A 136,358-nucleotide genomic window follows, 5' to 3' on the forward strand; every position below is an offset into this window, starting at 1 on the left:
TCTTCGCCCTATTTTAAGGTCATCTGAACCTTGCCATTGCGTTCGCTCATGATTTTTGTGGACCTCTTCTATTTTTTCCAAAAATCTTAGCTATTAGATGAATGTAAGATTTAAGCTTCGTTATTTCGCGGAAAATGAATAATTTAAGAAATATTTTCCTAAAAATGATAAATTGTATCACTCACAAAAATTGTTGAACAAAAAATATTTTCATTATTCACGAATATGTTTAAACATTAATTATTGTCAATAATGAAAATATTTTCTATTAACTAATTATTTCAAACGATACAAGTGATTGTTTTTGAGAATTTTTTTTTAAATCATTCATTTTTTTTAAACAAACGAAGCCTTAGTATCAAGTATTTTAATGCTCTTCTTCAAGTGTTGGCTAAATTTTTTCGTAAGAGAAAATGTGGAAATACATAATGGGGGAGCAAATTGGTGCTTGGAAAATATTTAAACTCGGGACATGAAAAAATCATAAACTATTTTAATAGTTTAAGTTGTTATACAGAGATTTGGTCTAATATATAAATATTTTAAGAGACTCGGGGCCCGTTTGGTTCGGCTTTTGGGAAATGTATTTGCAAAAATGCAAATACCTTTAGGTGAATGGGGTTTTCGAAATGCAAATGTCGTTTGGTAAACAACTTTGGCCAAAATACCGTTTGGTAAAATTTGCATTTGTAATTAACTTTTATTGAATTAAAAAAGCAAAAACATGTTTTTTTTTTTAAGTCTCCGCCACTGCACCGCCTAATCCGACGGCCGAACCGCCCGAATAAAAAAATATGTTTATATTTTTATATAAACATATAAAAATATAAAAATATAAAAATATAAAATATATAAAAATAGATATGTTTATATAAATATATATTTATATAAAAACAATTGGAGAAAAAAATAGATATGTTTATAAAAAAATAAATATGTTTATATTTATAAATATATAAATATAAACATATTTATTTTTATATTTATTTTTATTCAAGCGATCGATCGGCTTCTCCACCGGAGAGATGAACAATATTGGAAATTGCATTCCGAAGATGCAACTTTCCAAGGGACCTCAAGAGCTGCATTGGATTAAAGGCCCTTAGAGCCACTTGGAGATGCAATTGCATATCGCCAAAGTCGCGCAAAAAAACGAACCAAACACCTTTGCATTTGGCCAAATGACTTTAAAGCCCAAATGAGCATTCTAAATGTTGAACCAAACATGGCCTCAATGTATTAACCTTTGCAATAACGACATTGAGATGGGGTCTATTCCCTAAAAAAATCTTCAACCTCAGGTTTAATCGCAATTATGCCTTAAATTTCTTTATCTTTTAAAAAAATCACCAACTTTCTTTCATTATAATACTAAATCTACCCCGCATTTGAAAATCACTGCTAGGTACTTCAAAATTATGAACATTGGGATGTGAGGGTGTTAGGAAAACACATTCAAGTAATTAACTTTAACTAGCCTTGATGTTGATAATTTTGAAAAAAATGGTGATAAATTTTGGACGTGGGATGGATTTGGAACTATAGTGAAATTTTGTGACTTTCTTTTGGAAAAAAAGAAGAAGAAGAAGTTGAGGATAAAAATGAAGTTTTAACATGGTAGTTTGTAGACTTACTAGACGGGTGGGCTTGATTGAAAATGGGCCGGCCCAAAGAGATCTATTAACCCGTTTTGACTCGTTTCTAAATAATGCAAATTTAAAGAGACATAGTCAACCCAATCCATACTTCACACATATTGACCCGACTCGACCCATAATCTAGGAAAACTTATACTCAAATTAAAACAAGAGTGTACAATGAACGAGTGCGAGATTGACTGAAAGTGAGAGAAAATGAAGAGAGAATCTATTATGTTTAAACCCATTCGTAACCTATTTAGTGAATAATAAATCCATGCAACAATTCAGCCTATTATATATAAGTTAAGAAATGGGTGTGTGACCATTTTGATAGTTCTAACAACTTGTATGTTTTGCCACTTCCTAGGATAATGATTAAAGATTAGTGACCCCAATGCAAGTATAAGGTACAACGATCATCCACAAAGCTGAATACGAGTACTTCTTAAAGTCAAACTTTTTTAACTCTATTTTACTACCACGTAGTAAGACATTCAAACCTTATGATCATACTGGATTTCCACCAAATGGGCTTCTAGTGTCCAAAATGATATTATCTATTTTATGGAAAATGAATTATTAGAAAAATATTTTTCTAAAGATGACTTATGAAAAATAAATTAATGGAATTTTTTCATCTTTCAAGATAAAATTTAAACATAAATTATTGTCGATAATGAAAATATTTTTTACTGGTTAATTATTCCAAATGATATACATTTGTTAAAATTTGCAATTGGAAGTAAAATTTGGCATCATGAACATAAATGTCGAAATCACTTCATGGATGATATCATTTCATACTATTGCTCAATTTCATACCTCTTGCCATCCAATTTGTCTCCATCATCTCTGACTAACTTTAATCACTATTAATTTCTCTCACTTTTTATTGTTTAGTTCATTCGAATTTTTTAGTTAGTTACTGTGATTTTCCTTTTTTTATTGCACTCAGTGAGATTTATTTGTAGGATATACTTACGTGGTAAAACATACCATAATTCCATCTATCAATGATTTTTACTTCTATAAGGTAAATTCATTCGAAGAAAAATCAAATTCACTTATCAAATGAAAAAACGCATATTCATAACTTTGAAGGTAACACGGTCAAACGTCAAACAAGGTATAAACCCGGTTTTTCCGGGTCGGACCGATTTCGAAAGAAGAAAGAACTTTTTCAAGCAAAATCCCCTTCGAAGGCGCGCCAAAACACCACCCCGCCGGAGCTCCGCCGCTCGCTGCCGCAGAAGCGCGCCCTCCTCCCTCCCATGGCGATCGACTGCCTCGTCCTCGGTATCACCTTCCTTCCTTCCTTCTCTCCTCTCTCTCTCTTCCTCTCTCTTCTGGAACTGCAAGAGTCACGCCGTTTTCTCGCGACGGGGATTCCTTCAGGCGCGGGTCAGGAGGTCGGGAAGAGCTGCGCGGTGGTGACGATCGGCGGCAAGAGGATCATGTTCGACTGCGGCATGCACATGGGGTACCTCGACCGCCGCCGCTACCCGGACTTCTCGCGCGTCGCTCCGGACGGCGACTTCACCGGCGCTCTCGATTGCATCGTCATCACTCACTTGTAAGTGAATAGCGATAGCCCAGCTCGACACTTTCCGTTACGTGTGATTGAAATGTGGGTGCGCGCGTGCTCTTGCAGTCATCTGGATCACGTCGGGGCTCTTCCTTACTTCACCGAAGTCTGCGGCTATCGCGGACCCATCTACATGACGGTAGGTTCTATGTGTTCGATGAAATGCGGCGGTGTCTTTTGTGGTGGCTGGTTGTTGCTATGCTATGAGATCACGTTTAGTGAAAACATCAAGTTGCGTTTTTTTTTTTGGGCCATGATCGAATCACACATCGTTTTTGTTGTTGTCCTAATGTATGGGTCGAAAGGTGTACAAGTAATTAAATTGAGTTTGTCTTCCTTAGTAGCCAGTTGGTCATGGATTAGATGGTTGAAATTGTCTTAGCTTGAGTCCCACCTTTTCCTTTACATAACTGAAAGGAAAACCGCGATTGTGATGCATCCACAGTGATGTGGAAGCGATTAGCGCTCTTTGTATGCCCTTTGACAATGACTTCTGTTAGGGGACTTGATAAGTTCTTGATTTGAGAATTGGCTGCAGTATCCTACTAAGGCATTGGCTCCCTTGATGCTGGAAGATTATCGCAAAGTGATGGTGGAAAGGAGAGGTGAAGAAGAACAATTTACTGCAGAGCATATTGCGGCCTGCATGAAGAAAGGTACTTGCTTCTTGTGTTGTCCATTTTGTTTGCTTTGTGAGCCCTGCTTACTCTACTGGCCTCTCTGTAACATCAAGACAACATGCCGTGATTGTGGGATGATCGTCATCAATTGTCATGAAGTTGACTGAGCATATCCTCCTGCCACGTTTGTGTGCGGCATGTCTGATAATTGGCCACAGTCTGGTTGATTAACATCATGATGTACTACATTTGTATGGTTGAATTAGATAGAAATATTTCATTTCAACACATTCCTTGGCAGCAGGAGTTAAATAACTGAAATAATAAGTTTACTGGGATTTCTAGTGGTTTATTTATTTCTTACATCATCAGATGTGGTTAGGAACATAACTGATGAGAAGGAAGAAGTACAGTAGGTCATATGAGGATTGCATCATCTAAATGGTATGCCATGAATTCATCTCATTCATTCAATAAATGGTGCTTCTTCATACTTGGAAATAGAAGCTTAAGTAATCTACTGCAAAAAGTCATCTGCTCTTTGTGCAAAAGTTTTGCTTGAGTATGGAATTTGAGGGCTTAAGCATGGTATCATGTCTTCTATATGATGTTAGCTGGAAGCTGAGGTACCTTTCCAAAGGAATTCAAGATTGATTAAAAATGGGCTCATTTTCAGTATAGCATCGATATGGAGAACAATCTTGCGGTTATGCATAGTGTTTGTTGTTTGGATAAAACAGGTCATACACATCGATGCTTGAAACTATGTTTTTCTTTTTTATTTTCATGAGCACATATAGTCAATTATTAAATAATTTTGTTAAATCTTTGTTCCTGTAGTGATAGCTGTGGACCTCAAGCAAACTGTGCAGGTTGACAGCGAGCTCCAAATTCGTGCGTACTATGCTGGGCATGTAGGTTTTTAAGTTTCATTTCTTTGGCACATGCTTAGTTGCTTGACTTGTACTCATCTTAGTAAGAGTAGTTGAATAGAAACAGTAAAAAGCTCAAACAAGGTGAATTGTGGGAAGTTTCTTGTAGATTAAGTTGTGTATGCGGAGGTTTCTTTGACTACAATGAAAATGAATTAACAAAATTTGGAAAGAGTTAACTTTAGCAAATGGCAAGTGAACGTGAGTTTGTTCTGAACAAATAACCCAAGCTGTACAGCATCATGAGCAAATCATATGTTTGTCATATATGATATGATAAATTGCTTTATTCTGTATGACTGTAGTGAAAAGTTCAAAATATAGGTTAGGATTTCACTAAGCAATGTACTTTCAAGCTAACATTCTAAGATCTGGATCTTTTTCTTGTTTCTGTGTTGTCTTCTTTTAATATGATTATAAGGTCATAGGAGCTGCCATGTTCTATGCAAAGGTGGGAGATTCTGCTTTGGTTTACACAGGAGACTATAACATGACACCTGATAGACATCTTGGAGCTGCTCAAATCGACCGACTACATCTGGACCTTTTAATCACAGAGTACGGAAATTCATTTTGACATGAGTATATGACCAAGCGTGAAAACCTCTCTCTTTTTCATGACAATGATGTCAACCTTTGGTAGGTTAACTGTGGTCCATGTATTAAGCCACCTACCTCATGGAAATGAAGCAAACTAAAGCTTGGATAGGTGGCCTAAACTTAGGATCATTTGCACTTGTGGTATGGGAAATCAAACCTGTGCTGTATGTCTAGTCTACACAAACTTTTTCTCTGCTTGACACCTGAATGTGTGTCTGTAACATTGAAAAGAGAGAAAAATCTTTGTGGATATTTACTTGTAGCTAAATGCCAATGAAATGGAACAGTAAATTTCATGGTTCTTACTTCCTATTGGACTTCACCATAACAGCAAAAAGTTCCTATTTGCTGATGCAGTCCTAAATTTGTCCTCCTGAAATTAGTCCAAAGATACACTCGAAAGTGAAATCTTTTTGTCCCTGACATTCAATTATCTACCATTCATTTTTTGTGATGAGTAGGTTTGCTAATTTCCTTTAGTTGCCATGTAACTTGTAGACCTAGTGAATAGTAGGTATCTTTATGAGATAAATCCGGGGAAACAGTGAATCTATTACTGCAAGTTAATTTATGATGGTTACTCAGTTCACTTCATTTTCTTTCTGATATCACCTGTAAACCTGTAATCTGAGATCAGACCACTTGAGAAGCTTCTCAGACCTAATTGCAACGAAGGACCACTGGTTGAAGTGGACTCTTGAGATTAATTTGTACACATGCTTCTGATAAAATAACTAGTGAAGTGAGATTTTTTTTTTCCCTTTTCTGTTTGACCACATTGGGAATGTATGCTCTGACCTGTAGTAGTGAATTTGGCTGTTAACCCATTTTTTTACTTGAAACTGCTGCTTTTTCCTAATTTTTTTCCTGAATGTCTCAAGTCTTCTGCAAAGACTTTTTTTAGCATCCATTATTCCCATATCCTGGATTTCCTAATGCAAATTTCTTTTGTTTCTTTAGGCACTTATTTTTTGTGGATCATCTGGAATTGCAGATTTAACTTATGTGTTGCTCATACCTCTTGACATATTTGAAGTTCATATCTGATACATTTCTTTCATAGGTCAACATATGCAACGACAGTGCGGGATTCCAAATATACTCGTGAAAGGGAGTTCCTCATGGCTGTATGTGAATTTCACAGTTTTGGAGTTTCATGCTTTTGCCACTTCTGTGACTTTTTCTACAACTGTGCTTTAGACTTTTTGATCCAAAAGAGTATCTACTGGTGATATCTTATTTGTTAGAAACAGAAAGCAAATATCTAAACTTGATTTGTTCTCGTCCTTGGCCTTTAATTTGCCTTCTTTGATTGTTTGACAATCAGAAAATATTTGAAACCATTTATTCCAAATCTCTCATAAGAAATATAGTGGAGATTATTATAAGCTTCACAATGATTATTTGCTGCCCATTTACCGACAGCTTTGGGAAATATAGTTGTCTAATAATCAGTAATGTTTAACTCTTGACTTTACAATAAAGTGGGTCTGAGCAACTGATGATTTGAAAAGGGAACTTGCTATCTAATTCTAGGGACTTATTAATCATGCTTCATTAAATAGGATCCTATTAGCAAGTCATTCGGTGTTCAATAATTAAGTAATGGACCTAGTATTTCTATGAGCTGCTAATTATCCTATATTGTGTGCCTACTTCTTATGAATTAACTCTCTGGAATGAATCATTACCTGGCAGAATCTCCTAGCTATCAAGCTGTCGGATAATTGCTTGATTCAGTTGGATACTCACTTTCCTTGTTTCAAGTTCCAATGTTCTCATTTCATTCTGATCTCTGGTTATTGTCTTTTTTCTCCTTTTTCTATGTGGTTATTTATGAATTCCACTAGTAGATCTGCATAGAGTCTGAAAGTATGGTTTCCTACAAGTGAAGGGGAGTATTAAGGATATGCTCAAATTTCTTTATTAGCTTGTTAACTCATAGCTTTGGATTGTTCAAAATTTTCTCTGCCTTCAGATTTTGAATCAGTTCCCTACAGGTCCATAAATGTGTTGCTGGAGGAGGAAAGGTGCTCATTCCAACATTTGCCCTTGGAAGAGCTCAGGTACCTCAATCCTAGTCATGATAACCGAGGACTATCTTGGTTGAAGTTCATTTATCTTTTTATTACTCTCTCTCTCTCTCTCTCTTCTTTCACACACACACGCACACGCACACACACACTTTTTTGCGCCCATGCACAAAAGACAGACGGACATGTATATCTGCATTTGGATTTATTAGAAATCTATTTTCAAGCTTCAAATTTTCTTCATTACATGCCTTTGTGTACTTGAATATCCATGTATCAGAAATTTTCTTGTTCCTAGCAGACTCAAATTAAGTGGCTTATTCAATCGCATGCCCAAAACTTGGTGAAAATGACCTGAAACTTAGATAAGTTTTATGTCAATTATCTGCCCGTACTGTTGGGCCCCCAAAAGCCTCTTGTCTTTGGATGAAACTAACTGTAAGAAATGTACGATTATCCCTTAAATTTGATGTGAGATACAGCCCACCCTTGTTCTTGGTATAGCTCTTTAGCTGGTGAAACCATGATACTTATATCAATATCCGAGAGTTATAGTATGTAAATTTCTTTTGAAAAAGCCACCGTAAAACCCATGCAAAAGCCACATTCATGGTCATAAGCATCGGCTGCTATCAACGGATTCCACCTTCTTCCTCTCGTTCTTTCATGGTTAAATACGCTTGCTAGTTCATGTAAGCACAGCAACGTGTTTGCATGCTATATCATCATTAGGGCTGTACAATTTAAATGCTCAGTCTGCTGGGCTGTAATTTTCCCTCTCAAATTCCTTGTTTGTGGATTTGATACTCTTTTTGCAAAAGTGCTGTCAATTTGACAATGCATTCCTTGCTTATCTTCAACACCTGCCTGACCTGATCTCTTAGACTTTATAACCTGACTTAGCGAGTTTACCGGAAGTTCCAAATGTTAGTGTAGGTCTTATAGCTTTGTCAACCACCGTTCAGAGTCAGAAGCAAGGTGCCTTTCCATTAAACAACAGAAAAATGAGAACATGACCTTTTTGACTCATGGATTATTTGATTTCTTTTGGTGAGCTCAATTACAATTGTGGTGGTGTTAACATATATATATAGATTGCTGTAAACTGTTAGAGGTTCTATATGCATTCTAGGAAATGCTTACTTTCCATAACTCATTGTAGCTGTGCAGTTTCTTTTCTCTGACATTGTTGCTCCAACATGAAGGAACTCTGTATGTTGCTGGATGACTACTGGGAGCGTATGAATCTGAATGTTCCTATATACTTTTCGGCAGGTTTTGTAGTGCTCTTCTTTCCCCTAAAATTAATGCATTGTGTACTTTGACATTTAGCATCATTCAGTGGAAAAACTTGACTTAGTTTTGTTTCTGTTATCTTGTTGGGTCAGCAATGTGGTTAGTATGCAGGCTGAACATACATAGGAAAAAGCATCTGAAAGTTAGCAATGCCTGCACTTTACATGAGTTGTAACTTTATCAAATATCCACAGAGCACTCTGTCATTGTAACCTGCTTCAGTGGTAACAATATATTGGCCAAAGTTTTCACTGGTTTGTGTATGTATCTGACTGTATGCTTACTTTTCCATCTATAATAAGTTGATGCTTATGAGGAGCTAGTAATCCCTTGGGTTAGATCAAAGATGAGAGCTAAGGTTAATTCATTTGGGAACTTTAGAGTGGTCCAAGAAATCTGCTTTTAGAGCTTTTAGTAAAGATGGCTATCCAAGGCGTGCATAACCTACAATGCTTAAGATTGATATGGTAGCACCACCCCACTTGACATTAAAGGTGGCACGTTGTATGCACAACCAACAAAACTTGGAAACTAGTATAGAAAATCTATGGTTTTAAGTAATGGCAGATCAGATTCTTCTTTCAAATGTGACTCAGACAGTGAATTATTCTGCATCTTGTACTTAGTTTGAGTAGAGTGACTGAGCTGCTTGTAGGAACGGAAGTTTGATAGAACAAGTTGTACAGTGTAAGCATCATATGGCTATTGAACAGGCGAGAATAGCATTCTGACAGATTCTTTCTTGTGAGCCATTCTTTCTGCATGTTGGTGGCATCAACTGCATCTATGTTACCTTTCTTTGAATGTAGTTTTTTCCAGGAAGCTTTACATGTAGTAGGAGTTTCTACTCTACAGTATGTTTTTAAATTTTATCTTCGTAAAGAAACATGCTAGATAAACATTGTGTTTTCATCTCCTTATTGGTTAAATTATTAAGAAAATAGGGTTTATTTAACTAGGTATTAGAGCACATTTAAGAGTTTGAATACTGGTGTTCCTCCTTATCATATGGTTGATTGAATTAGGTTTGTGTCTCCAGTAATGTCATTGTGTGAAGTGTCTCCAGTAATGTCATTGTGTGCATGTTCCGCCCTTCGTGTCACATGCAAGGTCAGATTTAAACACAAGGGGGAGGACTAAAATATACACTTGTTATAAGTTGCTGATGTGTTTCCTAACAGCTTAAGCTTTTGGGAGAATCAGGCGTTCTACAATCTTCCCGAGATTGGGGTGTCTCCAATAGCCTCTTTGTCAAAGGTGCTTCTTTTGTAGAGTCTAGACTAAGATTGCTTTTCAAAACTCGGGAGTTAAAATAAGAAGCACAATTCCTGTTCTGTTTGCCTAATAGGTCTGATCATATGAGCTGAATCTCGTATTCTCAGCTTCAATCTTTATATTGTTGTTGGACACTGTGGACAAGTATAGTGTTCAATGAATTGGTAATTGTTTACTATTTATGCTGCATACCTGAGCAGAAAGTAGTTTAATAGTGACTATGCTATGCTGCGAAATGCATTCATATTTCTTATGTCAACTTACTTGTCTTTTGAACTATAATATTTCTGCTATGATTGCTCTATGAATAATCATGACTTACATGCATATTTGTAAATCCTGATGAAAGTTCTTGTGCTTTCTTCTGTTGTGGTATGCTCTATATTCTTCCTTGATGCTGGAGTTGTAAGATTGGTCATGTTCTGTTGATGATTTAGATACCTTTCTTGCAGGTCTGACAATTCAAGCCAACATGTACTATAAAATGCTTATCAATTGGACTAGCCAAAAGGTCAAAGAGACATATGTAACACGCAATCCGTTTGACTTCAAAAATGGTACTTTCATTTCCGGCAATTGTCAAGCAAAACTAGAATACTTCAGGGTTTTAGTCAGGATAACACCTACTTAACATTTTAACTTCACATTTCTTTTTATGTCATTACCTATTGGCATGCATTGCTTTTTAAAGTCTGTATGAGAATCTTGTACTAATTAGCATGCTTTAGTTTTCTCACCTAATTAGAAAAACAATTGAGATTCATTGCTGTAGAAACAATTGAGATACATTGCTGTAGCTTGTAGGCACGGTAAAGAAGCCTTTCATGATAGTTTTGCAGCTTTCCTATTAGGACAACCCTTGGCAATGAAATTGCAGCTGAACTTGTTCCTTCAGACAATCATGTTGCTATATGAGACGATTTGCAATATTAGTTGCAGTGACAACAAAAGAAGAAATGACAGCATAATACTCTAAATTTTCCACTAATTGGCCACTCATCAATTGAAGTGGTTTTCATATCAAGATGCAAGAAATTGAAAGAAAATATTGCAGGGTTTACATGGGCATTTACCTTTCTCTTGGCATCAGATTTATAAGGACCACTAGTCATTAGTATTATTGTCTGTCCTCAGTCATGATGGGTGCCGGACTACAAGCAAGTTTAAGCATTCATTATATGGTGATTAGTTCGGGCAGAGAGCGAGTACGGTTGTCGAACTGTCTAGCTTGATTTTTCTGTTGATGATCAGCTGACAGACAGTCCCTGGCCATCTTATGTTTGCCATTTGCTTGAAAAATGTCTAAAGACAAAAGTTGCCAAAAACATGAACTTTTTAGTGATATAGCTATCTTTTGATGGATTATTCATCCCGCCATAATATGCTGTTGAAGTTAATGATATGATTAATGCGATAGTGAGATTAGCTTTTAGTTTCATTTTCCTGTGATGAAGTTTATTGTACAGGCTTGTAATTGATTAATTGGATGAAACTCAGCATCACTTTTGTATTGTTAGCATGGCTGTTTTTTTCTTTTTTTTTTCCTTGCCGAAAATTTCAGCAGAGTAGTATTGATTATGTTCCACAAAAATGTGCAGAATAACACTCACATGAAAGAGTTAGTTGGAGCTTCCTCTTGGTACATCTGGCATATTGATAAAATAGTTTGTATGGCTAAGTAATTTAGATAGCTTGGAGTTTCAATATCTCATAATTTAGTTTCTGATGTCGCAGTTCGCAATTTTGACCGTTCCATGATTAATTCTCCTGGACCCTGTGTGCTTTTCGCAACACCTGGGATGATCAGTGGTGGATTTTCTCTAGAAGTTTTCAAGAACTGGGCACCTTCTGAAATCAATCTTGTTACGCTGCCTGGGTGAATCCCTTTTCTTCATCCATATGATAGTTCAATAATGTCTTTGTGGGTGGTTCTAGGGATGAAGAGCGAAACATGCAGAAATCAAACTCTATCATATTTCATTGGATCTACGATGTATAGTGGGTTCCAAAGTTTTAGTGGCAACTTCAAATTATTATTTTTGGGAAGGTCCCAAAGTGGTAATTTAACAAGCTTCTTCCCCTTCAAACCTGTGGAACCTCCAAATAGATGGTAGTCCAAATTATGAATTCAAGCCATCATGACCTTTTGTATGACTACTTGCATATTGAGACTCATAAACAACTTTCATGAGTTGGTACTTACTGCCCTTCCTATATCTGGGGCTTGGGACTATATAAGCAGGAAAGCAAAACCACATGCATAGTATCTATCATCCCACAGCAATCATGTCTCAGTTTCCTCCTTCGCTGCTTATCTTCCAGGTATTGCGTGGCTGGAACCATAGGACATAAATTGATGTCTGGGAAACCCACTAAAATTGACTTGGATAAGGACACGCAGATTGATGTTCGATGTCAGGTTTGTATCATCTCCTGTATATCATGCTTGTATCTTATTTGTTGTCAGTGTACCATCTACCAAAGCACTCTTCTTTATATTTTAGTTAAACCTGTCATTCTTATTCAAGTTAGTTCTAAAATCTTTCTATAACTGAATGAAAAGGCATGTCTTCCTTTTGCTTTGTTTCAGCTCTCTCCACTTTACCCCACCTGGGTTTATTTGTAAATTTACCTAGTAAGTACTCTTAATTTGTATCTAAAGAATGCTTTCGCAGTTAAAATAAACCAAGTCTGTCGAACAATGTACCTAGGCAAAGTCAGATACTGAAAAATGGATGAGAACTTGAAGTGTCAATTTCCCTCTTGGTGTCCAAGTTTGCTTTGCATAGTTGACTCACCTTGGCAGCTCTACCCAAGCCTTTGTCTATAGCTTTTGTCAGTCACTTATCCATGATACCAACTTTGGAGTCACTGTGTGAAAATATTTATCATCAGGCTCTGGTCTATAATTTGATGGCATTGCCCAGTCGATGTCATCAATTATGTCAAATCATACACTCCCCCTTCTTCATATATGAATGTGCACTTACCAAACAAGCTTGCTTTAGAAGAACAGTACAATTATTATGTAGAAGAACCTGCAAGGTGATGCAATTCGTCTATGTTGTAATATATGCTTACTTTTTGTGCTTCGTGTCCAGATTCATCAATTATCCTTCAGTCCCCACACAGATGCAAAAGGGATAATGGATCTTGTTAAATTTCTTTCACCGAAGCATGTAATACTCGTGCATGGGGAGAAGCCTAAAATGGCTTCTCTGAAGGGGAAAATCGAGTCTGAATTAGGAATTCCATGTTATGACCCTGCAAATAACGAGAATGTGAGTGTTCCATCGACTCACTTTGTCAAAGCATGTGCATCGGATGCATTTGTGCGGAGTTCATTGAGCCCGAACTTCAAGTTCTCCAGAAGGATCGGGGAATATGGATTTTCACATTCAGGAGACACTGAAGTGAGGCCATATTTGCAAGTAAGGGATGAAAGGGTAGCTGAAGGAATTGTCGTGATCGAAGGCAACAAAGCAGCTAAAGTTATCCACCAAGATGAGCTTCCAAACTTTCTAAGGAAAGAAAGGCATGAAGTAAAGTTTGCTTACTGTTTCCCTGCACATTCGAGCAAGAAAAATGAAGAGCCAGATCATAATTTCACGGACAGTTTACAGTGCTCTTCAAGGCAATGTTCTTTACTTCGGGCTTTACTCTGCGAACTCTCAAAAGAATTTCGTCAAGAGGAAATCCAAGATTTCAGGGAATACATTAAGGTGGAGTCGCTTCATGTCGCCGTTTGCTCGACGGACCAGTGTCCTTATAGAGTCGGTGATCACCCCCTCAGTGGATGCGGATCCATGTTTTTATGTTGCAGTTGGTTAGCGGGAGATGAGCAGCTTGCGTGGAAATTGATCTCTACTATAAAAACTCTAGACTTGAGTTTGCCTCTTTAATCATATCAGGTGATTTGGGAACATCTTTTGGGAGAGGGGAAATGAGTGGTGCTCTGTTTAGTTTATGGTGAATTGGCTTTGGTCTGTTTGACTACGCAGGCATGTCGGTATGAGTTACGATCACAGTTCTTTTGAAAACCGAAAGTGGAGGCGGTGACGAATTCTTGATCCAAGATGTAACAATTTGACAGGAAAGCCCTTGACCAGCCGCCTCCTAAATGGATTTCTACTTTTTTAAACACGAGTGACGCGTTCACCCCATAACCAAAGCACGAATGAATGGTGGGAGTTTCAACTCCAGGCCTCCTCAATCGACAATTCTCGATGTTTTGATAGTCTACTGTGCTTTGTCATGTTGCACGGTACAATATGGTGACAGTAGAAGTGGCCCTCCACCAAAGCCACCGATTTCGACAATTTGAGTAAATCAACCGAAGAAAAGGTAAAGTGAGATGGCACAATTGCCAAAAGGGGAACCGAATACGATTTAGCATAACTCGAGGGGACAAAAGGGACAAATCATTGATCCGACGCGGGCAACTCATGGCAATAGCGATGGAATGATTAATGACTGAAATGACTCGACGAGATCCATGGACGTGCCCAACCCCACCAAAGTGAACGTTAGAATAGCAGATAACACAGGGTCTTCTCAAGGAAAGGCGAAGGAGAAAATAAGGTACGCTCTCCCGATTAAAACGACCGGTAAATTTCAGCTAACTCGCCACGTCGTCTCGTTGAAAAAGGGAGAAAAACGCACAGACCCCACGAGAGGAGTGGGAAGTGAGGCGCGCGCAAGCACGTGCGCATTCTCTTTGCCAAACCCCCATTAGGAGTGTCATCGATTTCCTGTCCGATCTACATTCACGATGGAATCGAGAATTAAAACTTAGAAGATACGGTTTCCAAAAATCAAAATTGGAGCTGGATAACCGATCACTTATTTTTTTTCTCATTACTTCTTTTTTATTACCTTTTTAAATTATTTGGAATCGAATCGAGATAGCGTTCGACTGGAGGGTTCAATACATTGATCCCAATTTTAAGAAGCGGGAACGGAATGGACACTGCCAGAAGTCAGACCAAATCAGTTGATCTGGACAGTTCCATTCGGTCGGTCCGTTTTACATACCCTACCTCTTCCCACCGGCCAAAATACCGCCCGCGAAGCCTGTCGTTCTGCTGCAAAAAGAAAAGTAGAGAGAGAGAGAGAGAGAGAGAGTTGGAGCTCGCTCCACGACACGATTCGCTTCCTCGTATCTACCGTTCAACCCCAGCAGCAGCAACAACAACAACGTCGACCAAAGCGACGGAGAAGACCCAGCGGTCCCAGCAGAACCGGCGGAAAGACCCATCTCTCCATTCCTCCTCACCCCCTCTCTCTTTCTCTCTCTACTGCGCGAAAACCCAGTTGAAAAGGAACGAACTTTCCAGTTATGCAAGCCCCCTGTCCCCAACCCAGATAGTACCCGGCCGCCACCATGTCCGCCTCCTCCTCTTCCGCCGCCAATTCCTCCTCCGCCGCGGCGGCCGCGGCGGGCTCCGACCAGCAGGCCCCGCTCCTCGCCTCCCGCCAGGGCAGCGGCGCCGACGACGGCGGCTCCGGCTCCTCCGACTCCGGGCCCCGCCCGCCCTCCCTCGCGGTCCTCCTCGGCCGGGCCGCGGGCCGCCGCGGCCCTCCATGCTGGTCCGGGAGACGGCGGCGCGGGAGCTCGAGCAGCGGCGCGCCGACTGGGGGTACTCGCGGCCCGTGGTCGCGCTGGACATCATGTGGAACACGGCGTTCGTGCTGGTGTCCGTGGTCATGCTCGTCGTCACCGCGGACGAGCACCCCAACACCCCGATCCGGCTCTGGATCTGCGGGTACGCCGCGCAGTGCCTGGTCCACGTGGTCCTCGTGTGGATTGAGTACCGGCGGCGCAGCGCGCGGAGGGTCCGGGACGAGGAGCGGCAGCAGAACTACAATTACGTGAACGACAGCGAGGACGAGGAAGCCGGCGTGGACGCGGCTTTGGGCAGCACGGCTCAGTCGAAGTGAGTTTAAGTTTGTTTCTCTGGATTGTTTCGTTTCGAGTTTGATTGCAGTGGTTGACTTTTAGTTTGAGTAGTGGAATTAGGTTTGATTGGACATGATTTTTGATATTTGGGTGTGATACAGTGGCAGTTCGCGGAAATTTCCTTCTTGGAAGTTAGAGGAAATGGAGAGAAATGCCAAGATGATACTTGATGGTTGCGAGGCGAAGTAGAACAAAGGATTACTGTAATAATGTAGAAAAAATCCATTTGGGACTTGGATTTCTAAGGAAAGTCATCCATTCAGACTTTGACTTATCAGGAGCATGTTTTTCTATGACCAGAATTCTCTTCGTTGGGTGATTAGAATCATCAATTTCATCTACAAGCAATTCGTTCTTCTTTAATGTGGAAAGTAGAGAAGGGGGTGTCGGCCAGGAGGCAATCTCCTCCGTTGACCACTTGACAAACTGGGGAAACGGTAGGAAATTAGGATGTCCCAAGTTCATATTTTTCTTTCTAGAAACAAGAATGTTAGATGAAATGGAGAATTACCAGAGCATAAAATGCAGACTTCTAAAACATGACATAAATGTTAGCTTCTTGAAGTGGTGACTTTGAATATGACAGAAATGGACCCGCATTGCACTTTTTCTTCCATCCTATTACATGAATGACCAAATGAGAGTGAGAACTCTTCCTGTCATTTATCATTTCATGTTCCTTATGAGTGATCCCTCCGTGGCCCATCTTTAATATTTTGACATTCTGTTCATTTCTTGTTGACACTCTGCTAAAGGTTGCATGTGATGGGGTCTTTGTTTGTATGGGTTGTGAAGAATTTTCTTGGGCACTCACATGAAGAGTAGTGATGCGCAATAAAAAATGAGGCAGAGGATAATGTCGGGGGAAATGACAGATACCACCATCTTGTTCACATTCTTTAGTTGCAGTATGTAGTGAAGAGCTTAGTTAAGTGTTTTCCATGGAGTGCTTAATTTGACGGGAGTTCTAATGAATGCCAAATTTCTAAATAGAAAGCTCATTTTTAAGAGAGAATCCTTAATGCTCCTTGTTGAGAAGCTAATATAAAGTTATTCTGGAGTTCTAGGTATAATTTGCAGTTCACAATGATCACTTTAATTAATGTACTTTTATTTTCTGGACATATCCAATTCAGTTTAATGGGGCATATTCTAGGAAGATCCGTCTTTTTAATGACTGAAGTTAGCAAATGGTCGGGCCATGCTTTTGCCATTACAAAGTCTATGCAGGGGCATTTTATGATCTTGGCATTGATGCTCAACCTTTGCTCTCAAACTGACTCTGTGTTTAGTTGCTTAGCTGGAGTTGTAAAGCTTCACTTATTATTGGCTGTTAATTGTTTATTGATGATGACTTCTGCAGTGTCACCAAACGCTGTGAATCAATTAATACCATGGCCTCATTTCTGTGGTGGATAGTTGGCTTTTACTGGGTAGTTTCTGGTGGAGATATTCTTTTAGCTGAAGCGCCTCGTCTCTACTGGTATGATGTCGACCCTTCTCGATTTCTTTCTTGTGTTAAGAGAACTTCAGTTTTATGTTTTTGCTTGTTTGAGGCATTTAGTATTTGGATCCTGCAACCATGTAGCCAACTCCATCACTATTGTATTATGGACATGGGAATTTTTTTTTTTTTTTTTTGGGGGCCCTGGGGACATTAATCTTGAACCACTGGGATGTTCCTTGATATCAAAACTGATTGTTGGTCTTCTTGATTGTTGGTCTCTTCTGTTTCTCTCTCTCTCATTCATCATTCATGCAGTGACTTTTTTGGCACAGAGAAGAATGATTATTGAATACAAGAAAACAAGAATTACTACTGCTGAACTTTCTAATTCTGAGTTTGTGCAGGTTGGCTGTGGTATTTCTGGCATTTGACGTATTCTTTGCCATCTTTTGTGTTGTTTTGGCATGTCTGATTGGGATTGCTCTTTGTTGCTGTCTACCATGCATTATTGCAATTCTTTATGCTGTTGCTGGACAGGTATGAGCCTATCGTATAATAAAGGGCCCTGTTTTTTGGCCACAACTTTTTCTATGGGGCTGTTTTTAATTGTCTTTTCTGTTTTCACGACTGAGCAGGAGGGTGCATCAGAGGCCGATCTCAGTATCCTTCCTAAATACAAGTTTCATATATTGAGCAATGGTGAAAAAACTGTTGTTGGAGCTGGAAAGATGGTTCCTGTTGAAACAACTAGCGGATATCTTGCAAATGACAGATTGCTTCTGCCTGAGGATGCGGTGAGTTACTGTGCTATGATGACAACTTTGGTTTTCCAACAGATTATTTTGCTTGATAGTATGGGCTATGCATCGGATACATGTTCTGACTACTGGTGGCAATGTTATCCAATGATCCAAATCTGTGAGTAAAGAAAGACATTGGAAAAAGAAACACTGACAATCTACATTTATTTACTTTCGGGTCATCAGCACTTCAAGAATGATAGCAAAACCTTGTTCATGATCAAAGCATCAAAACCCAACTATTCTACACTGCATCAAATAAAATGGTAGACAATCTGCATGTATTTAGTTTTGGGTCATCAGCAGTTTGAGAATGATATTAAAACCTCATTCATGATCAAAGCATCAGAACCCAACTATTCTACACTTCAGATAGATCCCTAGGGACAATGGCGAAAGTAGAAAAGATTCAGCCTCAGTTTTCACTTTGTCTAGCCAGATCGTGCCCTGGTTCACATGACGTTGATCAACTTAAAGAGTATATGGTTCTTTTAGAATGCTTCAAACAATTTGTTTAATCAATATAAGTAGTGACCCCAATCTTGTGGATATTGCATTCAAGCTAGATAAGGTCTTGCTTCTGTGGCAGACCAATTAAGAACATGCCACTCCCCATTGCAGCCCATGCTACCTAATCAGCTGGTTTGCAGCCCATGCTACCTAATCAGCTGGTTTGTTTTCCCCATTTGCTGCATCAATCTAAATCACAAGCTCCTGATAAAAAGCAGGCAGTAAACTCTGTTTTTCTCTGTAATAATGTGATAATCTCCTCCAATTGTCTTTGAAGGTGCCATCGTGCACTCTACCAACTTGAAATGTGCCAGATCTTGGAAATTGGATGTTGTGGGTCTCCTGCTATGCCGTCCACATGCATTTATAGTTTTCTTTGCTCTATTTAGACTTTGGTTACATTTGGATTGGGTAATGGCAGATATGGCCCTGTCATCCGTCATTCCTAGTAAGGTTCAGGGTCTAATTAGCAGTATGTGAGAAAAAACACTTGAGAGGTTTGATTTAAGTTATGTTTGTGAATACCGGAGCTAGGAGTTTCTAATATAACATCTCCTGAGCACATATCTTGCATTTAAGATGAATTTTCTCCTTTGATTTTCCTCAGGAGTGCTGTATATGTCTCACCTCGTATGAGGATGGAGCAGAGCTCCATGCTCTCCCCTGCAACCACCATTTCCATTCGACATGTATTGTGAAATGGCTCAAGATGAATGCAACCTGTCCTCTCTGCAAGTACAACATTCTCAAAGGAAATGAGCAGATATAATGTTAGGGAAACAAAGAAAAATCACAGAAGTGCTCATGCTCGCCCCTCTCGGATGGTCCTTATGTATAGATAGAGAGCATCAGAACCAGAGATTTCCTCCTAACATTTATTTTAAAATAAGTCATGGCAATCTGTTGATTGAGCTTCGTTTTTGCGTGTTTTCTCTCAGCATTGTTGGAGTTTCTTATTGTTTGTATTGGTTGCTGTGTATTGTGAAGCTCCTATGCAGAGAGTTTGATTGATGCTTCGCTCATTGCTCGAGTTGCTTCCTTTGTAAATTACTTGAAGAGGAAATTGTGTAGTGCTGTACTGCTGAGACTGATTCATGACACTCCCTGTTTTTCTTTGCTTGAGCTTTCAGCCATTGCTAGTGCATTTGGCAGGGGATCTAGGGCATAAGCGTATGGGACTGAGAAGCCAGTGAAATGGAAGTTCATGAATTGAAACTTTTTGACCTTGTTTTAGCAAAGATTAATGCCTCGGGAGGGGGTTAAAGGAGGTATAGGAGGACAAAGAAACCGCTGTATTACTTGTACTGCGGACTTTCTCAGGAATCAGAGAATGAAATGGTGTATTTTAAGTTTCGAAAAATGGCGAAAAAGTTACTGGTGATTTTATGTTGTTGACATATGTACCTTTTTGGAGGTTCTACATAATTTCTGTTAAATAAAAATCAAATTTTGATAGGTAAACTCTGCCAAAAAAATCTGTAAATAAAATAAAAAGAATATTAGGTGGTTTCAAATCGTCACGTTAGCAACTTATGTGGCATGATTTTACCTATTAACATTCACCTAACTTTTGACACACGTCTAAGAGTAAATAAATAAGAAGTTGACATGGAAATGAAAGCAACTAACGTGAAATTTGTTTAAGCCAGATCTAGAAGGTGGTGGCGGACCGCTAAAATTTGCACGGCGGCGGTCAGCCATGGACGGCGGCTCGTCAACGTCAGTGCTTCTTCCTCTGAGTGCCCTCGTCCACAGTTTTCTGGATCGACGATGGCACCTCATTCATAGCCGGCTTCGTCTTCCTCTGTGTGTTCGTTCATCTTCCACTGCTTCGTCTTTTGTTCGTCTTCTTCTGCTATCTTATTGTTCACGTCCATGGTTGTTCGCCAGACATAGAAGAGCTGTCGTCGCCAGATTTGGAGGCACAATTTCAAATCTGGATCAGGGGCATTACTACCATATCCGGTCGATTTTGTGCTTCTGCAGTGGCCAAGGCTGCCTCTAGATCTGGCTTGCGAACTTCCAGATTTGGAGCCATGGCGTTAGATCTCCAAATCTGGCGACAGTGGCTTCTATGACCACGAGGAAAGGTGGTCGACTTGGCGAAAACGGAACTTCGAAGAGAATTCCATAGCAAAACAGCATATAAATATTGGGTTAATAACTTAATATCACAAAAAAAAATCTAAATTGATATATTTGTATAAATTTATCTCAAATTTGTACATTTTTGATAAACTTATCTCAAACCGATACATTTGTGACAAATTTACCCTACGTTAATTTCTTTTAAATAAGTTGAATGACACGTGACAATTGACTCATATATTAATTTGAGATTTTATTCTCAATTTTTCACAATTGTACTAGTTTTTGTGGTATTTTGTGAATTTTCAATTTAACGAAAGGTATATTTGTCATAAATGTATTAATTTGGAGTTTTGACAGTAAAAAAATTAGTTTGGCTTAAATTTGTCATAAGTGTAATAATTTAGAATTTTTTCTAGTTTAAAAATTAATTTGGGGTAAATTTGTCATAAATATACTAGGCTACTAGCTTGAGTTTTTTGTAATTTTAACCTTTTTTTAATTTTGCTTAGGATTAATACCATTAAAAAAAAAAAACTCAAATTTGTACATCTATGACAAATTTACCTATGACAAATTTACCCAAAATGAATTTGTTGACCGCCAAGAACTCCAAGCTTGTACACCCGTAACAAATTATTCAAAAACCCAGAATTGACATATTTGTGACAATTTACTTTTTGTTAGCTTCCGTTAAATTAATTCATGTTATGAAAAACTACTATAACAAATGGGGTAAAACTCAACTTGTTATATCCGTCAGCTGTCACATGTTATCCAATTTGGTATTTAACGATAAAATTGAATGAAAACTAATAGAAGATAAATTTATCGCAAATGTATTACTTTGAGGTTTTTTATGGTAAGCGAATTAGTTTGATACAAATTTGTTATACGTGTATCGACTTGAATTAGTTTGATACAAATTTGTTATACGTGTATTGACTTGAAGTTTTTGTGTTATTAACTCTTTTGTTTGTTCAATTCCATGTCAACGGGCATGTGCCAATCCATTAATGGACATGAGTAAAAAATGCACCGTCACATAAGTACCTGTTGTGGTGCCTCGTCACTCCATTTTAATGTAATCCTTTAGGTTAACAACTTGATAAACCCCAAACTGTTTTACCATGTTGTTAACCCAAACTAATTTATTCCAAATTATATTTTTTATTGCAAGAAATCTCGGGCTAGTACATTTGTGATAAATTTTTCATGAGTATATCGATTTAAGGTTTTTTGTAATCAAAAAATTAATTTAAAGTAAATTTATTGTGAATATACCAATTTGAAATTTTTCGTTGTATTAGCCCTAATTGTTTTGACTGCCTTTCTTTCTCTCGTTTTAAGCAAGAGAGTCCACGATTTCAAGATGCCCTCGGTGAGAGTCTTTATGAGTTGCTTTTGTTGATGTCATTTGTTCGATTGGAGGACATTTGCCACAGGGTAAATTCTCAAAACCTGCTGCTTGATCCATGTCGGGTGGTTCGACTTTCGGCCTAGTCCTATCTTGATTGCTTCGAAAGCCGTTTGGAGAAAAATGACTTAAAATTATGCAAAATATGGGCAGCAAGAACGAGCCTGAGAGGCGCACAGTACGAAGTGTGTCTAGCAAGATCTAAGGAATTTATACTAATACGACCTAATGTGTACTCTTTGCAATCTACAACCTGATAAGATCGAGCATGTTCTTTTGCTGTAACTTGGATGTTGAAGTTAATAGTTATGGTCTCGCACGGCCTTAAATATCAGCATATCAAATCCAAGTTTGTCTAGGATTGAGAAACGGTGGATTAACCATACCTTGGTGTCTTTCGAATTTCTCTCTACTGTTCTCGGGTTAAATGAGAAAGAAAGGAACAATTTGATGTTTTGAGTGCTAGTCCCGCACCCCAAAGAAGACAATGGAAGTTGCTTTGACCTTGTATGATAATATTGCTTGCTAGACAGCCAAATCTAAGAAAAGAATTGAGCTTAGACAAGCTCCGAATCGAATTTGAAAACTACTGAAACAGGGTGTCTTAAAATTAAACATTAACGGATCTTACTTAGGCGTGACAAACAAATGAGCCATAGCATGTGTGTGTTGTGAGAGCTATAGCCTTCTCTCGAAAGACTTTGTATAAATTATCATGGCACTATCTCTAATTCAAAATGAGATCCTAACTTGTAAAATTTTTCACAGCACACTGCATTTTTCGAATTGTATCCACATCAATTTTGATGTGATAAATGGCCTATCCAAGAAAGAGCTTCTTGGGAGGAGTTCGCTTCATGCCCCGCTTAGGTTTTACTTGGATTCTAAAGTGCGACACATTGCAATCGAAAAGTGAATAAAGTGGCTGATCGAGTTGCCAAAGTCCAACATAAGAAAAACCTCCTAATCGAACCTTATATCCTCCTCAAGCCAAGCCCTTTGGGCTTTGATTTGTTTTGAATCTGCATCTAATTAAGTCGTAAAAATTCGGTCCTATTTTGCTTGTGCTCAAAGTTTTATCAAAAAGGAAATCCGACCAAAAAGTATTTTTACCCAAAAAAAAAAAAAAATAAAACAGGAATCCGCCCGTTTTTATAAAAAAAGAGAAGCTTTTAACCACTGAATAGTTGCCCGCCACCCCACTAAAAAAATAAAAACCCTCCCAAAAACCCTATTCAAACCTCTCCCTCTCTTCCCAAAGTTCCAACCTTTTCCGCCATTCCCGAAATCCCCTCTCTTCCGGCGGCCCTCCCGGAGAGGGCGCGATTCCAGGGTTCTGCCCGGTCGCCGGCCGGCGCGCCTCGTTCTCGGCCCCTTTCCGCCGCCGCCGCCGCCGCCGCCGCTCGCAAGCAGGATGTCGTACGAAGAGGAGGTCTTGATGCGGGACGTCGCCAACGCCGGGATCGTCCTGAGCGACCGCATCGGCCGCGAGGCCGCTTCCCACACCGACCTCGAGGAAGCCCTCGAGGCCTCCAGATACGTCAGCCATCCTTACTCGACCCACCCCAGGGAGGTGCGTACTCTTCCGTCCTGTGAAAATCGGTGTTGGAGTGAGCCGTGGGTTGTTGGTGGTGACGAGAGTGGGGGGCCGGGTGAACTGGTATTAGAGAAAGCTTACGGGGAGGAGTAGCAGCTCTCGCGAGAGTGCCGACTTCGGCCGGGATTGGAGTCGTTGATTCGAAGTTACCCGCTCTTGGAAACTAGGTCGATTTTGGCCGTTTATCGTTTTCCTTCTCCTGAGGAGGTTCTCTGTGTGATTGTGCTCTCGCAATAAATCTTGTTGACGTTGAGGTGCTTTTGAATGGCTGGCAGATTTTATCTCGCCGATGGGTCGTTGTGCATTGGTTACTAGTCGTGCTATTCTCTTTTTGGGCGGTCAAAATTTGCGTCTTGAAATATGTTATATTTCAAAGGACCAGCTTTTATAGGATGAATAATTGAGGTACGGAGGAGTTACAAGTTTCCTCTTGGATGATGTTTTGCACTTTTATTGCAGTGGCCTCCTTTGGTAGAGGTATCGGAGACCTGGGAGTTACCACCTGTACTCATTGAAAGATATAATGCTGCTGGTGGGGAAGGAACAGCTTTATGTGGAATTTTTCCAGAAATACACAGGGCATGGGCATCGGTCGATAATTCTTTATTTCTTTGGCGGTTTGATCGGTGGTGGGTACACAATATCTTTCGACTTCAGACTCCTTCACTTTGACATCTGCAAGCTTTTTGCTCCTCTGAAATGTTCGTCTTTTCGGGTTTTTTATTTTTATTATATTGTCACTCAATCAGCCGATTGCGAGTTTTAACCACGCACAAGGATGTCAATTGTAGGCCATGAATCTTGCATCTTTTTTACGTATTGACTTGGGTTGATTTCATGTATGAAAGATGGGGTAATCATAGATGGTGTTTTCTAAGGTATGGTAGTAGATAGGCCCAAATATATTCATAGGAAAATACTCAATTTTGTTGATTCTGGAAAATCAGCTGAGACCATGTGCAACTCATGAAAGGAGGACATATGGCTACTTTTATTTCTAGTCCTTCATAGAGAACACCATGTTGCAATTTAACTGTGTCTTTTAATTAGGGTCCTCTTTTCTTAGAATACTTAAATTTGCCTAAATTTCAATAAAACATCTGACCTTGGGCTGCAAGTGCAACTAAAGCAGGGACTGTGAAATCCTCGAAAGAAGTGCAATGCTTCGGGAAAAAAGATTGGCTGCTTTCCTTATATTGTAAAGCTATCAATATTTGGGGAGATGATAGTACTCAATAATATCACACCATGTCAAGCAATGTCGGTAGTTAGGCTGGATTAGTTATTATCTTCTAGGCAGCCTACCTGATACAAGTACAGGCAGGCTGTATCTGTGGCTGGCATGGTTAGGCAGTTCATAGCTTAATTGATGTGATAATTTCATGAAGCATAGATTAGATAAATGTTTTTTTGCTGTGCTAAGACAAAGCTGAGAGAATTTGTTTGTACATTGTTTTGCAGAGCAAATGAAGTCCTTGTGATAATCATTGCGTCACAAAAACTATATAGCTATTTGTGTTTCTATAAACCTCCAAATATGTGAAGCTGTACTCGTGTTTTGTTCCTCTTTTTTTATTATTTTTTATTGATAGATTTGCTAGTCAAGTGATACATTATTCGCCTTTGATGGCACGGCAAATAGACTGCTTTAACTAAATGATTCCTTAGATATGCAAAATTTTGATCTAGCAATGGCCTGCATCCAAGGGATGGCACTGGAATATAATGTTAGTGGCTTGTGATTCAAATTAGAGTCATGACCCTTGGGAGAATTTGGAAGGCTTTTCAGAAGGCTTATTGTTTTAATTACTGTTTGATAATTTTCAGCCTGTTCTCCTTCTCTCATGTTCAGGGATGGTCAATGTCCTGAATTCAACGTTGAGGAACAAGCTATATGTGCTGTTGGCCTCTGTAAATCCAAACCTGGCATCTTTATTGAGGCCATCCAGTATCTATTGATTTTAGCCACGCCTCTTGAGGTAATTCAAATTTCTACTTTTGTCTCCTGTTACTAGATATGGCATTTTTTTTGTAAGATGTAATTTTCCATGAAAGGAAAGAAATATGTGTAATTTCTGTGCCCTAGCTTGAACCCAAACTTCATAGCTTTTACAGGTCTCTCATTGATTAGGATTTCTGTATGTGTTTTCTCACCATAATTATGATTTATTCTTTTTCTGTGCAAATTTATAATCTCTTATCAGATTCAATTTTCTGTCAGTTGATTCTTGTTGGAGTATGTAGCTCTGGAGGAGCTGATGGCACCGATCCATATTCTGAGGTCTCTCTACAGCTTCTGCCAGAATATACAATTCCATCTGATGGAGTTACCATGACATGGATCACCTGTACTGAGAAAGGTCGTATTTTCCTGGCTGGCCGTGATGGACACATTTACGAACTTTTATACACCACTGGTTCTGGCTGGCACAAACGCTGTCGAAAGGTTTGCGTTACTGCTGGTTTAGGTACCGTTATTTCAAGGTATTACTGCACATTTGTCCAACATTGATAATTTTTATGTTAGACAACTAATTTTGTCTGTCAAGTTGAAATTCTCTAGTGTGTTTGTGATTTTGCTTGTTCATAGATTTGAGAACTGGTTTCTCCTTTTCAGGTGGGTTGTTCCAAATGTATTTAAGTTTGCAGCAGTGGACCCTATTGTAGAAATGGTTTTCGATAATGAAAGACAAATTCTGTATGCACGGACAGAAGAAATGAAAGTGCAGGTTTTTGTTCTATTACCAAATGGAGATGGGCCATTGAAGAAAGTAACAGAAGAAAAAAATCTTATAAATCAGAGGGATGCACATTATGGAGCTAGACAATCAACTACTCAGAGAGCCTCAACTCGACCAGGAAAGCCCTCAATAGTTTCTATTTCGCCTTTATCAACGGTTGAATCAAAGTGGCTACACCTCGTTGCGGTATTATCAGATGGAAGACGAATGTACCTTTCAACTTCATCATCTAATGGAAACACTGGTAGTGTCGGTGGGCTGGGTGGATTTGACGCAAGCCATTATAAGCCAAGCTGCTTAAAAGTAGTAACATCTAGACCTTCCCCTCCTTTGGGGGTCAGTGGTGGCCTTTCCTTTGGAAACATATCTCTCTCAGCTAGATCTCCTAGTGAGGATCTCTCACTGAAGGTTGAATCTGCCTACTATTCCACAGGGACTCTTGTCCTTTCTGATTCATCATCACCCACTGTCTCTTCTCTTCTCATTGTGAACAAGGATTCAAGCACACAATCATCTTCATCAGGTGCATTAGGAACAAGTGTAAGAAGTTCTCGTGCATTACGGGAATCTGTTTCTTCCCTACCCATTGAAGGTCGAATGCTTTCTGTGGCAGATGTTCTACCCCACCAGATACCGCAGCCACTGTTCAGTCACTGTATTCAGAACTTGAGTTTTGTAGGATCGAAAATTCGGGGGAGTCCTCAGAAAAGATATCTGGGAAACTTTGGGCCAGAAGTGACCTTGCAATACAACACATATTGCCTAGGAGAAAAGTTGTTGTATTCAGCACAATGGGCTTGATGGAAGTTGTTTTTAACAGGCCTGTGGACATATTGAGAAGGTTGTTTGAGTCCAGCTCTCCGAGATCTGTTTTGGAAGACTTCTTCAACCGATTTGGAGCTGGTGAGGCAGCTGCAATGTGTCTGATACTAGCTGGCAGGATAGTTGATTCTGAAAATATTATTAGCAATGCTGTTGCTGAGAAGGCTGCCGAGTCTTTTGAGGATCCAAGACTTGTGGGAGTACCACAGCTTGAAGGTAGTGGTGGATTGTCCAATACAAGAACTGCCAGTGGGGGATTTAGCATGGGGCAGGTTGTACAAGAGGCTGAGCCTGTATTTTCTGGTGCCCATGAAGGGCTTTGCTTGTGCTCATCAAGGTTGCTGTATCCAGTGTGGGAGCTTCCTGTCATGATTAAGAAAGGGGGCTTTGGTTCCTCTGCTGATGTGCCGTCGGAAAGTGGTGTAATTGTCTGTAGACTTTCCTTTGGGGCTATGCAAATTCTCGAAAACAAGCTGCGTTCATTGGAGAAGTTTCTGAGGTCCAGAAGGGACCAGAGGAGGGGACTTTATGGGTGTGTGGCTGGTCTAGGAGACTGGACAGGCTCTATCTTGTATGGGACACATCCAGAATCAGGGGTCGGTGATAGGAGTCTTATGAGAAATTTATTTGGTTCTTACTCTCGGAATGTTGATTCTAATGGTAGTGCGACAGCCAATAAAAGGCAGCGGCTACCGTATAGTCCTGCAGAGTTGGCTGCTATGGAGGTTGGTTGATTTTGCCCGAGAAAACTGTAATATTTAGATCAGCTTTTCCTATTGCGATGCTCTTTTAGTTTATCGCCTTTTCATTTTCTTTGTCTGATAACACAGGTGCGAGCAATGGAATGCATCAGACAGTTGCTTCTCAGATCTAGTGAAGCGTTATTTTTGCTTCAGCTTCTTTCCCAACATCATTTAACACGCTTGGTTCAGGGATTTGATTCTAGTTTTCAGCAGTCCTTGGTTCAGCTAACCTTCCATCAACTGGTTTGCTCTGAGGAGGGCGACCGCATTGCCACAAGGCTTATATCTGTTCTAATGGAGGTAATGAGTAATTATATTGCTTATAATGAAGAAATTTTCTTCTTTTGCACAACTTTCTCCAATTTGTTAGGGTTTTTTTAAAAAGTGCCCCCAGGGCCCTGGTTAAGTTAACTAAGGGTGGAAATAACACTTTTCGAGAGGCCTTGAAAATCTGAATGTCACTTTAAGAAAGTTACATCGTATTGAAGATATTACATTTCCACGGCAATGCTCCACAAATGCCCTAGGGGCACTCTTTAACATTCTCCACTTTGTTTTTGTGATGGCTCTGCATGTTAATACTCCACTCTGAATTGAATGTAACTCGTGTGCCCAGAATTATACTGGTCCTGATGGTAGGGGAACAGTAGATGACATCAGTGCCAGATTGCGTGAGGGTTGTCCAAGTTACTTCAAAGAGTCCGATTACAAGTTTTTCTTGGCTGTGGAATGTCTTGAGAGAGCTGCTGTAACTTCAGACATTGAGGAGAGGGTGAACCTTGCAAGGGAGGCCTTCAATTCCTTGAGTAAAGTTCCAGAATCTGCTGACTTGCAAACCGTCTGCAAAAGATTTGAGGACTTAAGGTTAACTTCATAACCTTACCGCAGTTTTTTATTTTTTGTAGTTGTTGTTAAGCCATCAAATATAGAAACATAACATGAGAAAGTGATACAGATTTTATGAAGCTGTGGTGCGTTTGCCTTTAGAGAAGGCACAAGCTCTCGACCCCACTGGTGATGCTATGAATGACCAAGTTGATGCAGCAGTTCGTGAACATGCACTTGCTAAGCGGGAGCAATGCTATGAAATTATCATCAGTGCCCTGCGTTCTCTGAAAGGCGAGGCTTCACACAGAGAATTCGGTTCCCCTGTTAAGCCTGTTGCTGCACGGTCAATCCTTGATCAGGCTTCTCGGAAGAAATATATCTGCCAAATTGTTCAACTTGGAGTTCAGTCACCTGATCGATTATTTCATGAGTACCTGTATCGTGCTATGATCAATTTGGGCCTGGAAAATGAATTGTTGGAATATGGAGGCCCGGATTTGGTACCTTTTCTTCAGAGTGCAGGCCGGCAAACTATCCAAGAAGTAATCCTTTTCCTTGATCTCTTTTTTTCCTAATTCATTCACACAACAATCGAGTTCATTTTTCCTTCTGTGTGAATCAGCACATAGTGCATATAAGTTTTTGGTTCTCTCTTTCTTTCTTTCTTTCTTTTTCCCCCTTTTCTTTCATAATTTATGCTCTCTACTGTCTACTTTGAAGGTTCGAGCTGTTTCTGGGGTATTGTCAGCTACTTCTCCATCAGGTCAACTTGGTGGAGCTATCCAAAGTAATCAGGCAAAGTATTTTGATCTTCTTGCACGGTATTATGTCTCAAAGAGGCAGCATGTGCTTGCAGCTCATGTCTTGCTTAGACTGGCAGAGAGGCGATCAAACAATGCAGGGGATGCTCTGACTCTAGAGCAAAGGTTACTTTTATTGTGAATTCTTCTGTTTGGTTCTTTCTAGCTGCAAGCAAGCAGATTATGAGATGAATGGATCCTAAGGGTGCGTTTATTTCCAGGAAAAAAAAATTTGGAAAACATTTTCATAAAATGATTGCTTGTACTATAAAAAAGGAATGAACAAAAAATGTTTATATTGTTCATGAAAATGTTCAGCCATAAATAGTTCTCAATAATGAAAACATTTTTATTGACAAATTATTTAAGCAATACAAGAGATCATTTTTAGATAAATGTTTTTCAAGTTATTTGTTTTCTGTGAAACAAACAAAGCCTAAGTAACATTCCTTTTTAAGGATATTATTGCTTATAAGGATAATGTTGCTCAGCAAGTCCATGTGCAGACATGGTATGGTTACAGCTTGGCACATATGTAAATAAGATGATTATCCTAATGGTACTTTATATGTGAATTTTGAGGGTTTTCAAAGTCCAACACTTAAGAATGTAAAATGGGTCACATGGAAAGTTGGGATGCAAAGTGTAGTCATGCTCATAACGGAGGTGTAGCCTATCACTTTCCAAAATAATTAATGAGATATGCACTTTTTTCTGTCCAACCAATTCAATAAAGTGTCATTGGACTTGTCACTCATTGTAGAATTTAAACAGTACCTATAGGGTTGCCCCTTGACTGTGACGCATTGTAATATTGTCAAAATGGCAATTTTTTGCTCGTAAACTTGCACCAAGCATTTTTGAATTCATGGCAAAATAATAATAAAGGTGAACATTTAGAATGTCCTTCGAGGGCTGCCAGGTGATCCCTGCATGAAAAGAGGAAATTTGTGGGATTTGACACAAGTTAAAGTTGAGGCAGGTGGAATGAAGCTAAAGAAAAAGTTCAGGGTGTAATCTGCAATTTTGTCTATAGTTATCTGCAATAGAAGCTGGGACCTCTTGGTTTCAAGCACCTTAGATTGCTGAAGCTAAGATGCTCTCCAATTTCTTATACACCTGATATTTATGTTTTTGTGATTTACCTGGGCAGTTCACCTCAAGCAGCCTTCATTTAGCATTTTTTTTTCCTTGTCATCTGCATTTCAGCATTGAATAAGAGTTTTTACTGATTGTAATGATTAGCAGTCTTGCATCGCATTCTTTATTAATTTTTTTCTCCCAATTTGTCCACTCAGGTTTCAGTACCTCAGCAATGCAGTTTTACAGGCAAAGAATGCAAGTGCAAATGATGGCCTGCCAGGTTCTAACCAGACCTTTGACAGTGGACTGCTAGATTTGCTTGAGGGGAAACTCGCGGTTCTCCGATTTCAAATAAAGATTAAGGAGGAACTTGAGGCTATAGCTTCCAGGTTAGAAAGCTCGCAAGGCATGTCTGATTCTGCCCCAGCTGATGATGGCATGACCGAGGACATTACTTATGCTGGAGCTGCACGAGAGAAGGCCAGAGAGTTATCATTAGATATGAAGAGCATAACGGAGCTTTACAATGAATATGCAGTTCCATTTGAGCTTTGGGAGGTACACCTTTCTTAATATATTTTCTTATTGATCCAATTTCACTAGAAACAGTTGCAATATAATAGTCAATGAAGATGATCTACCTGCTCTATTGTCGCTGAGCATGCATAGATTTCATGCAATTGATTTTGAGGTGGGCATTTCTGCTGAAGGCAGGTTTTAGACTGGTGTAGAGCTCCTATCTCTTTCATGTCAATTTTGAGTAGATGAATTTTGTACATGATTTAAATATTTCATGGGGCACACTATTGATGCATACCCTAAATTGAGTTGATTATTAGTTGTGTCTCAATTTAGGCTATGCATCAATCATGAGAAAGTGAAGTCCTCTGTTTGAATTCACTGCAGCTCTGGCCTTTTCTATTAGTTAACCTGTTAATCTTCTTAATGCATGATCAATGCTTTGACAAATTCTGTTTCTCTTAGACTAGAACTAGTGAGAATCTCCTCTGTTCTCCCATGATCAGTGGTTTATGTCAGAATCTCCTCTGGTTCTCACTCATTGATTCAGTTATTTATGTTTTGAGATGGATAGAGGTGGGTTCTGGGACATAGTTTTATTGAGTGGCAAATCTGCCTGGTAACATTAAGCTATTGGATGCAGGTGTGAAAATGCTAAACTGGATTTGCTATTTGGGCTGTTTTATATAAGCTTGCAAGTTTGTAAGTTAACTGTAAGGGTTTAGGAGAGTGACTGACCCACTTGAGGCTGGCAAGAGAGCTGTATTGAGACTAAAGGCTTTGTTTTCTTTCCATGAAAGAATTGGGGGAAGTGTTCCCTTGGTAGGATGATTGGAATGACCCCTGTAAATTTTTAGCTCAAGAAGGCTGAGCAAAATTTGGCGAATGATATCTCTCCCTGGATGCATGAGTGGGAGAAAAGGAAGGCGCATAAAATGAATTTCTCAAATCTTCGTGAATAAGTCACCCATGGATGTTGACTTTTAATAAATAATCAGAAAATTGCCTAAGCAGATTTGTTGATTTTAGTTTGCTGAATTGGCAAGATTTCATTCCACTAGCTCTTAAGTCAGTCCAAAGAGCCAAACTGTTGAACCAATAGAAATTTGATTGACTATGATGAAGTTATCAAAATTCTTGTGTCAGATGAATCTTGGAATTGCTTTAGGATAGGTACACCTTCTCGGCACCTCCTATGCAAACTTGTTTGTGTGCAAATTCATTTGCTCATTAGATGAATAGAGAATCAGAGACATTGGTTTTGCAACCAACCTTAAATAGAATGCTTCAGGCTATTGACTTGTATATTCACAGGTTTGTCTGGAGATGTTGTACTTTGCAAACTATTCTGGCGATCCTGATAGCAGCATTGTAAGAGAAACCTGGGCCAGATTAATTGATCAAGCTATATCATGTGGTGGTATTGCTGAAGCTTGTTCAGTGCTGAAGAGGGTTGGTTCTCACATGTACCCTGGAGATGGAGCTGTTTTACCTTTGGACACTCTCTGCATCCACCTTGAGAAAGCTGCGTTGGTTAGTTTACTTAATTACTTGAACAGCTTGAATTTAGTCATATATGCGTTTGCTGTTTTACCTCTTTATGGAACCACCTATATTTGGAACCTTTTAGGTGGGAAAGGAGAGCTGGTTGATGGAATTGATCTTGTTTTGCTGCCTTTTTGTGATTGTACTCCTTTTGTACAGGAGAGATTGAATTCCGGAGTTGAATCTGTCGGGGATGAAGATGTTGCAAGGGCTCTTCTTGCTGCTTGCAAGGGTTCCACTGAGCCTGTTTTAAACACATATGATCAATTGCTTTCAAGTGGAGCTATTTTACCATCACCTAGCCTCAGGTTAAGGCTTCTTAGATCAGTGTTGGCAGTGCTTCGTGAATGGGCAATGTCTACATTTGCACAAAGAATGAATACAAGCATCACGGGAGCTTCATTAATTATGGGCTCCTACTCATTTGAGCAAACAGCGGTAATAAACCAGGGGGTTCGAGATAAGATTGCTAATGCTGCTAACAGGTTAGCATTTGTTTTTACTTTCTACTACCATGGCTTAAAATTTCATAAATGAAATCTATTATGGTAGTCCTTGTAATGCCAGTCTAGGAGGTGATTTAAATTTCAGTTTGTACTATCATAAGAAAGATAAAAATAAGAGAGAAACTGTCATGTTACCATACCTTAACTCCTTTTGTCAAACTTCATATGTAGCTGTTGCAACATGTATTATCATGGAACTATTGCTCAATCTGTGCAGATGGCTTCTTCATACTTTATACTGCTTGTACTACTGTCGACCTGTTCCTTCCCCTAATGGTCCTGGTCCTTTTTCTAACTTCTTTTGTGGGAGCCCATTAGTGATTGAAGGGGATAATACCCAAGGGAGACTTATCTCTTGTTTGGTTAATAAAATAGGAGGGAATGGGGAGATTGGAATTAACTAATACCCTTTGGCCCCAAATTCCATTTGCTCCAAAAGTTGGAGGATCCGTAAGGAACTTTTAATTCTAAGCTTTCCCCAAAACTATCTTTATCTTTGTTTACAAATGTGAACAAAACAAACCCTTTTAGTCAGATTACTTTGTTTCTCTCCACATTATTTCCCTTCAGTGCACATCCAAACAAGAGAAGGGAATTGAAGTTTTACTTCTTTTCCTTCCATTTCGTTTGTCTTCTCTTTCACAGATTTCCCTTCTAACTCAGATTACCAAACCAAGTTTAAGACTTTGGCATAGTGTTTGAAACAAATACAGTCTGGAACAATGTGTTTGTTAACTTAGACACCATTTTTTATATTTAGCAATCTTTATGAATCATAGAGATAGAGCTGCAACGGCCAGGAAATCTGATTATTGAACTGGTAATTTAGTCCCTTCATGTGTTAGATAAGTTCCAAGATTGAAATAGTTATGTAAATGGAACATTCAATATAATGCTTGAGGTTTTACTTTGTCTTGGTCTTTTTTCCTCCCTGTGCACTGTCCTTGAATGGGCATTGCACTTTTCAAACTTAGGCTATTTAACTGCAACTAATGTTTTGGGTGTGTAGTTGAAGCTGAAGAATTTGATTGAATGTTGAAGGGTCAGATAGATTCTTTCAAAACTTAAGCTTTAATTACATGAAATTAATGTCAAACTGTAACTTTGGCTTCCACCTGCACTTTTGAGGGGCAAAATGTAGTGTAGCAAAACAAAGGGGGAAACAGTAATTTGTCTATTGCATAGATTGTGATTCACCCTTTTATGTTGTAGTGCAATGGGGAGATTTTTAACTTCATTCCCTTTGCCTGTTCTACTTGTGACTAAGAAAGGGCTATGTTTGGAATAAAATGAGGCTAAGCGGTTCTCAGTTGTGCTTGCTGGTTGATTTTTGATACTTGAAGCGAGGAGAGCAGATGGGGGGTGGGGATTTTTTTTTTCCTGAGATATTGGGGAAGTTTAGAGACTGGAAGGGAAGACCGTTGCAGTGAGCGTAAATGAATTCCAAATTCTAATCAAGATATGGCATTCGGAATTGGAGGTTGCCTAGGAAAGTCAAAATAGATGAGTTGAAACTTACCCTTACCCCACCCCACAAAACACAATACCCCGGGAAAAGAAAGAAAAATTGCTTCATATCTCATGTGAATACATTCGGATGCGACACTATCAGAGACCATCCTAAGAGATGAGATTTGTCTTCTGCAACTTACTGAAATAGTTTATATTAACTCATGAAGTTCATCTTCCAACATTTTTCCTTATTCTGCAATCTCTGTTTTTTTTTTTTTGCTTTTGTTCTTGTGATTTCACATTTAGAAGTATTCTGATGCTTATGCTTGTAATGTCGTAAAAACAGGTACATGACTGAGGTTCGAAGGTTAGCCCTTCCACAGAGCCAAACGGAGCCGGTTTATCAAGGTTTTAGAGAACTCGAAGAATCTCTCATGAGACCCTTTTCCTTTGATCGACTTTGATTGTTTCGATGTCCATCTTGTAACAATTAGTTTTCTGCTCGGGTGTCGAAATGTAATTGTAATCTTATTGTAGCTAGCTAACGATCCCAATAAATCCTTACCATGAGTAGCTTTTTCTGAGGACTAGGTGAGCGTACTTCTGGAGCATGTACGGAATGTTTCTGTAGGTCTTTCTTCCATTTGATCAGTGAAAAGAGTTCATTCAAAATGCCCCCTTGTCCCGGGGAGACGGCATCGCAATTACACGGGCCCGTAAATGCAGTTTCCAATTTCCTCTTTGATGGCCAGTCATACTCGATTCACACGCTTGCTTTTTGCACGAACTTAAGAGTGGCGGTGCGAGGGACTGATTCCACCAATCACGATAGGCGTGTGCAACACCTCGCGCATGCCTTCTGGATTAATGTCCCTTTATCCTTGAGAGAGGAATTGTGAATATATGGAGCACCAATTTGCACAAACAGGCAAATCTTAAGCAAGATCACTTCACCTTCTAGGGACGCCAATATTCTTTAGAGATTCCCCTGGCTTTCCACGTTGAGAATGTGCTTCTCGTGTGCTCTGTCATCGCATGAGGCCGTCCTTATACTGAACAATAATCAAATCGTTAGGTTCAAGAATTCTGACTTTCAAGCTAATTCTAGAAAGTGATGGCAGGCTGTCTGAAGTCCTATAGATACGAGAAGATGTCTTACTTTCATTTACAATATAGTGCTAAAGAGAGGAGTTTGGCATTTTGATGATTGAATATGTCGGTTTAAGCCTAAAAGAAAAGGGTTGATTTTATAATTCTAAAAATTGGATTGTGTGGATAGCCTGTGCCCTCTAGAAATGCATATTTCATTGTCATCTCGAAAAATCAATGCTTTTCGAAGGTGATAGATACGATCAGATAAGTTGTAGAAAATTGAATAAGTTTCAGCAGGTTTTAAGCGTTTTGTGCTTAAAAATATGGAACGCTATTTTGTGCTGGTGATTCCTTAAAGCTATTGATAAATTTCAAAACCTGTACATTTTGACCGGCAACTTATTTCACTTGTAATATGTTTCCATGAGTTTTCTATGGAAGTACCAATTATTTTGCTCGTACTTGTTAGTAAGTTGTTAACAGTTTCGTGGGAGTATCAATGGTCATGTGATTATTCTAAATTACCAATTATTGATTTTTACATTAAATCACCCTCTCCTAGTTTAGTCCATTAACGAACTTTGTTGATTGTTTCAAAATTACCTCTTGTTCCAATAACTTATCACATTTACCACTGTATTAAAATTATTAATTCTTACGGCAAATTTACCAACGTTAATATGACTGGTTTACTAACTTTTCATGAATTTTTGTTACCATCTAATTTTAGATTTATTGACTCTTATTTGATTGGGTACCAATGCCTATTTAGTTGTTTCGGAATAACTACCTGCTTTAATAATTTACCAACATTTACATGTAAATACTATCTGCACGTCAAAATTGCTGGCTTCTCTCTTTTTTGAGTTCACTTAGAAATGTTTATTTGGTCGTAACTTTAATACATTGGAAAGCTTTCGAGATCAGTATGCTGTAAATTATTTGAAACGTTGATATGTTTGAAGCAATCAAATAAAAAGTTGGTAGGTAATCGAAACCGAGCCCCAGCTTGATGACTTTTTTTTTTTTTTTTTTTTTTTTGGGAATATGCCACACAAGGTGGCGGTTGTCATTGGTCACATCATCCTCTACTTAGTAGATTAAACGTCACATAAGCCAAGTCCAACGGCAAGTCTAACAGTGGCTAGATTTGTCCACGGATGAAAGTTGGAACCTTTCTATAAAACATTTGAAAGTTGTGGATAAATTTGATCCACGTGTGAACATTAAGACCTTTTTTAGGGAAAAGCCCTCACAATTATGGGTTTGATCGACGTAAATTATCATTTTGCTCCTTGATAGGTAATGCCCCCTTCTTTTTGCCAAAGATAAGTTTGTCTTATTGTTAGCATGCACTTTTCATGATATATCTTGACGTAAGTTTGAAATTTGATGTTACTTCTGAGTGTCTTGGAAAGAGATAGGAGATGCTTGGAAAGAGTAGTGTACTTCCTCTAGATGCTTAGCTTCATTTAGACAAAATCTTCATTTCTCTGGTAAAAATATATACAATATTATCATAGAAGAGTAGTTTATTTCCCTAAATACAGTTTCTAATCGCATTAACAAAGAGAAAAAAGAAAGTCGAAATCTCAACACCTCCCCACAATTAAATGAAGGAGAACAATAAGAGACAATCTCTTTTATCATCATCATCAGCATTCCAAAAAATCCCGATCTTTTGGGTGCACGAAAAGCTAAAAACTGCTTTTTCACGGAATAGACGGACGCAAGAGTCACGAGAGCGTGTGGAGAGCTGGCCACCCACCCCACGGTTATCACTCTTTCATAGTGAAGTCGTCAGAATCTATTAAGGAGATTTCCTCTCAAGAAGGTCCCGTAGCGTTGTGAAAGAGTCAACGTTGCGAAACGATAACGCGATGACACTTAAAGCAGGATGAAGTTTACAAAGCGTGAAAAGAGAAATGGAAAATTGCAGTGGACTTGAACGCAAGTGGTAGGTGGGGAGAATTAAGTTAGGTAACGCCATGTTGTGCAAAGTTTCTCGATGACTTGTGGCCGAACTTTCAAAGTTTGAAGATGGAGAACCCAAGGAGTCTAGACGTTCAGAAATCCGATGATGTGGAAATGTTGATGTAGTGAAAGCTGAATGCTAGGTGTCAAAAGTTCTGCGAGAAGTTAGAATGATTAACAAATAACAGTGCTGTCTGGCAATCCATAGTGAGGAAGTTGACGGTGGATAGGTTGTGGCTTGTCTTAGGAACACAAGCCACTAACAGTTTGCCATAAGTCAAGAGGACGCAGGCTGAAGCCAAGTCTACTAAAAATGATTAGGGAACAAGCCCTCTATCGAACCCACCAGGGCAAAATTGTCTAAGAGATCTCCATCATCCATAAGTTACCATCACCATCCTAAAAACTCAAATGTAGACCAATACTTGGTGAAGCACATCTACAATAAATTCCTAAGCAAAGAATATTCATTGTTAAAGAAATTATATCAAATATTTATTTTGCATCCATCTGAATTGACTAGATTATGCTCCTACAATGTGTATTTTATGGTATTTCTTCTACCAGAATAAACATCTTATAGTAAGCATGAACTTTTTGATGATATTTTTTTGACAAAATTTGAGATTGAATATTACTCTTTTAACACTCTCTTGTAATATAGAAAAAATGTAATGAGATAAAAGAGATGCATGATGTCCTCATGCAAGCACTTTCTGATGGAGCTTCATTTATTAATTTTTTTCTTCCAGAGAACAAAATATTGTTTTATCTTCTAATACTTGGTCATTGAGAAGAAACGAAAAAGAAAAGAAAAGAGAGAGTGATAAATAATGGTTTTGGTTAAATATAAAAGAAGATTTGAATCACCTCTCCTCTTCTACTACCTAAATTCCTAAAAGATGTCCAAACCTCAAAAATTTTATTACATGAATAAGATTCCTATTACTTAAAAGCTAAACATAAGAATGAAACATTTGAAGTTCTAACACTTGGACAATTAAACGAAGAGAAGACAATTTCCATGACACTAAAGGTTACTAATGATAGGTGCTTGAGAATCTCCTAAGTTGTTTTTGTAGAAAGCTGAATAAAAGAAGGAAATAATTAAAGCAGAATAGAAAGAAATCTTGCTGCCATAGCCATTTCCTTCGTTCTCACGAAACTTTTCATATGACTCTTCTTCAGCATTCATTTTCTATAAATTATATGACCAAAAAATCTAGATCCAGAGTAGCCAATACTTGAATTACAGCTCAACACACAAAAAATAAAGGAATAAAAATATAGAAATTCCTTCATAGATTCTTCTTCTCGTCACTATAATTCTTCAAGCTTCAGAGTTGCAAAACGATTATTGAGAATACAATTCTTCTTATGCTAACACGTACTACTGGAAGCTTTGAGAGAATATATTTGTGTACCAGATGAGATGACATCGTTTTCTTTTAAAACTTCTTTTCCTTTCCTTCTAATTAATTGAGCAACTCTCTCTTTATGTAAACTTTGTCTTCTAGTTGGAGTTTTTGCAATAGCTTGAGACTCAAAACCTTTTTCTTCACCCATCCATGGGTAGCTGCATTGGTTGAGAGTCCCTGTTTTATTGCAGAGGTTGAGAGTTGAAACCCACAGTTGCTAGAGACTTAAGTGGGGGCCCTGGTGGTAGGTTGCTGAGCTAGTCTTCTCCAAGGTATAGGGACTCGGCCCTTAGGAGCTGTTCGGAGCTAATGATATTCCAATGTCCCGAAGAATGAAACTTATTCACGTGAGGTCGACAGTAGTAGAGGCAAGTGTTGGAGAAAACTCGTTCAATGTTTTGAAGTTGACAAAATGTTTCCATCAGTCTAGTCTGAAGACTTCTAGATTCAAGTGTTAAAGTCTGATGAACTCTAGACTCTATTGTCAAAGTCTGAAGACCGTAAGACTCAAAACTCAAAGTTTACTCTCACTGACAGTTTCCAGACCGACGAAGAGAAGACTTATCTAGATGTGGGTTTATCCTTAAGGATTCGGTTCATACGGTTTGTAGAAGGTCTTACGACTGGAGATAGCACTTCGTAATCAATTATTCTTGTTGGAATCAATTCGGATAATCAGATCTGTTGAAAGGCGAAGTATACTTGGAAGGTTCTACTTATGGAAACCTAGATCCCGATTGTATGGGCGAGTATGATTGGTGGGCTATCATCACATTCCTTAAATGACTTAAGATCTCCTCGATTGATTCTGTCCAACGGGTAGATTGAAAGAACTCCTTTGGAAAGTGCTAACCGTTGAAAAGGCATCGATGAGTATATAATGAGGACGCTCAAGTTATTCAAGTGTGTGCGTGAAAGAATAATTCAAAAGTCTGAAGCTCTTAGTTCTTTGCTATTTCAATTGTCGACCTTTACTTGTACGCAAAAGAGAGAACAAACACTTGTGAGACTTTGAAGAAGTGTAGTAGAGTCTCTATACTACAAAGGCAAGGACGTAAGGCTGTAACATCTCCTTTAATCTTTAGTGAAATTCAGCCAATGGGCTGTCAGTGCGGGAAAGTGGACATATGCTTGATCTAAGCTGAACCACTATAAACATTGTGTTTCTATTCTCTTTCCCTTAAACTCCTTATTTCAATTAACAGCTTCATATAACTGTTTACTACTGTTTACGTTGCTAGCAAATTACTCTGAAGTTTCGTAAAAATTTCTTTATCACCTATTCACCCCCCTCTCGGTGATCTTATTAGCCTTTTCAGCAAGCGCTCTGTACTCTGCCTCTGTTGATGATTGAGATACATTAGTTTGCTTCTTCACTAACCATGAGATTATATTTGAGCCAAGATAAGTACAAAACCCGGTAGTGGGATGTCTTGTTTCAATGCAACCTACCCAATTGGCATCTGAAAACCCATAAAGCTTCAATGAATTGTTAGAGTGAATGAAGAATCTCAAGTTGATAGTCTCTTTAACATAATGAAGAGCTCGTTTCAATTGTTGAAATCACCAATTGTAGGTTTCTGCATTTTTTGACAAAATATATTGGTAATGTAAGCAATGTCCGGTCTCATTATCATTAAATATTGAAGACCTCTAACTAAGCTTCAGTATTCAAGTGGTTGATCAAAAATACTTCATCATCTAATGTATGAGATGGTTTCATTGACAAAGGTGTTGATACCGGTTTGCACTCTTTACTGTTTGCTCTCTCAAGGAGATGAACATCATATTTTGTTTGACAAAAGAAGAGTTCCTCGGTGTGTGCTTTGCTTCTATGTCTAACAAGTAATGGATACACCCCAAGTCCTTCATGTGAAAAGTTAAACCAAGAGACTTGGTCGGTTGTTTAAGTAAATGATTAGAATTACTAGTCAACAAAATGTCATTCACATAAAGCAAGAGTAGAATTGTATCTTGCCCCTTATGAAACACAAAAAGTGATGAGTCCATGGTGCTACAGAAGAATCCAGACTCAAGTAAGAAGTTACTAAACTTCTCAAACTAGGCGCGTGGTGCCTATCGTAGGTCGTAAAGGGATTTCCGGAGTAAGCACACGTGATTAGTAAGTGTAGGATGTGCAAACTCTAGGGGTTGCTTCATTTAAATTGTCTCCTTTATTGTGCCGTGCAAAAAAGCATTTTTGACATCGCGTTGATGTATTGACCACTTCTTTACCATCCTAACCTAAAGCGCGATCTGAATTGTTGCCTATTTTATGACTGGACAAAATGTCCCCAATAAATTAATACCCTCCTCTTGGTGGAACCCCAATCGTGCTTTCAACTTGTCAAGACTTCCATTACGTGCTAATTTGGTTTTTAGAAATCCATTTGTACCCTATTACATGCATCTGATTTGTTTGCGGAACTAAGGTCTAGGTTTAGTTTTCATGAAGTGCATTCATCTCTTCTTTCATTGCTTTATTAATGCGGATTTGAATGTCTTGGGCCTTGCAAACACTTGATATTTAGCCAAATAGGCATTAGGATTTGGTTTCACAATCCCTAACTTGGATTGGGCTTGCATAGTATGTTTGATGTTCCACTTGTTTGGGAGGGTGCAAAACTCATGTTTCCTGACCTGGACAGCTATTAACTAGAGCTACAATGGGTTGGATAGAATGACTTCCCCTTTTTAGCTTTGAAATAAATGATGAATCTAAAACAAATGGTGATCGTTGATGTGATGGTTTCTGTGACTTCTCAGTTGTAGTATAAGGAACACACATCTATCAAATTTAACGCGCCCCACTTTCTTGAAAAAAACCTGCAGTGTCATTAGTGATATTCCTTGTTCTTTCTGTTTGAATCTAGAAATTCATTCTCTTCAACCTAGTTCTTATACAAAGCAGTATAATGTGGAAACACTTTATTCAGCTTTTTAGCAAAAGGGAATAAACTTTCATCAAATATGACATTTCGGCTAATATAAACTCTACCATAAGAGGGTACAAGATACCGTTACCCTTTATGTCTATCACTATAGCCGAGAAACACACAAGTGAGTGAGTGAGGATCAAACTTGTGTTACACATATGGTTCGAGACAAGGATAACAAGCACTTTCGAATACCCGTAGATGTTCATAACTTGGTTTTTGTCCAAAAAGCTTGTTGTGAGGAGACTATATCTACAAATTTGGAGCAGCAAACATGTTTATAATATTAGTGGTAGTCAAGAAAGCATCCATCTAGTAAATCAACAAAACTCTTGCATGATATGGCATTGATAAACCGAGTTCCACCACAATATGATGCTCCCGTTCAGAAATCTCATTTTGTTCCGGAGTGTAAGGACGAGACATGTAATTTTTGATCCCACAAGCCTTTAAACAATTATGAAATTTAACAATTGAAAATTTGCCCTCGCCATCACATTGAAACACTTCAATTTTGTGATCAAATTGATTTCCCACATATTTTTGAAACAAAACGAAGATATCATAGAAATCCAACTTCAGCTTTATTGGATAAACCCAACATAAAATCTGAAACCTTGAAATGATCTCACTAGCGATGGTCCACAAATAGAGATGAATAGGCATCTTCATTCCCATTTTGAAAATTCAAATCAAGAGTATGGTTTTGCACTCAATAAATCATTTGGTAGTGCAGTGTTGCTGCAATAGAGTTAGTAGTCTGGGAGCTCCAGTAAGCTGGATCAAAGGAGAATAACTAGGGGTTTGAAAGAGCATATTGAAGTTTGGATATAAGGTTATGAAGATTATTCTAGCATTCAAAGTGGTTTGGACAGTGCCAATATAGGCATGTTGCTATTCTAGGAACCAAGTATTGAATAAGACTATTTTGGCCAAAATTGACAAGCTTTTACGACCATGAAAGATGAGAGAAAGATGAATAGCTTCATAATGGATATGAGAGTATCATTGTTGGGTCCATTGCTTGGGAAATTCTGAAGAAATTTGAAGAATAACAAAATACTCATTTTCAGTGGTTGGACTGGGATGTTGATCAAATTTAGAGGACTAGACATATTCCTTTACTTCCTTAGGAGTTTGGCGAATAAGTTGCCGAATGGAGCGAATGGAAGAAAACAATGAGGTAGGTTTAGCAAAAGCATTCATAAGAGGTAGTTGAGTTTCAAAGATTTTGGTTTCATTACTAAGAGAGATCTCATAAAGATAGTCAATCTTAGAAACATCTGATACACGAAAATCCGAAAGAGTTGAGGAGGATGGGGATGGAGTAAGAGTAATCGGAGCTTCTAGTATTTCGGGTTCAGTCATAGTGTAAAAATGTCTTTTTAGCATTGAATTCACCTACTGAGCGCATGGAACATATATTATAAATCAAACCATGACTTTGATACCGTGAATGGACCTAGGCTTAGAACTAGAGAAGACAGAGTTAGTTTTCTGCAAGTATGCCTTCCCACAATAGACGAATCTCTTATTTAAGTCCTTCAGGGACAACATTTTAGTAGAAAACTACATTTGTGATAAATATATCTTTTGTTAATTTGGATTAACATCACAAAAAATCACAAAAATTGTATAACTGTGACATATGAAGAGTAAAATCATAAATTAGTACATTAGTCAACTATCACGTATTATTAAACTTAGCAATTTGATAATAACATTTAACGAAAATTAACCTATGATAAATTTGTCACAAGTTTATCAGTTTGTGATAAATTTGTCAAACATGTATTAATTTTGGGTTTTTGATAATAAAAAAATTAGTTTAGGATAAATTTATTACATATGTACCAATTTGGGATTTTTTAGGTATGGACCCTAATAATTATGAAATCCCAAAATTTTTTTTTGGTAAATAGGAACTTAAACCATTTTTACTTCTTTAAATAACACAAAAACCTTGGGAGAGAAAAAAAACCTATCAGAAAAATTCAGTTGGGTGTGGGAGAAGAAAGACAAAACTAAATAACATAAAACTTATAATAATCTCGATATTTAATACATAAAATTTCATAAAAAAATTCGATCAACAAGAACTCAAATCATTTTTGCTTATTTATATAACACAAAAACCTTGGGATGAACCACCGCCTTGGTGGCCGCGATGGTTTGGGTTTCTCTCCCTCATGAAGGGGAGGAGTTCGAACCCCCTCACGGTCGTTTGGGGTTTTAAGTGTGACGTCGGGGTGGTGATCGGTGCCCAGAAATTTGTATAGAGTTCCACGGTATCAAAAAAAAAAAAAAAACATGGGATGAAAAAAACTTTTGAGCAAATTTAGTTACGTGTGGAATAGAGAAAAACAAGCATAAATAACATAAAATTCATAATGATTGTAAAATCTCATAAATAATTTTTTTTTTTTTGGTGATATGGGAATCGCCCGTAGCCGGTAACTAGCGGCGTAAATCCGGGACGGCGCGAGAGACCCACCTCCCATAGGCTGCAAGTGAGTCGCGCAATGGGGCGAGAAGTTTCAAACCTTTTCCCTGCTCGTTGAAGGAATCTCATAAATAATTTTTTTTTTTGTAATCCGGGAATCGTCGTACAGCCGGTAGCTAGTGGCGTAAATCCAGGGCGACTTGCAAAGACCCAACTCCCACGGGCCACAAGTGAGTCACGTAATGGGGGCGAGAAGTTTCGAACATCTTCCTTATTGGTTGAGGGGCGAGGCGTGAACCATCTCATCCACCGCGGGTTGAGTCTCATAAATAAATTTGGTCAACAAGAATTCAAAATTTTTTTTTTTTTACTTACTTGAACGTGACATAAAAGTCTTAAATAAATTTGGTCATCAAGAATTCAAACTATTTTTACTTACTTAAATAACATTAAAACCTTAGAGCAGACAAAAAACGCTTTTGGACAAATGCATCTTCATGTGGGTAGGGGGAGACAAGCCTAAACTACAAAAAATCTATAATAATTTGGATATTCAATATATGAAATCTCCAAAAATAATTAATCACTAAGATAAATTAATTTTATTTTTTTAAACAACATAAAAAAAAAACCTTTCGGGGAGGAAAAAAAAAAAAAAAGACGCTTCCAGACAAATCCGACCCTCTTGTGGTGGACAAAGACAAGTCTAGCATGATGCCTCCGGTCGTGATCATCGTCGATCCAAAAGGCCCAATCCAGAACCGCCCTTCTCTCTCTCTCTCTCTCTCTCTCGTCATCTCTCTCCTTTCTCCCTCTTTCTCCTCTGTCAAACCCGGATCAAACCTTAATTAAGGAAACTCGATGTCGTGCCCCCCCGGAAATTAGGTCAGCGGAAATCCGAAGAATCCCGGCCCAATTGCCCCCATCCGTGTCTCCCCGAATCGGATCCGCTCTTCCTCTCTCTCCCTCTCCGCCGCGAACATCGAACCCGAGCGTCCGCGTCGGCGACCGGCGCCGACCGATTCTTCCTGCGTCGCCGGCGAGGCCAGTGGTGGAATGCGGGGAACCCTAGGGCGGCGCGCGCGCGGGCGATGTTCCGATTGGAGCCGGAGAAGATCAGGAAACGGCTCTGACGGTCGGGGATTTTGATTGTTGTTTTGCCGGGGAGGGTGGTGGTGCGCGGGAGGGGAGGAGGTGGGGGTGAGGTTCTCTCTAGGGGTTTTTGGTTGATTCTCCGCCATGGCCGATACGACCGCGATTCCTGCCTCCGTGGTCCGCAATCTGTCCGATAAGCTCTACGAGAAGCGGAAGAACGCCGCACTCGAGGTCTGGGTTATCGCTTTCCCTTTTCGAAACTTTTAGTTGCTGACTGTCGGGTGATGTTGATTGGGGTTTGTGCGCGTGCGCGATGTGAATTGTGTGTGTAGATTGAGGGAATAGTGAAGCAGCTCGCCGCAGCGGGGGATCATGATAAGATTTCCGCGGTGATCAACTTGCTGACGTATGAATTCACGTATTCTGCGCAGGCGAATCACCGGAAGGTACGCCGATTGATGAGTTTCTAGTCGAACTAGCGCTCTGAGGATTTTGATTTTGTTGATTGATACTGCGGGCTTTTACTGTTGAGTTTTGGTTGGTGGAGTGTGGAGTCCATTTTTATGTCTGTTCTCTGGTAGGGAGGACTGATTGGGTTAGCTGCTGCAACTGTGGGGTTGAGTACTGAGGCGGCTCAGCATCTTGAGGTATTTCCTTTTCTCCCGTGTAGGCAAATTTACTTGGATGTGATACAGCGACCCCAGAATCCCAGAGACTCATCCTGCTGGAAACAAATAAATTTCATTTTGTTCCTTAGAGTTCACTGAGGTTTTCATTCCAATGTGTTGTGTTTTTATGATGGCGTCACTTTTCTTTTCATGATCTCCACAAGCAGCTTACCAAGCGCAGCCTAAGTGATTGTGGCCAATTCTTTTGAATGATGTTGCATGTTCGCTGGAGATGTTCTAGATTTTTAGTTTCATCCTCCCATGGCCACACCTATAGTGGAAATGCATGATTCTGATTGTAGGGAAGACATATCAGTCTATCTAGATGATTTGTTGATGCTAGGTTTTTGCCAATGACCAGCGTTAATGCTATATCATCAATAGGGAATGAAGGGGGAAGGGGATTTCTCTTTTTTCAACTCACTTGACAGGGATTCTTGGAGGATATCGCTAGGTTAACAGAGGAACTGTTGTCATACCCAGGACACTATCGTTTTATACTTCTAAGTTCTTGTGCCTAGAGTTGAGCACATATAGGGGCCTTATTTCCTATGTATCAAACTGGATTTTGCTTACAGTCTTAATTCGGATGAATATGTCTTACAGTGTTGTGCTTTGTTGTCATGTTACTGCTGCTTTGTCTCATCTATATTTGCTTCTGCCAGCAAATTGTGCCACCTGTACTTAATTCATTTGCTGATCAAGATAGCAGAGTTCGTTATTATGCTTGTGAAGCACTGTATAATATTGCAAAGGTGAGGACTGATTGGAGTGCTTCTATTGTACACGCTTGTCTTTGAGTATTGCTTTCTGACTTGTTTTGCCACTTTTGGATTGTGCGCAGGTTGTAAGAGGGGATTTCATCATCTTTTTTAACAAAATATTTGATGCCTTATGCAAGTTGTCTGCAGATTCAGATGCCAATGTGCAAAGCGCTGCTCACCTATTGGATCGGCTTGTAAAGGTAAATGGGTTTACTTTCAAGTTACAGAAATATAATCTGTCACTTACCATTTTGCTTCTATTTGTTTGAACCGGTTTTCCACGTGTCTGCTATTATAACAGGACATTGTCACCGAGAGTGATCAATTCAGGTACGTTGTATATTGATCGCAATTGCCAGATTTGAAAGTTTGAAAAGTATCTTTGGATTTGTCAAATCATAAATATGCTATTTTCTGTCCATTACATGTTTATCCTGATTGTTTTCTTTCTTGTTATCAGCATTGAAGAATTTATACCCTTGCTGAGAGAGCGTATGAATGTCTTAAATCCATACGTTCGCCAATTTTTAGTTGGATGGATTACTGTGTTGGACAGTGTTCCGGACATTGATATGCTCGGTTTTCTTCCTGATTTCCTAGATGGTAAATAGCTACTCATGCAAATAGATATTTTCCCTTTGTTTGTGATTAAATTACCCTTATAAATGGCAACTTACATAGAGTCTATCGTCTTTAGGTTTGTTTAACATGTTAAGTGATTCAAGCCATGAAATTCGACAACAAGCTGATGCAGCTCTATCAGAGTTTCTCCAAGAGATCAAGAACTCCCCAGTATGTTTTCTTACATATGATGAAATCCTTTTTGCTAAAGACACTGCTTAATGCATCTTATATTAGTGATAAAAATTATTGCATTTTGTTGCATTGGCCTCCCTTTCATTAGATTTCTATTTATACCTGGAATTTTGATTCAAAAAGTCTTTCTGTTGAATATGATCTCCTGACTCAAGCAGTGCTCCTATTGAAAGTCTGTAGATTATGGCCGCATGGCCGAGATATTGGTGCAGAGGGCAGGTGCTCTTGATGAGTTTACAAGGTTAACAGCGGTAACATGGGTAAGTTTAAAATGCATTATAAGCATTCTCAACGTCTAAATTATGATTGTCCTGAGTTAATTATCTGGATTTACTATCCTATTACTTTGTCTATTGAGCATGGTTTATTAGATAATGACAAGATGATTTTATCTGTGGATTTCATGCCAGTCCAACAATTCTAGTTGATTTTCACTATCATTTTGCAGATCAATGAGTTTGTAAAACTCGGTGGAGATCAGCTTGTTCCTTATTATGCTGACATTCTAGGAGCTATATTACCATGTATATCTGACAAAGAAGAGAAAATTAGAGCAGTAAGTTACTTGCATTTTGCTCTTGCTGCTTCTTTTCTTTGCCTTAGCTCTTCTTCTTCTTCTTCTTTTCCCATGAACTTTTTGTTGTAATTTTGCCATTACTTTTTTATGTAAGGTTGCTCGGGAAACGAATGAGGAGCTCCGTATGATCAGGGCGGATCCTTCAGAAGGTTTTGATGTTAAAGCAATACTATCGATCGCAAAGAGGTGCACTTTATTTCCTTTAGTTGATAAAGCTAATTTCTTGATACTGGCTGTTGCCTGCCTGGTTCAGGTTTTGAGGAACAGCCCAAAGGTTCCTGTTTTATTTTGGCATGATGTTGCATATTAAAAAAGCAGAACAATTGTGAGCCAAAATATTTTACTGGAATGTCTAGAAAGGTTAGGACCTGTTTGTTTATACTTAAGCTAAGTAAGAAGTACCTTTTTGTTTTCCCACCAAAAGTCAAAATATTTAAATTTTAACAAATAATTAAAAATTATATGCAATTCTACGGGTCAACATTCTAGTGTTGTGAAAGTTTTAAGAGTTCTTTATTTGAAAAAAGTTGAAATGTGCGAGCTGCAAGATTTAAATTAAGGAAAAAGTAAAAGGTGAAAGTCAATTTTAACAGGATCTTAGAATTTGTGACGGAGTTTTCAGTTTAAAAGAGTTCAAACCAATATTAGGGAAAAACTTATCCAAAAGAAAATGTGAACTATACGAAGTGAACCCAATGTACCAAACACATTTTTGTGAAAATGTGTCATTCAACATCAAACACACAAATATTTGCAGTGAAATGAAAATTGGAATTTTTTTTTATCAGAATGCACAATAACTTGTTAATATTCACTGCCTCTACGTCTGTGCTTAGATGATCATTCTTAGGAGGGGTTTTTTGGATTTGGTTGTGATTCTTATTTAGGAAGCTGATTTGTGCACAGTCATGACTTCTGATCTTTTATTATTATAGGCAACTATCAAGTGAATGGGAGGCCACTAAAATTGAAGCATTGCATTGGATATCAGCTCTCCTAGAGAAGCATCGTCTTGAGGTACCTTTGTTGTAATATGCAGTCCACTTGTAGCCAATGGCTAAAGTTATTTATCACAACATTTAACAACCATTGGTCATTCTTTATTTTGGTCCTTGCCAATTTGATTTATAGAGTTGTCCAGCTCTCTGATTTTGTCTCACTATTCACTATATTTTATAAAAGTGCCTATTTTAAAAACTCTTTCCCTGCAAAATTTCTTTGCTTGACGTTATTCTTTGTTGCAGTTTACATTGGTAAGGGAGTCGTGTTTTTTGCTGTGATGTACATCATTTACTTTATTTTGTTACCTACAAGAAGAATGTATACCATATAATACTCTATGTTGTCCTGGTTTGAGTGTGTGTGGATCTTCTTAATGAAACTGTCATGGAGTTGATTTAAGATGGTATATTTGCATGAAATTCGTCAGCAGTGTGGGCCTTGATCTTTTGGTGATTGAGGGTACTTACAGGTTCACTTGAGGACTAGATTGGTAGGACAGGTTCTGTGCTGGTAATGTTAATATTCTGTAGTCATTAATCAGGATGAATGGATAATGATCTTTTGTATTAATTAAACCGCGAGGTTTGAGGTTTGCTGGGCCTACAGGGTAGGGTGTGCCATTGTTTAAGTAAATATCCAAACAAGATATAGAAATTTCTAAATGATTAGACTACGGGTGATGGTCTTGTCCAGTGTAATTCCTCGTCTTTTGGTTTTTTGGACATTTTTTTCCTTGTTGGTTATCCTTAACTTGGTAGTCTTTTTTCTTGATAGGTTTTGTCTTATCTAAATGATATCTTCGACACGCTTCTAAAGGGCCTATCAGATCCTGTAGATGAGGTAATCGTCCTTGCTTGGTTATTATGTGTTAAACTCTACTTCAGGATCTTCATATGGTCATCATTCATATTATTGTAGTTATTTTTCCAGTTTTGGCAGTTGGAATTTTTGTGTTATTAGTATGCCTTATAGATCTTACCAGTTTTGACATGAGCTTGTTGTTGCGGGGAATGCTGGGTACTTAGTTTCAGCTTGCTGCACTGCGATACCTGAAGTCATTTCTTGGAAGTAATGCGAACGAAAAGAATTTGAAGACTCATTATAATTGGAGAGTCTGTAACTGATGTGAATAGCCATTTTCGTCTGACAGATTCTAGTTGAGGTCAATGTTAATTTATTGCCTGGGGCTCATTGGAAGACCAGGAGCAGCTTCTTAGATTTAGCTCCCATGGAAACTTGAATATCAGTAGTAAATAATCAGATAAGAGATTTCTTGTAACAATGCTTGGGAGCATTAATGAGACAGCCCTAGAATTTCATTGTTGATTTTGTTGTTGCCCTAGTCCACTAATGCTTACTACGTTCAAGTCACAAGGGCTTTTCATTTCAAAGTCTACGAAGCATACTAGAATCCAGAGTTAGTGCACAACATTGGGGAAGCTCAAAAAGTACATAATCGGTAGGCAAAAACAAATGATAAGCCTGATTAATTTTTTTCCATTAAAAAGTTATTGTCCTCAACTTTATTTATCTGTTGGTATTATTGATCATCTTTTGCCTTCCTTTTTGCATTTGCTCAACCAAACATATTTTTTCCTCACCCCCTCCCCTAGTTCTGTATTACTTAGGTATTTGTCATGCAAGGCAGTGGACTTCTATAGCTGATTCTGGATTTGTTGTCAACAGGTGGTCCTGCTTGTTCTTGAGGTTCATGCATGTATAGCAAAAGATGAGCAGCACTTCCGCCAGCTTGTTGTTTTCCTAGTGCACAATTTTCGGGTCGATAAGAATCTTCTCGAGAAGTGGGTTTCCTTCTGATTTTATTTCTTATTTTTTACTTTCAGAGTTTTTCCTTTACTTCTGTAACCATGAGTTGGAAAATAGTATGCAACTGCTCCTTTTCTCTTCTCAGATTTTGATTTTGTTTGCTTATAATCTTTTGATATGTGTGTCACCTTTTATGTGTACTTCATTTCCTCTAGGCGCGGTGCTTTGATAATCCGCAGACTCTGTGTGCTTTTGGATGCTGAAAGAGTCTATCGGGAACTTTCTACAATACTAGAGGGAGAAGCCGACTTGGATTTTGCATCAACTATGGTTCAGGTTCTGTCATATACTTGAGGCAAAATAAATTCTATCCCTCCCAAACTCACAAACTTAAATAGCTGGGGTCGGTTCCAGAACCTTACGGGGGAGGATTAGTTGTTCTGTTAATAACTTTATTTTTTCTGTTTCAGGCTTTGAATCTCATTTTGCTCACTTCTTCCGAATTGTCTGGACTCAGAGATCTTTTGAAACAATCCCTAGCTAATGTTGATGGGAAGAACCTATTCGTATCATTGTATGCTTCGTGGTGCCATTCACCAATGGCAATAATAAGTCTTTGCTTACTAGCTCAGGTAGGAATATATAGATTTATCTGAAAAAGTATTTCTGAGAATCTCTGCCCTGCACTTTAATTCTATTATATATCTTTAATTCGTTGGATATTGGGTACAGTGTTTTACTTTTCATTATCTAATTATTTCCATTTCTTCAGCTTTTTTACTTTGTTTTAAATTTTTTATGGGCTTTTGTGAACTTTTTGCATATTAGTTTGTGTTTCGAGATAGTTTTACCAGAAAGGGAGTTTTAGATGTCTTAACTCTTCTGAAGTTGTACATTTAACTTCTATTATGTGATTTGACAGACATATCAGCACGCGAGTGCTGTGATTCAGTCTCTTGTTGAGGAAGATATCAATGTCAAATTCTTAGTTCAGCTGGATAAATTGATTCGGCTTCTAGAGACTCCAATCTTTGCTTATCTAAGGTTACAGGTTGGTGTGGCTTAGATCCTAATTGCTTTGTTTTGAATTTTGTGTTTTGCATGCTTTATGCTTTATAATTATAGAAAAGTAAGATGCTGATATTGTCATTTGGTTATAAATGGTATATTAGAAATGAACAGCTTATGTGTTGGAAATCACACTATTAGCTTGAAAGTTGAGGGTAGATGTCGATAAAAAGATCCAGAAATGCCCTCAGTATGGTGGAAATACTAAAGAAAACCAACTGTTTTAAGCTGGTGGCTATAATTTATTATGTTGATCAATTTTGATGCATAAGTGCCTGACTTATTAGGTTTTCCTTGTGGATAGTGTGTCCTGCTTACCTTAAGTAAATTTTAGCATATTAATGGCATTCTTCTTTTTCCACCATTTACTTATAATGAATTTTTACCGCATGACCAGCAAGTCTAAACATGTAATACATTATCCTATCTGTCGATCCCTCCTCTTAAAACTTATGGAACTAGGGGACAACTGCCGAGTGTATATGCTATTGGTGGTTGCTAAGTTTAACGGCTGCCTCTATAACTTTTAAGACGTGTCATCATCGAAAGTGAACTTCATTCTAGTCTTGTGCACGCAAGTTATTTTGTGCGATTCTGCTAAGGCAAAAGTAGGTTGATCAATTTGCAAGGTTTTGTTCTAGGATGATATGAGCACATGGAGAGGCCACTTCAGTTTCCAATCTATGATCTGGAACATTGAAGTACGTAAAAAAGTGGAAACAATGTACCTGGATCGCAATTTCTGGGGTTATAGGAAACTGTGGATGCTAATTTATTTTAGGCTTCTGGTCTTCTGGTTCCTATCATTGTCACTGATGTTATACACTCTTGTGCTTATGTTATGCTGTCTCATACTTGATGTTTATTTAATATACTTTTCCTTTTGTTTGTCACACTAGACTGTTTAATATACCTTTGCTCCTTTTTGCAGTTACTTGATCCAGGAAGATACATGTGGTTGTTAAAAGCTCTCTATGGACTCTTAATGTTGCTTCCACAGGTATGCTGATGTTGTCTCTTTTCAGTTTGTAGATCTGCCTCCTTAGATTTTGGTGATTCTTTTCTTCTTTGCCCCTCTTGGAGTAGTGGGAGGGAGGGACAATTTGTTCTTTCATTGGTAAATGAAGCCAAACCATAACATTTAGGACGAATTTGTGGTGGAGTGTGGTCTCATCAAAAATCTTAAAGCTTTTAATAGTTATGGATGTCAAGAATTTCCCTATGTCTTGCTAAGTGCTCCTTTAATTTCACTGAAGTGCTTGGTTTTCTTTATGATTTTGAATTTTGAATAGAGGTTTAGATACCATTGTCGAATGAATTATTATCAACAATGCTACCATGAATTCATGCCTGCATTTTCTGAAAAGTAACATTTAATTTGCTAGATATTTGATCTGCTGCCATGACTAGAATGAAGTTTTATATTTATTTTGGTTTAGTAAATTAAAGCTAGGTCTGCATTGTTCATATACTTATTTCTGCTTGCTTTCACAGTAGTTTAGTTCATCCAAAGTTTTTGCTGTGGGTCTGTGACCATGTGCTTCTTGATGTAGTCGATTTGAGCCTTTGCTGACATATTCAGGACCGGGCACTGCATTTATCAAAATGTTGCTAGGATTTTGGTGTAGATGATAGGTCTATAGGTAGATATGTAAAGCGGGTTGTACAAGGGACTATACAAATTTTCTTCATTCTTTAGTATATGTCCATGATCCTGGTCTGTGTTCAATCTCCAATTCATCCCAATCGGACTCGATTGCAGCAAAGCGCCGCCTTTAAGGTACTTCGAACACGATTGAAGACAGTGCCTTCATACTCTCTCAGTAGTGAACAGATCAAGCGAACTTCTTCGGGGAACCCATACTCTCAAATTTTGCATCATATGCCAAGTGGATCACAAATCATGGAAGATGGTGACATAAGCCGAGATTTGGGGAGTGTGCCTAATGGTATCAACTTTGCTGCGAGGCTTCAACAATTTGAGCAAATGCAGCGGCAACATCGTCTGCATGCAAAATCAGAGTCACTGTCACAGTCACAGTTCCGTAATAATTCCACTTCATCAAAGGTTTGTTGAACTCATATGCAACACTCTACGGTCAGTTGTGTCAGCTGTCTAGAAGGGTTGTGTTTGTGATATTTGGATCAAGTAAATCTAATCACAGTGGTTTTTTGTATGTTTTAATTTTACCTAAGGTAGTATGCTCCAAGTTTGGCCCTCAAAAGGTGCTATGACTAAAGATTTAACAGGATGACATGATTCTTACAAGTTGATTATAGAGGCTTCTGAGATGAGAGCTGCTTGACAAAATTCTAATGCTTGTCGTTAGATGAGACTATATGTCAGAGTGGGGAGGCAAAAGAATTGGTCAATAAGAGAGAAGTTTGTTTTGGTTGGACAGTTCCTGCTAATCAATGGCTGTGCCTGATTTCATTATGTGAATTTTCCTCATGTTGCTGTGTCAAATGTTTTCTGATAGTGCTGGCTGCCTGGCCTGGCCAAATAGTCGAATGTCAATCATATTTCTGCCGTGGTTCTTGTGCAGGAGATGCAAAAACCAGAAGAACCCTCGCGATCTGTGTCAGACTCTAACAGGCCGTCTTCAAGATCATCATCAAGGAGAGGACCAGGGCAGTTACAGCTATAATTAGATTGCTGGTTGCTGCTACTGCTGGCCGGAGCTACTTATTTACTTGTCTCAGTAGAGGTCGGCTGTTGGTGAGGTCTGGCATAAAGTGTAAAATTGCTGTATATTGAGTAGCCTTTTTTTTTTTTTCCTGTTAAATTGTGGAGGTCAAGATGAAAAATTGGGTTTCGATTTACGGTAAGCCTCAAGTTGCAGATCCTCTTTTTCGGCTTTTTCCCAGGATTTGCTCATGTGGTTCTGTCGTTTTTAATTGTAAAAATCACATGGGCTGGAGGGAAGTATTTTATTTAGGGAGGTGCAGTCCCCTCATTCATCTGTTATACATGCAAGTTTACTAAATAATAACGTCCATTTGTCTGCACGTCTTGTGGAATGACACGTGAATTTTTCTCTCGCATTTTTGGCACTTAATAATCATCTCATGTGTTGTGTTTATTGGAAGTACAGTTCTGGTGGCAGGGTTGTTGGTGGACTAAGATTCAGGTAAGACCACCATGTCCAAAACTGCACCCTGAATGGTGAGCCGAGCGATGCTCTCATTGATTTCAGGTGAAAACCGTCGGTAGTCGGTTAAGTTCCCACTCATTATGATATTGATATGCGGTGTCCTGTGTCCCGGGTTTTTAAGGTGGTCATTATCTTGAAAGTTGCTCGTGTCTGGAGATGAGCATCAAATATGATTTTCCCCCGTTGTACAAGTAGCGATATGAAGCTGCTAGTCAACGTTTTGAGGACAGCGTAAACACTCCTGTCGGAGAAGAAAAGGAGAGACTTTGTACATTCTATACATCCACCTATACACAAATATAACTTGAGAAGAATTTCTCCCCTATGAGAACTCGAAACCACATTGAGAGGCGTACTGAAGGCTTAGCCCAGGCCACTAAATTCGAGATGCAACCGTGTAAACTTGAGGATCTGAGCGGAATAAGTAGAAATGAAGGAGGATTTACAAGCACGATGTCACAAAGCGAAGGACGTTTTTTTGTCCATTAATGCACGATATGACCCGATTGCTGTACAAAGAGAGCCGTTGCCTAAAGAGAGCAGTGTCAGAGGCAACACCGGCTGCAGATAGAATTATCATAGATTGCCGTAGCTGTGTGTACAAAGGAAGCCTCCATTTCTAATGATCTGAAGGTAAAACCGATGATGGATAGATCTACATGCTCAGACAGCCAAAAAGTATCAAGCTGAACATTCTCGGATTGCCAAAAACTACACATCTGGCAATGTAAAAATACAGTACACAACTGCGGACTATCATGATGGGTAACACAAGCTCAGGAGGAATTTAGCATGCATGAACACAAGAAGCCATAATGGACCCACCCCACAACTCATACGTTAAGCAGCTAAGCCATTCTATTTACACAGTTCGACGGTTTTCTTACAATATCACAGAGCATAGATCTTCTCGTGGTCAGAGTAGTCGTCAACATCTGAAATGTTCGCCGAGTAGGACCAAGAAAAAGATTTGCTTCCACTAGCCCTCCTAATGCGTCTTTGGGAGTCGCCATTGAAACACCCAAAGCGCTGCCGGAAAACAAAGTAGCACATGCTTGCAAGTGTCCCTATGAGAATAGGTGCCCCCATTACCGTTACCGTAATAGCCATCCATGAACTATCATCTCCCACCACCACAAATGCTACCGACAGAAAAGATCCACAGGTGCATGCGCATGCAGCCCACATTAGCTTGTTGACTACAGAGACAACCCGTTTTTGAGCTCTGGTATCCCAAGCCACCAAGGTGATCTGAACCACCACAACGGCTAGTGAGATGAAGAGTGCTGTGGCATTCAGAAGACAAAACACCCGAAAACCAACTTCATGAGCAATGTTAGCTTCCCCAGCTTCTGGTCCGGTTCTTACATACAGACCAGGAAGATTAAAAATAGCCAAAAAAGCTATGGAGGCAAAGAGAACTGCAACAACAGTGATAGAGTTTGTAGTGTTCTGGACAGCTTCTCTGTGAAGTTTCCTCAGTTCCTTTGCAATACCAGACACTCTTCGGTTTGTTTTCTCATTTTGTAAAAGTTGTGAGTGCACCTCATGCTTAATATCACTGACAGTCCTTTTGAGTTCCATTGCCTCATCCATCTGCCCGACAGCCCTGGCATGCTTAGCACCAGCTTCCTTTAGAGCTTCCTTGATGTCCAACGAAGATTCTCCATAGGACAATTTATCTGCCAGATCCATTGCAGTTTCTTGTTGATTATTAATAGCATTGACTTCGAGGTCTGAATAGCTTAGGAGAAGATGTAAAATCTGCAAAGAAAAACGATATAATCAGGACACAAGCACCGCATGAAATGACGAAGAGAAGGAAAACAAGGAACTTCTAATTTTAAATCGTCAATGACAGGCATTATTTAAAAAAAAAAAAAAAAACCACTAGTTTCCAAAATGTTAAAACTTTACATCCTCATGATTATGAATCCAATGAAATCTTTTCTCCTCCACATCCCTCTGCTTAACAGCAACTACAAAAACTCTCAAGACATTTTCTTCAGAGATATTCATTACTTCTATTTACAAGAGGGATTGGAGTGCAAGTAGTGGTGAAGCCGTGACTGTGACCAGCCAAACCCAAGGCTGAGAACTGTATGAATATCAAGATAAACTATACATGAAGAGTGTAAAAAAGCCATAAATTGGATTCTGTTGCAAAATCAATCTAGCTAAAAGTCTGGATGACTGCAGTCTAACTTAGTCTCCACACAAATTTGTTTGACACAATTGTGACTACTTGCAGTAGTATCATGCCTACTCATTCAACCAACAGCCACTTTCAAGTCAACAGAACGTCCCACCACATCCTCCAACAGCTCAATGAATATCATAGGAGGGAAAACATAGCCACGATCAGATGCATCCTCTATTCTGATCCCTCACAATCAATCATGCTTAGATACCATGAAGTTGGATGGTCGATGAGACAGAAATGTGATGACATTGCCTTTGCTGGAGTATAGCAAAATATAGGAAGGATGCAAAAGGCATGTGGTGCTGAAGTCTGGGGCATAGATTTGCAACTTGAACTGAACTCCACGAAGATTTAAAAATTACAATGTCTGGAGTCGAGGACAAGATATGTGGGAGTTTGTAGATGCTAGCCATGAGAGATTAGACTCCCTATGGTGGCAGTTTGTTCTAGAAAAGCTACTGTTTACCACCAGAGATGGGAATTTAATTGCTGACATACACAATTAATCTTGCAAAGTGAGCATAAATTGTCACTAGGGCTATGAAAGAGATAAAACACATCAGTTAGGGCTGCAAAGATGTACAGTCATGACCCTAATGAAGGCAGGTGTATTCACAAAAAAATTGACCAAGATGTCTCAGCTTGAGCATGAAGGAGAAAAATCAGTGACAAAACATTGCAAACATCATCCTACTGACACTAGTACAATGCAACAGACTAGATGGCAAAGCAGCAGTGATCATCTTGTTCCCTATGCTTGAGTAGCTTAGTAAAGTATCCCAGAAGTAAGAATTAAATGAATACGAACTTAACCCAACAATGATGCAGTACAAACCTCCCAAAAGGGGAGACGCTGCTGTAAATGGATATTAACAGCCCTCAGCTCTACCATAAAATAGGGTTGCTTCAATTGAATGTGTCTAGAGGAGATGATACCTCAGGACGGCATTTTCTTGTGGCTATGTGCACAGCTGTGTTGCCCTTCTTGTCCCGTTCATTCAGTATTGTGTGATCAGCAAGCAAAATCTCCTCCACAACGTCAGTTTTCTGACCCTTTGCAGCCATGTGGAGCACAGTTTGGCCCTTCTTATCCTTGATGCATACAATTCCAGGATCCCTCTCTATCAATGTTTTTGCCATTGGAAGAGAACCATATCTTCCAACAAAATGCAGGGCTGTTTTCCCATTCTTCCTCACTATGCTTAATGAGCTCAAATCAACTTCCAAAATTGCATCCACCACATCCAAGTGGCCGTTTTCAGCTGCTGAATAGAGTGGACTAGTGTTTTTGGAGTCACATGAGTGGCAAATCTCGGGCCAAATGGTCAGAAGCTCTTTCACGATCCCTGGATAATGAAGATAGATTTAGCATAAAAAGAAAAAGTATACAAATGACCTAAGACTTATAATGAAATTAGTAGACCCTAAATTTAGTAACTATCAAACTCATGCCTCCAAATTTATAAGACAAACATCAAAATAAGTTTACAAGTAGGCACTCATGACTGGAAAATCCAAAGAAGATAGCTATACCAGTTTGTAACACGGCAACTCAAGATCTTAACACTGATCCTATTGGCGACTACCACTATGAATAAGAGACTGTAGTGTGATAATCTGTTCTAGCCTTCTTCAGTCAGCACACGAAATAAATGACAACCTGAAGAACCAGTGGACCAATTGCCTCTCTCCCTCTCTCCTATAGAAAAAAGTTTCTGCCAAAGAATCTGACATGCTGTTCTTCTACATAACATGATTAGGTGATTGTAATCATCATGTAATCACAGGAAGGTTCTCCCACTGGAAAGCAAGACCCGACCACAATTGCGAAACTACATCACTGGATGAGGGTACTTAATTATGCAATCCACTTCAATTCAAATCATCGGAAAAGGTATCTGGATACAGGGTCGAATTGATTGTTCGGTGGCAACTGTTGAATTGAGAATCCTCACAAGCTGGTAAATCCGAGGGTAGAGTTGACCCAAAAGAACACAACACTGAATTCCTTAGACCAAATCTAAATCCCAAACTGCCATCAGTTCATCTAACTGAAGGAAATAGCGATCTAGACTACAGTGTGTCAGCGTGCACTGTTAAAGCTCGGGCCTTTAACTCTAAATAAGAACAAAAGGGTCGATAAGCACGTAATCAAGCTCGTTTTTTGTCCCTTTCCCCTTCTAAGAACCCACTCAGAATCAAGCAACAAAAATCAACGCGCTCGAAGGGAAAATCCGAAGCCAGAGGGCGAGAGCCGGAGAATCGGGGGACGCACCCAGGTGGCCGCGCTTGGCGGCGACGTGGAACGCGTCCAGGTCGGCCTTGGACCTGATCTTGACCTGCCGGACATCGCAGAACTGCAGCAGGTAGCGGAAGACCTCCCGCAGGTTGTTCGCCGCGGCGACGTACAGCGCGGTCTCCCCGGCGTCGTTCTGCATGGACATGAGGTCGGCAACGGCGGAGGACGAGGGCGACGACGACGACGCCGACGACGAGGACGACGAGAACGACCCCCCGCCCCCCGACGGCGACGGCAGCGGGGGCGAGGGGTCGCCGTCGGTGAGCTTGGCGACGATCTCCCGGAGGGACGGGAGGTCGCCGGATCGGACGGCGGCGAAGAAGGACTGGTGGGTGATGAAGCGGAAGGACTTGGAGTCCATCATCGGAGCTCCCGGCCGGCCCAGAACGCCGCGGCGAGCTAGAGAGAGAGAGAGGAAGAGAGAGAAAGCGATGGATTGCTTCAGAGGGAGGAATCTGTCTGCAAGTTGGGAGTGATGGAGATGGAGAGAGAGGTGGCAGTTACTGTTACTGAGGTTTTTGTCGTGGGGTGGCATTTTTTGTGCGTTTTCAACGAGGACGAGACCGCCCCCACACGGACGTGATTGATTGTCCTGAGGAGGGACAAAAAAAAAAAAAAAATAGATTTATTAAAAACGTCTGTTCCATTTGATAATTCCTCAGAATTTATAATAAAAAAAACATTAATTCAATTTATTTAATTAAATCGAAAAGTCTGTTTAATTTAGTATCCAATGGGTGAGTTGCTTGATTCGTTCAATTAAAATAATCGACGGCAATTGGAATCTTGATGGGTATGTTAGTAAAATCGATGCTGATAGTGATCGTTTTCTGTCTTTGATGATGAGAGGTTAATAATGCGATTATTGAGTTTTAGTTGTCTATAAAATGGATTTTTAATTCTATTTTCAGCCCTTTCAATTGTCATCGCTTAAAGATAGGGGTGATTGGATTTTTCCCCCCCTGTAGTACTCATTAAGTTAATTCCATACTCATCCGTGTTTCTAGTGTGGAAATTGACCTTTTTTGTTAGGTAAGCAGTAATTATTGCAAAATAGATTGATAGCGTGTCTTAATAGTATCTGACTTTTAGTTTTTGTTTAATCTAAATCTTGTTGTGGAAGCACTTCGAATTTTCTTTTTCTAATCCTAGATGCCCAGGACTTTCATAATATACAGATCGTAATACGTCCAATTCGCATATATTCCTCTCTTAACTTTTTAAAATTTGTATAGTATTTTAAAATTTAACTAAAAAGAAAAAGGCACTTTTAAATTTAGACTAACTTTTAAACAAACAAGAACAGACGGAGAGCATGTGAGCAGCTGGACAATCAACTTCTTTTTCTTTTTCTTGTGCAAGATTCCATTGCTAGTGAAGGACGGTGTAAAATTCACTAGATGATAGGACAATCCTTACCGAGTTTTATATATTGGTCATTCATCAACTTACATTTGAATTTACGAATATAGAGATACAACATGGGCCTTATGTCTAAATGGGATAAGGTGAGTATGAACAAGCAATTTTCTTATTAGGCCCCACCAATTGACATTTGCTGTATTCATGTTCAATCGATATTACACAAGAAAAATTAATATTTTTCAACCATGGATGGCAAAGATTTTTAGGTATGGTACTAGATTGGACCCAACCTAAGCCAGCCGATAGATCACGTCAATATTACACATGTCTACTTGATTAATAAGTTACCAACTTGCATTAAAATGTGACAACTATCACTATAGATGTTTTTGCGAAACTTTGCTAACCCATTAAAATTTCTCCGTATCTACATCATCATTAGGTTACAATTTTGGCCTTTGAATTTTGTGGATGATTGTGGAAATGAATTGATGACCTTTTAGAGGAATGATAGGTGTTTGAAATTTCGTAACTTATAATTTGAGATTAACTAGTTCTTATAAAATTGTCGATATCTATCGTGAAAGGCAATCGCAATTTCCACTCGAACTTCGGCTATATATACCCTTTTTGAGAGTTAAAATGAGGGAACAATCCAAGTTGTGAGTCCAACAGTTTCACTTCTTATTTTTTTTTTCTTTCTTATCCTCCTCCTTCTCTATTCATGGCCTCCGTGAGCTCCACGATCAAGAACCAGCATCAACGTGACGGGAACTCGCAACATTGAATCGATCACCACACAAACAATTAGCAGCAATCCTAATTGAATAAAAAAAACACAGTCCAAACCGAGCAAACTTCTCCAGAGCTGCATCATACACCTTTGGGTCGTCCTGACTCCTGAAGTGATCTAGACGCGGGGAGAGAGAGAGAGAGAGAGAGAGTGTGTCTTAAGTTGATTGGCTACTATTTTTCCCTTATAGAAGATAAGAAACAAAAGCCGTTCATTCGCATCCGTATTCAGATTTGGACATCCGTGGCGAGACGCGTTCAGACGTCATCGGCGTCACTTCTCCACGGCCAACCCCTGCCTACCCTTTCACGCGTTCCCGAAGAGAGAGAGAGAGAGAGAGAGAGAGAGAGAGAATGAGGACGAGAGAGATAAAAAGAAGTGGGACTTTGGGACCCACAACTTGGATTGGTGGAGATGGAGAACACCTTGTGAAATTTCACCAGCATTTTACCAATCTTAATATATTACATATAATAATAAACAAAGGTTACTGATTGCATTTCGACGTACATTTGAAAATTAGTTGGGTTATAAAAACTGCTAATCTCCTTGTAGAGATATTATAAATATTTGAAAAACGAATCCTGATTTATTAGAAATCACTACCAATGTCTAATTAATTTACTGTCCTCGGCTTCAATCGTACCGACGTCCTTGGAATTTTACCAACTCATCTGTACGTGAGTATCTTAATGAATTATTAAATTTAGCTCTCTCTAGTAAACCACTTGTCATGGGAAATAAGTGATCGGAGAATAAAATAGACGGAATAAGAATAAAGCAGACATGTTTGTGTAACTTAGTTATAGTAACCTATATCATATAGAGAGTAATAATGAATTCTACTATAGATCAAGTAATATAATGAATATTACAATCACATACTCAAGTCACTTAAATGTACTTAATGTTTCTCAAGTCTCAATTATATTTAATATCTCACGTTATGTTTAGCTTTGTAATTTCTCATGAAATAATCTTTCAATCTTATGAAGGATTTACACAAATCTTACTACAAGATTTAATCAGTTCAAATACTAATTCTTTTTTAATGTAATCCACAAAAAAACCAGTGAAGAAACCCACGGCCAAACACTCGCGAAACGACATTCCAAGGCTCTGACAACGGCGTGCCCAAGTGGCGCTTCAATATTTCATGACCAACCAAAGCAATCCCGCATACACACACACATACATACGTGTGTATATATAAATGTTTATATATATCTTTTTTGAATTCTACTTGGCGATAACAACCAAGAAACATCATTATTTTTATTTCCTTTTATATTTTCTTCCATTTTTTGCTCTAATTCACCAAAATGAAGTTAGCTTTACTCGATTTGGGATGGCTGCAAATGATCCAAATCTTTTACTTTAATTGATTGGTCTTTCTTGCAATTTATCTTAGGCCGGGCTTCGTTCACGAGCTTAAACTTGAGATATATTATAACAATCTCTACCTTGACTCGATATTTGAGCCAAATCATAATCGCTTCGCTAAAAATTTGAACTCTAGCGCTACTCTTCCATAGCCCCCGATAGGCTCAACCGCCATAGATATTTTCCAAATCCAAGTCCCACTTGAACTTCGCCATAATCAAAGACCTCATTAGAACACCAACTCTACTTGCACATTTAAATACTTTGTAAGGATTTCTCGACACAATTTCTTTAACCATAGATAAAAAAAATAATTATTTCATCCATATTTGTTAAGAGATCAATTACGTACATTGTTAGTATCGGGAGTTATAGCAATTGTTGGCTTTATAGGCTCCACTTCACATAATCTACGTCGATTACATCGTTAGTACTTGCTGTCTCAAGAGTTTCTGGTTGTAACTTCACCTAAAGTTGAATATCATTTAGATTTTTATAAACATTGCTATAATCACTCTTAGTCAAAAGTTATGGAGACTCATCAAACATAACTTCTTTACTGATAACATGTGAATTTAATTACAAGCACCATAACTTGGACATAATATGGACAACCAATTATTCTAAGACCAAAACAATCGGCAATGTTACCTAACAATACTTCTTCGAGTCCAATTTCCAATCACAGTCGATGGAGATTTATTGATTAAATAGCTCACCATACTAAGGGCATCCGTCATGAATCTTCTAGGCATACTAGCACTAGAGAGCATTTTATGGGCCATCTCTAGTAATGTTCTACTTATTAATTCCACAATATATTGTGGTTCATTGGCACTAGCATAGTGTTTCATTATGTCTTCTTTCATGCAGAATTCATTTGATAGCTCAAACAAAAATCCATGCAACCATTAGTTTGCACATACTTGATCATCTTACCAGTTTTCTTTTCGATCAAAGCTTTCAGCTGCTTGATCTAGACAACAACATCAAACTTGTGTCTAAGCACAATCGGCCACATCTTCCTCAAGTAGTCATCAACAATTGTTAGTATGAATTTGACACTCTTCTTTGAATGATATTGCAACAACCTACAAATATTCAAGTAAACTAACTATGCAAATTTCGTGGTTTCTTCAATGGTTGTACTAAATTGTACATTTTGTTGTTGATTTAAATCACGCACCAGTATACATTTGGTTTGTTAGCAACATAACCACACAGCATATTTCTTTCACTTAAAATATTTAGGTTTCTCTTGTTAATGTGCCACAAACGCATATGCCACAATTTAAACTTTCAAACAAATGCATCTATATCTTTGAGGCGAAATCTATCACCATCTTACCTTGAAGTTCATATATGTTACTATGCTTGATTCCTTTTATTATCACCAATGTACCTCAAACAACTTTTAGATTTCCACATTCTACAAAATAGCGACATTTAGTTGAGTATAAGGTATTTAAGGAAATTAAGTTCTTATTCAACTCTGGGACATACCTCACTTTAGTTAATGTCCCCATGATGCTATCATACATTTTGATTTTAATATTGCCAACACCATACATTGCATTTAATGTTGTTTCCCAACTGCACTTTACTATTATCCAAGCATTGATAATTAATAAACCAATTTTTATTTGGTGTAGCATGAAAAAAGCAATCATAATCTGTAACCTATCCATCAAATGACAAATAATGAATGACAAACAAAACATAATCGGTACCATATGAATTATTAATAGCTATAGCTGCAACATCATTTGTAGAATCAACTATAATTCTCTTACCCTTCTTGTTTTTTTAGCTTACGGCAATTCTTTCTAAGATACTCTATCTTACCATGACTCTAACAAACAACACCACTGCTTCTAGACTGACTGTGTCTGTTTATGTCCATGCTAATCCTGCTAACACGTGTACTAGTTCTTCCTCTATTTTCACATACTAAAGTAGTAGATATAGGTTCACCAGATTCTCTTGTACAAATGCCCTCACTTACAATTAAATCTCGAACCTCATCAAACATCAAACTTATTGACCCAGATGAATTACTAACGGCAATAACAGTAATATTTCAACAATTAAGCAATAAGAATAATAAAATCAAAACAAGTACCTCATCTTCAAAGTCAATTTTGACTTAACTTTATTGACTAATAATTACATTGAATTCATTTATATGATCTGCAACTGATGCACCTTCACTCATATTCAAGTTAAATAGACATCATCAAATAGACCTTATTGGTCGTAGAGAGCTTTTTATACATATCCGACATGGCTTTTATCAAATTAATAGTGGTATTCTCCTTCATGATATCAAATGCAACATTACAAGCCAATATCAATTGAATAACACCCGTAGCTCGTCTATCCAACAATTCCTAATTAGCTTACTTCATTGTCTTTAGCTTTTCCCTACTTAGGGGCAAGTGCAGTTTTCATCTTATAGAAATAGTCCTCAATTTGTATCTTCCAAAAACCAAAATTCTTCCCGTCAGATTCGTTGATTCTCACTTTTTCTTCTTTTTTTGTCATTGATTTGCTTCAACTCAGCCAAGCCTAGCTTTGATGCTGATTGTTACAAAAAGCAAGCAATCAAATAATAAAATAAATAGAACAAGAAAATAAATCGGACACTATATTTACGTGGTTCGATTATAGTGACCTACGTTAATGGAGAGAGTAGCAACAAATTCCACATAGATTAAGTAATACAATGGAGATTACAACTACACTCTAGTTACTTAAACACACTATATGTTTCCCCAGCCCTAATTACACCAAATATCTCATGCCATGTTTACCCCTGCAATTCCTTACAAAATAATCTCTTAATCTCACGAAGAAATTACACAAATTTTACCACAAGATTTAATTGGCTTGAACACTAATTTTTCTTGGTTGTAATTCATGAACAAAACCAATGAAAAAAAAACCACGGCTAAGCACTTATGAAACAATATTCCAAGGCTTTGACAATGGCGTGCCCAAGCACTCACATAAAGTGACGCTTCAATATTTTGTGATATATATACATAGATAGACACACACACACACATTATTGCAAACAAGAGCACCATTGAAGTGAATAAATAAAAACAATTTTACGAGATAAATGTGCAGCACTAATCAACAATAGATTATGAAAAGGAAATTCGTCTCTTGTAAACAAAACGAGTTGCGATCAAAGTAAAAGAGTGTAGAGAAGAGAATATGAACATAGAGATTATAGTGGTTTGGCTTAATCCAAGCCTACGTCCACTCTTCCACACTGACAGCCCACTGGCTGGATTTCACTATCAACAAAAGAGATGTTACAGAAAAGCTCTTCCTTGATTCCACAATGTAGAGACTCTACTACACTTCCTCAAGGTCTCTTAAAGATATATACTCTCTTTTGCGTACAAGATTTTGCTCAACAGTTTAATTGACAAAAAACCAGGAGCTTCAGACTTTGGAATTCTTCTATCGCGCATCCACTCAAACAATTGGAACATCTTCCTTATATACTCCTTTATGCCATCACACCCGTTGGCACTTACCAAAGGAATTCTTCCAATCTACCTGTTGGACAGAATCAATTAGGAAGATCTTCAAGCTATTTAAGTAACATGACGATAACCCATCAATCATGTTCGCCCATACAATCATGATCTAGATTTCCATAAGTAGAACCTTCCAAGTATACTTCATCAATCAACGGATCCATAATCCATGAATCAATCTTGATTTGAATAATGGATTCTTCCAGTCAAAAAGCCAAATCCTTAGTCTTTCAAGCTTTCTATCGGTCTATTCACTCAATTTTATAGTCTCAAGACTTTGTTATCTCAAGACTCAAGACTCAAGACTCAAGACTCAAAATTATTCTCATTAATTGAAACAATTTGATTCAATAGATTCTTTGGTTGGATAATCATTTCCTTTTGGTCGACGAAATAAATTTTCTATTCTTGGAAACCGAGATCCCGATTGTATGGGCGAACAGATAACAATAAGGAAATAAAGGAAGATGTTCTAGTTGTTTTAAGTGTGTGATTGATAGAAAAATTCCAGAGTCTCATCATTATTTTTATTTTATACTTGGTAACGCCTTGAGCGAGTGTGGTATCATCTACACCTAGAAATCAAGGAAGATCATTTTCTTCCATCGCCAATTCTAATTCACCAAAAGGAAGTTTGCGAGCTTTCTTTAATTGTTTAAATATCTCGATTTCATATACGTACTCGTACACAAAATATCCAAAATTTTTTACTTTAAAACTTTGATCGGGCTTTTTTTTTTCCAACAACTATATGCAAACAAGCCACACGCATTATCTTAAAAGGCTTCATTCATGTATATTCCATTAATTGAAACAAATTCACAATCTCCCTTTTGCTTCCATCGCCAGTTCTAATTCACCAAAAGGAAGTTAGCTTTACTCGATTTCAAGCGTCCACAAAATATCCAAAATTTTTTACTTTAATTGATCGGGCTTTTTTGCAATTTATCTTAAGGCTTCATTCATGGGCTCGAACTTGAGCCATTTTATAACACCACTTATTCTATGTTGATGAATGACTAATATTAATTTAGTGCTTATCTATAAATATGTAAATCACTCGTTTTCCGTATAAAATAGTAAATTCTCATTATAGTAAATAGAATTGTGTCTGATTAAAGTAGAAGAGATGAAGAGTCGCTAACTCATTGATGATTTGAAGTTGTTGACACAAATGTCAAGTCAATAATCAATTGACAAGAAAGTGATTTTGATAGTTTTGGGTTCAAAGAAATATCCATAAATAAAAAATCTAATCAAGTGTAGTGTTGTCAAGATAATGTAATTGTGAGTCCATCGATAATGGAGTCAATGTTATATACCTTGTAGAAATCACGCACACTCCTTATTGATTTATCCTTATCTTTATTTTCCTACAATTTCCTATTTAAAAGCCTCACTACCTTTAAGCAAAAATCAACAAAGGACCCTTCGCAATTTTTGTTTTTTGAATTTAAGAAGGCTAAGAATAAATGCTTCACTTTACTATCCAAACAATTACAAATTTTGGCCGTTAATGGGTTGAAATTTAATTTAAGAGAAAGATTTGAAGACCAAAATTTTGCTCATTTATTTTAATTGATAATGAGAGTGTTTAAGTATGACAATTACTTGAAGGCGGAGAAATAAAGGGCTACATGAAGACTTTATATGAAACATGTCATTAATGGAAATGGTATGAATTTGATCAAGATAAAATTCGGCAAGAAAAAAATAAATTTGCCAATGACAAGGGGGCAAATGATGTGAAAACCCCAGCACGTCACACTACTGTAGAACTACTATTGCCAATATCTTCTTCATTTTATTATTTTTATTTTTTTTAGCATGCAAAAGTGTAAGGGACAATAGAAAATTCCAAGGTACACTCGATTTTCTATAAACGGGGCAACTTCATTTCTTATTTATTCATACATGTACACCAAACAACAAGTGGATTGCCATGGGGAGGTACAAAAGGTCAGCACTAGACTGACTATACTATACACTAGGTTGGTCACCCCTCCCCACCTAATTGTACAAGTATCGTCTAATAGTGGCCCCAGATGTTCTCAAAATCTTTTGAGCTCCAAAAATCTTGTTCCCTCCTCCCAAGTGAAGTCCACTAGCACCCCATAGCAAATCATCGGGGAGGTAGGTGGGATTGATATTCTAATGATTTGAAAAGATGAAATTAACAACCATTGAGTCACAACCCAACAAGTAGAAAGTCCACCGGCCTATACCACGCTAATCGATCATCGTATGACAAAGAAAGTCTCAATAGAAAGTTTCATAAATCACATACACAACAACTTACCTAAGAACATTTTCAGGATATACGATTAATCAGTATAAGTAATAACCTTTCTTAACAAATGACCAACAATTCGATTTAGGAATACCAAAGTCACAATCAATACAATTTCACGCTATCGTCATCTTCAAGGGAACCCCGTTACCCCCGGGCATCTCGCACCCATCTGACATCGTGAGGCATCTGGGGGAACTGCATTACACCCCCCAGGCATTTGGAGGAACCCAGTTACTCCTCCAGGCATCCCTACTACAACCCAGGGCATCATCATCCTAAGGACCAACGGCATTCTTAGTCACACATTCAAACCATGATGCAACAATTCCATAATTCAATTAAAAGTACGTTAACACCACTACCATTCAAGGATTCAAGTATGCATTTAATAAATCATCAATCATTTTCATCCCTTAGACTAACACAAACTCATCCATATAGATATTAAACCATGGGAAAGGTCCCACATTCTAGGCCTAAACTAGCCTCATAAGGCGTCTTGCACGCCTCTAAAGTTGATGGCTATTGTCTAGGTAATCAATCTCCAAAAATTATGAAACTTTAGTACAATGTGGAAAAGATCTAAAGGAATATATTTTGTTAAGAACTTAAAATCCAATTCAGTTCATACAGTTCTAAATAATTTTTGCAATCCGAGGCTCAAAGTAGTCAAAATCTCTAGGATGAAGTGGAGTAGAAAAATAAATATTTCACTAACCTATTGAGACCGAAAAATTATGAAAATTCAGTATGTGGTAGCTTGGGATGTGCTCTACAAATTTTGTGAACATATTTTAGAATTCTGGACCGAGAAATCTGTAGAAAATGAAAAGCATAAAGAGGTCAGTCCAACGACCCAAAAACAGATTTTGAATCCTGAAGTTTTTCAAATATACTTTTGTCATAGGAAAACAAAAAAATTCTGAAATTAAAGGATGTTGTAGAGCGGTCAATAAGGGACAACTCTCGTGAAGAATACCCCATGAAATTTGCACCACATAAGTCAGTACAAAATTAGCAAGCTTTTGGGTCGGGCTAGATCCGAACTTGCCCTCAGCCTAGTCACGAATTTGCTTCAAAGTTTCTGTTGTTCCGGCCTTTGCACATGCCGGATATCGACTATCCATGCCTCTACGACCTAACTACAAGTTCGACTATTTCGAACTCGACAACATAGCTAACTAACATAGTCGAACTTCCAACCAAACGAACAATGTAGTCGAAATTTCGATTAAACGAAATCTCAACAACGTTCTTGGGTTTCTACAAAACTATTCTCGCCACACAACAAATGGTCAATATAGGATAGAACATAGGATATCCACTTGCCTCGAGTCCTTGTGAGTTGCGGTGGCGGCTTGGCAAAACGGAGACAAGCTAGCGGCAACGACGCAAGGGCCGAAAAGAGATAAAAACCCAACCTTCTTGTGCTGAGGAGAGGCCTTATGTTGCTGGCTTCTCTACACTTTGCTGGCTGAAATGGATGGTGAAATGAAGGGCAGAAGGTGGGCGTGGGGTTCAGTGACCAAGGAAGAGATTCCCTCTTTCTCTCTCTCATTTATTTCTTTTCTCTACCGCCATACTTGGTCAATTTGGGTAGCACTTGTTAACTCATGCCGGCTGGAACATGGAGCACCTTGGAGAAGATTCAAAAGTCTTGGTATTTTTTTTTCTTTTAAGCTATTTCTTTAAAGGCCAATGCCTTGGAAGTTCTTGGGGTTGGGATGATTGGATCAACGTAGTTTATTGATGACGAGGTAGTAGCGGTGACTCGATGATGTCGTGATGAAGATGCGAACGGCATAATCCAATGGAGAGCTCACTATTTTGTCGAGCGAAAAATGAGGATGTCACATATGATGACCCTAATCTTATTTAAAAGAATTAAAAGATGAACTCACTAATCTCTGCATAGGAAAATATCTCGCCGTTTCATAAACGCGTAACTACACCACTCCATTTGTCAATAGCAAATCAATATCAAGACAATTGCCTTACCTTGGCTAAAACATGTGAAACCCGTGGTTCAATTATGATGCAAGCACAAACCACAATCATTTCAATGACATAAAGAATCATGCACATGAGATTCATTTATTACTTAACCAAAACCTCTAAGCTCTTCAAGAATCTACCGGGCATCCAAAATCCATCGTTCAATAGCTATAATTAAACACTAGTGTGACCATGCATCATGCAAATAACAATCCGATTCTTATCTTTACCTTAGTCCATGCAACAAGGCCCAAAGGTGTGCCATGCTAGTGTATGCATGTCATGACTTACCAAAATTGTGATGATAGGACATGCTGGATGTGAATCAAGGCTCGCGGTTTGATCCATCATGCTTAGGGATTGACCTAGGACCAAACTTGGTTCAAAATCAATACACTCAATATCGAGCTAAGACCAAGAGTGGACCGGCCCATCGTGCCTCAATGCATGTTCAAGGCCAACGAGACCCCTTTTGGGAGCTCAGGGTGTGCTTGGTATAATGAACACATGCAATAACATAAAATCAATTGGTAAAATAATCACACAAGTCCAGGCAAGAACACAATGCAAACAAGCTCAAACAAGAACACACTCTATGTTTGGATAGCGTAGCACAACACCCTAGCCAAAGGTTAAGGAGTCCACTTACAACTAAACTACTAGGGCGGTTTAATGATGGCCGAATGGTGGGGGTGGGCGAGCGGTGGTGGGGGGGAGACCGAGAGAGAGAACGACGATCAAGGAGGGAAATGGAAGAGAAAAGTGAGATGGTGTGTGCAAACCTTGAAATGGAATGGGTAATGCTTCTATTTATAGGCAAACCCTCCATGATTGCCTCGCTAATTAGTCCAATAGGAAGACTTTGGGTGTCTTGACTAAGGAGGAGAGAGTGGCACCTAGGGTGGTTAAGCGGTGCCTAAGGCCCTAGTTCAATTATTCAATGTCCAAATGGTGTCTTTCTCATTTGCTCACATGGTCATGAGTCACCTTATAATGATAACCTAAATGGAAGAGGTGGCAAGTCTATGGAAGATGAAGTGGCACCTCTAATGGTCTTCCAAGACCATCTCTCATTAATTCTTCTAGGCTATGATTTATAAAGCATTTATGGTTGGGCAAGACTTGTTTTCCAAGTCTCAAGATAATGCAATTATAGTCTAAGCTTTTTAGAGACACATAAGTTTGTGACTCACCATTTGCATTAAATGACTAGCTTCCAAAAATAATTAATGGCTAAGTTTGGTCTTCAAAACAACTTGCATCTTGGGCTACTTGTTCCTCAAGTAGGCGTGTGGCTTATCCTTTGCATTAATTTGCTCATTTCCAAGACTTATTTTAGGGTTATGATGACCCTAAGTCTTTAGGGATACATAAACCCACGGGTCACCTATTCTATTAATTATCTTGGATCTTGCTCATTAAAGAGCCTAGACTTGGGTTTACTTGCTCTCCAAGGAGTCCACCTAGACAAGTGACTCATCCCTATCTCAATGTGTTATAATCCAAAAAACATCAATGGCTTCAAGAAACAAGTTCATTTTTTGCCACTTGATAGGTGAGTTATCCCCTTATTAATTAATGCACTCATGGGAAAGAAACTAAAATAAAGGCTGCCTCATTGAATGAGAGTTTCTTGTGTTTATCCATGATCAACTATTTTACCGATTCGAGGTTCGTGGCTAATCCATGATTGAATGAGGCCTTACACAGTTGAGCCTAATTGACGAGACTAATTCAACAATTCTTTCAAATTGTGTGCGGCTAGGGTCGGCAGGCCCAAGGGCTAGCCTTCATTCCTACTAACTGATCTTGGGATTGGACTTGTGGCTGGTCTAGATGCCATAGTCCATGTTCGGTTTGGAATTGTTCCATGTTTGAGTTTAATTGATCTATGGTCGATTTTTGATTGTCCTATAATTTTGTGGGATTGATTGATCCGCTCCAATACACAATCACACTAGGTTGATTTATGGTCGTTCACGACCGAAACAATAACCATGCCGAATCACCCACGATTGATACACGACCATGCGGAATCAATCAATAACCATCCATTGATCGATCCATGTTGGTGCGTGTTTGTCCCACAATCAATCCTTATGGTTGAGCAACCTACCTATGGTCGAACACTCTAATCGAATATAACCAATCCTTAGTTGCCTTTCTTGATCGGGTTAATTGGTCCATAGCCGATCTTTGGATCACTTCATGGCCTATTCCCCGTCATCAGCATATCAATCCTTAGTCCACCATTTGTGATCAGAGATAAGTGTTAGGATCGATGATGTCATAATAAATATCTCAAGTGTACTTTTCGTAAACCTTACCCTCTAATCGATTCAGGGACTCAACGTTCTTTTGTAAATTTATCTTCATCTTTACTTTTTCTACAATTTACGTGATTGATTGTAATTACCTTTAGTCTCAGCATTTTTAAATTTCGTCATTTTACTGTCCAATTTCAACAATGGACCCTTTATGACATTTGTCGATTCACTTATTGATCCATCCGTATTTGGAAAGTATTTTCATTAGTAACTTTTCAGCGAAACAAAAGTATTTATATGTGCATGTGTGTGTGTACCCACGTATATCGATATGAGTATATACACTTCTGACATGAACTGCCTTAACAAGAATTTTTTATTAGTGAATAACCAGAATTATTACTCACTAAATAAAAAAATTCCATTTATGAAAAATGTAAATCCATTGAAAAATCCAAACTACACATGTATGATGAAATGCTTGTTGCTTTCTGATCCAATAACAAATCATTGATTTAAGTTTAACTAAATAAATAAAATATACAAAATTTTCTTTTCGTTATGATTTGTGATCATTAACTTGACGATGTCTCCATTCGAACCCTTTCTCTAAACAATTGTCATGACCAAGTTCGAACCAATCCTCTAGCTCAAGTTAACTTATTAACGATTCTCTAAGTACAAGTGGAGTTGAGATACTTGAATGACGGCGATGATATTTGTCTCCAGATTAACTATCTAGCATTACATTATGGGCCTATTTGGTAATATTCCCGAGAACAACTTATTTTATTATTTTGTTCCAAAGAATAAAAAAAAAATAGAAATCCGTTTGGTAAATTTTTTATTTTCAGAATAAAAATTCATTTTTTTGTTCTTGGAAATAAATTTGGAATGGAATTAAGAAGTGGAATAAAGTTACTTATTATTCTTAAGAACAATTCTTAAAATCAAGTTTAATTTTTCTTTCTTTTCTCTTCTCTTTTCTTCTTCTTCCTTTTGGCTGATCACCAGCCTCAGCCATGGTCGACGACTAGCTAGACAATGATGGGTGACTTTGCCGAGTGTTGCAAGCCCCCGATGATGCCAAGTCATGGTGAGGCTCAACCTTGCCTTGATTGGGCGAGGGCTCAAGGTAAGGGCGAGACCGAGCTCGCCTAGCCATTAGCAAGGCTTGACCTCACCTAGCCACCGCTAGGCTCGGCTTCACCAACTGGCGTGAGGCAGAGCCTTGACAGCCCACTGCAAGGCTCGGCCTAGATTTGGTGAGGATGAGCTTTACGGTGGTCAAGTGAGCATCTGGCGAGCATGCCGACAACCGACCATGAAGGAGGAAGAATAAGAGAAAAAGGAAAAAAAAAATTAAGAATCCTAATAAATGCATTTTCATCTTTTTATCCCGAGAATAAACATTTTGAACAATTACCAAATGCTTTAAAAAATTCAGAAATTATTCTCAAAAATAGAATTAAAAAAATATTTTTGAATAAAAAGTTATTTTCAAAAATAAAATGATTATTAAACACGTCATATACATCATTTGCATTATGTGGGTCTCTTTATGTATGAGGAAACTTTGCATAGGCCCAATGCATTTCAACCCTAGGATATTATTGGCATCCGGCCGATTTGGGGTGAGTGATTCCCAGTTCCGGTTGAGTTCCATCTGGAACCTAGAACCTATCATCGGATATAGGTTCCTAAATTTTTTGAACCTGGAACCTACCCGTCAGAACCGAAAACCTAGAACCTACCTTATCATAGGTTTCGGGGTAGTTCCAAGTTCCAACAGATTTTTTTTTTTTTGTTTCATTTTCAGATTTAAACTATAACAAAGAAGGAAAGAGACTATATCAGCTCAAGCCAAGATCAGAAAAAGGATGGCAACTTAGCAACTTTTGTTGAGACAAACACAAGAAAATCACTAATGCAAGCAACAAACTTCGACCAAGCATGAGTGGTTTTTATTTTAATTTGTTCTAGTTGTTGAGTTCTCATAGTGTGTGTACCTTCTATTGCCAATACTTGATACATATAGCACTTAGTGGGCATTCTTTTGCATTTGATTGCAAGTCTTGCAATGCAGATACCGTAGTCTTCAGGTCGGATGCCTTATAAGATGTGTAGAATTCCAAAATTGGATTTCGCAGAAAGTAAAAGGTAAGTTAATAGACAGATAATCAAATTGTAAGCTTGTGGCGATGAAAGAAATGCAAGATAGAGAACAAACCCAAGGTGGCGTGAGTCATCCAACGTCCATCTAGCAAGAAATATGGCTGATGTAGCAAGTAGAGAAGGAAGAAAACTCAGGAACTCATACTCGACCAATCTCAGCTCCGCAAGGTAATCCGCCAAGTACTCCAATTCAAGACTAGAGCTCTAAAGATTTTACAAGCAATTGATGGAAAATGGTTAAATTTCTTAAGATCAAGGAACGTGGTATTTTCTTAAGCTCGGGCTAGCATGGAGTAGGTCAATGACCCTTACTGCATACATTGCCTATGCCGCTCAAATAAATCTCCTGAGAAATGAAATATTCAATTCTTTTAGAATGCAAATAACTCTAATGAAAGTAAAGCAAATGAGAGTTCAGTAAGTTGCAGAACCTAAGGAAAGTTTTCGTAGTGGGTGCGAATATCCGGAAGCCAAAATAATTCAATAGTTGGCCCTCCATTTCCAGTAGTTGCCAATACATAGCAATGTGAATCTTTTACATTCGAATAGACAACTAAATTCATAGTTTTCTAGAGAAATCATTGTCTAATGTATAATTTGGTGATTCCTTATGGTTAATGTGTTTTATAATAATAACTACGATTACATAATAATGAAGGTTGAGCAACTGTCGATGTTACTCATTTTAGTTAGGTAAAGGAGCAATCTATCACTTGAGTAAAAACGCGGAGGAAAAGCTATTGTGAAAACTAAAAAGAGCAAAAATGCGGAGGAAAACCTACCATCTTGTCGTCGATTAGCTGGTAGGCCCCCATTGGACTCTCCAAGGGCGTCCCGCGTCGCCCTTGACCGGATAGGCAGAAGGAGAGAGAAAGCGAGGGTGCGATTGAGTTGGAGGTGGAGGCGGAGGTGAAGGGGTGTGGAGTTAAGGCTAATTGGGCAGCTGGGCGAGCGAGCAGCCTCCATCGAGGGGACAAGCGGTGTCCAACAGCTGTCAACTGCAAGCGGCTGAGCGGTGAGGCAAGCAAGATGTGACGGCATCCAGCAGCGGTGTCGAGGAGGTTCGGCGACGGCGAGCACGCGGCGACGAAGACATGAGTCTCATGGCACCAACGGTGGCACGGACGGAGCGGCGAAGACGGCGGCGATTGCGGCTCAACCCACGGCCAGGGGGAGAAGAGCTCGGTTATGGCGGAGGCGGTGGTGGTTCGAAGCAACGACGGCCTAAACGGCCAAGCGAACGGCGACGGCAAGAGGTAGTGAAGGTGGCTTGGGGACGGCGACAAGGGGTGGCGCAGACAGCTACAATAGCTTGTTGGACTCAATGCCGTGATGACTTGTCGGACGAGCGGTGGGTGGTGGTGGTTCAGTGGCCAAGAGGTGGTGGTGAGTAGGGCATGGGGCGGTGGTGTGGTGGTGGGTGAAGTAGCAGCCGACAAGAAGAAGAAGAAGAAGAGAAGAAGGGGGGGTTTCGGTTGAGAGGGGGAAAGAGGAGAGAGAGAGGGAGAAGAAAAGAGATAAAAAGTTAGGGGGACGAAGTGACGTGAGGAGGAAAATGGGAGCAAAAGAAAGAGAGAGAGAAAAAGAAAGGGAAATGGGGGAAGAATCGGCAGAAGGGGAGTAAATCACATGGGGGTAACTGACATGCTAGGATTTTTTTTTTTTTTTAAACTTTGACTGGTTCCGAGAATCAGAACTAGTCTCTTTAGAATCGGGAACCGGTTTAGTTCGGTTCTTCGATTCCTAATTCTATTTGAAAACTATGCTCACCCCCGCAGCCGATCACACGCAGCACAATGATAGGCTGGTAGATGTATCATGTATACCATCAACATCCAGGACATTTTCCCCTGGCGTTATCTGGCCTTTTCAATCATAGGTCCTCGAAACGGAAAGGACGACATTAGTGCACATCCATCATTGTACCCAACTGTTCTGTTTCGCGTGGTTTACAGAGGTGAAGAAAAGGACGGCGTAGAAAATGGAGGTAACGTGAGAGAAGGCCTAGAAGCTGACTCTTAATCTTGTCAAACCGAGCATACGTGTAAAAAGTTGAGGAGGGGTTTGACGCAATTGGTGGTAATTGGAAGCAAATGTCCTTCCGACCATCTCGACAAGTGGACCCTTTCAACAGCAAAGCCCGGCGAACGCAGGACCCGGACAAATCCCCATCTCCACATACGTGAGAGAATGCCTAGAAGCTGACTCTCGATCTTGTCAAACCGAGCATACGTGTAAAATGTTGAGGAGGGGTTTGACGCAATTGCTGGTAATTGGAAGCAAATGTCCTTCCGACCATCTCGACGAGTGGACCCTTTCAACAGCAAAGCCCGCCGAACGCAGGACCGGACAAATCCCCATCTCCACATACGTGAATATACCCATTTTCCTACACTAACTTATCGTCTCTACTGTCAACCCTCTCGTGCTCGAATCGAAACTCCAAGGGAAAACCCTTGATGATCACGCGTCGACTGTTCCAACAACAACTCGTTTGTCGTCCTCGTACGGTCGCACTTAAATAGAAATGTCGAAATCCTTCAAAGCATATGGGTCTCGGGAAGGGGCAAAATCCAAGTGTTACTGAGCTAGCTTTTCCCTTGCACGTGGAGCACGTCTGCCGAAGTCAATTTTCGACCGCCACCCACCACCTCCACCTCCACCTCCTCCACCACCATCGCCACTTGGTCGTTGACAAAACGACGAGGCACTCGCAATAAAAAAAGAGAAGAACTCGTTTTATTACTACCGGACGATGACTAGGACTGAGACTGGCCCCCAATAGAGGACTGAGGAAACTGAAAAGAAGCTGAGGAGATGGACCTGGGAAAGAGGACGGCACACGCGCTTTATCGTAAAGTCAAAGCACGGCCACGCGAAGACGTAACTGCGTACTCATACACATAGCATCCACGGCATGGATGCACACGGGTGGTCGGTCACTTCGAATCTGATTCTCCGCACACTCTCGTTGGCCATCATATCATCCTCGTAGCAAGCCAGAAACACGTCTTTTCCCTTGCATTTCCAAGTTTCGCCTTTGCAATCCCGCGTCGTTGTTTGGTTGCACCGACTATATAACCTCCTCTTGGATATGTCCCCCTCACTTCACTTTACTTATTCCACCTGAATCTTCCTTGTCTTTCGTCTCTCGGGCCTCGAGCAATAAAGAGAGAGAGGGAGAGAGTACTCTCAAAAGTTTTTTGCTGGTTTAGCAAATCACACACAGAAAGGAAAGAGGAGAAAATGTTGTGCATGGTTTCTCGCAGTGGGAGAGAGCTCCAGAGATACCACATGGGCCGTCGCCAAGTCGTAGGGTATGTAAACAGATTCACTTAAATCTTTCTGGGATTTTATCGCCATGACTCGCTTGCTGAGTGACTGAGTCTCTTTCCCTTCAATCGGTTCTTCTTTGTTCGATACTAGAGTTTTCTTTACGCAAAATTATGAACGATGATGATTGCAGCCGTTCTACTTTTCCGAACTCAGATACTTTTGTTTCCTGCTTTACTTTACTCTTTCTGGAGCTCAGTTTCCTTTGTTCTTGGATGATCTTCCCTTGCAGATGCATACCTTACCGATACAAGAGAGATGGAGATGGAGTGGTGGGCGATGAACTAGAGTTCTTGGTGATCAGTTCGCCGAAAGGTCAAGGGCTCATGTTCCCTAAGGTACACTAACTGTTGTAATGCTAATTATTCCTTGTTAACTAATTCAGTTGTTTCGGGGTCAAAACGTGAGGGTTTGAATTTTGTTAAAAGCGTGTGGTCATAATAAGTCGTATCTGCGCCTAACTAAACTAAACCGCATGTTTGTCTCCTCAGGGAGGATGGGAGCTTGATGAATCAGAGGAAGAAGCGGCTTCGAGAGAATCCATCGAAGAGGCCGGAGTTCTTGGCGACATCGAGGTACTTTCAAATTGCAGCCTAGAGCTACTTAGCAGACTAAGTCAATCACGTTCGAGTTGAACGCCCTAAAGAGAATGTGTTAATCTAACTGTGTACTAGCACTAAGACCATATAGTCCATCAGTATAAGAAGTTCAAGTTCATGTTCATTTTCATGCTCATGCTCAGGGAGTGATGCGAATTTTCGGTTATCATTTAAATTGCAGTGTAAATTGGGAAGATGGAGCTTCTTGAGCAAAAGATATGGAACGTACTATGAAGGGCACATGTTCCCCTTGTTTGTCAAGGAAGAACTTGATCTGTGGCCAGAGAAAAATCTCCGTCAGAGAATCTGGGTATGCACCTTCTGATTATTCATGAAATCATAATAGCCATAACTATTCTGAGTAGAGATACTGAAGCATTATACGGACTGTTATATTGCAGATGACAGCAGCTGAAGCAAGAGAAGTGTGCAGACATTGGTGGATGAAGGAAGCCCTGGACATATTGGTTGAAAGGCTTGGCTCCATTCCCCAGAATGAGAGAAAACCAGAAAACGATATCAGTCTTTCTTAATTCTTTTTGGTTCGATTCGAACTAATCTTCGGGAAAACCAGAAGATTCATTCTTTTGTCTCACCCACGATTCTTGAAAGTACTGATTAATAAAAGAAGAATACTTTTCTTTTAAGGACTTTTTTGTTTGACGAATGCGATGGATCAAGTCAATCGGAAATCGTATTTGAAGTTCGTGTACCTTCTGCACTAGATAGTGTGGTTCGCGTTGAGTTGTGAAATGCAGTTGACGGATTGAATGGATCGCCACCATGTCATGATACATCGATAGAGTGAGAGGGAAAAATATACAAATGTCTCACTTTTTAAAAGAGAAAAATCAATTAGGACAAAGATTTTTAAGAAAATGAATAAGTATATTAGAAGTCTTACTCCTTGTCACCAATATGTGAATGAGATCCCAAAACTTTCCAAATTGGTATAATCGACTCCTTACATTAACACTGTCCAATTAGGCTAACGGCATATGCTGACACAATTTTTTTTGTATATAAATTTATTTCCCTTATGTGGCTTTTTTTATTATTATCTTGTCTCTTCTTCGTGGTATTAACCTTTTTGTATATAAATTTATTTCCCTTATGTGGCTTTTTTTATTATTATCTTGTCTCTTCTTCGTGGTATTAACCTTACTAAAGCATTAAATAAAAGATCAAAATGATGTCGTTTTGGTCAAAATCTTAATTTTTTTACCAAAATCATAGTTAGATGAGATCATAAAATACAGAAGGCTTATTTTATATATATATAAAAATATATATATATATATATATATATATATATAAAAAACAACACAAAAAAGAAAAAAAGAAAAAGCCAAGGGTCATAGGTGGTGGCCTCACCACCGTGACCCTCCCAACCAGGAAGGGCTAGTCAAGGTCGTCGAGGCCTCAGCGAGGGCCCCATGACTGTTGCCTAGATTTGGCAGCCCTTGGCGAGGGGCTAGCCAATGCAATTATGACAACGACAATGATTTTACTATTCTACTTTCAGATTTTTCTTTTATGCGAGTAAATATTTAAAAGAGGTGATAAGTACAAAATTAAATTATATACCAAAGAAAAATAACCGATTACCTGATTTTCATGTAATTTGTTGGCAAATTACCGACCATTTAACGAAATTAGTAAAAAAAAATGGCATTTTGGCAAATTACTAGTTTTTCTTATTCTTTTACCAACGTGTACCTGTCTTTCTTACCGACACCTTGAAATACCAGCATTTTTCCAATCAAATTAAAAATGTTTTAGGGCATAACGTTTTCAAAGCAAATTAGACCCAGCGCATTAGAAGATGCTCAGCCTAAAGCCCCCGAGCCCACTCCCAACCAATCCCACTCAAAGCCATGTCCAACTTCTCTCAAAACGAAGCCCATCACTCTGTCTGTCTGTCTGTCTCTCTCTCTCTCTATATTCAGGGCATTGATCGTCGTTCATGGACTGCGGAATGAGCGCGGCTAGTCATCCATGGTCATCGTCTTGATAGGGATGAGAGAGAGGCGAACGGCATGACGTGGATACATGAAGGGAGTTGTAGCGAGGAGGGCGACGAGGGGAGGCAGCAGCGTTGGCGGCGGCGAGGGACGTTTGGCTCCACTTGGTCCGAATTCATCGTTTTCGGATTCTCTCACATCTACTCCTTTCAAACTCATTGAAAAACACAACTAAAGGTTAAGTTCAAACTATTCATCTCCATGTTCGTTTTTCGTTATCACATCTTAATGAGTGACCTTATTATTATTTGAAGGCGACATAATAAGGCGGAAGAACACATAAAGAAGGTGATTATTTCGGGCCTTAAGGCCACACATTCGATTTTGTTCAATTCCCTAACCATAACTTGTTCACGCACCAATACTTTTGGCTCGGGCTCGTTAACCATTTCCCTTCATTATAATCACGAGTAAAGAGTCGCTTCACTTTATCTCAAGAAAGCATTCCGCCCATCAGATATATCCTGCAGCAGTAACACATCTACAGCGGCGATTCACCCGTGGATGATAATCTCTTAAAATTCAAGTAGTAGAGTCCACTGAAACGCTGCATCTAACCCTAGCAATACAGCTATCGAATGTATAATCGATGCACGAAACACACTTCGTTCGCACCGCGTTTTTCTCGTGTGTCTCGCTATCGATTGATCGGATATGATCCGACCCACTCACGCGACGGACCCTCTCGTGCAAAACGATGGCTTAAAGCAATGTTTCCGAACCCGAAAGATTCTTGCTTCCCTCCTTTTTCGTGACTTGAAACCCCACGCATCAGATGCCCTCTCCATTATTGATCGACCGTTTGCAAAAAGCTCAAATGCTTCCATGTCCCACTTCCCCCCCAACTCATTGCCTTCCGGCGCCAACAACCTTTCCCTCTTCCACAGATGCGTCCACAGTCATCCGTCTTTCCCGGACACGAGGGCTCCGATTCCCTCATCTTTAAGAAACCATAATGATCATTCATTACTAAGCTCATCGACATCTCGCCCCTTTGCTCTTAATTAAAAGGGAAAAAGACGTTAATAATTCATGAAATTCGGCGTAATGAGCCGTGTCTATCTTTAGACTCATAATTTGTTCAATCATCCTTAATCTATCCCTAAATATTTGATATAGGCATTTTGTCTGATCAAACAAGAGAGAGAGTCTCCATGAGTTTAGGTGCAAAATAATCCATGAACTATTGTGAAGTATGCACTCTACTTCCCTTTACTCTAAGAACTTGTCCGCACGTTTCGCTATAGTTTAAGGACTTTTGGTGGCCTACTCTCTTATCTGATTGAACGAAAGGACTACATGAAATATTTATGAATAGTCCAAGGAGCACAATGAACGAATTAAAAGTTCAAGGGGAAAATTGACCAATTTAGTCTCAAACATTTTAATTGTACCAATTTATTACTAAACCTCTCAATTGTGTCAATTTAATACTAAACATTTTGAAAAATTGTCAATTTAGTTATAAATCTACTATTTGGATATTTGACTGGAATAACTACATTGACAAATTGTTAGAAATTTAGGATTAAATTGACATTATTGAAAGGCTAATGACTCAATTGACAAATCATTAAAGGGTTTAGTACTAGATTAGCACAATTGATATGCTTAGAATTGAGTTGACCTACATAACTTAAGATTTTTGGACAATTTTCACAAAATTAAAGTATAACATTGCACAATAAGGCAAAACTTAGGGACTACTAGTATCATTTTTCCTCATTAAAAAGAAATTTTGTCCAACGTCCCTTCATCAACTTCAACCATGGTATTCCAAAATTTACCCACGAGACGAAATTCAATTTCTTTAGCATTGACAGATCATTAGTGTAACGAGAGACGAGCACTTTTCCCATTCTTTTCATCGATAATCGCAAACCCTCTTAATAATTCTTTTCTTGCCCGCTTCATTTCCCCTCAATAACCACTAAATGTGCGTTTGGTAATCATTCTATTCCCCTGAATATTTTTTTATCATAAATAAATTTTTTTTTCTGTTCTTGGGAACAATTTCTAAGTATAAAAATGTGTTTGGTAACTAGACAAAATTTCTATTTCTGAGAAAGAAATGCATTTGATATAATTGTATAATTTTGTTATCTCTTTTAAATTTTTTTTAAATTTTTTTTTATATTTTCCTTTTTTCTTCTTTCTTTTTTTCTCCTTTGTGGTCGGTTGCCGGCGCCGACGAGCTCGCCGGAGTCTCGCTAGGCCGGGGCAAGGGCCGACGAGCTCACCGGAGGCTTGCTTGGCCACCGCAAGGCTCGACCTCACCCAGGCAGTGCAAGGTCAGCCTCACCGGGCCACCATTGGGCGACACCAACCTGGCGGTGGCCCGACGAGGCTGAGCCTGGCCGGTGGCTGGGTGAGCTTAGCCTCGCTAGATTTGGGCGAGTTGGAGCTCACCATGGCTCGACGTCGCCGGGGGCCGATGATGCTCCAGCGAGGTCGCCGGCCCTCGTCGACCATGACCGAGGTTGATGACCGGCCAAAATGAAGAAGAAGGAAAGGAAAGATAATAAAAGGAAAGAGAAGAAAAAAGAAGAGAAAGAAAAATTGTTCTTGGGAACAAGAGGTTACTTTTTTCTATTTATTGTTTCTATTCTAAATCTATTCACTAGAACAAAAAAAAGATAGGTTTTTTATTTTCGAGAACAAAAATTTTACCATATGCATTTCTATTCTTTTTTCGTTATCTGGAATAAAAGAATAGAAATAGTTGTTCCGAGGAACAGAAATAATTTTTAACAAACAGGCCCTGAGCCAACTCGTCACGTATTTTCGGACTCGCTCCACATGCATAACACGTGCCACATAAGTTAGTTACCAATGACCTAAGCACCCACCCAACCCATGTGGTCGATGACGCTTATGTTTAAACAATTGCCCCTTTCGAAGGAATAAAATGGCGTCCCATTCACGTATTCAAAAGCGCATTCTACACTTGCCCTTTTAAAATTTATATTGAAGCACGTTGCCAGTTCAAAGTCTCCATAAAATTTCGTCATGACTGACCCTTTGGGAATGTGCTGTTCAGTCTGACAGTCTTGTGCGCCAAAAAGTGATGCAAGAATTCAAAGAATTAAAGAACAGATTAGCCAGCACGAGAAGCAATTGGCTAGGGAATCATTCAGGCCGAGGCAGACATTCGAGACATTATCCTCAACCGATGGTCCTGCGAAACCCGATAGTCTTCCGGCTCAGTCGGAGACGCCAGAGACCAGCAGTTGCACGCACAACTTCCTCGCCCACGTGTGCAAATAGCCATATTCTCCATTTAATATTCAAGATCGAGGACGACCATCGGCTCAATTTCTGGATTAGAATCTAAGTAGTTCGAGCGTCTGCAACTTGCTAACGTTCATGAACGCAGACATATTCGTGGAAAGGCCGTGGCGAACGTTCGTTTATTTTTGACTTTTCGCGGTCTTTTGTGGTGGCCATTCTCGAGTTTTTTTCGTTCATTTAGTCCTCGCACTATACTCCCGAAGAATGGAATCGATAGACCAAGCCGATGCCTGCGCAGCTTCCACGTTTGATTTTTCGTATTTTCAATCCTCCTTCTCGAACGTTGGAGGCCACGAGGCCATATTTGATGTTGGGGTCGTAGCTGGGAAGACCGCGTGGAGAAGTCTTGCATGGCGGACGCAGCGTTTTCGTCCATGCATGCATATGTTCATATTTGATTTTCGCACCATGGGAAAGGTTCCATCTTTGGTAAATTCACTTCATAAGGCATACTTTTCAATTGATAGCATGAAACATGCATCTGCGAAAGTTGTCTAAGATTGTGGCACTGGAAGGCTTTCCCAAATAGTCTTCAACGCATCGAACAATACCCTTGGAAAAGAATCATTGATGTCACGAGATACTTAGACCCTTTTACAAGAATGGGTTCTCTTAAGTGATGGATACAAACTTCATCTGTCTACTCAAACAAGCAAGTTATATTCATATAGCCAATCCAATGGGTACGTGCCGTGCCATTTTGTGAATCAATTTTCGCAAGTCGGGTCCAGCATCTTTGGCATTAGTTAATTCAAAAGTGGCATATGTACTTCGTATGGCGGGCTGAGTATTATTTTGTAATCAAAAGTTAGCCCGTGATAAGTAAAGCGGGGATGATATAAATAATGCCATTAGCAAGCACATACTTGCATGTCGGCTTTTGAGCTGGTATCAGAAAGAGGGGAGCTGGTGGTGGGGAAAAGCTACTTCCTTCCCTCGGTGGAAAGTTTGCATAATGCTATGCACGATGATCCTTGAAAGGAGTGCTAATTACACGAGCACCCTCTTTCATTAAGTTAACGATTGCTTTAACAACGGTTTTGCTCTGGAGCAAATGGAGTCGATAATCTAAACCGTACGTTGCCAGAATGTCGTTTCAGAAACTTACATCAGCTTAATTAGGCACTTAATCGTTTGCTCGATCAATCAAAACAATTGTCTCAAGGCACCAAATTCGATACTCGGTTCAGGACTGAGCCAGACCGACCGGCCGATCAACTCCAGTTCGATCGATGGGTCAAGACCCGAGGTCCCCCGGAAAGTTGAACATTCATTCTTCGCCGCAACACAAACAGCCTCTGATTTATCGTTTTCTGAGGAACTTTCCGATAGCTAAAGTCTAAATTGGACGGTGACCGGGCCGAGCCCCCCGCCCACAATGCCGAATCGTCTGCCCTGATGATGGAGCGTGGGAGAGGCGAGTGGATACCGTAAAAGGACGTCCATTCAGGAAAGCTCCTCCCCAACTATTTGGGGAAGTGACGTTAAAGCATAAAAGTCGGGTTCCTCCACCACTTTTGCTGAAGTGAAGCAAAAGCTCCATGTCCCTCCCGTCTCGTGTTCACACCCGGAAACGCTTTAATCTAACCCGATTGGTTCACACATCGCGTGCTAGCGCATTTTCGCAAGATCACGAGTTCAGTTCACATCGAGAATAAATTTCTAGATAATGTCACCGCCTTACTAAACCTATCAAAATAAGCTATAGATCGGATTTTTAACTTATACTTAATGAATTGAGTTGTTATATGAATTAGTTATAAATATACTTAAAATGATAAATTCAAAATAACATGAATGTTAAATAAATTTACAACTTAGGATTCTCTTTCACCCTCATTCAATCTCACACTCGCTTATTATGTGCTCTCATTTCAATTTGGGTTAAATATGGAAATATTTTAGTAATATAGATTGGGTTAAATATGAGTCATAAGAAAAATTGATTGATTTAGGTTGGACCATTTTAACTTGACCTAAACCACTACAGATTTGCACCACAAATTAATCATTCATTATTGACTCTTCGCCAATAACCTCACAAAATTTAAATATTCTTTGAAGTTTTAATTACAAGTGGTTTTGATGGATCAATTCATTGGGATTCGACTGCCATAGCAATACCTTCAATCAAGAGATGAAATCTTTGAATAAAATCTTTAGGATTGCTTCGATTTTGCCTTCAGGCTATTGACATGTGTTCAACTGGGAAGGATTCCACGTTACCGAAGTTAGGCTTAGAAGTGTCCTCTTTGTAATTAGGTGGCCTAATTTTGGGCTAAGGGACGGAAATTGCTCCTGGTTCTTGTACGAAACCTTTGATTTTATTCTATTTTATTCTTTTAATATTCGCAACGAGAGATTATTGTCAAACCGCGGCGTGTTATAATTTCTAACGCATCACGCATCGTTATTATGGGACCCAACTTAGGCTGGCCACCTGGCGACGTTATCTTCTATGATGGATTTTTCCAGGGTAAATTCTTGACATGTGCAATGCTGTCACTGTTCCGTCCGAAATGCCACACTCCAAACTACACGCAGTACAAAATTTTTTTCTTTACTAACTTTTTTATATTATCATTTTAATTAGGGAAAGTACTTCGATTTCATGATTATTTGCATCATTAATGTTAGTCTTTCTGTAAATATATTACTATGAACGTAAGCCGACGATGGACCCCTCGAAATAGACAAATGGATTAAAGGAGAATTCCGTTTTTTTGTGGGGAAAAAAGGAGATGGAATGATGATGCTAAGCGCAGTATTATTGATTCATAGAATTGACTTGCAACACGCAACATTGCAAATACAAACGATTAATCATCACGGCAGGGATACGTATGTTTGGAAGCTACTTTCTAGATGGGATTGGTGAAAGTTTCATAGTATAATTTATCCATCCTCCTTGTTTTCGAGCTCCAGAACCTGGCAGAATTTGCAATAGTTAACAACAACCAATGGCACATGTCCATCGGCGAATGCCCTTGCCAACAATGTTTGCTACTGGTGACTTCATTGGCAAGTTACCTATTATATGAGAACCGACAAAGTTCTAAACTTTTCAATTTAACTATTGAATTTTAAAATTTTTAATGACTTTTCAATATATTCTTTTCACCCAATTTTGGCCAGCAATCATCAGTGTGGATGCCCATTATCCTGAGGGTGCACTTCGTTTAGCATCTGACAACTCCTTGAATAAATACACAACAAGGGGCAAAATCGAAACACTGAAGAATTGGTGATTATGGTTTTGGAAGAAAAATATCATTTAACCTTTGTTTCAACATTTCAAAAATGTTAAAAGCTCCAGATAAGTCATCACCGGTATTGAGATTTCAGTTTTCTTAATACTAACTTTTTATTCTAAAATTCATTGGAAATGATGATCAAATATCCTGAATTTTCCTTAACAAGCTTTTAATCTAAATTGACCAAAATTAGAATGTGGAAAACCAAACTCGCCACAGGATAAGTTTATCACTTTTCACACAATCACCCCCTCATCGGATGCATCCGCCGTGTGAAAGAAATATCTCCTCCTAAATGCCAAATGGGGCGAAGACCCCCGACACGCGCGCCAATTTCGTCGTATTCACTAACCCATGAGCATACTAAGACACTATCATAATTTCAGGATAGCCTGTGGGGACTCAATTATCGCACCCCGCGATTGCTTTCCTGATTGGGGAGATCCCGTCGACCGTGAAGAGCGGCGGTGCACACCTCCGACCAAGTTTTTCCTTCAAATCCTTTGAATTATTCAATCGCGTGAATAATTATAATAACAATAATAATGATGATTCAGCTTCTAAGGCATTGAATTCCCCGATTTCCCGAAACTCCCTGGCACCGTATAAAACCAAAGCCTGCACGATGGTGCTCTCCTCACAAACAAAAGTTGTGTATAAGCGTCGAGCGAGAGAAAGGTCCCGCAGAGAGCTTCGCACGAAAGCTTCGAAACGCGAGAGGCAAACGCTCTTCCTCCGGTCGCTCCAGGGAAATAGAATCTCAAGGCTCGCATGGCGTCGTCGCCTCCTTCGTCCTCCGCCAGGGGTGATTCTAATGATGGTAAGTCCCGTTTCCCCCCTGTTAAAGCAGCGGGAGCTTTTCCGGGTTTTCGAGTTTCTTGGTGAATTTGTGGGGGTGGTTCGGGCTTGTTTTCAGGTGATGACGTGGTGAAGTACGATCCGTGGTGCCGAACGACCACAACGTCCTGCAGAAGCACGTCGCCTTCTTCGACCGCAACCACGACGGCCTCGTGTATCCATGGGAGACATTCCGAGGTCTCTCTCTCTCTCTCTCTCTCTCTCTCTCTCTCTCTCTCGCTTTTCCTACGTTTTGCTTGAAACGTTTAATGTGATTTGTTCGAGGGTTAACTCTTTTCTATCCCTTTTTTGGGGGGTTGTTCTTGAAGGCTTTCGATCGATCGGGGCCAGCCTCCCCCTGTCCACCATCTCTGCCATCCTCATCAACATTGCGCTCAGCCAGAAAACTCGCCCTGTAAATCTCTCTCTCTCTCTCTTTCCTTGTGTTTTTGGTTGTATGTGCTTGAGCTGGCGTCGTTTACGGACGAAACTTCGCAAGGGACCGCGAGCGAGTCACATGGTCCCCTCATTATTCGATGACCCCCATGTGTAGAATTGTGCTGTTCTGTTCTTGTCTGTGTCGTTTACGGGGAGTCTAGCTTTCTCAGGGGGGCGGTAGGAGGAGCCCCCACCTCTGTCCCAAGTAGATTCGTATTGAATGCGCATAATACGATACATACTTCAACACCTGAAGGTGGGATTAAAACGGATGAGGCGAGCTAAGGAGGTAGGAAATCGGACTGACCACCTCACCTCCTTTAGATCTCCACCTCGATAGTCGGGCCGCCTGCCGGGGACTGAGGTTGCCCCCTACACCTCCAAGAAGGTGGGAAGTGACTTGCATCGACCCCGTCCGTCCATGTGGATGGGGGGAATGAATCCCATTCAATGTGCAGGAGGCTTTCTTAGGGGTTAGCCGATGCCTGAGTGTCGATCAGTCCATCATGAACCCTGTCTAAATAGAAATTTGCCTTGTGAAGAAGCATCGCGAGTAAGAACACCTGAATTGAGCGGATGGCGTATATCAATATCCGGATGATGTTAGTATTCATGTGATAGAGGAGTCATGGACTCGGACTATCGAATTATTTCTTTTAGAATAAGAGACGTGGAGGTTGTAGGTTAAATTGAATGTTAGAGTACACGTTCATACAAATGGAGCCATAATTGAGCCTTTAATCAGGAATAAGTCCGCGGTCCTAATAAGAAAAGGTTGCGTGATTTTGGGATGGTTGAAAATTTATCGTAGGATAATCAAGCAATTTTGTAGCTGCCTAGTTTCGTTTACAACCTATCGTGTTATGCTTTAACTATTTTGAAATATTGTATTTTATATATGTTATCATTCTTTATTCTCGATGGTTATAACAGTAAATCAACAAGATCATGAAATGGTGATGGCAATTAAATATTAGATAATCACTTGCGTAGATTTATCTTATTTTAAATCTACTTTTCACATATTAAAATAAAGATATTTGAAATATATATGAGTCTCCTCAAAGTATAAAATGAAAAAAAGAAAAAAGGAAGACTCTCCGCAGCTTTAGTCAACAAATTTTTTAAAAAACAGTCATTTCCCTTTAATGCACGGTGGTGGTCTTTTATTATTAGTTATTGCAATGTCCTTATCTTCCACAAAAAAGAAAACCTGCTTTTATTTTTAATTTTTGTCTTTTTTCCATATAAAAGACTGCTATCGGTAACATAGGACGTCATTATGGTAGGATACAATGCATGTAAAACGGTACACATTTGTGTAACGAAGTACCTGTGTTGGGAAATTTATATTCGTGCTTAGTCCTACTTAGATTAGAAGATGGAGACGTGTCGAGACAGTGTTGCGGATTTGGCAGTTAGGACCCGTTTCAGACAATAAATTCGGGTCATAACCAATTATATCGTGCCATCTATAGATTCGAGACGACAATTGTCGATCGAGATGCGCTTTAAATTAGGGCGGACCAAAAAATTTACTGAAGCAAAAGATAAGTGGGACCGGTACAATGTGGAAGTCGACATCGCAATTAGTGGTGGTGGCTCCTTGTGCTTTGGAATGATGCGACGTGGCATCCAACCCGCAACTGCTGCTTCCTTTTCCACATAGAGTGCGCGCAAAGTCATTGTCATCCTTCGACCAAAAAAAAAAAAGTCATTGTCATTCACGACTTTTTTTTTTCTCGTCGGCAGGATAATGATGAAAATAAATTGAAAATTAAAAAAATAATTATCATTGATTTATGTTCTTCTTGTCTTTCCATCAATTAACCGGTTTATTGAGTAAAAACAAAATTAACCATTGACCTTCCCGTCAAAATTTATAAGGAAAAAAAAAACTGTACTCTTGAGAGTTTTTTATGTCTGGTTATAAATGAAATTTTAGATCTGTAATTGATTCGGGAATGTGAAGTCGAATAAATTAGGATAATGCCCCTCAGTAAGTAATAGAAGTCGTTATGTTGCGGATGTTTTCTACTTGAAGGTTGGATGTTCTTTTATTAAGAATGTTATACTAAGGTCCGTACTAGGTTGTTTGTTTGTTTATTGGTACTAGGTTGTTTGTTTATTTATTTGTTCTTGATCAGATGATGTGTGGATTGGTTGAGTACCTTCTAAGTACAGGCTGCAAAGCATTCAAAAAGAAGAACAAGAAAGCATTTGATTAATCCTCCATTTGTTTCTTAAAAAATAAATAATTTAAAATATATTTTCCTAACAACAATCACTTGTATCACTTTAAAATATTTACTAAAGAAAAATATATTCATTATTGATAACAATCTATATCCAAATATTTATGAGAACGAAGAAATATTCATTTTTGTATATGATACAAATAATCTTTTGTAGTAAAATATGTTTCAAAATATTCATTTTTTGCAAAATAAACGAATAATAATTATGATGTTTCTCCCGCGAATCTTGGAAGTATAAAGAAAATGGATGGTGTTGTGTGCAAGTAACAAGATGGGGTTTCCCATCGGAAGCATAATGCATTTGTTCTGCACCTCTCTCCATCAAATGATTTATTAGTGAATTGTTAAGCTGGATACGAATTGGTTTAGTTGAATTTAGTGATTATACATGTACATTTATTGATTTAGCTATTTGGGCTTGTTTAATAATGAGTGCTTAATATGATGGGGGCTATTCATTTTTATAATAAGTGATATTTTTCAAATCATTCATTTTTCACAAAACAAATGAATGATAACCGTGATGTCTCTTCTGTGGATCTTGGAAGTATAAAGGAAATGGATGGTATTGTGTGCAAGTAACAAGATGGAGTTTCCCATTGGAAGCATAATGCATTTGTTCTGCACTCTCTCTATCAAATAATTTATTACTGAATTTTTTAAGCTAGATATGAATTGGGTTTGTTAAATTTAGTGATGATGCATGTATATTTTGATAATGAGTGCTTAATGATGGGAGCCATTCATTTTTATGAATGATACAAGTGATCTCTTACAGGAAAATATTTTTTAAATTATTCATTTTTCGCAAAACAAATTAATAATGACTGTAATGTCCTTTAAGTATAAAGGAAATGGATGGTGTTGTGTGCAAGCAACAAGATGGAGTTTTCCCATTGGAAGCATAATGCATTTGTTCTGCATCTCTCTCCATCAAATAATTTATTACTGAATTTTTAAGCTAGATATCAATTGGGTATGTTGAATTTAGTGATTATACTTATAAATTTATTAATTTTGGTATTGGACTATTTTGAGAACGAGTGCTTACTATAATGGGGGCTTGATCTGTTTGAAAAAGCAGGGGAAATTCCCTTCCTTTCTGTTTCCGATCGAAGTCAAGAACATCCACAAGGCCAAGCACGGAAGTGATTCCGGCGTTTACGATTCTGAAGGAAGGTATAGAACATCAGTACATTCATATTCATCGCGCATCCACGAGCGTATATCTACATTTGCTTTTCTGTATATACGACTTAACTATCACTCAAATATGGAAGTAAAAGAGCTTTTCTTGCCCTTTACGATAAATAGTAAGTTCCGGGGAGCGAGACGCGATGGACGTCCAATTGTCTTGTGAGTCCTGATTGGGGTCGGTCACTTACTGAAGATTTGTGGGTTATATAGGTTTGTTCCGTTGAAATTCGAAGAAATCTTTCGCAAGCACGCGCAGACGCACCCGGACGCCTTGACATCAAATGAACTGCAGGAGATGCTCAAGTCCAACAGGCAACCCAAGAACTACACAGGCTGGTGAGTTTCTTGTGCTTTAAGTTTCTGTCTTTGCACCGCAACTTTGATACAAATGGGCCAAGCAACGACAGCAAGCAGTTGGAAAGAGATGCTTGTTCTTTCGCTCTTCCTATCTTTACATCACAGCATAAAGCAGAAGGCAACAAATGAAAAGAACAGGAAACAGTTGGAAAGCGAAAGGAATGTGATTTGAGGAATTTTCTCTCCGTGTTTTTGCTTTGCAGGGTGGCGGCCTACACGGAATGGAAGGTCCTGTACATTCTTTGCAAGGACAAGGACGGCCTACTTCACAAAGACACGATCCGGGCCGTGTACGATGGGAGCTTGTTCGAGCACATGGAGAAGGAGCACATGGAGAAGGGCCGAGCATCGAATAAGCAGAAGGATTAAATTCGATCTGACGTTAGGGCGGAACTGCCGCGGCGTCCGGCATCCCCATTAGCTGGCTGTACATTCCGTTTGCAATTCGAATCAATTATTCATGCATCGACGACAAAAGACAATAAGTAGAAGCAGAAACCAACATGGGTTTGGCTTCTTGATTGAAGTGTGTTTTTTAACTGATGGTTATTTATAGTGTAAGTATTCTAGGTCGTGCTGCCTTGGTTTGGCGGAGCCGATATCGTGTGCTACAATATAGCTTTACCCACTTTCCGTGCGCCGGATTTATGATGACACTTGCGATTTCGTTTTCATGGGATTTGATGGGAACTTATGATCCTTAGCTGGACTTCTTCTCTTCCTAATGTTGAGAAGGTACAAATGGATTAAATCCATCTTGTTCTTGGAGACTCTTTTGGGTCTTTTTTAAGGCTCATTTTGCACAATGCCAGAGCCATTGCTCCTCATAAGTGGACAAGAACTCTTTAGAAGCTATACTCATGTGTGCTAAACAGACACTATCAGCCATTAAACTAGTAGCTGCGGTAATCGTAAGGGTTAATACCACAAAAAATCCCAAATTGATACATTTATGATAAATATCTCAAACTAATTTTTTAATCATCAGAAATATCAAATTAGTATATTTGTGATAAATCTACCTTACGTTAATTTCTATTAAATTAGATTAATATTAAACTAATACACATATGACAAACGAATGGTAAAATCCCAAGTGATACACTCTTCAACTACCCCATATCATTCAACTCAATAATTTGATAATAAAATTTAACGGAAACTAATAAATGGTAAATTTATCACTAATGTACTAATTTGAGATTTTCCATAGTTAAAAAATTAATTTTAAATAAATTCATCATAGATATACTAGTTTATGATTTTTGTTATATTAATAATAACTACAAAGATTTATGTGTGTACCGGAATTGTCTTTCTGGTGGCCTTGAGGGTTGATGGGTACGAGATGGTGGTCCTTCGGTGCCACGAAAACCAGTCTAGTCCAACTTCTAAGCCCACTAGAATAAGAGATGGAGCCTTCGATCCAGCCACGATTTCCTTCTCCTTTGCCAGAACTGCTATGTCCTATAACGTTGGCTAACATGCTAAAACCTTTGATTGGGTCTTAGGACATTAACTAGTCAGTCACCCCGTCAGAGGAGTAGGAGAAGGCAGCCCGATCTATGGTCACCTTCCCCAACCTCGTCAAGAGAGTCCTAGATGATTTGCTTGCTTTTGCGGTCCGGACTCATGTTTGAGGGGTCGAGTTCTTGGCACCAAACCCTATCAAAGCGAGCCAAGCCGGTGTCTAGAGAAATAATTTTGAGCCATGAAAGGTCCCTAAAATTGCTTCAACTTTATGGCAAGAAAAAAAGAGTAGGAGAGGGCACCTCATCAAGAGAGACTCTCCTAGACGATTGCTCGCTTTCACGGCCGGACGCTCGTTCGAGGGGTTGCGTCATTTGGCGCCAAACCCTATCGAAGATTCTAACGAACAAAGCCGGTGTCTAGAGAAATAATTTCCAGCCATGGATGGTCCCTTACAGTTAGAACCTTCTAGATCTAAAATTGGCGATTGCTTGGACTTTGTGGCAAGAAAAGAGTACGAGAGAGCGACCCGATCTATGGTCATCTTCTCCGACCTCATCAAGAGAGAGTTCTAGACGTTTGCTCGGTTTTGTGGTCTGACACTTGCTCCAGGAGTCGAGTCACTTGGCATCTAACCCTGATCGAAGAGTCTAGCAAACAAAGCCGGTGTCTTGCCGTGAGAGGTCCCTAAAGTTAGAACCTTCTAAATCTAAAATTGGTCAATTGCTTGAACTTTATGGCAAGAAAAAGCCGGGAATTAAGCGGCACTAAACAACCGTTTAAGTGAAAGCTTCTGTTTTAAGGAAACTACAGTGCCTAAATTTGGTTGGTTGTCGATGCACGTCAAGAAGTAAAAGCCAAAACGCGTGGACCCGTAAAGCAGAATCCTATGGTTGGTAAAACTAACGTCGTCAACGTTGAAGATGACCTGCCTTTTGATGATATACCTGTCGAGGGCCAAATTAAATTTGATGATATGCATAGATATATATACACTACACCCATCAAATGGGTGGGTCAAGTTTGGTTCAGGTTGAATATGGTCCTACCCATTTAATCCCTTTTAACTCATTTTCATGTAATACAATATAGTTGCTCATATTCAATTCACACCCGACTGGATCCATATTGCTTCATACTTTCAAATTTTTAATCAAATTTAAGAAAACTCATCCAAACTGAGGCAAAAGCGAGCATAAAATCAAGTGAGGGCAATAAGGTCATAGAAATGGATTAGGTTTAAATAAGTCGTGAATCCATTATGTACTCGGTTTTATCATTCTACACTCATTTATGACCATTTTACTAAATATTATAAAACCATGCGCGACATAACATGTGACAATGTTCTTTCTATAACTTATGGACCCAAGACTAAGTAGATAACTTCATTTAATTCACCAGCAATTGAATGACGAAACATTCAATAAGCAAGATCTAGTATAAAGTATAATTTCTTTGTATTTGTAGCGTTTCACCGGCAGCAATCAGCTATTATCGAATAAGAGCATTAATTTTCTTTCCCAATTTAAATTTCGCAAACACGAAAAGTAATTCCATGCTGCACATCTTCTTTTTCTTAAGTCTTTTTGCCTAAAGGCAATGAGATGGGAATATAAATTAAAAGGAAGAGGCTTTTGATGTCCATGCTTTTAAACATTCGCCCCCTTTCCATCTCGGGTGACGTCAAAAACACCCGTAGAGACACCCCTTTTTTACCTTTTAAGGCATTCACGAAGTTCCATTCGGGTATACATTACATAATCGACTTTCTATTCATGAAAATGAAGTACTAATGGCTTATCTCAAAAGAATATTGGAAAGAGAAGAGAAACAGAAGTCCACGAGACATTCGGATGTTCTATTAAAAGTATTTCATGTTGCTTGTCTACCGGATTTATTTGCTCTCCATACTTCCTCTACAACTTAAGCTTTCAGGATTGAATATTCTAACATAGTATCTAGATTTCATCCCAATTTACTTTGTGAGTGTCCCTTGTCCGTCAAATTTTATCTGTACATCCTGATTTCACATAAAAAGTCAATAGACGTACATCTCCCTCCACTTATTTTATGAAGTTTCGGATCGGACATTTAACATGTTTAGGCATGAAATCAACATATATGTTCACATTCACTCGTTTTACAATTAATGCATACGAGTTTAACTCCAACTTTGGCTTTCTTTTTTGTTCCTTTAGAGAAGACATCATTAATGAGTCGTTTTGACAATCTATGGCCGAAACATGAAACAAATCTTTGGGAGGGCCCTGGTCAAGTCAAGAGAAAGACTCGAAATGTAACCATCAATTTTCCATTTCATTTTTGGGTCGTGGGCTGAAAGACAATTCTAGTAATGTCCCTTGTTTCGGTCGTCCAAGTCTTCCCCCACTGCGGCGGGCTGGGGGCAAAGGGTGCAATGTCAGCCACGGCACTTCCCCAACTGACAAGCAAATTGACAACTCATGGGCAAAGATCAAATTCTGTTCTCTTACCAATTTATTTTTCTCTTTCTCTTTCTCTCGGAAGGACCGTCCTAAGGTTGCAATAATTCTTGCTCCTTCGCTAGTCAAGTCAAAGAAAGTTGTTAAAAAGAAAAAGACAAAGAAAGTTGTTGATATTGAATGTGGTTTCCACTTCCGTGGCACATTGTTAAAATATTATCACTTGACAACAAATCACATACCATATTCTCTTCACATACATGTAATCTTAAACTTCTGAATTGACTTTTTTAATATGATATCGGAGCTAGCACCATCTCTTTCACGTATTTGCATCCCTCTTGATCAGTAAAGTTTCATGTGCCACTCCTAATCCAACTTATACATGAGAGGAGTATTGAAATATTATCCTATGTCGCTTGAAGATGAACCTTATTCCTCTGTTACATTAATATGTTTTGTTTCTCGTGCTGTAATTACTCTCCCCGGATTTCATAGGACTTTGTTGTAGTTTTTTTTTGGTCGAAGGACTTTGTTGTAGTTTAAAAGGCTTTGTTTGGTCCTCGTGTACGTGGCTTAGATCCGGCAAATTGTAAAATAATGACAGTAACAGGTACCGTTCCCTATTTCTCTTCAATTGATCCCCAGAAAAAGTGAAACAAAATAATATCACGTCAAGCACGAACTTTTTTTCTGACCAAAAAGAAAAAAAAAGCACGAACTTTTTCTGGATCACCGACCAAAATTAACCGCATCTTTGGGCCAAAAGATTAAAAATAAAATATAAAAAAGCACGGATCCAATTAAAAGGGCCTCAGGTACCACCGAAAATCCCATATGCTCGATTTGCTCCTAGAGAGTGTGTTAACAAAATGTCTATAATGTTTTGAAAAAGACTATATAATTAATATGTATATTTGAGGGTACTGCACCCACAACTTCAATATACAGAAGTTGTATGCAGACAGCGTTAACACCAGAGCGTCTAAAGCATGGAAAGGCTTTAGCTTTGTAGAAGGAGAACGGATTATTGGATGGGAAATGTGTTTAAGCTTTGGAAGGACTTTTATAAAAGGTGAACGATTTGTCAACTGAGAGTTCGCTAAAGTTTGGACGGACCCATAAAAGGTGGACAATTTACGGAACATGAGGGCATCAATTTGGAAGGACTTGTTTGCAGAAGGTAACAGAACATATAAAGAAAGTTCGTGAATGGTTCTAATTTCTATATATAAGCCTTACAATCCTAATGTGTAGACTCATCTTGATATCAATTTGAATTGGATTCGAGTTAGCGTTTTACAACCGTTTTCAAGTGTCGGAATTCGCTAAAAGCTATCTAGAGTGAATCGGACTGGTTTTTCCTTTTTTTGGATAAGCAGCAAAAATGTTGGGTGGACTATAGGAGCAGAATTTTTTACTTTCGGAAATGGCCTCTAATGCTTCGGAGAAAGACTATCTGATGGTCGAAGAAGGTCAGACTAATCGCTGCTTGGCTGGATAAAGCTTTCGAGAAATATTTAAAGCTTAAAGGTCTTTAAAAGTGCATCGTGATTGGTGGCATTCGAGAAGCTCACAATCAAATCTCTGTCAAATGCGCTGAATGGTCGTGCTTTCCAGTGTGCAGGATAGAGTGATTTATTTATTTATTATTATTATTGTAAATCTCTGTAGAGGTTGTGAAAATTTGTAATCCAGAAAGAGAGTGATATATTGTTGTGAGATTTGCTTGAGTTTGTAAAAGTAACTCCAGAAGTTTCAAGTAGAAGAAGCACATTCTATATAAACTGTAAAATCTCAAGGATTACATCGTGAATTCTATTTATTTTGAGGCTATTAGAGTCGGGATAACGCAATAGGCCAAGTGGAAGGTCGAATCACTACGTAAAGAGGTTTGGGTCCTCTTCTCCAGACAATGGGGGTGCGTTATATGTAATCCACCTCGTCTAATAAAAGGTGTTGTTTTTGCCAAGGATCCGATAAGTCTATCCACGCAATTTGTTAGAATCTGATTTTTTGATCTCTTTATCTTTTGGTCCTTCTAAGCATGATGTTAACAGTCATGTCTCTACCCAATTGTTCACTTTCCCATGATCTTTCCAAGTCTTCATGAAAAAGTTATACCAGACTTATTCACCTTCTAGTCAAGTCCATCTAGCTTTTAAATGGCTTGAGGCTCAAAATCTTGTTCACCCTTAATGGAGGCAAAGCATTCAGACTTTTGATTAGGACACCATCTACATATTTGACTTATGCATTTCTTAACTGGTCTTAATCAATAAACATATTGGTATCCTTTGATTATTTTGTCATTTTCAATATAACATTAAAGAGTTTCTTAATGAAGTTTCTAAATCTTAGAGCTACTGATGTCCCCTGCCCCTGGATCCACAACCGGACGACCAGTCCAAGTCCCCTTGGCAAAGAAATTGTGTGAGCCTCGTCAATTTACAAGTATCTTACATCTCATGCTTATAAGCCTAGCTATGTACATGAGAACGAAATCAAGGTATTTTCGAACAATCTCAAACTTTCATGAAACAAACGAAGCCAATGTTCTTATAGAGATAATCACAAATAATTCATGCCATAATACCGCCCCTACACCATGCTACTGTAGTAGCTCGAATGAATACACAAAACCAAATTCACAATCGGCCAACCACATCAAAGAACTTGCTAGGCCAAACAAGACCACTGCGAGCAATACTGTGTTTATTAAAAACAATCTCAAAAATCCATTCATAAAGTGATCCTGGAAATTGCAAACCGGGCACTTAATTAAATAAGCAGTTTACGTCAAACACTCAACAAAACTTCGTTCGGAAAGGAAGAAATTCTAGGGGTCAAATAGAGAAGAAAGGGGGGGAAGGGCACCACATTCTAGAATGATCTTAACCAATATGGAAAGCTCTTGATAGGACTGAGTTACGCGTGCATTCAAGCATCTGGAAATCTCATCACTTGACGTTACCTACTCTCAAGTCTCATTTCCAGTCAATCCGCCTGTCAATAACCCAAAAGCAAAACCCCTCTTATCTTCTTCATTTTTCGACTTGGCACAAAACCCAAAATTTTGATTCGTAATAGCACCTACTCTCCCGCAGAATCGAAGCTCTTGTCAACCATGAATTAGCCCACCCTACGATGAAATCGATGGAGGCCATTCGGTATTAGGTGGCGCTCTGAGGTCCTTCGCCACCCCTCTCTTTATCTCATTATCTTCGTTGCCGACGGGGAGTACTTGTCAACCATGGCCGGTCTCTTTTAAACCTATATCTATTGACTTCGAGAGCTCCCTAGACTCGACGTCGAAAGTGTAGAGCCAAAAACCCTTTCAAGCCATGCGCTCCACGAAAGCACCCTTCTTTTCTACTCCTTTTCACTTCAAACGATCATTTTGACTTTATAATATAAACAACCGAAAAAGAAGGACTCAAGACCATTAGGTTAGGTGTTCTGTTATCAAGGATTTGGCTTTGATCAATTGATGGAAATATTGAAAAAAGAGGAGTAATTGTCGGCAGTGATAAAACCACACTCATAAAGATTCGACTATGACAGAATTTTCTTGTTACGTTATTTATCGTGAGTCTGAAATAATTTTAACTTGTTCTCGAAGATTTCACGTGAAAGTTGGTTTCTTTGGTGTTATTATTACTAGAAGTGAGAGCCACTAATATTTTTGAACCGGCAATTATGTCGTGCTCGGATAGATAGATTTGGACAATAATTTTTTGGACCTCCACGCTCGACACTTTCATCGAGTTCCGTCCTTCCTTACGTAAATTCCTTCCGAAGGAACCACGCCTCTTTCCCTCTCTCTCTCTCTCTCTCACTCAAAAACAGAGCACTGCTATATGACCAACCCACCATAGCCACCTCTCTCTCATCAACCAAGCAGAACTCTCTCTCTCTCTCTTTTCTCTCTCTACACGACCACCATGTCCGCCGCCGCAAAAGCTCCGTCTCCTCTGCTCTTCTTCCCCGCCATCTTCCTCCTCGCGCTCTCCCTCCTCGCATCTCCGTCGACTTCCGACACGGAGTCCTTCATCTTCGGCGGCTGCTCGCAGCTGAAGTACCTCCCCGGGTCCCCGTACGAGAACGGCATCAACTCCGTCCTCACCTCCTTCGTCAACAACGCCATGTTCGCCCCCTACAACAACTTCACCGTCCCCGCCGGCACCACCTCCGCCGACACCATCTACGGCGTCTTCCAATGCCGCGGCGACCTCGACCAGAGCTCCTGCTCCCGCTGCGTCGCCCGCGCCGTCAGCCAGGTCGGCACCCTCTGCTCCGGCGCCTGCGGCGGCGCCCTCCAGCTCGACGGCTGCTTCGTCAAGTACGACAACGCCACCTTCCTCGGGGTCGAGGACAAGACCGTGGTGATCAAGAAGTGCGGGCCCGGGTCGGACAGCTACGACGCCGACGCGCTGGCGAGGCGCGACGCCGTGTTGGGATACATCGGGGCGAGCAACGGCGACGGCGCGGCCTACAAGTTCTATCGGGACGGGTGGTCCGGCGGCATGCGGGCGGTCGCGCAATGCGTGCAGGACCTGAGCCCCGGGGAGTGCCAGGACTGCCTCGGGGAGGCGATTGGGCAGTTGAAGAGCAACTGCGGGGCCGCCAGGTGGGCGGATATGTTCTTGGCCAAGTGCTACGTGCGGTACTCGGAGGGCGGGGACCACTCGCACGACGGCCACGGTAAGCATCGAGTCTATGGTGGTGGTGGTTGTTCATGGTTTAGCATGGTTTTCGGGTTGATCTCGTTATGCTTGAATACTGTTTACATGGCCTGTCTTGGATGGATTTGAGCTTCACCGTTAGCTCAATTCCCATCCTAGTGTACATTATTAAGTAGGGTGTCTATGTTAATTAGTCTGCAATGTGACTAGAGTCAACTGATTTTAGAGGCTCCTCTGTAAAATTTCATCATCTGATAATTTCTGTTTTTAGCTTCCTTTCTTTCAAATTTTGGGTCTAAGAAGTGTAGGTGGAAGTGTCAGCAGTTTGTGCTCTGGAGTGAGGCTGTGTTGTAATTGTGGTTGTGCTGTGGTAATGCTTTTCAGATGTCCATAGGCATAGTTCGATAACCCCTGTTTCTCTTAATGATCTTTTTGTTCATGATATTCATGCTGTCTAATTAGTACTCTGTATCACGGGAAGAAAACGATGAGGGATTCATTGACAAATTTCTATGCTGTATGTCCTCAAATTATTATACCACCACCATTGCAATTTACTAATGCAAAGTGGGAATAAAGACTGCTCATGACAGGGGCAGAGTAAGATAGGCAATAGGAGTTTGATGCTTGAGAAAACAGACAAGCAAATTGGTTTAGTTGTTCATTCTCCTGAGGCAACCTAGAACGTTCTAATGGTGAAAAAAGTGCCAGATTGTTAGTCATTTGATTGCTCCATTATGTAAGTGTAGCTGAGCTGAGTAGGACCATGATCAATTGTGCAATTATTTGAAAAACAGATCATAACGACGACGATGAGATCGAGAAGACGCTAGCAATATTGATCGGGCTCATCGCGGGGGTCACACTGGTCATCGTCTTCCTCTCTTTCCTAGGGAAAGCCTGCGATTCAGCCAAGGGTACGACTCATTTTGGCTCTATTTTTCCTCTAACTGACCCTGTTCTTGCCTCATAATCTGTTTCTTTATTATGTGTTTAACAATCATACCATTTTTACTTATCGCAGAAGGTAAATGAACTGCACCTGCTGGTTGTGGACATATCAAAGAGCTGCAGCACCGCACGCTACTTGCCGTGGTATCGATTCGATTCTAAGAAATGATCAATTGGCTTCGTCTTTTTTCTGTCTTTATTTCATCCTTTTTCTTTCTATCCACTGTCCCTTTTTCGTAACCTTTTCTTTTTCCTCACTCCCTGTAAAGAAGACGTTGAAGGTTAGACTTATATAAAAAAAGTGATCGAGCATTGAGATATGTAGTTCCTCGAAGCCAGTGAAATGGCAAAGTTGCAATAAGAGAGAAGTTCCATTCTACAATCGCCCCCACCTTTAGTCCTTTTTTAACTGTTAAAGTATGCTTTGTTCTTCACTGATTGTGTACAAAAAGCAGACATTTCTGCGGAAAGTGCTGTTCTTGTATTGTTGTGGCTTAATTTAGTTTATTGCTTTGCAGTTGTGATCAACTATTTTCGTGGCTTTCTTTGGATTATATCCATATCTTGCTTTTCCCGATTCCAGCTTCTTGTTGCGGATTATCCATTTTCTTCTTCTGCAATTCTGTTTCCACCTCCTGCTGAATCAATTACATTAGGAACTGGCGTACAGTTCAAGAAAAAGTTATTCAGTTTCTTTTTTCACATTCATCTTTAGATGGACCACCTGGCTTTAGTCACTTTACCCTGTGAGGAATTTTAGCCTGAGCATTTCGATTGTTTTGGTCGGCCCGCAATTCAGAAATTCCTTCAGAAAGCAGTAACTGAGACTTTTCATGGTACGGGACTCGAATATCTTTCTCCAAGAGCCTCCCTTCAATTGTTCCGGTCAGCCCGCTCTTCAGAAAATTCCTTCGAAAAGCAGCAAGTGAGACTCTTCATGGTACCGAACTCGAGTATCACTTGTCAAGTTGATGAAATCCTCCTTTAGATTTTATCACGAGAGTGCATCACATACAATGATTGTGTCATGAGTAACGCTCGTGGAAGTTCAGCAATGTTTTCAAAAATTTACGCAAAGCTTGGAAGACAACGGCTGGAATTTAGCTGCACAAGGAATTTGGTGTGGTTTTTAGCACAGAAAAATGCAGGCACTACATGAAAACCAGTTATAGGTCAAAGTACACAATTCTTTCACCTCTACTTCCGTGTTAAAGCGTTAATTTGCTCATCATTGCAGTAATCTGAAAACATATTCAAGCTGGTAACTTTTTGTGTGCGTGATCCTGCTCAAGGACTAGGCATTTGGTCAAAGGAAGACGTTACGGAATCGAAAATCATTCTTTAATCATCTTTAGCATCAATTTAGAATGGCAACCTCTAAAGTATATTAAGGGGGACAACGGGCCATCAAAGGATGATGACCACATTATTTTAGGAAGACCGTGATGCCAAGAATAGTGTGGAATCCCTTCTCTGCCATTACTTTAGGTCTTCCTTTTTGGTGGGTCAATCCCAATTAGATCCTTTCAATCCACTTTTTCTTCTCACACTGTCCCTTTGCGGGGGCAAAAATGCATTCTTTAAGCAGGAAGGGACATGCATTTCGAATATTTGAGTACGTACTGGAGGGGGGCCGTGCTTGCCGCTTAATATGCTATTATAATCTAGACATGAAACTGATAATGCAGAGCGAAAAGGCTTTGTATATTCCCCTTCATAAAGCTAAAGAGAAGACCAGATATCATGACCTTCAAAAAAGGAGACACGATAGAATTAGCAAAAGTAAGTGACATTATGCATGAATGAGATCAAGTCACGGGGCATTCCTAAAGGGAGAGATTGACAGAGATTGCAGATGATACAATGCATAATGGAGAATCTTCACCAGTAAAAGGAGGAGAGAGCTCTCTGAGCTTTTTCAACAAGACAGTCCTCCTAATGATGGCTAACCTGTCACATCGCCATAAGCCCATTGTTAGAAGTAATCAGGTTCTTTAGGAAGCATCATTCACGATCACTTTTTGGAGGTTTAAGGGTTAGGCTCTTAAAAGTCTCTTTACCAAAGGATGATGCCACTCTCTTCTGTCTCAAATCTAACAGGCCATTTAGCAAATGAATTTAGTTTTTCTTCTCTCTTTTCTGAAAGTTAATTCTTCAGTTACACTCTCATGGACAGTTACACCCATTTAAGGTTTCAGCAAATCCGGAGAATATACATGAACAACAAAGATGAAGAGCATATTCAACATAGTGAAGTTCTGACTATACTCGGTACCAGAGATGTTATTCACAGATTCATATTAAGAAGTCCTGTTGAACTTTGATCAACGACCAAGCCCAGTACTACGAATTATATTCTGTGCATTTTGAGATCTCACATTAATTAGTACATCAGTTTGGTTGATCAAAGAGTACTCAAAAGAAGTACATCAAATCGCACTACTGAACCTAGAATTGCCTACGAATTGCCGACAAATTTCACCCCATTTCCTCAGTGCAGATGAAAGTTGTCAAGTTCCATTTTCATCTGTGAAGATCAGGAAACACCGCATTCCATCATCAAGAGCACTAGTTAAACTCCCCCAGGAAGTCACAATCTCATGAGCACTGTTTATGTAGCTTCTGATTGGAACATCTGGTGTTAGTGTTGCTAATCTAAAACTTACTTATCATGGTGATAATCTCACCTTTTGACTAGACGATGCGATTTAATAAAATCCAGCAACTTAGACTCTACCAGGTGATTTCCTCTGGAAAGTTCTTTAATCCCACTAAAATGTCCTCAAAGTCTACATGCTTTATGACCATGACCACATTTGATTGGGACAACAATTTTACGATATCTAACTTTAGTATCTGTCACAGATTTGTCTGAATTGCTGACGAGAAAGGCATGTGGGAGACAGAGCAGATATAGAAAATTATCATCTCTCGGCTCCGTCGAACACGTTACCAGGTCGCAGATGACGAAATAGCTCGCGCAATTCGCATAAAGTAAGTTACAGGATTGAGGAAGACAGACGCTTCCTAGTATTCTTTCTTATCCTGGTCCTCAGGACGGATATTCCGAAAAGAGCCCTGAGATGCAGAACTTCACAGGTTCCTACTGGGCAAAACAAGAGGAGATGAAACTATGGTCCCTGAGACTGATAGCAAGAAAGTGATGGAGTATGATAGAGATGGCTTCTTTGGTGTTTTCCTTCCAGATGGAACGGTGGTTTAAGGGCAAGTGGATGCAAAAATGAAAGCTAAGCAATAATACCTGTTGGGCCTACTGCTAGGAGTCTCTCCCATATTGGTCTGCTGTCATCTTCTCTTATTCTCCTTCATCCATAGATTTTTGTCTGCAAACGTGAGTGAAGGTGACGACTGGACAGTTCTCATTGAGGGTGAAATACCATTGCACAATCATTGAGGAGGGAAATAATGTAAGACCAGGCCCAGTCATGTTACAATGTCTCTCTTTTTTTTTTTCTTTTATAAAGTTACTGACAATTATGCAGGATATCATAAAACTTTTACTATGCTCGCCTGAGTTCTGAATCTTGCACAAAAGTCGCGAATGAGAGATGTTATTGGCTCCATCAGTTTTTCCCAAATCCAAACTCCTATGTCGCATTTGTTGTCGATTTCCTCTTTTCTTGGACATGTGGCATTGATATTGTGCCAAGTAGGCACCACATAGAAAAAAAATGAAAACTAACAAAATAAAGGCATGAGGAGATCATGACGAAAGGAACCAACAAGGTTGGCATCATTGGAGAGATCAGCCACCGTCTCCAAGACCCTAATAAGGGTCGCCAACCCTTGCCAAGGGCTCGACAAGGGCCGTTGGTCCTTGAGAAATCAGGAGGAGGCATAATTGTCCTTCTCCCTTACAATCTTTTTATTCGTTTTTTTTTTTTTTTTTTGTGGATTTTGTTAATGAATGTACGATGCCACTTGTTAAGCATTCCTAATTTTTAAAAAAAAAATGATAATTTTCGAGATAGTGATAACACATCATTAGCAATAATATATTTCCTTAATTATTTGTTAACAAAATCCTTTTTAAATTTTTATTATTTCTTATTTAATTTCGACCTTCCTTTTCTAGGTGATGCTGACGTGGCACATCACCGTATGAAAATATTGATAAAAAAAAATAAGAAAGCCAACCGTGTTTTCCGTTCCGAGCAAATTTAATAAAGCTAACGAGATTCCCGTTTCACATTTTCTATGCAAATTTAGGAAATGAAAATTTAAAACTCAAATGCATTGATGAAATGCTTCGGGAAATTGAAAACAAGTGTTGACACAAAAATTTAGGACTCTTAATGGAATTAACTCAAAATTATTAAATAGAGGAAGACCGCATGAAGCATAACCTTAGATATGTAAATCCCTAAGTCCATAACGTACCTATAATTAACCCCATGAAATATGTAATACTCGAGCCTAAAACTGAATGGGTGTAACATTGTACTTAGACGGTGTAAAATATACTCTACCAATCGTAGACCTGGTTACTCTTTGTTATTATTCCTATCAGACAAAGACCCAGTGTTGCACAGAATTAATACACTTCATAAATAATCAATGACATTGTCTAAGAAATTAACTATATGATCATGCCCTGCACGGCATACGGAATGCTGTATTAAGGAAAGTAGAATTATAGGGGATTGATATTTCTAATGCCAGTTACCTTTTAATTGACAGTTTAAATGGTGGATTTATGAGAAAGGAAAGTAAAATCAATATTTAACTCAACAATTAATTAAATATTTACTTTGAGGTGCCTGCTTATCGTGGATTAATTATAATGAGAGGATGTTCGTTCTAGCAGTATACAATTCTAGGAGTCAACCTTAGAAGCGCTTCTCAAAAGAAAACTCGTCATAATATAACTTCATAGACATAGATGTTTATTTTAGTCGGAACAATTTTTTGTTTTTCTTACAACACCATTGTGGCTAGTAGGGGTGTGCATGGTTCGGGCGGGCGATTCCCGACCTAGAATCGGGAACCGCCCGCTAAGGACCGGTTTCGAAAAATTGAAACCGGGATTCACCCGTTTGTTGTATGGATCCATCCGGAACCCACCATCGGTCCGGTCCCGATCCGGTGGATCCACAACCTATCTGATAATAATAATATCACTTTTTAAATCCACCATGGAACTGGTTTCCTCGCGAACCCTAGACCTATTCTTCTTCTCCTCTTCTTGCAATCATGCTTCTTCACGTGCTGGCCTTTTGAGTTTTGCCCACTAACTACTCGGCATTTTGTCAAGGTTCGCTTTAGACTTTTTAACTTTTGGACGTGTCCATTTGCTTGGCATTTTGTCAAGGGGGTTCGTGCACTGCTTGCCTTTTGATGCTGGGTAACCTTTTTCGAGAAGAGTAAAGATAGGATGGAAGGCCTTTTGTCCACCGCTAAGGAGGATGAGTGAGGATACATGCGTAGCTCCCTGTTAATTAGTAATTTCATTTTTTTTAATATTAAAAATTAATCGGTCCAGTCTGGGTAGGTGGGTGGGCGGATCCGCCCATGGAACCGGGAACCGGACCGGTTCCCTCAAGAACCACCGGTTCCGGTCCGCTTTCGAGCGGTCCGGGCGGATCCCGATTCTTTTACACACCCTTAGTGACTAGGATTTGAGCAAATTCTTAAAAGGTTCAAAGGAGAAGAAATAGACGGGAGATCCACCATACGGTGAGAGATCCCGTTATATCACCTCTCGTATTCCCTAGTTGGTGAGAAAGAAAAATAATCACTTATCAAGGAGGTGTGTGAGACGTGTGGTCACCGGTACATTAAAATAAGGAATACAACACAGCTCTTCATTAGGAACAACCACAAGCAACCCTCGGAGGTGGGCAACCACCGGTTTGAGTTGAGGTTAAGAAAGAGTACATGAACTTGTTCTTTCTTAGCTAATGATCCTAAAACACGCCCCAAGAACATGTATCATGTTGGTATCTCTTAGGTTGCGTTTGATCATTCAGATTTCTAAATAGGATAAAACTGGATAAGATAGGATAAGAAATCTAGAGATTTATTCATATTTTATCCATTGTTTGGTGAGTTACGGATTTATTATCGGATATATTCATATTATATTATATACATTATTTGGTATAAATGTACATCAATGTAAATAAACATAAAAGTTCACAAAAGTAGATGATAAAAACCTCTTGCAACACCCTTGCCTACTTCGTTTTTATTTGGCTTTGTTTTCCCTCTCTTATTAATTATCTTCATATTTATTTCTTTTTTCCCCTTCCATCGTTTGCTAATAGAGGTTTATCAAATAATAAATTGTACTAACATACCTACAATACCTAAAATTTGTAATAAATATGAATAATTTTATTTATATTGAATTTATATTATAAGATATAATCAAATTCAAATATATAAATGAAAAAAGACTAAATTCTTATTTTTATTTTCAAATATTATTTATATTAAAATATAATTTTAATTTTATTAATTTAATAAGCTTCTTATTTGAGAAAAATAACGTTTTTATTGTGGATAACAAAAATCCTATTCACCTTTATCCCACCTTCCCATAGGATAATTTTATTTATTCCATATCTCTCTTAAATCTGATTTTATTCTGTATTGAGTAGGTATTAAATACATGATATAATAAATTTTATTATATCCTTAATTTTATCCTGATTGCTAAATGTAGCTTTAATATATTGTGTTAACTTAAAATTTTATATGAAATTTGAATATGAATAATCTCCAATATTTGAATTTTAAGTTTCATTTAGGGCAGCACTATCTCCACCCATTGTAAAACTAAATTGAACCCATTTTTGCTTTAAAAAAACAACATTGCTCTTAATCATTCAATTTCAATTTAAAATAATGGCTCCACGTTTTTGTACTTCCCTTCCTTTTTTTTTAGTTTTCCTATTTATAAGTAGCATCAAGTTGCCATAATTAAAAATATCACATGTTTTATTTTTGCTTATTGTGGGTATCCATGTATGTTAAAGGCACTATATTTTCTTTTCTATTAGTGGATTTTACTTCATAAAATTTAACTTTGTCGAAAAGGGAAATTTTTCAACAAAACCTAGTTCTTCTTTACATTGCCGAGTGAATGTATGAATTAATTTTCAAGTAGAATCAAGAGATAACTTTGCTAACACAATCACATGATTATAAGCTTTTACTTTTGTTGTGCATATCACCATTGAACCATTTCTTATTAATTGTCTTTTATATACATATACATAAAAAGAGCAGTGATTAGATGAGAAAGAAAAAAACTCTTTAAAGATTTTCCAAAACAGAATCCCAATTACATTAAATATAATTGAATCAAAGTTTTGCATAAAATAAGAAATTTTGTTAAAATGTTAGTGAAATTTCATCTTTTTGGATTGGCAAAAAGATGTTGACATTTAATATATATGGCAACTAGATTCGACATAAAACCATTAGGATTCGCCTCAGTGGCCATTTTTCCAACATGGAATGGGGAGGTGAGGAGTTCAAATCCCCACATTCTCGGGGGATGGGATGAGAACGCGTAAGTTTCCACTACTTTAAATTGTAATTAATTGATTAATAGCAATTTCATCTTTTTGGTAAATACGGAATAAATTAAATTAAGTGATATAGTGGTGGAAATAGCGCAACCCTTCATTTAATACCAAACTTCCCGATTTAAAAAAAAAAAATAAGATCTCGAAATATCTTATGATATTTCTTTCGTAATATTGAAAAACTTAAGATTACTTCCATTTTTGGAAACGCCAATGTAGCTCTTAGGCAAGAAGAGAAACTCCCGTGGAGAGAAAATGTCAACCAAAATCTAGCAGTAGCGCATACATCTCTCTCTCTCTCTCTCTCTCTCTCTCTCTCTCTCTCTCTCTCTCTCTCTCTCTCTCTGTGCAATGGCTCTGGTGTGGGTGATGCTCGGGAACCTAGCGGCAATGGAGGCGGTCATGCTCCTCGTCCTCCCCGCCCCCGGCCTCGACGTCCTCCACAGGGTTCTGAGCTCCTTCACCCGCGGCCTCCTCAAGCCCCTCCTCTCTGTCGTGCCGCTCTGCCTCTTCCTGCTCCTGGACATCCACTGGAAGTACGAGACCCGCCCCAGCTGCGAGCTTGAGTCGTGGTGCCCTCCGACGGTGCGCCTCCGCGACCAGAAGTCCGTCCTAAAGAGCCAGCGCAACGCCTTCCTGATCGGCGCCGCCCTGGCCTTCTACTGGCTGCTCTACTCCGTCGCGCACATGGTGGTCAAGATCGAGCAGCTCAACCAGCTTCTCGCCCGGCTCAAGGACCGCGACTCAAGAGCGGTTTGCGGCGGGATCAGGAAACAGACTAAGTGGCGATTGCGTGGATAGAGGTTTCCGTTGTATACTCTCTAGGCTAGGGCACATCATATTTTTTTTATTAAGGTTTAGCTGGATTTTCTCCATTTTGGGTTGAACGATTGGCCTACTGGCATTTTTAACTTTCAGCTTGAATGGGGAGTTGAATTCAATTGAAATCGATGAGATTTACTTCCGCAGTTGTTTGCACATGCTAAATAATTATATTGGCTATATGTTTAAGATGACCAAGTTGTCAATATGGATAAACATGGGACTAATGCTTGACGCATCATGGATGATCACCAGGACCAATATCGATATCAGCCATCGACATTAGCGCACATCAACAGCGCACTTTGGTGACTGATGGTTTTAATTGGTGATGGGCTTAAGGCCCGTCTGCCCATGCTGGGCCCAAAAGGCCCGACCCACGGGAATAGGGCCCGTGGATGGGGGAAGGTATAAAAGGGAGGAGAGAGAGAGAGAAGACACCGGTTGGAACATAACGTACGTCTTCTCCTCTCCCGCACGCTCTCTCTCTCAAAAGAAGAACAGTAAGCATACGGCGACAATGTCTTCCCTTCAAGGCGTCATCGGATCGAACAAGGGACAAATTCTCTTCCTCTTATCGGCATTGGTGTCTAATCTGTGGCTAACAAGGTACGCTCGAATCCGTGGTGTGTTTTACGATCGGTGATACGTGTTATTCCCGGGCTTCGTCTTCCGCATTGATCTAGGGGTTCGATTTAGTGTCGAATCCGTTTTTCGGGGATCAGTTATTCCCAACATTGTTATCAGAGCCCTAGTTCACGTTTTTCCCGACCTGTTTGATGTTTTTGATTGAATTTTCGCGAAGAAAATCGGCCGGCACGGATCGGGGCGAGAAATCCCGACACCCAAGCGTTGTTCGGCCATTTTTCTGAGTTTTCGTAAGTAAAAATCGAATTTTGAAGACATTGGGTGAAAGAGGTCGTCGAGGCGAGTCCGGCGACATGTCGTGCGCAGCCGGGCGACGCCGCACGCGCCCACACGCGCGGCCAGAAGGCGCTGCGCGTGGGCGCGACGCGCCCGAAAGCGCTGGCTCGCCCAGCGCGTGCGCCACACGCGCCAGTGGCGAACCGGCACGTGGGTGCCGGCGGCCGGCGAACCGGACGCACCGGTCGGCGGACCGACGCGTGCTGACGTCATCGATGATGTCAGCAATGACGCCGGATGGCCGGGCGGTCACCGGCCGGCGACCCGACCCGACCCGAACCGCGGACGCCCGGCACGCGCGCGGCACGTGCCAAATGACGTCTGCGTGACGTCAGCCCGCACACGCGCGCGGCACATGCGGGTGGTTCGCGCGAACCGGCCCGACCGGTCCGTCGACTTGACCGTTAACCCGTTGACCGACCGTTGACCGTTGACTCGAAAAAAAAAAAAAAAAAAATTTATTTCTTTTTCAATTATATTTGTGTGGGTTATAGGTAATCCATTTTTTATTCTGCATTTGTTGCATGAATCATGGAAAATTATGTATTTTCCATTTTGTTTATTATGGATTATAAGTGATCCATTTTAGTTCTGCATTTGTTGCAGGAACTATGATGCGTTATGCACGGATACACCAATCCCGAGAACGGATGAAGGAAGAGCTAGACCGAAAAGGCTGATGAAAGAGTTAGTGATTATCGGTAGCTTGATGATGATTTAGTATCACATATGGTCAAGGTCAATCAGATGATACAGGAAATCATCTGGAATGGTTATTTTATGCCGGATTTTGAGAAGCTGCCTGCTCTGATGAACACTCTTCCACCTGAATGGCAAGCTGTGTTAGATCGGCTATGGGAGGTCAACGTGGTCCCGGATTATAGGAGTCTAGTGAAAGCTTTTGTAAAAGAGTACTATAGGATTGAGTTGGCCAAAACTTCAACCCTTAGATTGAGCGCCACATGGCGTAGAGTAAATGCGCTTTGGTGGCGACATGAAAGCTCTCCAAAAGTTTTTCCATGGTTGGCAAATGTGCCTTCAGTTTTCTCAGATGTTTTGACTGATAGATTAGAAGGGACATTCCCTATTTATTTCTTAGATTAGTTTGAGATGTTATTGAGTGTGAATATCTTTTTCTATGTTGATATTTTTCTTCTGTGTATATTACTTAGTGTAATGGATTGTTGTATTATGTTGAAAGCATTATTGTTTTATTGGATATCAATTATCTGTTGCTTTCTATTATTGTTGGTTGCTATGGGTAATTAGCTGTGGGTAGTTTAGAAGTTTTTGTAGCTTCATAAAAATTGATTTTGCATATGACAATCATATTAATGATAGTTTTAAGTTAGGATTTTTGGAGGATGATTGGAAACGTAGTGACCTTTTGATTCTAAAACCTTACTTGAAATTGTTCATTAATATGATGGGTCTCAGGTAAAAGGGATGCATAAATTATAGGCATTAATTATTCGTGCATATAAGTCTGATGTGTTCAGATCGATGGTTTCAGCAACTAAGAATGTAATTGCTGATATGAACGGCAACAATTGTGGAATATTGAATATCAAGATTCAATATGTGCTGGAAAAGCAAGAAGCACTAGAAGCTCTTGACCAAGTTATGGAAGATCTTGAGGATGCTGTGCGCCACCTTGAGCTAGTAGAGGACTGCCTATCGGCATTTGAGCCAAAAATAGACATTGGCTATGCTGGTCCTAGCTCAGAAAGGGCTTTGAGCTCTAAGCACAAGCGTATTGATTCGTTCAATATGTGGGAATGCAAATGATCAAATCCTTATTGTAAGAAATCAAGAGTTAACCAACACAAAAGAGGAAAACGTCCTCAAGTGAAGAAAAAGTCAAGTGTGAGGTGTTACAATTGTGACAAGAAAATGTCACTATGCTCGCAACTGTTGTGAGCCGAAAAAGGTAAACACCTCTTGTACATTTGAGAACTTTGATTATGTGTTAAATTCTGAATTATTGGCTGAATCTAATCCTTTGTGGACTGTAGATTCAGGAAAGACAGACCATGTAGCGAAGGATAGAGAATCCTTCGTGGAATTCCGTCGATACCGACTGTAACTAAGTGGATCTATGTGGAATATAACTCCAGAAATGAAGTTAAATGGATTGGCACCTACCAATTGAACATGCATGGTGAACGCATCTTGTTCCTACATGACGTTCCATATGCTCTAGAGATTCGTCGAAATTTAACGTCTATTTTGGTGTTGGTTAAACTTTTTTTTATGAACTTCCATAATAAAGGTGTAGATTTGTGTTTAGATACAAACTACTATGGCTGTGGTCACTTTCTGGATGGTTTTATTGACAGTAGTGATGTCAATATGTTATTCCCTTGTTTCGCGTCTTTTACTTCATGTGATAATGATGTGAATGTGTGGCATGCTAGACTTGGTCATATTGGCCAACAACATATGAATAGACTAGCCAAAGAGGGCTTCTTGGGCAATATTGAAAAAGTCGATTTGTCCATATGTAAGCATTGTCTAGAAGGGAAAACGACAAAGAAACCATTTGGAAAAGGTAAAAGAGCTGACGTTCCTCTGCATTTAATCCATTATGACGTTTGTGGTTCAATGAATGTGAGAGGAAGGCATGGGGCTGTTTATTTCATCATATTTATTGATGATTATACTCGATTCGGACATGTCTATTTGATTTCTCATAAATCTGAAGCATTATGTTGTTTCAAAAGGTTTATGAACTTGGAAGAAAATCAATTAGATAAGAAAATAAAAGTATTGAGATTTGATCAAGGTCGAGAATATTTATCTGATGAGTTCAGAAAATTATGTGATGAAAAGGGAATAGAAAGACAGTTGTCTATTCCATATACTCCTCAACAAAATGGTGTTACGGAGACAAGAAACAGAACCCTACTGGAAATGGTTAGGTCCATGATGGCGCATGCTAACTTACATATCACTTTTTGGAGTGATGCGTTATTAACTGCTGCCTATATACTTAACTGGGTGCCTTCCAAATCAGTTAATTCCACTCCATATGAGTTATGGACAGGTAGAAAACCGGACTTAAGTTTTCTTAAGCCATGGGGTTGTACTGTTTATACTCATGAGTCCTCTTACAAGTTTGGGAAATTGGGTCCTAAAGGAAATAAGAGTATTTTAATGAGATACTCCGAACACTCGAAAGGGTATGTGTTCGTAGGTGAGCAGGAAAGTGGGAGTATAATTGAATTTGAATCACGGGATGTTACATTCTTAGTGGATGAATTTCCTAAGAAGGGCGAAATATGGGAAGATTACCCCTATTTGAAACCTTGGATCAAGATAATGATATTAATGGAGTTCATCCAAGTGGGAGTAATATGAGAAGTGATGAATTGAATTCAACTCATTCTCAATTACAACCACATGATGAAATGATATCATCATTATCTAATCCGAGTGGGAGCATAATGGGGAATAATGTGCTAAGTGTACAATCTCCCATACGGCGAACAAGTCGCTAGAGTATTCCCGGTTGAAGTTTTGACATTGAAGGGGAAACTTTTATGATTGCTCCACAAGATGAGGATGAGCCAAGAAATATTAATGAGGCTCTGAAATGCCCTAGTAAGGAAAAATGGATTAATGCAATGGAAGAGAAAATGAAGTCAATGAAATCAAACCAAGTCTGGGAACTGGTTGATCTTCCAAAAAGGACGCAGAGCTATTGGGAACAAGTGGGTTCTCAAAATAAAGCGAAAGGCTGATGGCTCGATAGAAAGGCATAAGGCCCGCCTTGTGGCGAAGGGGTATAATCAATAGGAAGGAATTGATTATGAAGATACATTTTCTCCCATAGTGAGATTTACCTTTATTCGCATAATTCTGGCAATAGTGTTTAGTATGGATCTTGAGTTACATCAAATGGATGTAAAGACTGTTTTCCTCAATGGAGAATTAGAGGAATGAACATATATGGAACAACCTGCTGGTTTCATAGTGAAAGGCCAAGAAGAAAAAGTATGTCGACTTTTGAGGTCGATATATGGTCTTAAGCAGTCATCAAGACAATGGTATATACGTTTTCATAATGCCATAATGACATATGATTTAACGATGATTGGTGAGGATCATTGTGTATATATCAAAAGATCCAAAGATCAATTTGTGATCATATCATTATATGTTGATGATATACTAATTGCCGGAAGCAATATGTAGCTTGTCAATACTATCAAAAGTTGGTTGTCTTCCAATTTTGAATTGAAGGATATGGGATTGTAAACCCATAGACACTCCTATTGCAAAAGGTGATGGATTGAGCCATAGAATGTGTCCAAGGACTCCACAAGAGAAGGAACAAACGAAATATGTTCCTTATGCTAGTGCTGTTAGGAGCTTGATGTACGCTATGATGTGTACAAGACCTGACATATGTTATGCAGTTGGAATGGTGAGCAGATACCAATCCAATCCAGGTCAAGCACGTTGGAAAGCCGTTAAAATAATACTAAGGTATCTAAAGGGGACTGCTGATTATACGTTGAGTTATTAAGGAAATGATCTGCGACTCTAAGGCTATTTTGATGCTGTTTGGGGAGGAGATTTAAATGAAATGAAATCTACCTCTGGGTTTGTTTTCTTACCGAATAATGGCACCATATGTTGGAGCAATAAGAAACATACATGTATAGCCTTGTCCACGATGGAAGTTGAGTTCGTGGCATTATCAACAGCAGTATAAGAAGGAGATTTTTTGGATCATTTAGGTGTTATTGGAAGTGCTGTAGATTCATTGTTAGTTAATTGTGATAGCCAAGCAGCAAAAGTGTACACCAAAGATCCAAAATATCATGGCAAGACCAAACCTATAGATACCAAGTATAACTTTTGTCAAGGATATGATTGCACAAAAAGATGTGAACTTAGAGTACATACTACGCATAGAATGGTAGTAGATCCTATGACAAAGCCAATACCTAGAGATGTGTTTTGTGGCTATATGAAATCTCTAGGATTGCGTAGAGGCTGATGTACTGAATATTGTAATTTCCCTAAGTGTTCCATCTGATGAATTTGTGTTTTCATCATTAATGCCTATGAATCTTTATTTGATCTTTATGCATCTTAATGCTCAGTGCATTACTTTAAGTTAAGAAAGTATGTCGGACAGATATAAGATTAGCCCACTCACACGGGTAATCGCCTCTATTTACTGTGTGATAAATAGAGATGAGACTATTTTTAAGCTTATTATCTAGGTGATAATTGAGAGCTCAAGCTTAAAATACGTATGTCGCTTCAACTGAGTGTTAAGATGAGGACATAATACTTACTATGTCTGAAAGTAAAATAACCCACATATTTTACTTTATCTGTCTATGATGCCAGATGTGAGTTCTGATGAATTTTATGAATGAGTAGATACGTAAACTCAAGTTAGACATTGGGTATGTCTGAACTATCATCTGTACGGTATTGAAGGTATAGACATACGCTCCATGGGAAAGGAGTTAATACCGTAATACATATTTCATACTACGTATGCATGAAACGACCAATAAGAGTGGCAAAAGTTTGATCTCAACTTTTATGACGTGTGAGACTCTTGAGGAAAAGAGTTCCTCAATTTTTTAGTCCCCTCATGACTCTTACTTATTCTCAAGATTTCTATTTAGTATTTGCTATCTTAGGATGTTGCCAATGGTCATGAGTTGATTCGATCTAATGGGACATTTCTAGAAAAGCAAGCTAAACTGAAATTGAGAGTTTGAAGGAAAGAGGAAGACCGATTTTGGAGAATCACATTGTAGTTTTGTATTCACCGGTTAACCAATTATAACTGTCTTTGTGATAATCATAATTGTGAATACAATATATATATCATTGTTTAAAAGAGATCAAGAGAGATATAAATGTGATCAATCGATCTAGGTACGCATACTAAATCTACTCGGAGTATGATGCCCATTATGAGCTGCTATATATTCCTACCGATGTATGGTAACGAGCTCTCAAAGTATGCTGGTCGCACGGATTATTCACCGGTATGAATGTTGAAGAGAGGTAAAGAGAATCCTGTTCAGCCCACCATGTGCGAGTGGGAGATGATGGTTTTAATTGGTGATGGGCTTAAGGCCCGTCCGCCCATGCTCGGCCCAAAAGGCCCGGTCCACGGGAATAGGGCCCGTGAATGGGGGAAGGTATAAAAGGGAGGAGAGAGAGAGAGAAGACACCGGTTGGAACATAAGATACGTCTTCTCCTCTCCCGCGCTCTCTCTCTCTCAAAAGAAGAACAGTAAGCATACGGCGACAATGTCTTCCCTTCAAGGCATCATCGGATCGAACAAGGGACAAATTCTCTTCTTCTTATCGGCATTGGTGTCTAATCTGTGGCTAATAAGGTACGCTCGAATCCGTGGTGTGCTTTACGATCGGTGATACGTGATATTCCCGGGCTTCGTCTTCCGCATTAATCTAGGGGTTCGATTTAGTGTCGAATCCGTTTTTTGGGATCAGTTATTCCCAACAGTGACTACTACCAATCATCGTTGGTATACAATGACGGATGGTTAACAATTATTGATAGAGGTAGCGTTGAATAAGAACCAGCAAACCATCGAGGTCTTTGAATGCATAGGAGAGCATCGAGATGCACCTACAAATCCAAGGTTAGCAGGGGGACGAAGCAATTGAGATGGCGGAGCAAGCTAGCATGCGTTTTTAAAGAAAAACTGCTCGAGAACAAGATTAGGAGATCACGAGAGCATGAGCACAAGACTTTTGGAAGTGAAGGAATATTGATGCAACTGCAAGAAACCGCTTGGGATGGATGTAACCGTTGGAAACTGTCCGAGAATAGTTACCACGTTGCCAATATAAATACCACAATCCTTTATTGAGTAGCCACCGACACAAATCAAACAAATTTACCATCTTTCAGTTATCTTTACTATCTTGCACCATATTTTTATTTTCTAGATTTGAGTTGTTGATTAAATTTTCGGTGTGTTTCTTAACTGTGGTTTCTAGCTTCGCATCATCAATTAAATCCCGAAGTGTATCTTTGTTGTGGCATTTTTAGACTTTGTCGTCAATTAAATTCTAGTAGAGTTTGTTTACATGTGGTTCGTTTGTAATAGCTATACTTCTTAAGTCTTGTCATCAATTATATTCCGGCATGTTTTGTGTTTGTACAATTTGGTTCGAAGTAAAGCTGTCGATTTCCATGTTTGCCTGCATATTTCTTGGCTGTGTTGGCGCAGAATGTGGTTCCTCTACAAATAATTGATCAATGATTTTCGATGAAAGGTATTTCGTCTCAAGAGAAATTATAGCGAAACACTACATAATTACATATTAAGCTTTGGCTTGAGAAATTGCGAACTTTGGAGATTTTTGAGACGTGGGGCTAGATTTTGTAAGAAGGGATTTCGTCTGTTTTGCTGGCTGGCTTGTCTTTTAAGCAACAGTGTCTATTATCAAAAAGTCTTTAGCAAGTTTGATGGAGTAACAGAAAAGTGTGGCCGATGGTAATCAGGGGTGCACTGAAGATTTTGAGAAATGTAGTTGAGGTGGATTGGCGACAGAAGTATTCGAGATGATGAGACCGTTTGGACAAGCTCTTTAGTTTCTGTACTCATGGTGAGATATGACCATCTTAACAAATGTATCTAAGACAGTCCCATATTTGTGTTCATAATGAGATCCATCACATTGGTGAATTTGATGTTCAAACTGGTGATTTAGCTCCGAATTATGTTCAAACACTTAATCAATAATCATAGTGCACAAATTTCAATTCAGGGAAGATGTCGGTATGTGACTTCGACTATTTCGAAACCGATTGTGGAACATAGCTTACCATAATTCGATACTTCCTGGGGTCCTGGATAATCTTCTTCTGGATGGAGCAATCTGCATGTGGGACCTGTAGTGGACAGCTATAAATACACTGCATCCGCTTCTTTTTATATCTTGCTCGGATTGGAGGATGTCGTTTTGGTTTTCACTGTTGAATTAGTGATGAAGTAGCAAACTTTGTTTCTCTTCATGGATTGAACTCAAAAGCAAGGTATATATTCACTGAGTTGATTTTGGCTATCAGCTATCAGTATTGTTGCCATCCCGATCAGTGCCAGTTTGTACCTGGAACTGAAAGCTCACCGATGCTCGTTTACTGTTCTATGAAGGATGAGAGCAGCATTGCCTTGTGGACATTACACATTGCATACCAGCAATTGCATCATTCTTATCAATTTCAGTATCCCTACACGGAGACCGTGGAGTTTGCAAAGAGAATTTATCTTAACAGAGCTAGGAAGAGGCCGGCGATTCGCCGCAGTGCACTGAGATTCCTGGCTGTGGGAGGGTTGAGAGAGAGCCATCTACATATGCTGACTTCCCCTGCGCCCTTCTTTTCTTGGTTTTTGCAAAGAGGCTATTTTCATGATTCAAAAACCCTTAGCCTTCTGGTCACCGACCACAAGCGGGCAACTTCTTTGTATGTTACACCAAAGCTCATGCATGAAAATTGTTGCAATGAGGCGAGCGATCGAACAAAATATAGACGGAAGAAAAAATAAATCGAACACCGAATTTACGTGGTTCAGTCGTAAAGACCTACGTCCACGGGGAGAGCAGCAGCGAATTTCACTATAGAACAAGCAATACAAGGAGATTACACACTCAAGTCGCTCAAACACTCTTTCGATGTTTCCTAAACCCAATTCACGGCACAAAATTACCACGTGTTCAAGCTCAAAATACAACGCTCTACGTACGCCTGATTTGCGTACACACGAAATCCCGTATCTCTTTGAGCTTCGTGCGACTTCGACCGATCAGTGAATGTGCGGCTTCTTGGATCGTCGAACGTCTGTGGCTTCGTAGGGTTTATTTCACAGAGACTTCATGCAAGCTGTCCCACGCCCACTCGCAGAGAAGAAAATATATTGTATATATATGTGTGCCCAAAAAATCAAACAATTGACCTGGGCCCACCATCCACGTATTTAGCTTCACACGGCAGATTCCTCTCTCGGCGGACGTGTGTGTGCGCGTGTGTGTGCCCAAGGTCAAAACTTTGACCTTGGGCCCCACCAATAAACCAATCTTTGCATGAAGAGGAAATCCCGTGCGGGAGCTTCGCGAGTTTCGGTTCCGCATAATTTCCGAAGAGGAAATTCATATCTATTTTAAGCAAACGCTCAAACTCGAGTCATATTTAACAATCTCCACATTGGCTCGACGTTTGAGCTAAGTCGCAATCGCTTCATAAAAATTTCAAATTTTGCTGCTACTTTCCCATAGCCCCCGATGGTTCAACCGCCACAGATATTATTCAAGTTTAAGCCATAGATATTATTCAAGTTCAAGCTTCGCTTGAACTTCACCATAACTGAGGACCTCATCAGAATACTAACTCCACATGCACTTTTAACTGCTCCGCAAGGATTTTCTGACACAACCTCCTTAATCGCAGATAAAGCAAAACCATTGTTAGATCTATCAGGAGATCAAACACGTACCTTGTTAATTTCAGCAGTTACAGCAACCGTTGGCTCTATAAGCTCCACATCGCTACAAATACCATCTGTGTCAATTACTTTGCTAGTACATGTACTCGCTACCTCAGAAGTTTCTGGTTGCAACTCCACCTCAAGCTGAACACCGTTCAGATCCGTATTAACACTGCTATAATCACTCCTAACCAGAAGTACTGAAGACTTATCAAGGGTAACTTCTCTGCTGTTAACAGGTGAATTTATATCTGGGCACCACAACAGATCACCCCACTCACCTTGTGCATAGCCATGGAATATGCACATTGCCCTCCAATCAAGCTTACCATCACTTACTCGAAAATAACACGAGCAACCAAACATTCTAAGAATAGAATAATCAGCAATGTTACCTGACAACACTTCTTCAAGAGTCCGTCATTCAATAGCAGTTGATGGGGATCTTTTCACCAGGTAGCTTACCGTACTTAGCACATCAACTAGGATTGTCTTAGCTATACCAACACTAGAAATAATTTTTCGGGTCGTCTCTAGTAATGTTCTGCTCATCAATTCTGCAAAGTGTTGTGATTTATTGGCACTAGTGCGATATTTCACTATGCTCTCTTTCATGCAGAATTTATTTGCCAGCTTCGAGCAAAACTCCATGCTATTGTCAGTCTGCACATGCTTGATCGACTTACCAGTCTCCGTCTCGATCAAAGCTCTTGACTGCGAGATCCTGACACTAGCATTAAACTTGTGCCTTGGCACAAACACCCAAGTTTTCCTCGAGTAGTCAATAGACTCTCGAACAGATGCATCCGACGTCTCCACAGCGAAATTTGTCACTGTCTCACCTTGAAGTTTATACAGGCCATCGTGCTTAATTCCTTTCATTATCACCAGGGCACCTCGAACAATCTTCAGAACTCCACATTTTGAAGAATACCTGCAACCAGCTGAATCTAGGACACCCAAGGAAATTAAGTTCTTTTTCAATTCTGGAACATGCCTCACTCCAGTCAATGTCCTCACGATACCATCATGCATTATGATTTTAACATCACCAACACCCACAACATCGCACTCAACATTGTTCCCTAACTGGACTTTACCACTACCCGTGCACTGATAAGTGATAAACTAGTTTCTATTTGGTGTGACATGAAAAGAACAACTAGAATCCATAATCCATCCATCAAGCGATGAATCATTAGTGACAGACAAGACATAATCGGCATTATCCTTTCTGCCAAGCCGCAACATTATCTCGCAGAATCAACCATAATTCCCTTACCCTTCTCATTCTTCAGCTTAAGGCAATCTCTTCTAAGATGCCCTCTCTTGTCACAACTCCAACAGACAACATTAGCAGTCCTAGATTGACTACGTCTATTCATATTAGTACTACCATTACCCACACGTGTTGCATCTTCCTCTATTTTCACCTACTAGAGCAAGGAGATACAGATTCGCCTGATTCTCTTCTACGAATGTCCTCGCTCGTAATCAAATCTCGAACCCCATCAAACGTCAAATTTGTTGACCCGGAGGAATTACTAACAGCGTAACGGTGATATTCCAACTATCGGCAATGAGGATAATAGAATCAAAGCACGTACCTCATCTTCAAAATCAATCTCAACCGAACTCAATTGACTAACAATCACATTGAATTCATTGATATGATCTGCAACGACGCACCTTCTTTCATCTTCAAGTTAAACGGACGTCGCATCAAACGACCTTATTGATTGCGAGGGCTTCTCATACATATCCGATGTGGGCTTGCATCAAATCAGCAATGGTCTTCTCCTTCAGGATGTTAAACGCGACGTTACGAGCCAACGCCAGTCGAATAACACCCATAGCTCGTCTATCCAGCAAATCTCATGCATCAAATCAGCAGTGGTCTTCTCCTTCAGGATGTTAAACGCGACGTTACGAGCCAACGTCAGTCGAATAACACCCATAGCTCGTCTATCCAGCAAATCCCAATCAGCTTGTTTCATCATCTCTGGTTTCTCTCCAAATAAAGGCAAGTGCATATTCATCTGGTAAATATAATCTTCAATCTGCATCTTCCAGAAACTAAAATCATTCCCATCAAATCTGTCGATTCTCACTTTTACTTCTTCTGTCGCCATCGATTCACTTCAACTCAGCCAAACCTAGCTCTGATACCACTTGTTGCAATGAGGCGAGCGATCGAACAAAATATAGACAGAAGAAAAAATAAATCGGACACCGGATTTACGTGGTTCAGTCATAAAGATCTACGTCCACGGGAAGAGCAGCAGCGAATTTCACTATAGATCAAGCGATACAATGAGATTACACACTCAAGTCACTCAAACACTCTCTCGGTATTTCCCAAACCCCGATTTAATCCCAAACCCAATTCACGGCACAAAATTACCACGCGTTCAAGCTCAAAATACAACGCTCTACGTACGCCTGATTTGCGTACACACGAAATCCCGTATCTCTTTGAGCTTCGTGCGACTTCGAGCGATCGGTGAATGTGCGGCTTCTTGGATCGTCGGACGTCTGTGGCTTCATAGGGTTTATTTCACAGAGAGTTCATGCAAGCCGTCCCACGCCCACTCACAGAGAAGAAAATATATTGTGTATATATATGTGTGCCCAGAAAAGGTCAAACAATTGACCTGGGCCCACCATCCACGTATTTAGCTTCACACGGCAGATTCCTCTCTCGGCGAACGTGTGTGCGCATGTGTGTGCCCAAGGTCAAAACTTACCTTGAGCCCCACCAATAAACCAATCTTCGCATGAAGAGGAAATCCCGTGCAGGGGCTTCGCGAGTTTCGGATTCCGCATAATTTCCGAAGAAGAAATTCATATCTATTCTAGCAAACGCTCAAACTTGAGTCATATTTAACAAAAATATTATCAGAACTTGTCAGATTATCAGTTGCCCAATTGGGCTGTCTTTTGTTAGGTTTCTCTTCCCTCCCTTGTTCAGCAACTCGGCTGACCCATCTTACAAGTGCACTCCGGACTTCAATGGACAAACTAATAAAATGAATGTTCCACGGCTATTTTACGCTTTAAAACTCTCTGGCCTGTCGCCAGCATCAGTAGTAAGTATCGAAAAGACCGCGGAGGACCTCGCTGTGGGCTATGTAGCCACCAATAGTCGGTTTCATCAGCCACATCAATGGCGTATGAGATCAATTTCCAAGTTTCGAGTGGTGAGACTCCTCAATCCCTACCTCCTTCTCTCTCTCTCTCTCTCATGTTGAGGTGATCAGCAACCGCCACCGTAGTGGTTGGAGAGGACATTTGAGTCATTTGACCACCCCAACGGTGGTCTATAAAGAAAGATCAGAGGAGCAAAGACAAGCATTACCTTGCTGTTAATTAGTTTTGGACGGCTTTGGATGGATCCAACAACATATATGCTTTTGTTTTTTATATATCTTCCTTTATTTTTATTATAATTTTCACTTTTAAACTTTTACTTTATTTCCTTACAAGGCGTTGGAATCGAAATTTACATTTAACGTTAAATCGTTCAAGTCTAAATCTCATTGAAAATGTCAAAATTCGAATCCCTCACTTCTTTCTTATCGAGAGAAGGTAAACAGGGTATCAATTTAAAAAGATTCGTTAATTTGCACTTCAGATCCGGACAAGCCCAACCGCATCGTCAAGCCCATGATCGTCCCCGCTATCATCAGCCTCCGACATGGCACAACCTAATTGGACCGGCTGGCGGAAGGAGAAAACACAGGTACTTTTACACATGGATTAGCTCTGCGAAACAGTAACAGACAACTATAACATTAGATTCACGCACACGGCCCGGATTTCGAATAGTACTGTCCGCCCGGATTTCGAATGGTGCTGTCTTTTCTATTTCGGCCAGTTCATTATTCACGCATTTTTCGGGGAAAGCATATTCTCTTCTGAAAAAGAACGCTTTTCTTTTTTCTCTTTCTTGCAAAAAATTCTTTCTCTCGCTCTTTTCTTGTTTTTTTTTTTTGCTGGGTCTCCCTCGACAAGTCCTCTCTGCAGATGCTCCCGATTCCCTCCTGAGTCCCCAAAGCCGGGTCCTCCCCCCTTCTCCCTGTACGAATGCTCTGTAATTGCACAGGCGTCTCTCGCCCGGTCTCGCCCGCAAGTCCTGGACTTCATCCATACAAAGTCGCGATTTTTCTGACGTGAACGGATCTTCCTCCTCTGCCCATTCGTACCCTTTTCCTTAGCTAGCAAGACAATCCGCTCCCAAGTTTTTTTAATTCTTTATAATCCTCTCTCTCCGTGTCTCTCCTCTGAAATTCAGTTCCTCTGTTCTTGAAATCTCTTGTGGCGTGATCTTTTCTCGCCACGACCGTCTCCATTTGCGCAGCCATGGACGACGTGAAAGATAAAGTCAAGGGGTTCATGAAGAAAGTCAACAACCCTTTCTCCGGCGCCTCCTCCACCGGCAAATTCAAGGGCCAAGGCAGAGTCTTGGGCTCGTCTTCGTCTGGTCCCACCAATCCGATCCCTGCACGCCCTCCTCCTCAATCCGTCCAGAGTCAGCCGAATCCACCCCACCTCAAGTCAGTAATCCTAGACCTTCTCAGCCCCCTAAAGCCGCTGTTCCCGATCGGGGCAAGCTCGTCTCCGCGCGTAATGCGGAGCCGGATCGGAAGCCGGTAAACGGGTTCGATCCGTTCGGTTCTCTTATCACTACTGGGAAGAGATCTCAGAATGGGTATTCATTGAACATTGTGGAGTGCCCCATTTGCAATAGATCTTTCCAGTCTGAAGAGGAAGTTTCTGAACATGTGGATAGCTGTGTTGCTGAAAGTCGGGTCGAGTATGATAATGAAGTCGGTGCGCAGGGTTTGCCAAGTGATGAAGCGGAGGGGAGGAGTGAACTGGAGGCCTGCGTTGGCACTTTTGTGTCAGCGAAGCCGCCGGAGAGTTCGGTCGATGTCGTGCTTAAGTTGTTTAGGAATATAGCTAGGGAACCGGAAAATGCAAAGTTTAGGAGGGTAAGATTGAGCAATCCTAAGATTAAGGAAGCAATTGGAGATGTTGCAGGAGGGGTTGAGTTGTTGGAGTTTGTCGGGTTCCAGTTAAAAGAAGAGGATGGGGAGATGTGGGCCATGATGGATCAACCTGGCGAGGAGCAAATACGGTTAGTTAATAGGGCTGTGGTTTTACTGGAACCGAAGAAGTTTGAAGAAAGTAAAAAGATTGATGATGCCCCTGCAGTGGTCCCTTCCATAGTCGACAAACCAATGGAAAAGGAGAAGATTGATAGGCAGGTTTGTTGAATGTTTGTTTGATTGACCTTGTTAGCTCTTGCTGAGAAGCTTTTCCAGCGATGACTTTATCTGTTGTTCAAACTCTCTATGGCATTATATTTACTAATGTTGCTGCATCTGTCATAGTTTCCATGCCGGTTTGTTAAGCATATTTCATATTGAAACTGGAAAGTGAGGGAAAGAGTTATTGGCTGCACATCTAGGTTTGGGAATGGATATACCTACGTTGCTTACTTTTCTTATTTATGTTACGATAGGTTTTGCAGCGTGAAATTAGCTTCATCTGAGTATCCGACTAGAACTGGAAAATATTGGGAAAATTTGCTTATTGCTTAGTGATGTCAGTACATTAAGCTCAATATCTGTGTGCTTTGATATCTCCGTGGTGCATATTGGATTGTGATGGTAATATTTGACTCTAAAAGTTACTATGAGATAAGGAAGTGAAGCTTAAATTTGAATAATGCTTCTGATGATTTGAGAGTACTTGATAAGTATGTGCCGATCCTTGGCTTTTAATGTCTGATATCGGCGCTCGTACCAGTTTAGGATGCAGAATCACTACGTACAATCCACTACGTTTAGTTGTTTCAGTTTATCTTTTTCTGATATTATTTTGCACGACTTCTGTTAGCAGAATGCTATTAAATTACCTAATAAGTGCTTGCCGGCCTGCGCTACATCATTTCATATCTTACATCAGAGTGAATGTAGACTTCACATGGTCTTGTGTCAGTGTTATGTCCCTATGTGATTGTACAATTTGTCAATAGACAGTAATACGGGTGCCGTAATTGGGTGTATTAAATATTAGGGCCATTATTTCAGCTTTTGTAGTGCCCTTCCTTGGTTATTACTCTGACTTTGCTTTCTTCTATGCGATCTAGATTCAGGTGTTCTTTTCCGTGCCGGAAAATATAGCGGCGAAAATTGAGCTACCGGCTTCTTTCTATAATCTTTCAATGGATGAGGTGAGACGAGAAGCAGAGATGAGGAAGAAGAAGATGGCGGAGTCTCAGCTTTTGATCCCCAAGTCATACAGGGAAAAGCAGCTGAAGGCCGGAAGGAAGAGTACACCAGAACCATCATCCGTGTTCAGTTTCAGATGGTGTGGTTCTTCAAGGTGTCTTTGCTCCTTGGGAGCTAACAGGTTCTTTATATGAGGTTTGTCCTTGAAGTCACTCTTGCTTGAGTTTATAATTGTTGTGCACCATCCTTTCATTTGTGCATGATTGACTTGACTAGGCTACTGTCGAGGCAAAGATTGATGTCACCTCCTAGACGATGGATGTCTTGGTAGATCCAATGAATGCAAGATTTTCTTCCTGTAGTTCATGTATACAATTGTGTTGTGAAGGGGGTGAGCATGAAATGGCAGCTCTCAAGAGCAATTGATAAAAGGGGGAGGGGGGAAAGACAGTGGCTTTTGGTCTTTCCTTGAGATTACCTGATTGAACTTGTGTTTTCTGCTTATAATATGCGAAATTCTCTTCCTCAAGTCTGTATCTTTGGTCTACCTAGAGTATGATTTTGCCTAATGTTTCATTATTCTTTAAGCTCCTCTAACTTTAAACTAGCCTGTTCTTATAAAAATTGTGAGTCTCAGTACAAGTATATACCTTTTGGCACCCATCAAGAACTCTGCTTACCACCACCTAAAATTTGCTGCCATAGATAAACCACATGCTGGAGTTGGGTACCCGTGGTTTTCTAGTAATGATCCGTATCGATAGTGGTCGCGTTTTCAGGGCTGGGATGACTTCCTTAACATACAGTTCATGGGAGGACATGATTGGATTCCATATTGTAAAAGAAATTACCTTTGAAATATTTACTAATTGGAGAATTTGCCTTGCTGTAATGTGAGTGTTGTCTGTTATCCTGGGGACTACCAGTATTAATACTACCTTGACCAACTTATGATCTGGGACATGTTTTTAGTTGTTGTGGGTGGATAGCTGTTTCCGATTGGTAGGTTCATTTCCTTATAACTTCATTTAAAGGCCTAAGAGATTGTCTGGCCATTATATCCCTTTTTTACTTGAGGAAAGTTTGTTTCACAATGGCAACAGCACATCGTGAGGTGCTTTTGATGCAGTCTCTAAATTCTTGATCTTGAATAACCTCCATCACTTTCTTCTTCCTTGCTGTCCTCCTTTGGCCTGCTCCTATGATATTAGTCCCTTCCCTAATTGATTAAATCAGATGTTACCTGGGTTTCTAATGTTGCTGCGGACCTCTGGTTGATCTGCCATAGGTGTCATCTGTGGGTGCTGGATGGTTGACCGTTGAAATCTATAAATGAATTCAAGGCTCCAGTCCTAGGTCCTATAGAGTTTCTGAGCACACTATCAATCCAGTCAATGCTAGATTTTTAATTTTCTTGACTCGTTTTCAATAGTGAACCAATCGCTGTCTTTGTTGTTCAGCCCTGCTGCCAATAGTGTTACTCATCTTTGCTCAAATCTTGAATAATTTTCTTTCATCTTCCACAGCACCGTTAGAAGGTACTGCACCTTTTCTAACTCTCTGCTTCACTGAAAGATCAGAACATTGTGTCCTGGTATTTAAAGTTTGACTTGGACACCATATGTTAAGATGAGCAAGTGGAGGATGCTTAAAGCAAACATCGTCTCATAGCAACAATTTTAATCCTTTTATGCAGTAACATTTATATTCTGGTACTTGTCTTGCAAATTGGTTCAATCATGTGGTTTCCATTTGCTTCCATGCCTCTTTGCATGGGCAAAGCATGTTCCTGTGTGCATCAGCATTCATGCTTGTGCACAGGCTTGTGCCACGGGAGACATCTGGTGGAGTACCCAAATTGAGTTCGAGCATGCAATTTCTACTCCATTTTATGGCTAAAATTCACTAGACAGTGACCAAAATTAGAGTGAGTTAGGCGAATGGGTAGCTTTCACCTGCTTTGATCCCTTGTGATTAACTGCTGATCGACAAAGGACTAGATTGTCACGTTGACCCAGTGTTTCTTTGCGCCCAGTGGTAATGATAGGTTATATCACTTCTTGTACGTTGTATATGAGTAATCAGGAAATTCGAGCTGGTGTATTTTGCTGACTCTAAGAGGATACCTTTGCTTTATCGCAGTTTGTAAACTCAGCTCTCAAGGACCCTGCCTGGAGTTCGAGCTGATGCATCCCGTGCTCATCAAACGGCGAGTGATCCCACATTCCCCTGAGCCCGGCCAAAGAGCGACAACTCTCGATGACGAGGATCTGGTCCCTTCGGCTCTCATCAAGTTCAGACCCGTTGAAACTGATTCCGTGGTCTTCACCGGACTCCGGAACGAACTCCTCGAAATCAGTGAACCCCTTCAGTAGTCCCAACACCCGGAATCCCGAAAATTCGCCTCGACCCACTTGCAGGCAGCTGCCTGTGTGGCCGCTCCAGATTTGCCTGCTCTCGAAGGTGTAGCGAGTTCATGTGTTATCGTATGCACTTTGCTTTGTTACAGACATAGTTGTTCGTACGTGATCCTTGGTGGAGGATGATGGCGTCATAATCGTGTACAGACCAAAAATCCTACCTCAACTCAACATCGTGTATTTACCAAGAAATCATTATTCGGTGTAAGATGCAGCCGATTCATTTGGGTGGATATACGAGAGCCGAGAGCCAAACGCTAAAAACTTCCCATTCCCATTGTAATGTATAAGATATTCTGACTTGGAAGAAGAAAAAAGAGTCTGTCTTATTGCTCTGCTGTATACTCCAAAAACTCTAATTTGGCTTAAATTTAGTTCTCAATTACTCGGATTGTTCGATTATCCTAGACTCGTCTACTGAATTTGTCTATTAAGCGATGTATGGATTCCTGTCCAATGTGTAAATGAGCACGTCAACTCGAATATACCCCCGACAGCCCTGTTTGATTTATTATGCGTTGATGCTTTTGATGTAATCTCTCCAACTTTGCCTAAGTAAATGAATACTAAACGTACTTTTGACCCCAAAAAAAAAAGTCGAATATACCCCTCTTTGAGTACAGATCACTTCATAAACCGACTACACAAGAAGGGTCCTAATATCCATGACATTGCTCTTATGTCCAATAAGAGTATGCTCGAATAATTAAATATTTGATATTAGAATGCACATGTCGAGCCTTGGATTGCACGGATTTAATTCCATGTTAGGTAATCGAGGTTATCTGATTAGATTGTATAGGATAAGATAGTATTTCCAAGTATTCTAAATATATTTTGGTACATTGACAAGACGCCAAGTAATGATATACCTTATCCGATTAGATGTTTGGTAGACTACCAAATAAAGTATCTATTAGAAATTGCGTTGGTAGGAATGAATCATCAGCAACAACCCCGCGAGGATGTAGACTACTTCATGGTGGTTGCCACCTTCGAATTTAGAATTTGTGTGTGCGTGTGAGAGAGAGAGACAGATCTCGGTTGTGGCCTGAAAGCAACGACCGCCCACCGTCGCAGTTATATAATCTTGATCACTGCTCGATGGCTCCCCCTGCCTTTGCCGCATGTGACCACCTCGACCGGTGGCCATGTCCAAACCATCTTGGATGTTCTCGTCTAGAGTGTGGTCTAGTCAACAAAAACGATGAACTTATCCTATCCAAGGTTGTTTGTACCAGCTACCATTAGCAACCTAAATGTTTAGGCTCGGATAATTTCGTCTAGTGTGTGATGATTTATCTCTTTGCTCTTTAGGCATGATTGTTGTCGAGGATTGGTGAAAAAAAAAAAAGATTGAATTTTTCATACATAATTAGATCTTGAGCACGTGTCATGTGCACATGTGGTCCACGCGAATACAAAAAATCAATTTGAGGGACTATATCAATCATGGAAACTTTTTGCACGTGAAATTAAAACTCAAAATTTACAAAATAACATCAAGAAACAAGAGGTTGCCAACAACGCGGCGTCGCCTAAAAATTTGTGGATCATACTATGGATTAGTGGATAAGTGGCCGCGAGTTAGTGAATCAATGAGACAAAAATTCTCGGGTGGTTATCGTGTATTAAATTGGTGGACAAGTTACGTGCATTTTAACCGCTTTGATATTTTGAGTAGGTACAATAAAAAAATGAAAGACGTTTTCTTAAATATGGGGATGGGCCCCAGATTCAAAAGTTCGATTTATAATGGACGTAGATCGATACCCCACGGGACGGCTTATCTAGGGGACAAATTCTATGGACGATTCTAGGAAGATAACGAGGATAATACTCTCGAACAAAGCAACGGTCGTACCTACTCGCCGTGGGGTTGCGTTAAATCGCCTCGGCCCAGTAGAAACGCCAAAAGGCAGTCCCCTTTCAAGAATATTAGGATTAACAGCACTTAATTGACCGATTTATTAATTCGGATATATTAAAGTTGTACTTAGCACATGGTTTTTGTCAATAAGATAATATATACATATAGCATAATGCCCTAAAAAAACGTTCTACTTTAATTCCGGTCCTAATTCTACCCTAGACTTTTTTTTGTTAGGTACAATCCAAATTCTACGTTAAACTTTATTTTTTCTCATAGAAAAACCCTACGTTTAGATCTAATTCTAATTTTCCTCTAATCTTTTTTTTTTTTTTTTTTTTTTTTTTTTTGTCTCATAAAATGTCATCTACTTTTATTTAAGTCTCAAATCTGTCCTCATCAACCTCCGTTCACAATTGCCCTTAATGATCCACGTGGCATTTTGCAAAAAAATTTCTTCTAGAAATGAATTTCTATATTAGCAAAAACAATGTCTTCATAGATTTGAAATTTAGGTAAGAACTAGAGCAATTAAGATTCACTTTCTTCAACTGCTTTTACTTTTAAGAGTCTTCCTTCTATATTGCTCAGGGATCTTTGATTTAACTTGCTTGGTCTTCAATCTCTTGTGTTAAAAATTGTTATGTCTCCCAAGGTCGAAATGCTCGAATAGCTTGTGTTTGGAGCCATCTCTTGGTTGTCAATAAGAAATTTTGGATAGATGATTAACGAGGGTAATTTGTGGCTCAAACAAAAAAGTTTGTGGTTTTTTTTATGAAATTGAAAAAAATTATTGGGTAAAATTGAGGTTGAAGGGGTAGAATTGGGATAATATTCAAAGTTTGAGGATTTTTATGGGACAAGAAAAAAGTTTAGGATAGAAATAAGATTGGATCCAAAGTTGAGGGTTCTTATGGAAGAAAAGAAAATGATAGAATTTGGTAGAATTTGGACTAAATCTAAAATTGGGGTTTTTTTTTTCTTGGAATATTAGGCTATTTATAAATATGCATGACTTTGCAGGTATATTCTATATTATTTTGGTACATGTCGCCCACTTTCTTCCGAATTGAACACTTTGCTCAACTTTTTTAGTTTGATATGGGTTAGTGGCCACGTGATTAATAAATTAGAATTATACAACAAGCGATCTTCGATCATTATCGTTGATTTCTTATTTTGACAATAATTATGAAGGATTCCTCATCAGATGTGACATGTTCCTTATTTTAAAATACCTTCATCGACGCCACATCCATAGAAATAAAGGGTCTTAGTCAATATATGTCAGCATAATAAGATTTACGTGCATTGATGAAACTAGTCAAGGCAAAAAGTCGAATTAAATATATGAAAATTTAAATGAATAGATAAGATCAATTGGGCTTTTTTAGGGTTGTTTTATTAAATTGAGAGGCTATATTATTCATCACAAGCGGACGACAGATTCCAATTTGTCCTCAATTAAATATACACGAATTACAAACACCGGTACATTATTGGGTCTCGTCAAATTTATTTTTTTATTCCATGCTTAATATATTTTCCCCCCTTTTTTTATATATATGCTGACTAGATAATTCACGTGCGTTAAGCAAGCCAATGCATCTTCCAGCCACGAAGCTGTTGCGGTAGTAAAATAATTTATTCTCTTGTGAAAATTGAGGAATATGAAAATAAATAAATAAATAAATAAATAAATGTTTAAAGCTGTACCGGAGAGGGTAAAAATGGCACGTGCGAACCGCCTTTAATTTTCGACCACACTTTCACGTGTGGACGTGGTCCCCCTCCTGCTACCCGATATATCGTCAATTTCTCGCTTCCAATTTCTGCGACGAGAATGACGATATTTTGCGCTTTTTTCCCCCTTCGGACTGTTTTTTGGAACTCTTCTTCTTTTGTTTCTTTTGTAATTTCGTGAGCTTAAAATGCACCAAAGCAGCTTAGATAATGTGTTGATTAATTGCATAGAACACCACACTACGTTACTAATTATTCATAAGTTACACCCGAAATGAAACTTGGCATTATTCCGAATTTGTAAAGGAAGCCTAGTTTGTATATAATTTGATAAGAGGGACGATCATAGTTTTGATCCAATCCCCAAATCAATAAGACCAAACCAATCGTTTCTTAAGGATTCCCATAGGAAATAGGTCTGGTGTTCTGTTCCCAACATTGGGAATCGACAATAGCTAGTCTAGTTTTCGGTTTTGCACAAAGAACTGACTAATCAGATCAGATTGGCCTGCCTTATTCTTGTTTCAAAAAAAAAATCTTTTATTATGGTCGTTTATTGATTTTTAAGTGAAGCCCATGATATGTTCTGACACTTCTACGCTTCAATGATTAAATTTTGCCGGGAATTAAGGAACGGATGGCATACACTATAGTTCCATCTCCATCTTATATTAGCAGAGCAATTTCGGGTTGGTGTGCATTAAGGCGATCATTGCATAACAGCATATGCTAATTTGTACGTTTCCGAGTCCATCGCTCAAAAGTCAATGCATGTATTATGAAAAATAGAAAAGAAGAATAGTCAATCCAATTCTCACACTGAAACTGATCTCTCCTAATTAATAAAACATATAAAAAAAATTATCAGGTTATAGATATGGTTTCATAGTTTGGTTCGGTTTCGAAAATATTAAATAAAACGAACCATGAAAACTGATTCGGTTTGATCTAGGAACCATTTTTTCGAAAATAAAACTATTAAACCGAATCAAAACACAAAAAACAAAATGACTCGTTTGTATGTGAGCCCATTCAAATCGATGGAATCCACAAAGTCCATCAAATTTAACAATATGGTGGATGCATGCAATTCATCAAGTTTATGAGGATTCATTTGTCTTTGAAGAAATAGGAGATGATTAATTTTGTGGGAATTGATGGTATGAAAGTTGAGCGTCTTAAATGGTATGACTAATGTCATTGTGAATTTTTTTTTTTTTTAAATACTTACAAAATTTTCATTCTTTAAACTAAGGCCCAACAACTCTTGTTGACTATTGGGTGAGGTGCCGTGGCCTATACTTAAATCTAGGCAAGGACATCACGACCCTCATTCACAGTTAGGCAAGGACTCACGGCTCTCCCCAGTCGCATGCAAGGGCCCAAATCTAAGCGAGAGCTACATGCCTTGCGCAATGGTTGACGTCCTTTGCCAACCCTTAACAATAAATAAAATAAAAAATAAATTAAAGAAAAGGAAAAATGAATAAAAATTAGAAATTTCATAATAATTAAAAATATTGAAAAAATTCACATGAGCATCATCCATTTCATGTGAAAAGGCTAGTGTTTATATCATCAATTTAAATTAAAATTGATCGAATAAACTATATTGACTAATTTAATTTACATGAGTACAATAATTTGGGAACTTTTTTTACGCTCTTTTCTGAAATTAGCAAAGGCAGCATTTCTCATTTATTCCAAGCTTCAATCATATGTCATTGACAAGTGAGAAGGGACCACGATGGACTAGTCAGGAACGCATTTCTCTGTGATTTGATATTTGAGATGTGCGTTGTGCCACATGTGGCATGTCTCTTTAGTCAAATATGTCGGGCAATTTGCAAGAAAAATACGTACGTGCCCACATGTTACATCAATAGGGAAATGCCTTTGTTGGGACCAACATGAATCGACTCAATAATGATTGAGTCTAGTATTCGCTAATGCACTGCTCATTTGGCACAACCAAGAATTCACTATTGGAAAATTTAAGTTCTGAATTTTAGGGCAGATAATTGTAAGTATCAAAAATAGAATAAAAAAAAGCTATTTGATGATAATTGGTTATTGATATTTAGTATTTTAAGCTCTTATCAAACATAGAGAAATCACCATTATCAATAGAATTTATCAATGCAGTCATGGAGTCCCAGATTTTTAATTTTTAGCAAATAATTGAGTTTTCAAGATGACCTGTCACTAC

General features: G+C 39.4%; 9 protein-coding genes and 1 long non-coding RNA gene across 10 annotated transcripts; 8 read left to right on the forward strand and 2 right to left on the reverse strand.

Annotated features, from left to right (window-relative positions):
* Positions 1-2,789: 2,789 nt before the first annotated feature.
* LOC104453658 (cleavage and polyadenylation specificity factor subunit 3-II) lies at positions 2,790-19,813 on the forward strand. The gene is given in 19 exon segments (XM_010068269.3): positions 2,790-2,936; positions 3,036-3,213; positions 3,292-3,364; positions 3,764-3,881; positions 4,686-4,759; positions 5,199-5,335; positions 6,441-6,504; positions 7,378-7,443; positions 8,616-8,685; positions 10,434-10,538; positions 11,716-11,857; positions 12,304-12,400; positions 13,083-13,718; positions 15,350-15,560; positions 15,563-15,917; positions 17,304-17,423; positions 17,792-17,924; positions 18,023-18,181; positions 19,305-19,813. Coding segments are annotated over 19 exon segments (2,925 nt in total). The 5' UTR covers positions 2,790-2,911; the 3' UTR covers positions 19,467-19,813.
* A 3,603-nt stretch (positions 19,814-23,416) lies between these two features.
* LOC104453659 (nuclear pore complex protein NUP155) lies at positions 23,417-35,542 on the forward strand. Its single transcript, XM_010068270.3, is given in 14 exon segments — positions 23,417-23,775; positions 24,259-24,428; positions 25,652-25,778; positions 26,021-26,283; positions 26,417-27,162; positions 27,165-28,087; positions 28,193-28,405; positions 28,722-28,969; positions 29,061-29,475; positions 29,654-29,859; positions 31,032-31,374; positions 32,650-32,868; positions 33,040-33,365; positions 35,185-35,542. Coding segments are annotated over 14 exon segments (4,476 nt in total). The 5' UTR covers positions 23,417-23,616; the 3' UTR covers positions 35,303-35,542.
* A 9,920-nt stretch (positions 35,543-45,462) lies between these two features.
* On the forward strand, positions 45,463-55,479 carry LOC104453660 (protein VAC14 homolog). Its single transcript, XM_010068271.3, has 20 exons — positions 45,463-46,027; positions 46,129-46,242; positions 46,378-46,443; positions 47,130-47,219; positions 47,309-47,428; positions 47,530-47,558; positions 47,689-47,831; positions 47,926-48,020; positions 48,218-48,304; positions 48,493-48,600; positions 48,716-48,807; positions 49,557-49,638; positions 50,398-50,463; positions 51,310-51,425; positions 51,606-51,726; positions 51,861-52,022; positions 52,313-52,441; positions 53,390-53,458; positions 54,221-54,526; positions 55,005-55,479. Exons 1-20 carry the CDS (start codon positions 45,941-45,943, stop codon positions 55,104-55,106), a joined length of 2,184 nt encoding a protein of 727 aa, XP_010066573.1. The 5' UTR covers positions 45,463-45,940; the 3' UTR covers positions 55,107-55,479.
* A 731-nt stretch (positions 55,480-56,210) lies between these two features.
* On the reverse strand, positions 56,211-60,601 carry LOC104453661 (ankyrin repeat-containing protein At2g01680). Its single transcript, XM_010068273.3, has 3 exons — positions 60,092-60,601; positions 58,753-59,162; positions 56,211-57,377 (listed from the first exon to the last, which is right to left on the reverse strand). The coding sequence occupies exons 1-3, from the start codon at positions 60,477-60,479 to the stop codon at positions 56,505-56,507; spliced, it is 1,671 nt and encodes a 556-aa protein (XP_010066575.2). The 5' UTR covers positions 60,480-60,601; the 3' UTR covers positions 56,211-56,504.
* An 18,461-nt stretch (positions 60,602-79,062) lies between these two features.
* On the forward strand, positions 79,063-80,522 carry LOC104453662 (nudix hydrolase 17, mitochondrial). Its single transcript, XM_010068274.3, has 5 exons — positions 79,063-79,257; positions 79,506-79,611; positions 79,765-79,848; positions 80,054-80,182; positions 80,274-80,522. Exons 1-5 carry the CDS (start codon positions 79,187-79,189, stop codon positions 80,403-80,405), a joined length of 522 nt encoding a protein of 173 aa, XP_010066576.1. The 5' UTR covers positions 79,063-79,186; the 3' UTR covers positions 80,406-80,522.
* Positions 80,523-89,212: 8,690 nt separating this feature from the next.
* LOC104453664 (probable peroxygenase 5) lies at positions 89,213-94,231 on the forward strand. Its single transcript, XM_039317847.1, has 6 exons — positions 89,213-89,261; positions 89,363-89,476; positions 89,608-89,693; positions 93,059-93,153; positions 93,382-93,507; positions 93,732-94,231. The coding sequence occupies exons 1-6, from the start codon at positions 89,213-89,215 to the stop codon at positions 93,895-93,897; spliced, it is 636 nt and encodes a 211-aa protein (XP_039173781.1). The 3' UTR covers positions 93,898-94,231.
* A 6,944-nt stretch (positions 94,232-101,175) lies between these two features.
* Positions 101,176-103,606, forward strand: LOC104453665 (plasmodesmata-located protein 6). The gene is made up of 3 exons (XM_010068276.3): positions 101,176-102,146; positions 102,925-103,044; positions 103,152-103,606. Exons 1-3 carry the CDS (start codon positions 101,387-101,389, stop codon positions 103,160-103,162), a joined length of 891 nt encoding a protein of 296 aa, XP_010066578.1. The 5' UTR covers positions 101,176-101,386; the 3' UTR covers positions 103,163-103,606.
* An 809-nt stretch (positions 103,607-104,415) lies between these two features.
* Positions 104,416-106,529, reverse strand: LOC104453666. The gene is made up of 2 exons (XR_005553296.1): positions 106,341-106,529; positions 104,416-105,028 (listed from the first exon to the last, which is right to left on the reverse strand). It is a non-coding gene; the product is annotated as an uncharacterized LOC104453666 (long non-coding RNA).
* A 4,456-nt stretch (positions 106,530-110,985) lies between these two features.
* Positions 110,986-111,435, forward strand: LOC104455630. Its single transcript, XM_010070391.2, has one exon. The coding sequence runs from the start codon at positions 110,986-110,988 to the stop codon at positions 111,433-111,435; it is 450 nt and encodes a 149-aa protein (XP_010068693.2).
* A 14,420-nt stretch (positions 111,436-125,855) lies between these two features.
* Positions 125,856-130,921, forward strand: LOC120295281 (plant UBX domain-containing protein 2). Its single transcript, XM_039316281.1, is given in 7 exon segments — positions 125,856-126,422; positions 126,425-127,147; positions 128,035-128,215; positions 128,218-128,247; positions 128,250-128,311; positions 130,259-130,283; positions 130,286-130,921. Coding segments are annotated over 7 exon segments (1,410 nt in total). The 5' UTR covers positions 125,856-126,239; the 3' UTR covers positions 130,492-130,921.
* Positions 130,922-136,358: the final 5,437 nt, after the last annotated feature.

Source organism: Eucalyptus grandis, chromosome 7, assembly GCF_016545825.1.
Source record: "Eucalyptus grandis isolate ANBG69807.140 chromosome 7, ASM1654582v1, whole genome shotgun sequence".
In the NCBI taxonomy this organism is placed as follows: Eukaryota; Viridiplantae; Streptophyta; class Magnoliopsida; order Myrtales; family Myrtaceae; genus Eucalyptus; species Eucalyptus grandis.

Coding starts and splice junctions, on each gene's coding strand:
- LOC104453660 (XM_010068271.3), top strand. CDS start 45,941: ATGGCCGATACGACCGCGATTCCTGCCTCCGTGGTCCGCAATCTGTCC. Junction 48,021..48,217: donor AAGAGATCAAGAACTCCCCA/GTATGTTTTCTT, acceptor TCCTATTGAAAG/TCTGTAGATTATGGCCGCAT. Junction 48,808..49,556: donor ATACTATCGATCGCAAAGAG/GTGCACTTTATT, acceptor TTATTATTATAG/GCAACTATCAAGTGAATGGG.
- LOC104453661 (XM_010068273.3), bottom strand. CDS start 60,479: ATGATGGACTCCAAGTCCTTCCGCTTCATCACCCACCAGTCCTTCTTC. Junction 59,163..60,091: donor CGCCAAGCGCGGCCACCTGG/GTGCGTCCCCCG, acceptor TTCATTATCCAG/GGATCGTGAAAGAGCTTCTG. Junction 57,378..58,752: donor CAAGAAAATGCCGTCCTGAG/GTATCATCTCCT, acceptor TTTTCTTTGCAG/ATTTTACATCTTCTCCTAAG.
- LOC104453662 (XM_010068274.3), top strand. CDS start 79,187: ATGTTGTGCATGGTTTCTCGCAGTGGGAGAGAGCTCCAGAGATACCAC. Junction 79,258..79,505: donor GGCCGTCGCCAAGTCGTAGG/GTATGTAAACAG, acceptor CTTCCCTTGCAG/ATGCATACCTTACCGATACA. Junction 79,849..80,053: donor GAGTTCTTGGCGACATCGAG/GTACTTTCAAAT, acceptor TTTAAATTGCAG/TGTAAATTGGGAAGATGGAG.
- LOC104453664 (XM_039317847.1), top strand. CDS start 89,213: ATGGCGTCGTCGCCTCCTTCGTCCTCCGCCAGGGGTGATTCTAATGAT. Junction 93,154..93,381: donor GTTTACGATTCTGAAGGAAG/GTATAGAACATC, acceptor TGGGTTATATAG/GTTTGTTCCGTTGAAATTCG. Junction 93,508..93,731: donor CCCAAGAACTACACAGGCTG/GTGAGTTTCTTG, acceptor TTTGCTTTGCAG/GGTGGCGGCCTACACGGAAT.
- LOC104453665 (XM_010068276.3), top strand. CDS start 101,387: ATGTCCGCCGCCGCAAAAGCTCCGTCTCCTCTGCTCTTCTTCCCCGCC. Junction 102,147..102,924: donor CCACTCGCACGACGGCCACG/GTAAGCATCGAG, acceptor TTTGAAAAACAG/ATCATAACGACGACGATGAG.
- LOC104455630 (XM_010070391.2), top strand. CDS start 110,986: ATGGCTCTGGTGTGGGTGATGCTCGGGAACCTAGCGGCAATGGAGGCG.